The 144,179-nt window shown below is 40.5% G+C and overlaps 3 protein-coding genes, 1 long non-coding RNA gene and 1 other non-coding gene across 8 annotated transcripts; 3 read left to right on the top strand and 2 right to left on the bottom strand.

The window, feature by feature from the left end:
* The first annotated feature begins 14,258 nt into the window (after positions 1-14,258).
* Positions 14,259-22,366, top strand: LOC104589468 (Di-glucose binding protein with Kinesin motor domain-containing protein). Its single transcript, XM_010247813.3, has 18 exons — positions 14,259-14,473; positions 14,575-14,655; positions 14,803-14,883; positions 15,005-15,783; positions 15,860-16,028; positions 16,136-16,203; positions 16,291-16,510; positions 16,588-16,664; positions 16,752-16,851; positions 16,938-17,045; positions 17,120-17,296; positions 17,704-17,989; positions 18,913-19,074; positions 19,665-19,880; positions 20,005-20,042; positions 20,452-20,615; positions 20,727-20,852; positions 21,272-22,366. Exons 1-18 carry the CDS (start codon positions 14,407-14,409, stop codon positions 22,103-22,105), a joined length of 3,753 nt encoding a protein of 1,250 aa, XP_010246115.1. The 5' UTR covers positions 14,259-14,406; the 3' UTR covers positions 22,106-22,366.
* Positions 22,367-22,921: 555 nt separating this feature from the next.
* On the top strand, positions 22,922-25,708 carry LOC104589467 (pentatricopeptide repeat-containing protein At4g19191, mitochondrial-like). The gene has a single exon (XM_010247812.3). The coding sequence runs from the start codon at positions 23,171-23,173 to the stop codon at positions 25,382-25,384; it is 2,214 nt and encodes a 737-aa protein (XP_010246114.2). The 5' UTR covers positions 22,922-23,170; the 3' UTR covers positions 25,385-25,708.
* Positions 25,709-38,465: 12,757 nt separating this feature from the next.
* LOC104589466 (Transducin/WD40 repeat-like superfamily protein) lies at positions 38,466-48,608 on the bottom strand. Its single transcript, XM_010247811.3, has 3 exons — positions 47,865-48,608; positions 38,959-39,256; positions 38,466-38,858 (listed from the first exon to the last, which is right to left on the bottom strand). Exons 1-3 carry the CDS (start codon positions 48,501-48,503, stop codon positions 38,794-38,796), a joined length of 1,002 nt encoding a protein of 333 aa, XP_010246113.1. The 5' UTR covers positions 48,504-48,608; the 3' UTR covers positions 38,466-38,793.
* LOC148801404 (U6 spliceosomal RNA) lies at positions 44,161-44,266 on the bottom strand. Its single transcript, XR_016084827.1, has one exon. It is a non-coding gene; the product is annotated as a U6 spliceosomal RNA (small nuclear RNA).
* Positions 48,609-63,942: 15,334 nt separating the features above from the next.
* LOC104589465 (uncharacterized) lies at positions 63,943-138,925 on the top strand. 4 transcript variants are annotated; one of them, XR_016084193.1, is made up of 4 exons: positions 63,943-64,379; positions 64,488-64,566; positions 64,657-64,716; positions 133,191-138,508. It is a non-coding gene; the product is annotated as an uncharacterized LOC104589465 (long non-coding RNA). The 4 variants fall into 4 exon arrangements; XR_016084192.1 differs by lacking the exon at positions 133,191-138,508 and adding an exon at positions 88,299-94,608; XR_016084191.1 differs by lacking the exon at positions 133,191-138,508 and adding an exon at positions 138,524-138,925 and having other exon boundaries at positions 63,944-64,379.
* The last annotated feature ends 5,254 nt before the right edge of the window (positions 138,926-144,179 follow it).

Raw genomic sequence — 144,179 nt, 5'->3', positions numbered from 1 at the left:
CATGTTTGTTTCATGTTGTTTGGTATAATTCTGTATAAGACCCTAAAACTGGATACTTATTGAGACTCGTGTTAGTTTTAAATTTTCACAGCCATTGGATAAGTCTGGGGAGATTTATCCTGCCAAGGCTTATATTGGTGTGCCACCAAGTGTTGGGATGGCCTGTCTCGGCCATCAGGGTAAGACCCAAGGCACATGCAATATGGGATTACTCGAATCCATGAACCGGACCAGATTCCAGTATTGCCCTAGACCATGGAGACAGATGGGCAAAACTGGAAAGTTACACCTGACCCCTAGACTCGATTATAATACTTCACTAGGTGTCGGATTGGGCTGTCTTTGATATGCCAATCAGTGATATCCTTAGTGGGGGTCAAAACCTGGGCATGTTGGGGCAGTCTGAGAATTCATCTGAGTGGGTGATCATAGTGACAGGATCTGCCCCTTTGTCGGACAAAGGTAATGATCGGGAATGCACTCTCTCTGATGGAAACCAAACTGCCGACAGTTGATTTCAATCGTTGGAATTTTGTTTTGCAAAATTTATATATGATACATATATGTATATATATGGTTTTGAAATGTTTGCAAATGGTTTTAATTCCCGGGATCCATGTGAGTGGAGAGTGCAGCACTGTTCCTTGTAGCCGAGGGAGAGGTCCTCTCTTGCCGGGCAGTGCTTGATCATTATGGGCTGAGAGGTTAAGTGTAAGGCCATTTAGGATAGTACCTGATGGGCTAATCTTGCACCTGCTCACAGTCCCTGGGTTTTTATAAGATGGTTTGGCCCAGGGACCACTTAATGTAAGTGTTGGGCCCATAGGGTCCATATGATGGGCTCAAGGGGTTCACTGGGCTTCTCAGTGAATTCGGCTAGGCCTTGTAATAAAGGCTGGGCCGAACCCATATGGCTGGTGTGTAGATCAATGCTTGGGTCCCACGCCATACCAAGAAGCCCAAGTAGGCAGCAGATTGGAAACTAGTTAAGCACTGAACACTTAATGGGCCAAAAGCCCATTTTGAACTAGGCTGATATGATCATCCATTTATGGGGCAGATCTGAGATTAAAGTTAGCAAAATGATTGGGCATTTAACCATATCCACTCTGGGAGACCAAATTCAAATCAGATTTGAATCTGGTAACCTCCTAATAAGATCAGGAGTAAGCTAACTTAATTTGCAGATAGGATTAAGATCATCCCCTATCCAAATACTGATTTGGATTGGGATAACTCCTCCTTAGGAGGTTTCTTAATCAAGAAGAAAAGAGGAGAAACCCTAGGAGAACAAGATTAGAATTCGAACATAGGGTTTGTATGCAAGGAATCATCCTGCGAATTGAGATTGGATCTCATACACACTCCAGAGAGAAGAGAAGCAATTTAAGCCATCTTCATCTTAGGAGTTCTCCTCCAGTCGCCGCCATTTTTCTGACAAGATTCGATCTTTGAAGGAAAGAAATCAAGAAATCAGTTCTTGATATCAGTTCTGCAGAAAGAACTAAAAAGATTTGGTGCTTAGAGTTTCCAGAGGATTCTTGCGAAGGATTTAGTGTGTAGGATGCACTCTACTGGTTCCGTTCCACATACAGTTGTGTCATCTTCAGCAGGAGCGGATCTTGGTGTCCTCTTTGGGCATGAACACCAACTTTGGGAGATACTGCTTCTCTGGATTAGGTATAATTCCTCCCTTGTCTTTGGTTTAGATCTGGTTTGATTATGGTTCAAGTAGGATCATTGAATATTGTATTCTAAATTTAGGGAATTCGATTCCTAGTTGGAAGAAGGTAGGGAAATTTTTGAAATTCGCCCACCCATTCCGCGACCTTTATGGCGTCCATACGATGGATCCTACCATTCTTTCACTAACGATTAAACATGGGCCAAGTTCTTATAGCCTATGTATGAAACACATACAACACATCAAGTACACCCAGATGCACATAATTGATCTAATCAATTAAATAAACAATAAAAACCTAATTAACTAAAGTTAGCACATTATCAGCCCTTTAAGGCCCATGTATTATCCAATAATATCATCTAGGTATATGGGCTAAACTTGAAAAAGCACTTTGGCCCATATAGATGTTATGCTGAAAATGGGCTAATCTTGCTTTAACTTAGCAAAACTGGGTTTTATAGCGGTGGGCCAAATTGCATCTTGTGATGGGCCGTCAAACCCTTAGCCCATAACCGAATTTGGGTCACCTGAAATGTGACCCATGGGGCTAATAACAGACCTCATCGAACCATAGGTTTGGTCTAACCAATTTGGACCAAACTAGGTTAAATCGGCCTAGGGTTTGGTATCCAATACATGGTGTAATTGTCAAGAACATGATCTAAAATTAATTACAACCGAATTTGACAATCAAAACAGCAAGAAAAATAATCATGGGTCTGTAGTGTGATGATCTTGGACAATTTGCAAACCTGCAAGAAAAATATTAATCGCAAATAGCAGTTTCATTTTTTGCAAATCACAGATTGCAGATCTTATATCTGTAAAATTTCTTCTTCTCCTTCACGCGTTCCAGCACTTCTTCCAATGTAAAAAATAGAAAACCCTAATTTTTTATTAATTACATCACATCAAATCCTATACATTTTGTCTAGAAAATAAAAAAAAAAGTTATTTACAGATCAAAATAATAGAATAAAGAATGTAGGGTGCGCAAATCTTGGCGCCATAAAAGATTTCAATTTCCATCAAACATACAACCCAAATATTCAAGAAACAATAACATAACCATTCCATAATTGTAACAGAATAATCAAGAATTAATTTTCAGACCATATTCCCAAAATTGAGATCCGAATTCTCAGAAAACTTCCAAATTGCGCAAATCGGGTAGAACAGTTTCTACCCATTTACGCAGGTTCAAATCTGGTCTAAATTTGGTTCAAGTCTTGAACCTGGCTCTGATACCATTGAAAGGAAGGGAGATCCATCATATGGATGGCCGAACCATGTAGCATGGTTGGGCGAAATTTCAAAAATTTCTTTCTCCCTTCCGGGAATCGTATTCCCTGTTTTCAAAAAATGGCATTTTTCAAGGTTCGTTCTTGAAACAAAGCAGACCATATCTGTAACTAATAATAAGGGAGGGATATACCTGATACGAAATCCACAAACGTAGCTCCTAGCGTAGGTGTTCACGCCCAAAGAGGTCACCAAATCCTGCCTCCACTGAAGATGGCGCATCTTGAGGTGAAGCAGGATCAGTAAAGCAGTCCTTCAGCAAGAACTGCAATCTTTCAGCATGGATCACGCAAGAAAGGTGAGCACAACTTCAGATCTGATTTTTCTAGAAAAAATCAGAATCAAGATCAAATCTTGATCAGTCCAAGACTCTGGAGATCGAACAGGGTAGGGTAGCAAGAACAGAGGAAAGAACTGGATTTAGCAAAAGTGTTTAATAGAAGGAACTCACTCTCTATTTATAACCTTTCAAGATCAGCTTCCTAATCCTATTAGGAAAGAGTTCTTTAATCCAAATCTTTATTTGGATCTAAACTCTTAAGTGGATAAGACTTATCTTATCCTCTTGCTGATTCATATCCAAATCTAAACCCAGATTCCCCAAATTTAATTAATCAAATTAACCCAATTCGATATGGGCTTTAGGCTCATTAAGTTATAAGGCTCACTTCTCTTTTAATTGCTTGCTGACTTGGCTCTCTTTGTATGGCGTGGGACCCTAACATTGATCTCCACAAAAGTCATATGGGTTCAGCCTAGCCTCTAGTACAAGGCCTGACAAAATTCACTATTGAACACAGTGAACCCCTGAGCCCATCAGTATGGGCTCTTAGCATGCCCAACATTTACACTAAATGGTCCTTGGGTCCAGCCACCTTATGAAAGCCCAAGGACTATGGTCTTAAGTGAGATTATCCCATCAGGTATATAGTCCCTAAATGGTTCTACACTTAACCTCTCAACCCATAATGATCAAACACTGCCCGACAAGAGAGGACCACTCCCTCGGATGCAAGGTATAGTGTCACACTCTTTGCTTATGATGGATCTTGTGAATTAAAACCTTTGCAAACCTTTTCATAAAAACATAATATATATATATATATATTTTAAAACAAATCTCAAACAAGTTTGAAATCCACTACCGGAAGTTTAGGTTTCCATCAGAAAGAGTGTTGTCCCTGATCATTCACTTTTTCCGACAAAGGGGTTGATTCTGTCACTATGATCACCCACTTAGGTGAATTCTTAAATTGTGCCAACATACCCAGGTTTTGACCCTCGCTAAGGATCTCACTAATTGACATATCAAAGACAACCCAATCCAACACCTAGTGCAGTACCATAATCTCTAGAGGTTAGGTGTAACTTTCCAGTTTTGCCCATTTGTCTCCAAGGTCCAGGGCACAATTGGAAACTTGTCCGATTCAGAGTTTCAAGCAAACCCACACTACATGTGCTTTGGGTCTCACCCTAGCAGCTGAGACAAGCTACCCCGACCGACTTGGTAGCACATTAGCGTCAGCCTTGGCAGGATAAACCTCCCCAGGTCTATCCAACGGCTGCAAACGTTCTAAACTAACACAAGTCTCATAAGTATCCAATTTAAGGGTATCACATAGAAACATACTAGATATAACATGAATAAATTATGTACTATTATTCATTTATAATAAATGTCAAAAGTACATCAACCTGTTTGGAGCTAAGAGCATACACTGTCTAACACGACCTGGATTGCAAACCCAATGCTCGTGAAGAAGGCCAACAGCAAGTGTCGTATGTGCGTCAACTACACCAACCTCAATAGAGCCTGGCCATAGGATAGCTTCCCGCTCCCTACGATAAATTGCCTAGGAGAGGCGACCTCAGGGTTTGAGTTGTTGGGCTTCATGGATGCCTATTCCGGCTACAACCAAATCCGGATGGATCCAACTGACCAGGAGAAAACAACTTTTATAACTGAAACAGGTTTATATTGTTATAAAGTGATGCCCTTTGGCTTAAAAAATATTGGGCAACCTACCAGCGTCTTATAAATAAGATATTCTTTAAGTTAATTGGCAATAAAATTAAAGTTTATGTTGATGATATGGTAGTTAAACCACAATTTTTGAACTCCATTATTTCTAACATGCACAGTGTTTTTAGCATTTTAAGAATATATAACATGAAACTCAACCCAAACAAATGTGTTTTCAGTGCCATGTCAGGCATGTTCCTCAATTACATAGTGAACCGATGAGGCATCGAAGCCAACCCAGATAAAATCCAGGCCATCCTAGATATGTGACCCCCTAGGTTAATTAAAGAGGTACAAAGGCTAATAAGTCAAATAGTCACCCTTAACTGGTTTATGTCTAAGTTGTTTGGGTGGTGTCTTCCGTTCTTTATATCCATAAAAAAGAATTAGGACTTCAAGTGGACCAAAGAGTGTCAACTCACATTTGATGAGTTGAAAAGGTATTTAAGTTCCCCACCTCTACTAACCAGGCCAGAACCTGGAGATGAGCTAACTCTTTACCTCTCCGTGAGTGACGAGGTAGTCAGCTCGGTGCTAATTCGAAAGGTGGATAGAATGCAGTGACTTGTCTACTATGTAAGCAAGGTCATGTGTGTTGTCAAGACCAGGTACCCTAACATTGAGAAGTTGGCCTTCTCGCTGGTGTTAGCAGCCTGTAAATTGAACCCATACTTCCAAGCGCACACTATCGCCATGCTCATCGATAGACCTTTGAGTCAAATTTTGCAAAAGCCTGAGGTGTTATGGAAACTAGCAAAGTGGGTGATTGAGCTCAGCAAATACAACATTCAGTTTGAGTTATGTTCTACAATAAAGGCCCAGGTCCTGGCTGACTTCGTCATTGAGTGCATGTAAAGCACATCGACCCCTGAGGATGAGCCCATCAACACCTCAGACACTTCAGCCAGCGCGACACTTGTCCCGACCTAGGACAAAGAACCCTGAATCCTTCATGTGGATGGCATATCTAATCAGAGAAGAAGTGGAGCTGGACTGATCCTCTACAAACCTAGCAAGGTCAAATTGGAGTACATCCTTCGATTCATGTTCCGGGCATCAAACAACAAAGCTGAGTACGAGGCACTTATAGCCGGGTTGTCACTGGCAAAGGAGGTTGACATGAAGCATCTCGTCGTTTGCAGCGACTTACAACTGCTAATTAACCAAGTGAACGGGCAATACAAGATTTGAGAGCCTACCATGTTGGCTTACTTAGCCAAGGTCAGAGAGCTCCTCCCGTATTTCCACTCTTGGCACATCCAACAAATCCCGAGGTCTAAAAACACCAAGGCTAACGCACTTTTGAAGCTAGCCGGTGCGATAGACATCACAAAGAGAATGGTCTACGTTGAAGACCTACCACGACCAAGTATAGAAAAGGTGGCAGAAGAGGTTTCTACCATCATGACCGTAGAACTGAGCTGGATAGATCCGCTCATCGACTATCTGTGCCACGAAACCCTACCAATGGAATGCAATGCAGCACCAAGGGTAGAGCAGTAGTTAGATCACTATGTGATTATTGGCGAACAACTGTACTATAGGTCATTCATGCTCCCCTACATGCGCTGCATGTGTCCAATGGAAGCTAATCAAGTGTTACGCGAAATCCATGAAGGTCTCTATGGAGGACACTTGGAGGGCAAGGCGCTGGCCTACAAAGCCCTACAACAAGGCTATTACTGGCCTACCATGAAGATGGATGCAATAGAGCTCTTTCAAAAGTGCGACAAGTGTCAGCGGCATGCTAATATACCACATCAGCCCATAGTTGACCTAAGGTACCTTACCAGCTTGTGGCCATTCACATAGTGGGGGATAGACATCCTCGATCCCTTCCCACCTGCGATCGGGCATAGGAGATTCTTGGTGGTCGTTGTAGACTACTTTACCAAGTGGGTGGAAGTCAAGCCACTGGTATCAATAATAGCTTGGAACATGCAAAATTTCTTCTAGAGGAACATCGTTTTCCGATTCGGTCTCCCTAGGGTGCTAATGTCAGATAACAGGAAGTAGTTCAAGGATATTAGGTTCCAAAATTGGTGTGTTGAGATGGGGATCTAGCAAAATTTCACCATAGTGGCCCACCCCCAGGCGAACGGTTGGGCCGAAGTGCCGAACAAGGCAATACTCCACGAACTCAAAGCTCAGCTCTCCCGAGCTAAGGGTTTGTGGGTGGACGATCTGCCCAGTGTTCGATGGGCCTATCGAACAACAATCAACAGCAACAGTTGAGACCCCCTTCAACTTAATGTATGGAATAGAGGTTGTCATCCTGACTGAGATTGAAGTGTCAACCTTACGATTCGAGGTGTATGACGAAGAGGATAACGAGGACGAGCTGCAAACTAACCTTGAATTAGTGGAGGAAGTTCGTGGCTTGACCTACATACGGACTGTAACATATTAGAAATGAGCAATTCGGTACTATAACGCTCAAGTTAAGAGATGCCAATTCCAAATTGGCAACCTAGTACTCATGAAAGTTATGGTACCTAAGCTCAACTTGAGTAAGTTGGGTTTGAATTAGGAAGGCCCCTACAAGGTTTCAAGGGTGATTAGCGAAGGAACAAATGAGCTCAAAACCTTGGAGGGGAGGTAGGAACTCCGTGCGGGGAACGTTGACAACCTAAGGAGGTACTATCTGTGAGGACTCAAAGTTTCAAGTTACGTCCGCAAAAGCCACAAATTACACTAAGTACAAAAACATAGACCACCCACTACAGTGACCTGGTCGAGCCCACTTGTATTGTAGGCACTTCGGCTAAAATATTAAGGGGAAGCCAAACCGCTCTAAGCTCTAAGGCACCCTAGGCCCACCTTAGAAGACGTCGACAATTTGACAACGTTTTGACTTAGCTGAAATTTTGGTAAACTTATCCTCTTTGGCACCTCTGCGTTAGTGCACCTCGTGAGTTCAACTCTCGTTTCATACTTAGCCTATTTTCTAAAACAGAAAATAAAAGGCACAAAGGAGGGTACGGTATATGCAAAAAACTGACTACTTGATTAACATAAAGAAAAGTACATGGCTACTAAAAAAAAGGGTTTTTCTAAGATAGCTGAGCTTGGAGGCTTGGCATACAATATGTACATGGGGGTCCAAGAAAAGAGGCAAGAAAATCAGACATTTTGGGGCTCCTCAATGCCCATAGCATCCACACCATCAGCATTGGTACTACCTGCACCACCCATGCCACCTTCGACACCTACGACCTCGTCTTCCTCCTTGGAGTCAGGTTCCAAGTCGACCTGACCCATCATCTCATTGGTGCACGCCGAGGTCTTCAACTTCTCTAGGTCAAAATTTGGGTACACTGAGGCCACGAGCATCCAAGATAGCTTGAATCCCTGACGAAAGGTGTCAGACCCAAACTCCTCTTTTTCCTTTAGGAAGTTAGGGGAGGTCTTAAACTCCTCAACTGCGCGGATCTCGACAGTGTGGGCGTCGTTGAGAAACTTCTAGTGTTGCTCTATGATTTCAGTTTCCTTTTCCTACAACTCTTGGCTCTTAAGCTCCAGCTCCTCAATCAGTTTCTCAATCCTCCTTGTTAGGTCTCCGCTATGGCTTCGTTCCTGTACTAGCTCGGCCTTCAGATCGTTAACGAGTCAGCAAGCTTGTTCCAGGTGAGACCTACACTCTATAGCCTCCTCTGAAGCTTGGACCCTTTCCAAACTTCCCTCAGCCTACCCTAACAGGGAGTGTGTTGGGGTATTTGCCTACAAAAAAAAAAGGAAAGAGAAATGAGTAGATATGTGAGGAACAAAAATCACGATGAGTACAATGGGGAAGGTTAGGAACATACCACCATAAGGAAATGCAAGAGCTTACCACTAAGCTCATTGGGGCATGATTCGCGGAGCTCCGTGACCTCTTTTGGAAAAACAACCTCCTTGCTCTTCACTAGAGAAGTCCAGAAGTCCATGATGGTGTGCTTCTCCTCGACAACAGCCTCAACGTCCAAAGCAGCGGTCACCTCGGCCCCAAGTGATGGAAGCGGCTCCTTGGAAGTCTAGGTGGCCTCGGATTCTAGCAAGGTCCCCCTGGCAGGCTCGGAAGCAATGACCTTAGGAGCCTCTTGGGAAGTCACATTCCTCTTCTTCCTCTTCATGGCCTAGAACAGCCCGAAAGTGGGAACACCTGACATGTTTCCTGCATGACAAGTCAAAAAATGAGTCAAATCAGAAAAGGGAAAGGAAAATACCAAAGTCTAGAACGATGACCTACACGAAGGACTTAGCCTGACCTACATCAGTTTCTCCTTGACCAAGAACTCACTTAGCTTTGACCTCCTCTCCACAAAACCAGCACCCTTATCTGCATCTGCTCACCCAGTGTATCCTCCCCAGTATCCCTAGTCCCCTCTTTCCAGGTCATTGGGAACAACCATCCGCCACTTCAGTCAAAGAAGAAATACTTCCTCTTCCAATCTGCTACTTTGGAGGGGAAGCCATTATGCAGCTTACACCCAAAGCGGTAGGATAGGTAGTAGCTATACATCTTGGAGGAATTTCTCTTCAATAGGCATATGTCGGTGAATGTCTTGACATCTAAAGGGAAGTTAACATGGTGACAGAACAAGATGGTACCGACCAGGGTCCTAATAGAATTGGGGTGAAACTAACCTAAACCGATGTTGTAGTAGTTTAGCACCTCGGGAATAAGTGGGTGAAGAGGAAACCGAAGACCCACCCCTAGGGCCTCCTCAAAGATCACATCCTCATCATGTTCCCAAGGGTACTGCACAAGGGGGAGGGAATAACCAAACTGGTTTGGGATCCTATATTGAGCCATGAGCACGTAAACATCATCGACAGTTAGCTTGGTAGGAACAAACTTGGACTTACTCTTAGGTGGTTGATAGAAGGATGAGATGGTCGAGATCGGTTGGATCTAGTGGTCCTCGAAGATGCGATGGTTCATATTCTAAGGAAAAATTATTTTAGTGCATTTTTTACGTCCATGGGACTTAACAATTGCATGGCGTCCGCCCATTCCTGGAACACGACCTCCTGGATGAGCTAGACCAGTTGAGCCAATCGGATCCTGAGTTGTTGGCCTGACCACAGTCGAAGCTAGAACTCGAGCCAAATCACCTCGGGTTAATACTACTCCCTTACCGAGTTGATCACGTCGGACTCAGGAGTGGGGGGCAATTGATGAGGGGTGATTTGGTCCTCTAATGATATCACGACACGTGCCACTACATAACTATCTATTGGCATCTCAACACCACATAAGCAGAACTCGAACACCTAGCATCTGTTTCAACTTCCTCGGCCCCACCTCGGTAGGATGACCTACAAATAGCTCGGGAGATGTTAGGTTGACGTGAAGAGGCGACCTGCCTCTGCCAACCTAGTCCGGATCCAATTAGCGACCTACCCGATGTGGCGGGTGACTTCCTTCTTGAGTAGGTTGTTGTCTCTAATTCTCCCGGGATCATGATGACACGTTAATGGAGCTAATCTTGGTCCTACCCGCTTCGGATGAGACTAGATAAGCATTATCAGCTTACATGGAATCTGTCTCCAGGTGTGGAGCCACCTCCAAATCAGACGGGTTGGAGATCTCGGATGCGTTTCATGGAGCTCACGGCAATTATTCTATATAAAGGTGTCCTCTTCCTTAAAAAAGGTACGTGCGATTTAGCTCTCTAAGCACTCTATCTCTTCTTGCAACTCGACCAAGCGATCTCATCAGCCCGACGCCTAAGCTATCTACCAGCAGGGAGCACCAGATCACGCACCATCAAAACTAAAACTAAATAAAAAAAAAATAATTTGTAAACAAATCATAGTATTATAATTAACACGAGCAAACCTTAGTTCCATGCCCAAACAAATACAATTACGCTTAGGATGTGTTGTGCTAAGCCAAGCAATCTTAAAAACTATTAATACACTATCAAAATTTGTCCTAAGATCTTTTATTTTTTGGATAATTAGGCTACACAATGGGGGTAGCCCATTCCCTTAGCTCCTTTGGCTTCACTTTAATAAATTTTATCAAAGAATAATTAAAAACCCAAAAATAATGTATAAACGGGTTATACTCGCTTTAGTTCAGTTTAATTACGAATGCCACATTACTCTTAGGGATGCAACTTGGAGGGTTCGGTTAGGTTAAGGATCAAGCAAAGCCAAACCCGAAGTACTAAACCTCGAGCTTAGGCTTGGATTAATATAATTATGACTGCAACCTAATTTTATATATTTACTAATATTTAAGTAATATTTACAAAATGAATGTAATATTTAATCATTTATAAAGTAAATTAAATAAAATAGAACACTAACCGATAATATGGAAAAATAATTATTTTATGAAGTACTTAGCAATAATTTATTGTTTTTATTAAAAGTTATTAATATAATTAGCCAAATTACTAAATTACTAGATTATTTTTATAGCAAATTACTAATATTAAAAATAATTAATTTAAACAGTATTGCATTCCTTCCTTATAATAGTTATTGGTTTCTGTTGTTTCTTTTTTTTCTTTTTTTTTTCTTTAACAAATCTCATACATTGCATAGGTCCCTGCTAAAAAAAGTAATCATTACCAATTTTGATTGGATCAATAAAGTTGTACACTATTAGAGAGAGAGAGAAATAAAGAGAATGAGAGTGAGAATAGTAATACAACATAATAAAGTAAAATATTAATAAATTAAATAATCTAAATAGGTTGAGGTTAAACAATAAAACATAAAACAATAAAAAATTATTAATTTAAAAATCCAATAAACTTTCACTTAAAAATAATAACCATTAACAAAACTTAGTAAAAGTTAAATTACATTTATCTTTGGAACAAAACTTCCACTTAAAAATCAAACTTAATAAACACTAATAAAAATAAGAAGTTTAACTACAAAAAAATTAATTGATAGTTTTAATAATATTATGATTTAAACATGGTTTTGATATACTGCACATAGAACCCATGTTCTAATGTTGTATTTTGTTTTGTTTATTATTTTTATTTTATTAGATAATTTTGTGTATTAATGCATTTTAAATTAATTAATAATTTTTACGAGTTGAGACATTTACTATGCATAATGCACATACTCCAAAAATAAAAATATTATTTTAAACAATTATTAATTTAAAAATAAGAAAATTAAATACAAAAAATATTAATTGATAGTTTTAATAATAATATGATTTAAACATGGGTTCGATATGTTGCACATAGAACCCGTGGTCTAATGTTGCATTTTGTTTTATTTATTCTTTTTATTTTTTTTGATAACTTTGTATTAATGCATTTTTAATTAATTAGCAATATTGCTAAAATTAATAATCTTTATGAGTTGAGAATTGAGACCTTTATTGTGCATAGTGCACATGCTACATAAGGGACTTATATAAAATAGGGGACCCATTAAAATGATACAAAAATAAAAAATAATGAAAATTCAAATCGTAAAACTTGTTTTATCACTCGAGCAAAAAAGACAAGCTAAACTAGTTTGTGTTGACCCATTTTGAAAATGGTTCTGGTTCATCTAGAAACTCGTAATCTGATGCACAATACAAATATTTTAACACATAATAATAATAATAATAATAATAATAATAATAATAATAATAATAATAATAATAATAATAATCAAATTTGAATCCTAATAACTATAATTAATAAAAAATTACTAAAACTAATAAAAATTAGTAGTTCATAAATTAAAAAAATAAAATATAATTTTATTTTATTTAAAGATATTAACATTAACAGGATAGTTAAAATTAATAATAAAAAGTAAAAAATATGAAAAAGAATAAAACAAACCATTTGGTTCCATATAAAAATTATAAAAATTAATTAAAACAATAAAACTAATAATGACCCAATTAGAAATGTCATAAGACTCGTTCTACCTAGAGATGATCATTTCTCAGCTTCAACAACTATTTTCTTCTAAGCTAGGTCTAGCTCAAGTCTAAACCAAGCCCACAGATAATGCAGGTAGTAGAGATATAAAATTAATAAAAAATTACTAAAGTTAATAAAAAACATTAAATTTTAGCAAGTTTTATCTAGAAGCTATTAAAAATTAAGAAATTAATAAAAAATAGTATTGATAGGATAATTAAAATTAATAATAAAAACTAATCCAAAATCTTAAACCCGAGTTTGAGCTTAGATTAATTTAATTATGACTATAGCTTAATTTTATATATTTATTAATATTTAAGTATTTTTAAATATTTAAATGAAATTTACAAAAAAAATGTAACATTTAATCATTAATAAAGTAAAATAACTAAAACATAACATGAACAAAAAATATAAAAAAAATAATTATTTTATTAAGTAATTAGCAATAATTTGTTACTTTTGTTAAAAACATTAATATAATTAATCCAAATTACTAAGTTACAAAATTAATAAAATCATTTTTTAACAAATTATTAAAATAAAGGTTTAATTATTTTAATGCATTCCTTCTTTATAAGTTTTTAGTTATTTCACTTTCCCTTGATAAATCCCCACTAATATATTAATATTATTGTTAATAGTTTTTCATTGAAGAGACGAGAGAGCTAGGATGACTTCGAAGGCACCACACAAACCCTAGTAGAACAACTTGTAACAAAGATGCAGCTGCTACAATAAATAAACTTTCATTTTGGGCCCCCACCCCACCGGCTCTAATTTGTTCACAATATTGAGCCTTATTTTAGTCTAAGTTGCCACGTCTATATTTCAGGAAGCCACCATATCTCATATCCCACATTAGAAAACACCCATCCATGGCTGTTGACCTTTCCTATAGATCTTATATCCCACATCCCTAGATCTTATGATGGTTAAGTTATCTTTTGTGGGACCCATTGAAAATGTTGGTACTGGATTAGGCCTATTGCTTCACACGTGGCAAGTTGTGGAACTAGACCCTAGACCCTAGTTTTTGCTTTCATTTATGAAATACATGAAAATTTAAAAATCCACTCCAAACAAAAGGGGGTTTGATTTTAAAATTCGAAACATGGACAGAGAGATAGATAGGGTGGTCACAAGATCAGGGTGAAGGTTTCATTCCCACTTCCCTCCATGGCAGGACAATTTTGAGAGTGAAGCCCAGAGGTGCTGGAACCAAGCCAGACTCTTTTTTAAGCTTTTTTAAAATTTAATCAAATGGGCCGGGTTGGGAACTTGGGACAATTCAAATTTCAAAACCCAACGTTCCAGTCCACCAACATAACGGCTGAATGAATTGTTTCCGAACGAAATTAACGGCATTTCAAAGGAAACTTTCTCCTCAGTTCTCATCTCTCTCTCTCTCTCTCTCTCCCCCCCCGCTAAAAGATTCAAAAGCTTTCCTTTTCCCTTTTTTTTTTGTTCAGTCAAATAATCGCCTTTAGTGATTGCTCTCTTTATCAATGGAAGATCTATGGAAGGACCCTGTTCTACTCACAGATGTTTCTTGGCAAAAGCAGAGTTCTGACTGTAAGATATCTTCGGTTTCTTCTTCAGTCTCATTTCGTATGGCTAAAATTATCTATTTGCCTTGTGGGTTCTTTGTTTGTCTGACTTGCTTTACTGGGCAGCCGCTTCACGGCTAGAACGGAGGAGCTTTGAAGCTACAGAAATGGCAGATCATGATGGCTTCTGTCTTAACATGATCGACGGTAATGTCTTGGGTTTCTATTCTTTTCCATGATCTTTTCTTTCTAATGATCTGGTTCTAAAACACTTCTTATTACAAGAATTCTTGGAACCAACGAATTTTTTGCTTAAGTTTTATCTTTGATATGGTCTTGAACTTCTCTGAGCAGATGTTTATTGGGAAAAACAAAACTCAGAAACACTTGAGACTGGAATTTCCAGCGACAGGCATCCTTTTGAAGCTATTGACGGTAAAGGAAGAATAAAAACAAGTGATCTTTCCGGTCTTTCCTGCGAGAAACGATCAGAGCTTAATATTTCTATCTGGGTTTTCTTTCTGAAGATTTGTTTATTTGGATCTTTGTTTTCCAGGTCGCTCACTGTTGGGATTTTCACTGACATCTCCGGATTTGGTTATCTGTGCTGGCTCGCCAGATATACCCAGCAACGTTGGATTCAATGAGACACCAAAACACCTAAAAACCGCAGGCCGGGGGAATACTAGAGCCTTCATTGAACTTTCTCTTGAGGAAGGTATTCACGGGTCTGAAACTAAGGGGGTTCAAGGGAACCAAGCTACAACGTCAGCTTTGTTTCCAGAGGTGCAAACCTCAGTAGGAGACGTGTTTGATGACACACCAGAACACCTAAAGAATGCAAACCGGAGGAATATGAGAACCTCCATGGAGCTCTCTCTAGGAGATGGCATTAATGGGTCAGAAACTGAGGGGGTTCAAGAGAACCAAGCTACAATGTCAGATTTATTTCCAGAGGTGCAAACCTCAGAAGGAGACGTGCTTGCTGAAGCTTCCCTCGAGCTTCCAGTGTCATCCACAGCCCAAGACAACAGTTCCATTCCGGTGCTAAGCATAAATGCAGGAGGAATAGACCAGACTGTTACTTCTGCTGGGGTTGACTTCCTAGAGGACAGTTTTTTCACAGGCGGAGATGTTATTAGAACAGAAAGGAAAATCGCAGAAGACGATGAATTTCTTTCACTGTACCAAACTGCTCGATTTGGGAACTTCTCGTACAACTTTCAAATGCTGGATGTTGGGAATTATCTTGTCGACCTGCATTTTGCAGAGATCATATTCACAGATGGCCCACCAGGGATGAGAATATTCGATGTCTTTATACAGGAAGAGAAGGTGAGAATGTTCTTCAATGTATAGTCACATGGTCTAGAAAGTAGTTACTGATCACGTTTGTCCCATTCTCTTGCAGGTTCTCTCTTTTATAGACATTTATGCTCAGGTGGGTGCATGTAAGCCTCTGGTTGTATCTGATCTTAAAGCTTTTGTTAGTGGCAAAGAGGGTTTATCTATTAGATTTGAAGGAGTAATAGGAAGTGCAACTGTGTGCGGCATTTCAATAAGGAAAGATCCTTTGGCAGGTAAGTTGGAATTTAGTAAGCTTCAGATATCTGAGGTTTCAGAAAATGACAAGAAATGCAAATCTTCTCAATTTCTAACAATACCTAAATTGCAACTGCTGTAATAGGCTTCAGAAATGCAGAGTTTCTCAAAGATAAAGAAGTTTTTCCAACGGAAGAGTGTAAACTACTGGAGGTAATTCTCAATTCTAAGATTGTTCAAGTAGCATACCAAAGTGTTAATTTTCATTTCTTTGCTTTCCTCCCTTTCTATACCCTACAGGGTGAATGTAACAGTTGTAACTGTGAAGCTCAAGGAGAGATGTGGAAGCTGAGAAGGGATTATGAGTTGAAAAATAAGGAGCTAATGGATACAAAACAAGCTTTGAAGGAGTCCAAATGGGAATATGAACTCAAGAGCAAAGAATGCCAAGAAGCTTGGTTGTCTCTTCAGGAGCTCCAAAATGAGCTTATGCGCAAGTCCATGCATGTTGGATCTTTAGGTAGGAAAATTCCTATGGGATGGCACAGCTCTAAGTTTCTTTGACACAATATCTTGATGATCTTCCTTCCTCTACAGCTTTTGCTATTGAAGGGCAAGTGAAAGAGAAGAGCCGGTGGTTCTCAGCCCTCAGAGAGTTGACCAAGAAATTTAAGGTACCAGAAGTTCTATTCATACAACTAGAATGTTTGTTTTCTGAGTCAAATGGGGCTTTAGACTGACTGAGGAAATTCAACTAACAGATCCTGAAAATAGAGCATATCAAGCTATCAGAGGAAGCATTGGAATATAAAAAGTGCCTAGCAGATATGACCCAAATGACCAGCACTGTTCAATTTGCAAGTAAATTGAATCCCATCTAATCTAAGATTGCAAATTTTCAAATCATTCCTTGGCTTCTTTTTTACTCCTTCCTGCATTGTGCATAGTGAGTCAACACATGGATTTGGAAAGGGAACACCGGGATTTGAAGTGTAAATTCATTGAAGGGACCAAGGAACGGAAGGAGCTTTACAACAAGGTCCTAGAAGTAAAAGGTTAGTGAAGTGTTTTTAGTGTCATAGACTAGCTTTAAATTGCCCAGGAACTCAAAGCTTTCCTTTTATTGCAGGGAATATAAGAGTCTTCTGCAGATGCAGGCCTCTGAGCACAGAAGAAATTGCTACAGGAGCATCAATGACAATTGATTTTGAATCAGCTAAAGATGGTGAACTTACAGTCAAGGTGAATGGTGTAGCCAAGAAGGTCTTCAAGTTTGACTCTGTCTTCAGCCCACAAGCAGGACAAGGTAATTGATAAAAGAAGCTATCTCATAGTAGAAAGACATGTCTTTGTTATCCACTGTAGAGGTGGTAATGAACTAGTGATACTATTATCATTAGCTTTACTAGACATGCAAATGAGAGCTAATGTCTTACATAATAATACATTATGAAGCACAACCCCACTCTACCAAGCCCTTTTTCCTTCACAGTCACTATAATCAAATTATAATCTTTGCCACAAGTTTCCTTCACTCTACCATGCCCTTTTTGCTCTGGTTGATTATTGGTGCATGCACTCAGATATGCAGCATCTTAAAAGGTTTTTATTGTTTATTGTTATAATTCCATATGATCTATTCAGTGCCCCCTTCCCCAATTCTGTTGACTCATCCAAGTAAGCTAAATATCCTTTTTTTGCCTACATGAGTAGCTGATGTATTTGAAGAAACAGCCCCCTTGGCAACATCAGTCTTGGATGGATACAATGTCTGCATATTTGCTTATGGTCAGACAGGAACTGGGAAAACATTTACAATGGAGGGAACAGAAGAAGCACGTGGAGTCAACTACAGGACCCTTGAAGAGTTGTTTCGCATTATAAAGGATCGGCAGGCACTATTCCAATATGAAGTTTCTGTAAGTGTCTTAGAGGTCTATAATGAGCAAATACGAGATTTGCTTGTGCCTGGACCTCAGCCAGGAATAGCAGCAAAGAGGTAAAAACAAGGAGGAAATATCTAAACTTTTGCTTTTAGAGTTACTGTTTAAGGTATTTTCATCAGATAGATGTTTTCAGTAGGAAAATGATCTAAAACCTCCCTCAACTTTTAGATACCTCCATTCCTCGATGGAACCTGCCATCAGAACATTTTCTAAATCAGATGCATTTTCTGTTATTTCTGTCTGGTTCATAACTGAAGTAGGAAACTTGATCCAGAAATAATTCTAAACGAGAAGAATGACCTTAACCCATATAACATCATCTCATCTAGTTTTAATGTGACAAAATATTGACCAACCACCCTCTCTCTCTCTCTCTCTCTCCCAAAATAGAACTAATATTCTAGATCATTTATCTTTAAGGGTCATGGAACTCACACTGTTTGATTTATTTGAAGGAAACACAATATCTGTCCATAGGTATGCCAAAATCTAAACATCAAACCAATAGTGTATCTGGTTTCAATGATCTAAACATTGATCAGATCCATCATTTGGTGCTGTTTTTGTCATTTGCTGCAAAACAGCCATTACTGAGGGGTCATTACTAGGTATAGTGGCAAAATCTTGAAATGGCAAAGGCATGAGAACACAGGTTTGAGTCTGATAGAATTCGTGCACTTTTTTATACGAGGATAAACAATGGATTGGTAGAATGGTAATTTTGCATTTTCTGTTTATGTTTTGATAGAATTCGTGCACTTCTTTATTTTTTTTATCAGCAAAAAGATTTTATTAATTAATTAATAAAATTCTATTACTTATCAAAAAAAGGAGTCCTTGGAAGTATTTAAAAAAGTCAGGGGAATATTTAGAGAATGTAAAAGTCAAGGGAGGTTTAAGATAATTTCCCTTTTCAATTATTGTAAATATTGTCAACAAAAGCATGAATTGCAGTATCCATTTATTGGCACTGTAGGCTTGAAATAAGGCAAGTTGCAGAAGGCATCCATCATGTTCCAGGACTTGTTGAAGCCAATGTAAACAACATGAACGAAGTTTGGGAAGTTCTAAAGACAGGCAGCAATGCTCGGGCTGTTGGCTCAACTAATTCAAATGAGCACAGCAGCCGATCACACTGGTATATTCTCTTCTATGGGCCAGATCAGTTTTCACTCACCCAATATTCTTTAGCAGTGAAAGCTCAATTTCATACATCATGGAAAGAGGAAATTCTTATAGAATATAGACATGTTATTTCTATTAGCTTATACCTTAAGGAGGGTAATTGCTTGATGCAATACAGTTAGTCATTTTTTCTTATTGATTAGGTAATTTGTTTATATATTGGGCAAGGGTGATTGATCAAAGATTCTCCATAACATCTGCATGTGCCACTAATAGTGACTAATATCTGTAGGAGTTTTCTCACCAATTGGATCAACATTGTTTGGAGATTATCAATAATAATGTTTTCCTCTTGAGATTAAGGGTTTGGGAGTTTGCATTTCAATTTTCTGGGTGGTTATTGTTTTTGTTTTAAAATTTATTATTCAATGATTTCTGTTCAGACAAAATGAAAGTAGGGGTTTTTCTTACACTTGATTTCTTCTTTTTTTTTGTTTGATTTTAAAAAAGGGATTTTACCAACTTATCCTTATGTTAACTCTGTGAAGTGGACTATAAATTTTAGGCATATTATACTAAAGTCTAAAGTTTGGTTCTCTACAGCATTCATTGTGTGATGGTGAAGGGGGAGAACCTGATGAATGGAGAATGCACAAGAAGCAAATTGTGGCTTGTTGATCTAGCTGGAAGTGAAAGAATAGCTAAGGCGGATGTTCAAGGAGACCGCCTAAAGGAGACTCAAAACATCAATAGATCTCTTTCCGCACTTGGAGATGTGATATCTGCACTTGCAACCAAAAGCCCACATATACCTTTCAGGTTCTGAAAATAAATGAAGTTTGATTCATCTAATCATTCCTCTGATTGTTCTTTGTGCATTTTAAGTCAGATAGTTCTTTATATGGGACATTTTTAGTTGACTTGTTTTCTAAACATTTTGCAGGAACTCCAAGCTAACCCACTTGCTTCAAGACTCTCTAGGTATTATTTTTTATTCTATTTTGAGGACTAATAAGAACATGGTGGCTGGATGATAATACCATTTTCCATCTATATACCAAGGGGGGATAGGAAGAACCACTGCCCATCCTGGATCAACCATATGGTGTCTGCATCTAAAAAACCTCCCATGCAACCCCTTACCACGAAAGAAAGGGCTTCAAAGGTGTGCAGGTCAAGGAAAAATAAATTGTTTTTTTTTTATAGTCAGATAGGGCATAAGGGGCAGGTAAATGAAAAGTGTGAGAAAGGTGAAAAAACTTATTTATCGGAGTGGTTATTGTGCATCAAAGGTGGGAAGACATTTTCCCATCTCCTTTGCTGTCACTTGATTACTATTGTTATTTCTCCCCCTCCTCAATTCCATCTAAATCTGGCATTAATTCTACAGGAGGAGATTCAAAGACACTAATGTTTGTACAGATAAGTCCTAATGAGAATGACCTCAGTGAGACTCTCTGCTCACTTAACTTTGCAAGTAGAGTAAGAGGAGTAGAATTGGGTCCAGCCAAGAAGCAATTAGACAGCAGTGAGCTTTCAAAATACAAACAAATGGTATGAAATTGAACCATTAAAGTATTGCAATGTACATAGGACTAAGTCTAACTGTTAACTCCATTTTATCTGTTTTTTTACTATTTTTAACAGTTCTGCTATGTTTATTAGGTCGAAAAGGCAAAACAAGAAATGAAGAGCAAAGAAGGGTACATAAAGAAGATGGAGGAGACCATTCATAGTCTGGACTTGAAGATGAAAACAAGAGATCTAAACAACAAGAGTCTGCAAGAAAAGGTATGACCAGAATTTCTTTGTAGAGCCTTGGCAATATGAGATGAGGCTCACATGTTGTAAAAATGTAGATTTTCTAAAAGAGCTCTTAAATCTAGTAGAGAATTTATATTTCATTATTGAACCTTTTATTATTTAATTTTTTTATTTATAATGGAGTTAAGTCCCACCTAGTTTCACAGTTATCTCTTCTACAATTTAATTTGATAATTTTCCTCCCATTGGGGAGGCTGCCAATTAAACGTATTCCTTGAAATCACTTTTTTTGCACAAGAATTTAATGACTGTTCAGTAACTACTCTGAAAGATTCCTACAGTCAAGATTGACAAATAGGATGGCATGTCTTTGCAGTGAAACACAATTTCTCCACCTGCAGGGACAATACCAATAAAGCATTCTCACAAGCTGCTCCTTTGTGCAGGTGAAAGAATTGGAATCCCAACTTTTAGTGGAAAGAAGATTGGCGAGACAACATGTGGATACTAAAATAGCAGAGCAGCAACAACAACAGCAAGGAGACCACCACCTTGGCTTGGTGAAGCCCCTACTGGCAACCCGACCATTCAACCAGAAGAATGTGAATGAGCTTCCATCTTTTGCATTTGGAAAAGATGGAACAAATCTCATAAAACCACTAATAGAGAACAACAATATTAAACCCCAAACATCTCCTTTAACTGATACATTTCTCAAGTACAACAGTATGTCAGACAAAGAAAACAAACCTGAGATATCTGAGCAACTGCTATTACCGCGAAGGACTGGGAGAGCCTCCTTGTGCCCAACTGCACAAAAGATTCCAGTGGTCTCTACTCCAAGACGCAATTCACTAATTCCATTACCCACTGGACAAAACTTGGCCTCATTGCCACCATCATTACTACCAGTTCCACCACCCCAAGTTGAAACCATCAAGGAAACGGAAGCATGTGAAGGTGACTGCTTGGAACAGACACCACATAGTCCCAAACCACAGAAGAAAGGTAGTGGCACTAAGAAGCTAAGCAGCATATTGAGACGAAGTGTTCAGAAGAAGATTTACATAAAATCCCCTCTGCAGCAGCATATCAGAAGGGCTGGAGTAAATGGAGGAATGGAGAAATTGCGAGTATCAATTGGAGGTAGGGGAAGGATGGCACATAGAGTGTTGCTTAGCAATGTTCCCAGGGGTCCTAAGGAAGTGCAGCAGAAGCAGAACCAGAAAGAAAAGGAGAGAGGGTGGAATCTAGGGACAACTGGAAGAACTGTTCTATAATTTTTCTTCCTTGTACACTTGGGTGGAGTAAACTTATTTTTACACAGTGCCTTGAAGGCTTGACCTATAAATTCTTGTAATTAAGCAGTTCTTAGATTTATTTTGTATAGATTTCTATTTTGCATTATAGAAATATAAGGCTTGGAGTTTACATCAAACTGGGTAATTGATAATAGCTGAATGCTTTATATTTCCCTACCTAGAATGTTAACTAGCTTCCAATACCAAAGAAAAGAGGCTGAAGAATGTTTTTCCTATCAATATTAATTCCTTTTCAGTTCCCAATATCTGGGATAATTTTCGGTTCCAAAAGTCCGACACTGTAATCTCTTAATGTTGATTAAAGAATTGGCTGATGTTTAAAGTGTTTCACCAGCCTAGGCATAGAAGCACACCTCTATGAGCATTCTCTTTTAATTTTTCTTCCTTATGAAACAAGAAAAACTTCTAAACCATGCTTTTCTTTTTTTTTTTCCTTTTTTCTTTTTCTTTTCTGGAGATCCTAAACAGGTATCTTTGCATTTTAAGGTATGAAATTTTGTAGAAAGTGCATACCTGCTAGTGTGAGAATGCCTGAAATTGATTTATGATTTATGGAGTCTACAGTAGTTTCCAGGAGACACTTGATAACAAAAGTAAAAGAAAACCCCATAATTCTCTGGATGATATTTGAGCTTTGTGACCGTAGAAGGCAGAGAAACGTTAGACATGAAAATGTTAGAATCAGTTGAATAATGGCTGCCCATACATGATTTTATTCTGAAAATGTTGGGGAATCAGACCAGATCTCCTACCAAGAGAGCTCTAACTTTGGCATAATTTTATTCTGTTTCTCCCTTTCAGCCTCTAGAACATATTGAATTCTGAAAGCGACTTGAAGCAAATTTTATATTTTATTAACATGCAATGCTACCAGGCAGCCCAGCCATGGCAACCGTGCTACAGACACCACGAAACTCGTTAGAATTTCTCTTTTAAGGTTTAACGTGCTCCAGCGTGTCTGTAGCGCGTTGCAAGACAAGCTCCTCAAATATTACATAAAAACACATACCACCATCCAGTTCAATGAAAACGATTGAAGGTGCTTGGCATCTGAGTAAATGTGCTGTGGGTGGTAACATGCTACTACGCTCTCCACAGTCAAGAAATCTCTTCAGTCACTTCCCATCCAAGTTCAGTCATCTTGGGGCTTCCCGAGCCCAACTCAGTTCCTTGTCTTCTCTTTTAGATAACTGCAACAAAACGGAGTTCCTTCAACAAATTCATGCCAGGTTTATCCATTACGGCCTACACCAAAACTCGACACTCTCGGCCAAACTCATCGACAGCTATGCTAATCTCGGACGCCTAGACTTGTCCGAACTAGTCTTTAGCTTTGTAAACGACCCAAATGCACTTCTCTATAATACAATTCTCAGAAATCTTTCCAGCTTCGGGAAATGCGAGAAAACCCTTCTGCTCTACCAAGAAATGGTTATGAAATCCATGTACCCAGATGAGTTCACTTACCCATTTGTTCTTAAGACTTGTTCATGTGTCTTTGATGTTGAAAATGGAAAGAAAATCCACTGTCATGTGGTTAAACTGGGTTTTGATTCCGATGCTACGGTTCATGCCGCTCTGATTGATATGTACGAGAATTTTGGTGAAATTGAGGATGCAGAAGTGATTGGTAGAATGCCCATCAAGAATTTGGCTTACTGGAACTCATTCATTGCTGGGTCTTATCAAAATGGCTGTCCCCATGAGAGTTTTCGGATTTTTAAGAAAATGAGATTGCAAGGAGTGGAATTCGATTCGGCTACGCTAGTTAACCTGTTGAGATCATGTGTTGATTTGAACTCGTTGGAAACGGGTAGACAGGTTCACCTTTTGATTGCCTTGAGTAATCTAGGGGAGGATTTATCTGTGAACACTGCACTACTGACCATGTATTGTAAATTGGGCAATCTAGAAACTGCGAGATCATTATTTGACAGAATGCCTGAGAAGGATTCTGTTGTATGGAACTTGATGATCTCAGCGTATTCCCGAAATGGATATCCACAAGAAGCACTCAAGCTTTTAATTGAGATGGGAAGATCAGGTGTGAGGGCTGATCTATTCACCGCCATTGCTGTTGTTCCTTCAGTTGCTGAGTTGAAATCTCTCTGCCATGGTAAACAGATTCATGCCAACGTGATTAGAAATGGTTCAGATTACCAAATATCTGTTCATAATTCATTGATTGAGATGTATAGCAAATGTGGCAACTTGGAAGCAGCTTGCAAGATCTTTGATGCAGTGGCGAATAAGACTGTTGTTTCATGGAGTTCCATGATAAAGGGATATGTGAGCCATGATCTATCACATGATGCATTATTCCTCTTCACCAAAATGAAGATGGAAGGAGTGAGTCCTGATGCAATTACATTAATTAACATCGTGCCTGCTTGTGTGAATATAGGAGCATTAGAAACACTTAAATACTTTCATGGGTACTCTATCAAAAGAGGTCTAAACATTATAATCTCTGTTGCTACAGCATTTCTCATCAGCTATGCAAAATGTGGGTGTATAGAGATAGCACAAAAGCTCTTTGATGAAGGGGAAATTGACTGTAAGGATATAGTATCATGGAATTCTATGATCAGTGCATATTCCAAGCATGGGAATTGGTCCCAATGCTTAGAACTGTACAACCAGATGAAAGGTTTGAAGCTGAAACCAGATAGAGTAACCTTTCTTGGGCTGTTGACAGCTTGTGTTAATTCAGGCTATGTGAAAGAGGGCTGGGAATGTTTCCAGGAGATGACAAAGATATATGGTTGCCAACCAAATCAAGAACACTATGCATGTATGGTAGATCTTTTAGGGCGTGCAGGACATATAAATGAAGCTGTAGATCTTATAAGAACAATGCCAATTGAACCAGATGCACGAGTATGGGGACCATTGTTGAGTGCTTGCAAAATGCACTCTGAGACTAGGCTTGCAGAGTTTGCTGCTGAGAAGCTTATCTCCATGGAGCCTAAAAATGCTGGGAACTACATTTTACTGTCCAACATATATGCTGCAGCAGGAAAATGGGATGGTGTTGCTAGGATGAGATGCATCCTCAGAGATAAAGGTTTGAAAAAGACCCCCGGTAGTAGCTGGCTAGAGATAAATGGAAATGTGCATGAGTTTCGTGTTGCAGATAGATCTCATCCCAAGTCAGAGGAGATTTATAATATATTAAGAAATCTAGAATTGGAGATCAAAGAGGATGGATACATTAACTCAGAACAACCAGCTTAGAAGCCAGTTCTCTGTGTTTGTTCAATCCATTTTTCCCGTGGTTTTGTATATAGAGGGTTTCTGCAGGGTTTTTATTGCTCTAGCCTCTGGAACTGGAGGTTTAACCTTATTTTAAGTTGGCTGGGATCTTAATTTTACAGGATTTCAAGTTGAAGCATGAAGACTATGAGAGCACAAACGACTTCAGCTTGCATAGCTTCCATAAGAATCTCTTATTGTTGATTATTTAACAATTTCAAAACAAGCATTCACTTCTAAACAGAACGATTGTGTACTTTTTCTCCAAAAAGAAATCTCAGAAGTATCTTTCTGGTTTTCTTTTTCTTTCCGAAGGCATCAACTCTGAACTCTGGTGATAACCAGCCACTTCTTCTGACATTACTTGGCAAGAGAAGAGTTGCAAAAACAGGATCACCTGTGAGCCGAACCTATGAATTTTAGCCAAAGCTTCTGACAATTCTGAACTACTTCTCTAAGAAGATACCATCTTGGGTTATCACTTTTCTTTTTTCCCCTTCTTTTATTTCTCATTATGATTTTCTTTTCTGGTGATCTCATTTTAGCAAGCTTCTCTTGACAGATTTATTGGCAGAAACAGAGATTGGGAACACAAAGAACTGGTAAACAACGTTCTAACAGAACGTGTTGTGAATTCTCTGACCATTTTATTGCTGTCTAAAGGAGATCTCTTCTGGCAACAGAATAAAACACTGTAAAATCTGTTACAGAATAAAAACCTATTGAGGAAATGAATTCTGACCATTTTAGACACTTTTTTGACGAAGTGGTCTAGTATTCAATCACCGTCACCTCCATTATAAACTTCAGAACAAGGTACGGGTGGGCCTATGTTTGTTCATTATTCAAGCCCCATAGGATTTCGCATGAAGAGGCATGTTAGAGAATGGAAATTTAATCAAGGAGAGACTAGATCTGCTCCTCACACCAGCATTGGGAACATCTCCCCTATTTATGTGTTATTATTTACGGGAAATGTTCCCAATGCACGGTGGGATGTGCCTGTGAGGTCATTGTCAAGCACCTCACACAGATTCCAATTCTCCACTTCACCCAACAGCTTGAAATTTAATGTTGAACAGCTTATTCGACATTCCTGACTTACACTCTTCAAATGTCGTTTTTTTATACTTTATGTGACTTGCTTGAGAAGGAAAAAGCAACCTATATGCTCCCACTGGTGAGGTCTACGTATGACTCACTTCGTTGGTTGGCCTTTTAGTTGAAGGAAAAATATGGATAGGGGGTGCTCATGGTTCGTCTTACCAAATTGTGGGCTTTGTTTTTCAAATCAAACCAGTCTTTCAGTTTTTGGAAAACTGCAAATCGAAATTGAAATAAAAGCCACTCGGTAACTGGTTGACCGGTTGGGTTTTTTGTTTTTTGTCTTTTTTGAATTTATAATATATATATTATCAATAAATATATAATCATATAATATGAAATATATGTAATACACTATATTATAAATAATACATTATATATTATAAATATATATTTATATACAATATAATATATGAAAAATATAAAATACCAATCAATTCGATTAATCAAAATTTTCGGTTAGATTTTTTATTTTTTGATTTTTGATGAACACCCCTAAATATAAAGACCAGAAAAGATTATCTTTTGTTGGCTGTTTGGGATGTTGAATGATCTGAGAATGACAACTTCTGAAAAGTGATAAAAAGATACATCTATCTCAGAGAACATTCTTTTTTGTGCCCATAAGCTGAGGCTCCTACTAACCAGATTCAGTGAAGTCATCCTTTTGCCACACACATCTCACTTGCTGCGTACTGCATGTGCTTTCATCATCATCTATGGTGGTACATTAACTGTTGGGTAAGAGGAATTTAAGAGGATTTCGATCATGGTTTAAAGTGGTTATCCATCAATAAAATCATGGTTCAAAGTGGCAATAATTAGAATCAAGGTGAAAACGCACTGATGCATGTTGTACGATGTATATCGATTTTAAACCCACCAATACATCAACTATTAAAGGGATGTTTGACTCCGTTGGCCTTTATTGAAAAAATACTACCACATTAGGTTCACATTTATTGCATATTAAGCAAAAGGAAACAATTGTTTAGTTTCATCGTTTATCAAATAAATGGTAGAAAACTGAAATGAATTTTTGTGCATAAACATTTGGAGAAACGTTAAATTCCTGTTTCTCCCAATATCTCAGCGTTTCTTGAAACCAAATGCTAATGTGGCACACTTTAATAGGTATTAATTTGAGATGGAAAGTAAAAAACGTTTATAATGAAATTCAACCAAACAACAAAAACAGGAAATGTTTAAAGTGAAAAAGTATAAATTAACGTTTAAAGTAAAAAAGTACAAATAAATGTCCTAATCCTTATCCATAAACATCCACAAAAACAAACACAGACTAAGAAATAATGGCAGTTGTTGGGTTTTAATAGTTGTAGTAGGAGTCCGGATCACCTGCCCACAAGAACTCTGCCTATGCCTACCCACAATACACTACCCCCCGTGAATTGGGAACATCTCCCCCTGCATAATACTATGTAGAGGATGAGATGTTCTCCATGTGTGGCTCCGGTAAACGTGGGCAGAGTTCTCGTGGGCAGGAGATCCGGACTCGTTGTAGTGAGCATATTCAATGGTTAATACCCTTCCCAAAGATCACCTGGTTCAAATTTTGGAATTTGAAACAATTTCAATCCATGGGTATTATTGGGGCTTGCAATTTTGACCCCAGCCCATTTGACTCACTCACATCCAACCCACCTTTTTTGAAACCCATCCATATCCATTCATTCTAGTGACGGCTTATTATGGGTCAAATTACCATTAAGGTGAGGAAAAAGGGTCAGCATGGGGTTGGGTTGAGGGTTGAGATGGGTCGTATCATCGTATGAGGGTCAAGCGTCGAGGGTTGAGAGGATCGTATGAGGGTAGCTAGTTAGCCACTTTTGGTTTTGGTTTGAATGTTTCTCTTCTCATGTTCTCAGTTTTTCTCCAAAATTGAGAAGATGAGAATATACACACACACACATAAACATATATATATATATATATATATATATATATATAGAGAGAGAGAGAGAGAGAGAGAGAGAGAGAGAGAGAGAGAGATACAAAGGGGTCAAGAAATTTTCTCCTTTTTTTGATTTTTTTATTTTTTTATTCCATGTCATTTTTGAAACAACCAATGAGATGCACAGAACCTAAATAATCTCTTCTCCTGAAATTTCTCCTAAATTATCTCCCCCACTATCCCTCACTTTCTCCAGTATTATCTATAATTCCTATTTATCTTCTAAATTATCTCAAATACCTATTTATCCTCTCCCCTACTTTTTATTTATATCTATCTAAAGAAAGTTTGGATTAAAAATTTAAGAATTATTTAAATATTCTAACAAAATTATATAATAACTTTAAAACATTTATTAAAAAGACAAAAAATATTTTTTTATTTTCACAAAATATATCACGAAATTATATACTAACAATTTAAATTATGTTTTTCCAGATTATCAATTTAAATGTTTTTCAACTATTTAATAATATGTAATAGCTTTAAATAAATAAAATTCAAATAACAAAAAAAATTTAATATTTTATAGACTATTTAAATATTTATCATAACTATATTTTAAATAGTTAAAATAACAGAATTATGTAATAAATTAAAAAAAATTATTCAAAGTAGAAAAATAATAATAACATAATATTGTAATTTAATATATTACAAAATTATTAATGAAATTATGTAATAATAGTATAAATTATGATTTTATGGATAATTAAATTCAATAAATAATTAATATTTTAAAATTTAAATATTTTACATATTATTTAAGTATTTAAATAACTAAATATTTTAAATAACAAAATATTTAACATAACTATATTTTAAATAGTTAAAATAAAGAAATTATTTAATAAATTTAAAAAATTCTAAAAAGTAGAAAATAAATATAATATAATATTGAAATTGATAATAATTTAATATTTTTACATATTATTGTAAATAACTAATTTCACTTATATCAAGTAATAATTTGAGAAAATAACTTTCAAAAAATTAATATTTACTAATAATAATTTTAAACTCTTAATCTATATTTATTATATAATTATATATACTAAAATTAATATTTATTGTATTTCAGTAATTATTTATTGTTTTTTTGTGATAGATGTATTTTCAATGGTTATGTATAAATTTATTTTGTTTTGTTATTTAACTGAAAACTTTCAATAGTTATTGGAGATTAAACTACTATTATTGAATTTTTTTAAATTTAATTTGTTATACTTATTGTACTTATTGTATTTTCGTTATAACATTGATTAATTAATATTTATTAGAGATTAAACTATTATTTGATATTATACTATTTATTGACTAAGTTAATATATTTTTAGTACTTATTATATTTTTGTAATTATTGTATATTTTCATTGTCAATATATTTTCAATAATTGTGTATGTCAATATATTTTCAATAATTGTGTATTTTCGCTATAAATTTTCAATAATTATTTGAGATTAAACTATTGTTATTTATCGGAGATAAGACTATTAATTTAGCCAAAATTATGAGTGTTCATGAGTTGGTTCGGTCTGGTCATAGGCTATTTGGCCACCAAATTGACCTGGTTAGGTTGGGGAGTTGGTCAGCTGAAACCAACTAACCTTTTGTCAAAATTGACCCACTCAAGTTGTATCAGTTTGGGTCGGTTTTTACAAAAGGTTAGTCGGTTCAAAAGATTTAAACTTAAAAATTAAAATTAATTTTAAAAATTATAGTGCAATTATCAAAAAATTAGATATATGAAATAAAATGATCTTTTTATCTCAAAATTTCTGGAAATAAAATATTAATAATGGAATAATTATTTTAGAAATTAAAAAATATGAATTTGCATATGACATGTATCTTAAAAAATTTGGTATATTTGATATATTTTAAGTTAATATTATATATTATTATAAATTTTTAATTTATATTTAAATTAAATTTTATAATAACGTGTTTATTGTTTACAAAAATAAAAATATTGTTAACTAAACATTTGAGAATTAATTTTTAGTTGACTTTTGATTAATATTAAAAATTAAAAATAGTAAAATAGAAAATATAATTTACATATAATAGTTGCATATATTTTGTGCATTGAAATTCAATAGAAAATAACATAATAATAACTTTGTGCATGTATTAACTTTTAAAAAATATATATATAATATGTTCCAGGATTCTTGATTGGTACAATATCAATAAAATTTTATGATTTCTATGCATCCCACTATATTAATTGTAGTATATTTCTTCATATATGCCTTTAGAATATACATTTTCTATGTATCTATACATTAATTATGTCTATTTTGATCTTAAAAATAGTGTTATTAACATGTTTATGGAATTTATATGCATATTTTGGTGTATCCATATTTTTTCGTCCGTATCCATGCATTTCCAAAGGGTATCCATATCCCTATCCATATCCGAATGGTCCAATACGATACCCGATACCGATACTTTAATCCTTGACTAGAACACACCTTACAGTTTTACATATTTACTTAAACATATCTTATAGTTTTCATTTTATTAAAACATCTCATATATTTTACAACTTATTTACTTAATCAACCTTTCATTAAGGAGTGTTTGTTTTGCCATTAGGCCCATGATTTTTTATTCCAAAAATACCCTTAACATTTTTTTATACAGAAAACAAAATTGGCCAAATATAGCCAATAGAGTGGTTGTTCATGTCTTATTAAGGGCAAGAATGGTATTTTTATTTCTATTTTCTTTTGATTAAATTTATTTAAATGAACATTAGGGTCAACACTGTCATTTTTCACTATCATCTCATGGAAGACTGATTAAATCCGTTGCAAATTATAAGTGGTGTTTTAGTAAAATGCTAATTATAGGGTAGATTTTAGTAAATCCATGAAACTATAAGAGCATTTTAGTAAATGACCTTTCTGTTATTTATCTTTCGCTTAATAAATCCCATGCATCGCATGGGTCCCCGCTAGTTTTTTTTAACATCTGCTATCCTCAGAAATTGGTGAACAAAACCATTGGCGATTGTTAATTTTCTCCCTTCTCTCTTCTTCTTCTTCTTCGCATCATCTATTCATCTTCCTCCCCATTTCAGCAAACCAGGTGAACACGATCAAATTTCCGCCTTTGCTCTAGGAAAGGAAAACTACAATTGAATGAGGATTAGGAAATTTCAAGCTATGGACACCAAAACAGATTCACGAGGGATCTGTTTTTCCACATTCATGGTTTTCTAGAAGATTTTCGCCTTTGCTCTGGGAAAGGGAAACTGCAACTGCATGAAGAATAGTTTCACTGTGCAAAATAGATGATTTCCGCCTTTGCAAGAGAAATATATTCACCGTGCAAAATAGATGATTTCTACCATTTTTATATATTTTTATATGTTATCTTTTCCCTTACGTTTTATTTGCATTTTCAGTGTTTATATATAATTTTTTATGTTTTTTTCCAATTTCTACATATTCCTATATTTTTATATATTTTTTGTAATTTCTATTTCCTTTAGTCAAGGTTTTTAACCCACCATTGACCTGGAAGGTCGAACCGTTCAAACCGTCACCCAGTCAATTTTTCAAGTCCTGTTCTCATAAAACCCGGTATTTTCATAAAAGCCATTGACAAGTTAGTGAACCAACTGACCTGGATGGTTGAACTGTCGACCCAGCGACCCGGTAAGCAGGCGACAGGTCGACTGTTGACCCCATTTCTCTTTTTACATTATTTAGGTTTAAAAATTGCAAGATCCCCCAAAAGTCGAGCCCCCCCCCCCTTCTCTTTTTACATTTTCAATCTAGGGTTTATGCAAGATTTAGAATAGGAGAGGACAAATTTACGAAGAGGATGAATCTGATCTCCAATCGCCAACGGCACCTAGCTAAACGCCATCCTCATTCCTCACATTGGGAAATGCTATCAGTTGTTCTTCTTTGTTTGGATGACACCAGACCGCCAAGTTTGGGGTTTAGGTGACACTCGTTTGGGCGGCACAACATCACACGGCTTCACAACCTTGTTTCTCGCCGGCGGGTGGTGACTGTATCAACATCACAGGTGACTATATCAAACTATCAACATCATAGGCTTCACACTGGTTTGGGCGGCACAACATCACGGTCTTCACACTAGTTTGGGTGAGACAACATCACAGGTTTTATTCACACACACACACACACACACATATATATATATACTTTTTTAATATTTTAATTATGATGTCATCGCACTATTTTCAAAACCGGACTGGACCGGATGGTCAGACCGAAAAAACCGGGAACCGGTCACCTGACCGGTTCTGTTTTCCTCCAAAACCACTTTTTCCCTAAAAATCATTGATTTTGCTCAGCAAACCGTTGAACCGGTCGATTAATCGTTCGAAAGGTTTTGACCATTTTCCAATTTTTTAATTTTTTAATTTTTTTTGTCAGAATGGGCCGACCATTCGGGTCGAACAGTCGGACCATTTGAACCAGTAACCGGTTCGATCACCGGTTCATTTTTAAAAACCATGTCACCGGACTGAACCATTTGACCTGCCCAGTCGAACTGATGACATGCGATTTGGTGGGAAAGTTGGTTTTAAAAACATTGCTTTTTTTCTATAACTTTTTTATCTACAATTTTTATAATTTTATTGCAATATAATTTCTATATTTTTTATAATTTCTATTGTTTTCTTCAAATTTCTGTAAGTTTTTTTCATTTTCTATAAAATTATGTAAAAATTACATAAATTCGCATTTTCTCAATTTTCTAATTCTCTAAAAAGAAACTACATTTTCTGCATTTTTTACAAAAAAATATACACATACATTTTTATCAATTTCTTCAAATTCTGTATTTTTTTTTCAATTTATTAATATTTGGGTATATGGGTTAACCCGATCTGGATATGTTGTGGCTTCCAAAATAAGGAACATTGGAACGGAAGCTCAGGTCTTTTAAATCTCCAATATTTTTATCAATTCTGTATTTTTTTTCAATTTATTAATATTTGGGTATATGGGTTAGCCTGATCCGGATATGTCGTGTGGCTTCCAAAATAAGGAACATTGTAACGGAAGCTCAGGTCTTTTAAATCTCAGATATTTGGATGTGCAGGTTGACCCAATCTGTATCTGCATTTATAGGTGAGGGTGAGTAGGTCAGCATGGGTGAAGGTGGATAAGGGTCGATATGGATGGGTCAAGTGGGTCAATATGGATAGATCAAGGTCAGGGTGGGTTGTGACCCATTAACAAGGATTGATGATGGGTTATGGTGGGTTGGTATTCAACCCTGACTCAACCCAACCCACCCATTTGCCACCCTTAGGTATCACCCCCTTCAAATTGCACAGGTGCAATTTTTATCAATACTTCAAGCCATGATCTCAGTGGATTCTTTATTAAGAGGCTGGTCCTCAGTTCTGATGTGTCTAATTTTTCCCCTTAGGCTCAGTTTTGAAGGAGTACAAATAGAAATATGTAGAGTGAAAAACCTTATATTTTGTATATGTTTGTATGTATTTGTAATTTTTCCCCATAGGGGTGCAACATCAAATTAAGATAAACCCAAGTCCAATCTCCAATCCTAACCCCAAACTAATTTGTTTCATTTTCATTAAAATAAATGTTCCGCTTCACTTAAGGAGTGTTCGAACAACATTATTGGTTTTATTTTGGATAAAAGACTTAAACTTCCCTTCAAGTTTCTCCTAAATACCAATGCATTCTCTCTTTTTTTAACATAGACTAGGACTTCCCCTGTTGGATGGCGTGATAAGCACCTCCCTTTTCTTACCATCTGTGAATAACCGTTTGCATATGATGACATCATGGTCTAGTGAAAAATTTTTAAAAACCCAAAATTTCCCCTTTAGGTCAACTTTCCTTCTCTATTAAAGATATAATATAAGAGAATTTTTCATTGGCATTTTTGTAGTTGGGGTTACCTAGCAACCCTATTTGGAATTTGGATAATTTGAACTGGGGTTTTGGGAGTTTCCATGGAGAACACGATAAATTGCTTGAAGAACCAAACCTAGATTTACCTAATACTCATGTACTTAACTTTCTTTTTGATTGGGGTTTCGATGGTTTTCAGTTTTCTTACATTTATTTTTGTCTTCTTATTTAAGAGCAGATGCTGTTGTTTTGTTTTGTTTTGTTTTGTTTCTTGTTTTTTTAAGAAGTAGGTCTGAACTTTGAATGGAATATGTAGACTGAAGCGAAAAGTCTGGTTTAACCGTTTAAGTACTAAGGCCCTATTTGCTTTTTGATAAGTTATTTACACAGGTAAATGTAATAGTATGGGTAAGTTTTTATTGGGAAACACTTATCAGGGTAAGTGCATTTACCCATGTTCTTTTATTTCTCATATAAATAAGGCAATGACCATTTTAGCCATAAAAATCCATTACTAAAAGGGGCATTTTTGTTACATCAAGTGTTGGCAACTTTCCCCTTAAATAGGAAAGTTATTTACCTACCTAGGAGATGGGTATCACTTACCCGGGTAAGTGGTACCTAAGAAAACAAAATTTCCCTGGTCCCCACATAAATCTGAAAAAAGAACATGGGATTCTTGGTCAATGAAAACCAAAATCCCCTTGACCAACTTTTCCCCCTCTCAAAATCCGAAAAAAGAACACCCCCTAATAGGTAGTAGAGTGGGTTGTTTTATTTCTTTTTTGTGCTACTAGTAAATGTCTACGTGCATTGCACATGATAATTTCAAATACTACTACTGATAATAATAATAATAATAATAATAATAATTTTAGTGTTTTTATCAAAACCTATGTAACAAATACAAGTAAACCAAACAATTCAACTGATTGTAATTTGAATGGGACCAAACCAAACGAGAAAATTAATATCTTTTTATTTGTAGTTTATGTAACTGTTTGTAACTTGCAACTAAACCAAACAATTCAACTGATTAACCCATTTCGTAGGCAATTTATAAGTATATTTTAACCCAGACCATTGATTTGGTCAATAACCAAATGACCTTATTGGTTGAACTACTAATCTATCTGGTTAGGTCAATGAGGCATGAACAAAATATTAATTTTCTTGTACATTTTTTTCGTATTTTATCCATTTCCATCATTAATAACAACAAATTTTACTTTTCACACATATTTTTATTAAATATGATGAATATAATGTTAAAGGTATGCTTAAATTTTCTATATTTTTATTTTTATTATTTAATGTATAACATCACAATAAATTGACTTTCTAAATTAGGAGGCAAATGTGGTTCCAATTCATTTTTAAAACATTAGTTTTTATCAATATTTTGGCATCTTCATTCCCTCTATTATTATTATCAATGTTTTTTCCTTGCATTTCTATTGTTTTGTCAGAATAGGATTTGTTTAAATGATTGAATTAGTGACCTTTCTACATCTAGTTTATTTATTTATTTATTTATTTTTGGACTTTGATATTAAGTTTCAAGTTTTTTATGCAAAAATTTCATATTTGCACAATTTCTACTCAAAACCATTTCAACACAATTGTCAATGCTAAACACATCAAGCATGTCTTTCCTTCACATAGTTTTATAGTTTATAATTTCCTTTCAAAATTTTAGAAGTAAAAATCATAAACTATCAAAAGAAAGAAGGGAAATTCAAGTGTAGACTTAAATGTATGGTGGAACTCTCTCATAGGTTAGAATCTACTTTCATCTCAAGAAAGATGTTAGTGGGTTGGGTGGTGAACCTGCATAGGCCCAAGCCCACATTTGTAAAGTAAAGCACATCTCAACATCAAAACGATTAGTTAAAATGCTACAGGTTCATAAAAGCAAATAAGCAATGAAATGGATCATTGTAATGTATCCTAAAGTTGATCATGAGAACTATTAACTAAAAATGCTACAAAACCTACAAGCATGTCAATTCCCAATTAATTTGGCACGACTGTTTTTATCTTTTTGGCCCTTTGGGGAGATGGAAGGCCAATCAAACCGTAATTAAAATATTATCATTAGACACTAGTGGACATTGATCAATACTTTAGCACTGCCCATTTAATAAAAAAATATTAATTCAACACAAGAGCCAATTGAGAACACATGGGCCTGATGACAATTCAAGAGAAATACGCAAGGACCAAACTCAAAAAGGAGTGAAGAATTAAATATACTTTGGGAATTTTTTATTACCATTAAATAGGTGTTGAGCAATTATAACCAGTAATTTCAGTATCAATATGCTGTGGAATAGTTATTTTATCCTTATTTAGACCACTGAAAATGTTAAATAAAAGGATAATTTTTGTCTAATCAAAATTCTAGAAATTCTATGAGAACATCATACATTTTATAGTAGTATAGATTAGCCTACTACTAATAGGTAGTAGAGTGGGTGAAGGGCAAAAAATCTGGTTTTCCCAAAGTGGTAGTAACTGCAAATAGTTGATGAATTTGATCCAATATCAGTGGCTCTCTTTGAAAATTTGAAGGGTGATGAAGGGTAAAGTGGTCTTTTTATTAATTATGTCAAACATAACTACATATTATTCTAGCAGGGGACGTTAAGTACTCTAAAACATTTGAGGGGAAGTGTATGAATTTATCAGCAACTTTAAGGAAGGTTTAAGTCTTTTAAAACAAAAACAACTGTTACATCAGCCAAATCATGTTGTCGAACACCCTTTTAGAGTTTACATCAGCCTATTAGCAATGAGCCATTTGCCAGATTTAGCATTGGTTATATCTATCAACTACAACACTTAAGAGGAGCTCCCATGTCAACCACTTCCATTGCCCTCATCAAACGATCTGTAGCAAATCTGTCCTTTTATGGAAATTCTAATTGACAGCCCAGGCTGTTGAATTTCAAAGATTCCCATTGAGCTTGAAACCACGAAAAGAACCACATTAAATTTATTAGAAGCGTCTCCAAAACATATCTTTGCAATTTAGATGGAAGTGGTTTCCATATACTAACAATCCCTTTTTCTTTTGATAAATCATGGATTCCATGGTACATGACTTTTTGCTAGAAGTTGATCAAGGGAAAGTGGTTTTCATTGACCAACAATCCCATGTTCATTTTTTAGATTTTGAGAGAGAAAAGTTGGTCAATGGGATTTTGGTTCTCATTGACCAAGATACCTTTTTTTTTTAGATTTATGTAGATTTCATGGAAATTTTATTTTCCCTAATGTAATGCTCATGTCCCAAGTGGGTAAGGAACTTTTCCACCTGGAAAAAAAGTTGCCAATACTTGGATGGGCCAAAATTGCCCCTTTTAGTGGATTTTCATGGCTAGAACAGTTTGTCATTTCACTCGGGAAATAAAAGAACATGGATAAATACACTTTACTTAAATGGGACAAAAGTGCCCCTTTTAATAATGAAATTTTATGGCTAAAATGGTCAGTGCCTTATTTACATATGAGAAATAAAAACATGGATAAATGCATTTACCCAGGTAAATGTTTCCGAAGAAAAACTTAGCCTAAATAACTGCATTTACTCAGATAAGTAACTTATCGAAAAAAGAACAGGGCCTTACAGGTAAGTGATTCATAGGAAACACTTACCAAGGTAAGTGCATATACCCAAATTAACTTCCCAAAAAGCAAATACGGCCTTAAGGGAAAGTTGCCAACACATGATGAGACAAATTGCCCCTTCAAATAATGGCATTTTATGGGTAAAAACACTAATTGTTTAACTTACCAGAAGAAAAGAATACGGGTAAGTAGTGCTTCCCAAGTAAAAGGCTCACCCTAAAAAAACCAACAAGGCCAAAATGACCGATGTAGCGAGTTTAGTCAAATAAAGTGAGCATTCGGTAATAACAAGATTTTATGATATTTGGCTCTTGGCTCCCAACTCTAATGTCAAGAGCCAAACTTCCATGTTCCATCCAATATCAGGAGAACAAAAACTGCTTCAGAGATTTTATGTTATAACACTAGCTACTTACAATAGCAGCTACATAAGCTCATTCTATCTCTATGCCTACAAGAAAAAACATGTGATACTTAAAATCATTCATATGCCAAAATTGAATTGGGGAACAAAACTGTCTACAATATTGACGATATCCCTCTTTGAATGTTTGATATATCACAACTGAATTGATGGATCAACTAAAACCTTTTAACATAAGATAGAACAATTAAAACCACTATTTAAGTGATGAAATTCTAGCTCGTTTCTCCTAACAAACATTTCTCAACAATGCCATGAAAAACATCGGCATTGAATGGATATGTGAGCGAGAGCATTTTAACATTAATGGAGAGATTCAGCTACATCTTCAAATGTTGTTTTTGGACAATTTCCTGACTTGGTATTTCGCAAAAACTACAAGTCCTTATTCATCTTCATCTTCATTTGTAGCACTTTTCCAATCTGTGGTTTTCTTAGAGCTGAGGAAATGAAACAAAAAATAGTTACAAATACAGTAGGGACAATAAGGTTATATATATAAAGAGGTAGAGAGAGAGAGAGAGAGGCACAACCACTCACATTTAATAGAAGTTCCAGCAAGACATGTTAGCCTTGATTTTGTGTTGGCCTCTACTAGTGGATTTGGTTTCTCCTTCTTGGCCATGCGTACATCCCATACCCGTATGACCCCATCAGATGATGCGGATGCTACTAAGAAGGGGTTATTTGAATCATCACTGCCACTACTCCTGGTGAGAACAACAATTCCTTTCACACGGGTTGAATGTGCATTCTCAATACAATATGCAACCTTTCCACTTGTTGTGTCCCATGCAGTTATATTTCGGTCCTCTCCACCCGAAAATAAGAGCCCATTCTGTTACAATTTTTAAGCAGCATAAAACAAATGTACTCAAAGAATACAAGAATATAATTAAAGAAACATTGTTTTATCTTTTATGATGGAACGGGTTTATGCATCAAACTTCATTGTTCAACTACTAGACTAACCCAAGCATGTTCTTCACCCTAGAATGAAAGCAGAGTGAAAGCAATTGGACTATTATTCTAAGCATTATACAGCATTTTCATTTTTTTTATTTCTCCTAGATCAGTAATTAAATTTTCTATTAGCCATACAAAGTATATCTTGTACATAGATGGACAACTTTGCAGATTACTGATACGGTCTTCTGACCATCCAAGGAATTTCACACAAACTTATTGATCATGTGAAATGTATTTATTTAGACAACATGCACCAGAGCTGAAGTTTCACAAAACATCATATAATTCACAAAAAATCTGACCACTATTCAATTATGAAAGTGCAAACCAATAACTGTAAAGAAATAAATAAAAAACTAAAAAAGTGCTTCTGATCAATCTTATACATGGCATGCAGCATATGTGAACTAAAATGAGGTACCAAGCGAACAATTTCCAGTAATTTCAGGCTCAGTAAAGTTGTATCTAAAAATGGCTTTTCAGGCAAACTTCAAAATAATAATTACTAATTTATCAAATACATTGCAGGAAATGTAAAAAAGTTAGGACCATATCCAGCCTAACCGCCCCCCACCCACCCACCCAAAGACCCCAGATAGCTGGGACCAACACTGGGTAATGCTGTAATGGCATCAGATTTCTTTTTTTTTTTTATAAGCAACTGAATAGTGAGTTTATGTGGTTGGTCGGCCACTCAAGATCCATTTGATATAAGATTCATAATTTGGAAGGATGTAACCAATTAGAGAGAGAGTATTGTAAATTGAAGTGGTTAGTATTGCTCCCCTTAATCCCATTTCATTGAGGCATGCATTAGTGGTAATCAGAGAGAGAGAGAGAGAGTTGGTGGGCCACCCCAGAACCAAATTGATTAAATACCCATGAAATGGAAGAACCCATTTGATTAATCAGAGAGAGAGAGAATTGGTGGGCTACCCCAGAACCAAATTGATTAAATACCCATGAAATGGAAGAACCGATTTGATTAAGACCCACGTTATCCTCTGAGAATCATTCCCATTTCTACCTACATAAACCTTTTATATATGATCACCACAGAGTATTTGGATACACAATCAGGTTTCCTTAAGCTTTTGGCCATAAAAAGCTCCAAATTCAGAGGCAAGTAAAATATAAATCAAGTGAAGGCATGACAAATATGAAACCAATCCAGACGGAGACCCCACTAAATGCTGATCAAATAACTGAAGTAGCCTCAAAGCCCAAAGGGCACCTTGAAAGGATTAACATCGCCTTGTTATTGTCAAAGGGAACAATCACCAGCTCTCCTATGTATTTTAACACTCCTCTGATGTCTTCTACCATCCTGCTCCACTCCTTTATCTTCTGATTCGCTGACATCACCAATCTCCCTTGTCATGCCTCTTTTGGGCCACGAAACCAGGCTTTCGGTTGCATTATTCTGAGTGAGTATTGTATGTCTTCTCCACCGGTTGCTTGCGCTTTTGAAATCCCATTCAAACCTTTGTCCTTTGTCTCATCTGCTAGTACTCTTTTCAGTCTCCTATGTACTATCATCAGACACCAGTTTGATCCTTGAGCATTCATGTGTCACATCTGCTAACAACATTCTCCCAGACGCATCCCTACTTTTTGGGAAACAACTAAGCTGTTGTAACCCTTCTCCATAATACTCATATACCCCGATGAATCAACCATTCCTATTTACTCTTCTCTCCGCAAAATATGTCCTTCCTTCTTCAACATAGCAAAAATTCCAACCTTTTCTTGGTTCTGTTTCTTTTGCTCCCTCCAACACTTTTTGGAAACAAGTAAGCTGTTGTAACCCTTCTCCATAATACTCATATACCCCGATGAATCAACCATTCCTATTTACTCTTCTCTCCGCAAAATATGTCCTTCCTTCTTCAACATAGCAAAATTTCCAACCTTTTCTTGGTTCTGTTTCTTTTGCTCCCTCCAACACTTTTTGGAAACAAGTAAGCTGTTGTAACACTTCTCCATAATAATCATATACTCCGATGAACCAATCGTTCCTATTTACTCTTCTCTCTACAAAGTATCTCCTTCCTTCTTCAACATAGCAAAGTTTCCAATCATTTCTTGGTTCTGTTTCTTTTGCTCCCTCCAAAACTTTTTTGGAACCAAGAAACTGCTCTTCCTGCAAGTATCAACTCAACTATCTTCAATGCTACTACTCTTCTCATCCACACTTCTTCCAGTACGAAGGTTTTGGCCTCAATCTTCAGAACATTCCTCCAGCTTCTTGCATGTGCAAACTCCCCCATCTCCCCCTTCCCAAATGCCTCTACCCCGATATGGACCAAACTTCTAGCATCTTCTTGCCTCTTACTTAGGGCTGGCAATCGTGACCCCAACCCATTTGATCCACCCAACCCACCCACCTTGGAACCCACTGATACCCACCCATTCTATTGGCGGGTCAATATGGGTCGAGCAACTGATTAGGGTCAGTGGAAAAGGATCAAGGTGGGTTGGGTCGAGGGTACCCATTAGGGTCAAGATGGGTTGGGTACTTGGGTCAATGGTTTCGCCAAGTCTAAAAAACGCATTTGAGGTGACTCGAACTCAGGGCTACCAAGCACGTCCACATCTTGCTCCAATTCCAAGCCACCAAGCCATATTTCATTTTGTGATTAAAAGTGAAATAAAATAGATTTTATTAACTTTTTGTGTTCACAAACAATTTAACCAAAAAGCACATATTTATATTTAACAAATCTAACTAAAAATTAAAAAATAATAATAATAAATAGTATTTTATAAACTAATAGAATAAATAATCTATCAAATCTACATTTATATAAAAAATGATTTTTAATATCAAAAAATTTATACAAATAGACTATTAATAATAGAATAATTATTTTAATACTTAAAATTTATAAATTCACACATGATATAAATCTTAAAATTTTTATATATTTTTATAAATTATTAACTAATATTTTAATTTACATTAATAAGTAATAGCAAAATATTTATTATATACAAAAATAAAAATATTATAAATAAAAATGTTGAAGAATACAATATTAAATAGAATCTATCAAATCCATTAATCAACATTTATTTAAAAAAAAAGATTTTTATTTCATCAAATTTATATAAATAAAAATATTAATAATGAAAAGTTATTTTAGTAATTAAAAACTATAAATTTGTATATGATATGTACCTTAGAAATTTTAATAAATTTGATATACTCTAAGCTAAGATTATATTTTTATAAATTATCAATTGATATTTAATTTGAGATGATTTTTTGTTAATTTAAAAAATTAAAATAGTAAAATAAAATAATGATTGATATAATAATTAAAATATAATAAGTGTATATGTTTAGTGTCCTGCACTCTTGATTGATCCATTATAAATAAAATTATATGATATCTATGCATCCCAGGATATTAATTGTAATATATTTCTTCATATATATCATTAAAATTTACATTTTCTATGTATTAATATACTATTTCCCTAGTGTATCCATACATTTCCATATTTTTTGTCTGTATCCATGCATTTCCAAAGCATATCCATATCCATGTTATCCAATACAATGCCCGATACCAATACTTTAATCCTTGGTTTTAGTAATTCGAAAGTCTCAGTTCTGGTCGAGGGTTTCTGAGTAAAGGTCAAGGCTTCCTCCTGCCATTTTCTGCCATGTTTTTATGGTATGTTTTCATGTTTTCTCTAGTGCTTTCATGCATTTTCTACAATTTTTTGGTATCTTTTTTGCATTTTTCTAATTTTTTCTGCAAAAGTTATGCATTTTTTAAATTTTCTGCAATGTTTTTGCTATTTTCTGCATTTCTATAATTGTTTTGATATTTTTTGCATTTTTTGCAAATTTATGGTATTTTTCTACATATTCTGCTATTTTCCTGCATTTTCTGCAATTTCTGGTATTTTCTGTATTTTCAGCAATTTTCTGCATTTTCTACAATTTTCTGCATTTTCAGTAATTTTCTGGTGTTTTCCACATAATTTATGCATTTCTCTAGTGTTTCCATGCATTTTCTGCATTGTTTTTGCATTTTTCTGTATTTTTCTGAATTTTCTGCATAATTTCTGCATTTTTCTGGTGTTTTCATGCATTTCTGCAATTTTCTGGTATTTTCCGCATTTTTCTGATTTTTTATACAAATCTTTTGGAATTTCTGGTTTTTTTCACATTTTTTACAAATTTTCTGCAATTTTTCTGCCTTTTTTTTGCAGTTTTGCAAATTTTCTGGTATTTTTTTGCATTTTCTGCAAGGTTTTTTGTTTTTTCATAATTTTTGCATTTTGGGTATATGGGTCGACCCGACCCATTTCTGCCATGTGGTACCTTGGTATAGATTATTCTCTCAAAAATGTTGCTTTTGGGTATATGGGTCACCCCGATCCATTTCCACTACATGATAGTCTTATGATATGATTCTCTCGAAAAATGTTATTTCGGGTATATGGACCGATCCGACCCGTTTATAGCACATGACAGCCTCAAGAGAGGTGGTTCTCTCAAAAGTTGTTATTTTGGGTATACGGGTCAGCCCAACCTGTTTCTGTATTTATAGGTGAGAGTAGGTGGATTAGTATATGGGTGGGGGGTCAAGTGGGTCAATATGGGTGGGTCAGGGTTAGGGTGGGTTATGACCCTTTAACAAGCATTGATTATGGGTCTTGGTGGGTCAATATGGATTGGTTGATATTCAACCCTTACCCAACCCACCCATTTGCCACCCCTACTCTTACTTTTTTGTATTTTTCAGGACTTTTTGTAAAAATTTGGGTCATTTCTCGATTTGTGTGTCATCCTTGCACAGGGGCCATGCTTATCTTCTTTCGACTCATGTTAAATTCAATTTTAAATGTTATAGTGTCCATCCTTCTATTGGAAAAAGGTGTTTAAAATTGGCATATCATAAGCTACCACAAAATCTATTGTATCTCTTGATTCATTCCTCTACCTAAATCCAAATCCTCCATGCACCATATCATATCCTACACTTCTTTTCCCTACATGCTCATTTAAGTCTCCTATAAAAATTTTCTGTTCATTTAGAATTTCTTGAATTAATACTTCTAAGTGTAGGATATGAAGTTAATTAACTTGAAGAAATAGAGCAAGGCAGACTTTCAAGGGTGGATAGGGCTGAAGAGATAAGAGTTTTAACAAGTGAAGAAAATTGAGGATCAATGCTAAGAAGGAATTTGACGAAATCTGTTATCACGAAGAGATAAAGTGGAGACAGAGGTCCAGGTGTTTATGGCTAAAACATGGGGATAAAAATACCTCCGTCAATAAATTAGCAACTGGCAAAAAGAAGACAAAATTGTATCAAGAGGTTAGAGGTAGAAGGGGGTCATTGAGGAGGAAAATAGGCTACGAGGGCTATCATTAATTATTATCAAGAGGTTTATAAAGAAAGATGGAGCTGGAAGCCCAAATTAGATGGTTTGGACTTCAGACTGCTGACTGCATAGGAAGCAAGTTTGTTGGAGACGGCCTTTACCAAGGAAGAAGTGTTAGAGGGAATCAAAGAGTTGGAAGCAGATAAAGCACCAGCACCAGATGGTTACAATGGAATTTTATAAAATTAGTTGGAGCTTCATAAGGGGCGATTTGATGAAGGTACTTGAAGAATTTCACAATAATGGAGCCTTGGAAAGAAGCCTAAACTCCACTTTCATAACTTTAATACCGAAAAAGAAGGGAGCAGTTGGTCTAAGAGACTATAGACCAACCAGTTTGGTAGGAAGTGTGTACAAGTTACTTGCAAAAGTGTTGGCAAGTAGGTTGAGTAGAATCATGGGGATGCTAATCTTTGAAGTTCAGAGTGCATTTGTGGAAGGGAGGCAGATTATAGATGGGATTTTAGTAGCAAATGAGCTTATAATTCAAGATTGAGAAGTGGGGAACAGGGGGTGTTACTAAAAGTTGATATGGAAAAAGCCTGGGATCATGTAAACTGGGGTTTTTTGGACTATATGCTGGAGAGATTTAACTTTGGTAGTAGGTGGAGGAATTGAATGAAAGTGTGAAACAACAAGTTTATTGATTATGTTAAATGGGAAATCAATAGGTAGATTCTACAGTTCAAGAGGTTTGAGGCAGGGGGATCCCCTTTCTCTATTTCAATTTCTTTGTGTTGTGAAAGCCTTGAATGATTCACAGGGCTGTAGAAGGAAGTTTTTTGGATGGCTTCAGGGTGGGTGAGGAGAGAGGGGTGACTCTGCTATAATATGCAGAAGATACTTTGTTCTTTGTTTTTTTTTTTTTTTTGAAGGCTACTTTGTTCTTTGTTGATGCCTCATAAGCGCAAATGGAATCATTTGTATGATTCTCACATGGTTTGAGGTGGTATCTGGGCTTAAGATTAATCTTCATAAGAGTGAACTCTTTGGCAATAGGAGAGGGAGTGAGTGCTACACAGCAGGCGGATAGTGTGGGCTGCAAAGTAGGTATGTTGCCCACAAGATACCTGGGTATGCCTTTAGGGGAGAAATGAAATGCAAAGAAAATTTGGAAGCCGATTGTGGAAAGGGGGAAGAGAAGGTTGGCATCTTGGAAAGGGAGAAGCTAGTTTTGATTAAGAGTGTTCTTTCCTCCCTACCCACTTACTATCATTGTTCCTCAATCCAGCTAGCACTACTACCAAGGCAATTGAAAAGAAAATGTGAGACTTTCTGTGGAAAGGGTGGAAGAATGAGTTTAAATTGCATATGGTAAAGAGGAGCAAAGTATGTAGTCCAAAAAAAGCAGGGGGTTTAGGGGTGAGGAAGCTTAAGAAGTTTAATGTGGCTTGTTTTGCCAAGTGGCTTTGGAGATGGAATGAGCAGTCCAATTCTTTATGGAGAAGGATTATTTTAGCTAAATATGGTGCTAGTGATTTAGGCTGGTAGCCAAGGGAGACAAGCTTACCCTATAGGTGTGCTGTTTGGAGAGCATTCAAAGAGCTCTTGTGGAGTTTAGAAAAGGTATCAAGTATACAGTGGGAGATGGCACCAGGATTAAATTCTGGTCTGATACTTAGTGTGGAGATCATCCACTTAAAGAGAGCTTCCCTACCCTCCTTGAGATTGCATAGAACAAAGAATGTCTGGTTGCTGAGACCTTTTCTTGGGTAGGAGGTTCAGTAGTTTGGTGCTCTATGTTTAGAAGGAATCTAAATAACTGGGAGGTTGAGATGTGGATGGAGATGATGCAGAAAATCTCTACCATTACACCTGATAGTATGAGCAGGGATAACTGGATAAGAGATTCTGGATATGGTGGAGATGATGGACTTCCCAGCAGATAAAGTGTGGAATACTGCAGCTCGTCCAGAAGTTGCTTTTTTATTATGGGTGGCAACATGGTTCAAAGTATCGATACACAGGTGTATCGGTACTATAACCAATATGCCTTTATTTTTTTAGTTTTTCCCTTTTAAAGGAGGTTGTGCAAAGACCTGTAAACAGGTGTATCAGGGCCCAAAGATACGATACGATACGCCCCGTATCGGGCGTATTGTGTAGATACTTTGAACCTTGGGTGGCAGTGCTGGGTAAGTGTTTGAAGCAGATGTCTTGGCTAGGCAAGGTCTGAATGTGCTGCCTAGAAGATGTGTAATGTGTGGGGGAGCTTCTGAGGATACAGATCATTGATGATTCACTGCAGAGTTGAAAGAAACCCTTTGGGCAAGGTTTTTGGGGCTGTTTGAAGTTTCTGTTTTCCGGAAAATTTATTGGTGGCACTAAGGAGGTGGCAGCTGAAAGGTCTTTCTAAAAAAGGCAAAAGGAAGAGAAAATGAAGAGGTAACAGGTGTTTTAATTAAAGACTGCCATAGATTTCAATGACAGGTAAGGTCCTTGTTGCTACACAGTTTAGAAGCAATTTTCTACGTATAGATAACAAGACTAGAATGCATATAAGATTTATGTACAAATCAATGTACAAGCAGATGCGCTGAGACCTATTTACAATATATGCTAACTTTCTGGAAGCCCTTATTAAGTCATCTTTAATTTCCCAATAATCCTAACAAGTGAATCAAATGCACTGCACCTCATATCTCCATCACTATTTATTTCAAAAAAAGTGAATGTTATATTTCCTCCGGTGAATATGGCCATATGGATGTGCACCCATTACTTCTGTAAGTTATCTAAGAATGAACTTCAGTTCAATCAAACATATCCCTTGAATGGCTTGGATGGCATTACAAGATAAACTATCTTACAGTTTAAAAGAAAACCCGAATTGCAGCCAAGTAAATGCAAACAATAAACGATTTCAAAAAAGTACAATTACTTTTTTTTTCTTTCTTTTTTTTTTGTGATGAATGAAGTACAATTTTTTTTTCTGCAAACCAGAACACCCCCCCCCCCCCTTGACTTCTAATAATACATACTGAACTTGATTATGGCCTTACCTCTTTTTACAACATGCTTGCAAACGAACTTGTTTTAGGAAAGAACTAGAAAGTAGGAAAAAAACTAACCGTGGCTGGGGCAACACAAAGGACCCTCTTTTGATTCTGCATCTCAAGGACCAGCTTCGCGTCGATCGACTCATGCATCGATACCTTCTCCTCAGACACCATAAAGAACTTCCCCCCTTCGCAATCGAACTTCACAATCGACGCCTCCTCATCCAATCTACAATGAAAGCTCCGCTTCCCTCTCACAAGATTCAACATCGCAAAGCTCGAATCTCTACCCACCGTCAACGCCAACTTCCCCGACAAATGTATGGTTAGATCATTAACACCTCTCTTATGAGCAGTCACGGTCTTGAGGTGAATAAAGGGGTCAGCGTCGTAGATGCAGACGGTGCCATCTTCGGAGCCACTAAGGAGATTGCGAGGGAAGGAGAGGGAAGGAGGGGTATAGAAGGAGAGGGCAGTGACGGCGCCTTTGTGGTCCAAGAGGGATCCAACTTCGGAAGACGTCGAGAGGTCGTAGATTTTGATTGTATCATCGGCTCCGCCAGAGACGGCAACAGGGCCGGAGACGGCAACGCACTTGATGGTAGTGAGGTGAGATGGGTAGGAGAAGAGGGGCTTTAGGGTTGGAGAGTCTAGGGTTTTGAGTTGGTATCCCCATATAAATTTTTCGTATGAACCTGCAACCAGCGTCATGGCGTCTCCCGTCCGCCGCTGTGCGAGTCACTGCAACTGGAGAGAGAAACCGAAAGGGCAAACCGCAAAGATTTTGGATTCCCCATATAAAACCTCCTTTAGGGTTCCACTTTCACAAAAACCTCCCTTTTGTTATTGGACGGAAAACGTTGGTATAATGCATTGAATACCCGTTTTACTCTTATTTCTATCTATTAGGCACGGGCATCGCAATTAAGAAAATTTTCTATATATTAATTAAGATAGAAATTAGAAATTAACAAAAGTAATAATTTAATTAAAAATAAACATAAATATTTATAGTAAATATGCATGCACATTGTACATGGAAATTTTAAATTATATTAACAATTATTATTATTATTATTATTATTATTATTATTATTATATTTTGTATTCTATTTCTGTTATAAATAAAAATAATTTTACTTTAACAATTAATTTTATTTAATATGATGAATATATAATATTACAAATGTTCCCAAATGTTTTCAACAAAATTCTGTACTTTTTCATTTTTTATGTTCTATTTTTTTAAATACTTATTATTCAATTGTGACATCATGAGTTTCTTTGAAAGGTTGGATCATTGACCCACCATCTAGATAAGAAAATAGTTTTGCTTTCGTATCAGTTTTTAAATTATATAGTTCATCTATATTTTATAAATATTTTTCACTTATTACACCTAATTTTTGTTTAACATAATATATATATATATATATAATTTTGATTATTTGTAGTTTTTATTTTTTTAAGATTTATTGTTTAACTATTGTATCATCGATTAATCCATTTGACCCAAACTACTAACCCACCACCCAAAAAGGAAAATAGTTTGATTTTTAGGTTGACATTAAATTTTGTGTTAAATTTCCATCATTGATAAAATTATTTCTTATGTATAATTCTTATTCTTATTCAATATAATAAATTTATAATATCAGAGATGTACCTAATATTTTATTTTTTTATAAATATATGACATTAGATATGTGCCTAAATTTTCTCTTTTTTTTTAATTTTTGTGATTCTTTGTATTCTTTATTTTAAAAATTTTATTATTTCACTATGGAATCATTTTATTTCTAAGTTGATTTTAAATTTGGTATTCCATTTTCATCATTAATAAAACTACTTCTTATATTTCATACTTATTTTTGTTTAGTATAATGAACATACAATATTAGAGACATGCCCAACTCTTTTTTTGTATTATATATTTTATTTATTTTAATTTTTTATTATTTAATTATGGTATTATTTATTAATCCATTTGACCTTAAATGGTTTAATTGCTTACCCACCATCAGGAAGGAAGAAAATGGTATTGTTTTCAAATTATTTTTTTGAAATATTTTTTTATACTATTAAAATTAATGTTGAAGATTTAATTAGTAAATTTTAATGATGAGAAAAATATATATATTAAATATAGAAATTAATGAGATAGAATAGGAAAATGGTTTTATTCAAATTTTGCATTCCATTTCCATAATTAATTAAAACATTTCTTTATTTATCATACTTATTATTGTTTAATATGTCAAATATATGATGTTAAAAATGTTCCCAATTTTTTTCATTTTTTTATTTTTTATCTAATGATTTAATTGTAGCAACATGGATTGGCCCATTTGACCAAAAATAGTTTAATTTCTTACCACCACCTATATGAAAACACTATTTTTTCAAGTAGATTTTAAAAGTATTAGTTTTTATGTTATTGGAATTATTAATTTATTATATATGGATTTAATTAATAGAATTTAATGATGATAAGAAACAAAAATGCCTTAAATATATGATTTAATGAAGGTAAATGCAGGTTAATACCTTAAATGTTGGATTTTAATGAGAGGGAATTGAATGAATTGAATATCTTAAAATTACCTATTTTCAACTCATTTAATATCAATAACCAATTATCCTATTTGCCCTCATTTTTATCATTAAATTTAAATATAGAGGGGAAAATTTTGTCCTTACAAAATTCTAGAAATATTCTTGAGGCTATTCATGTTTTTTAAAATAGTATAGATAAGTAAGCATGCATTGTACATGGTAATTCTAGATGATGATAATGATAGTAATAATGTCTTCAAAAATATATATTTTTATTTCCAAATATATATATATATATATATTATTTTGTTTTGTTTTATTTTATTTTTATATGTTTTTTGTTTTTTATTATTAATTGGATGCATATTTCAAAATCCAAATTTGATTATATAAATACCTCATCTAAATATGTGATAATTGGATCAAGTTGTGAAATTTCAAATATCATTGATATGGCTACCTACTTGATTAGATTATTCTTTTTATAATATTTTGTCTTTTTTGTGTTTTTTCTTCTATTCATTTATAAAAAATATAAGATTTAAATAGAGGGAATTGAATGAGGTATTAGTTCAATTTACAATTTAAACCTCACAATTAAATAAATACTAAATTAAAAAATGAGTATTTTGTTCAAAAGAAAGTTCCACAATCTTATTTATATTTTTAATAGTAGTGTAAATATATAATTATAGATGTGTTCACTTTTTTTTGTATTTTTGTGTGTAAAAATAATTTTGATGCGTCACACTTACTTTTTGTTTAATATGATAAATATATGATATTATACATGTGCCTGAATGCTTTTTTTACAAAAATTATGTATTTTTTTGTTTATGTATTTTTATTTTTTATTAATTTTTATTATTTATTTATTACCTTAAAGGTTAACATATTCTTTTAACCAAAAGATGAACTATTTATTATTAATATTTATACTTCATTTTGTTCATTATAAATTATGTATTTCATTTTCATTATCAATAAAAATAATTCTTATTTATTACACTTAATGTGACTAATAAAAATATCATAAATGTAGGTAATTTTTTTACATTTTTTGTAATTTTTTATATTTATTTTTATTTTAAAATTTTTATTATCTAACTATGTCTTTATTGGTTGATCAGTTCATTCAAATATTGAATTGCTTAGCCACCACTTGGATAAAGAATGATTTTGTTTTTGAGTTAGTTTTAAAATATATGGGATTATATTGTTAAAAATATTGACATAGATCTAATTAGTAGTATTTATTAGTGAAAATAACTTAAAAACATAGGATTTAATAAGAGAAAATGAGATTTAATACCTTAAGTATAATACTTAGTGAGAGGGAACTAAATGAGGTGGAAAGCAATAATTGAAGTTATATTTTCAAATTTCAACCCTTACAATTAGATATAGATTTAATACACAAATATGGCCATTTTAGTAGCCATTAAAGCTATAATAAAATGGTTTTATACCCTTTTTCTAACAAAGAAATAGAGGTAATTTTACTCATAAAAAAAAAGTTTCACATTGCATCCACACTTTTATATATAGTATAGATAGATCTTTTTTCTTTATTCATTTATTAGAAAAATGTAATATCTAAATAGAGGGAATTGAATGAGGTGAAATGTAGTAGTTCAATTTACAATTTACACATGACAATTAAATAGGGACTAAATTAAAAAATTAGTATTTTAGTCAATGTTTTAAAAATCGGACCAGACTAGAAGGTTGAACCGTTTATTGCCTAGGAACTGATGAGGTCATTGATTTTGTTTTGGCCCTAAATCGCTATTAAAAAAAAAAAGAAAGAAAGAAAAGAAACCATTGAAATGGTCAAGAACTACTAATCTAGACAGTCTTATCATTAAAATGTTCGACCTAGTTAACAGTTCTCGGGTTGCTTCTAATTCTATATTTTTTATTTATTTTAAAAAATAAAAAATAAAAAAATGATAAAAGAAACTTTCATATCTCAAAACCTTGTTCGATTATTCCCAAATGGCCAAAACTAGTTAGGGTTTTTAGTTATTCCATTTTGATTTTGAGTTTTATCATTTCTAATATAGGTGCATGTGGCAAGGCCTAGGATGGCACCACGTGGCATTGGTCGGATGTAATCCTGGCCACCCATTGCCAACCACCTCCAACCACTCCCAAGGCAGTGTTAAGTTTAAATAGGGATGCCCCCTCTCCAAGTAAACCATCTTACTTACCCTACTCATTAGCTCTCGAGTGACCTCGTCTGAGCTTTCACCTCAAGCTTCGTCCAAGCCCTCCTACACACTTGACTAACTTGATCGTTAAAGTCTCTGCCCCTGGGATAACACCCAGGGCCTCTGACGTCTAATCTCTTGCTCTTAGGATTAGACACATCGGCCTCGGCTAAGGAAGCAGATTTACCTTGTTGCCCTTGGCCCATTCTTGGCTGCAACAATTGACGCCATTTGTGGGAAACATTGCTAAGACTTTCCCTAAGTAAACACTTAACTCAACACAACTAAGCTTCCAACAATGGCTGATAAACAGGACAATAATTCAAATGCTTAGAACCTAGTCACCATGGACTAATTCAAAATGGCCCTTGATAGACTAGACAATATCACCCAGAGACTAGACGAGGTGGGGTGCCCGGCAGGAGGCCGCCCACAAGGTATCCGTCCCATTGGGAGTCGGGGGCAGTACAGCGAACGCTCTACTCATGCTTCACTGGTCCAATGCCCCACCGGCCATCGCAAAGATGACCCCTCAACGTCCAACAACAATAGCCAACATCCCAACAAGCCGTCGAAGACATCTTGTCTCCCCAGCCAATGGGGAGATGATCCAGCTAGGTCCCCTAACAACTGCTAGGACCATGAATATTACCATCATGCAGAGAGCCATTGGGATGAAGGCGAGCACTCTAGTCACTACAGTCCTCCTCTGAGGGCTGGAGGACAATGCCACGCATCTCCCTTGCTAGTATCAGACCTCCACAATCTCCTCAATAATCGTCGATCCCAAAGAAACCAGGACGTATCAGCATCCGGGAACCAGGCCAACCCATTTCGCATTAGAGAAAACCAAGATGAGGCCAAGGCTCCCATTGACCGATAGATCGGAGACCTACAGCCACAGATCGGAGCCATACAAGACGAGCTACGACAAGTGAAGGAAGGCCGAGGTGATGCCTCCACCAGTTAGAACCCTTCATCCACTAGGATGGATGCCTTTCCCGACTCCATCACCTCAGATCCACTCCCACCTCACTTCAAGGCTACCACACTCGAGACATATGATGGGACCATTGACCTAGACAACCACCTAGAGAGCTTCTGGGCGCTCATGCTTCTCTATGGGTACTCTGACACCCTGACGTGTCGAGATTTCCAAGCGATATTCAAGGGAGTAGCGCGCAGATGGTTCTTCACGCTCCCCCTCGGTCCATCAATTTGTGGGAGTAGTTCGTTGACCTCTTCCTCTCCCACTTTGTCAGTAGTTGGTGGTGCTAGAAGGCCATCGTCTCCCTAATTTCAATCAAGTAGAAGGGGGGAGGAAACCTCCGGTCCTACATTGACCACTTCAAAAAGGAAGAACTCGAGGTCAGAGACCTTGACCCCTTGGTTTCCATGCACGTCGCCATCAACGGCCTTTAGCTCGAACCCCTTAAGTGCTCCATCGCTAAGACATCATCAAAGAACTAGGTGGAATTTTTGTAGAAGGCACAAAAGTACATCGCCGCCGAGGAGGCCTCAGTCGGTGAGAGCCTTAAAGAAAGCGAGGCCGACCCCAATCGAGGGGCCTCAAAGAAGAAAAGAAAGGATAGAGATGGTTGCGGCCACAACCACCACCACAACAAAAAAAACGCTGACAAGAAGCCGTCGACCCCATCCTTCAACAAGTACATGCCACTCAACTCCACCTGAACGCACATCCTTATGCAAGTAGGGAAGGAGGACTACATAAAGTGGCCGACCAAGATGAAGAGGAACCCCAAGAGGGGGAACTCGAAGAAATACTGCAAGTACCACCGCGGCACCGCCCATGACATCGATGACTACTATGAGCTCAAAAATGAGATTGAGTCCCTCATCCACCGTGTTCACTTGAAGGAGTATGTAGGGGGCAACGCCGGTGCCTTGTCCTCATAGCAGCAGTGGCATCATACCTTGGCTGGGGTTATCGACATCATCATAGGGGGCACGACCTTGGGTGGAGCCTCGGCTCGGAAGGCCTATGCCAAGCAACTTATCATCCAGATCTTGATGCCCAAGAAGCCGAAGACAAACGACGCCATCATCTTTTCAGACGATGACTTGAAGGGGTCTCAGTGCCCCATGATGATGCATTGGTGGTGTCGATGACCATCGTCGATTACATGGTGAAGAGGATACTTGTGGACAATGGATCATCAACAGACATCCTCTTCTACGAAACCTTCAAGAAGATGAAGCTGACACCAAATCGGCTACAACTGATCGATGTGCCACTAGTAGGCTTCTCCGGAGCCGCCATCAAGCCCAAAGGAAGAATCACCCTACCAATCACACTAGGGACAAAGCCTCGGTAGGTGACCAAGATGATTGAGCTCTTGTACTAGTCTTGTACAAGAATCATTAAAGACCATTGGGATAGACAACTACGTTGGGGCATTCATACAACTGCTTATTAGTTAAATCTTACTTTTCAATATGACCAAAAATCATTTTGTAACAAACCTAGGATGATGAATGCCATTCTTGATATTGTTGACAACAAAGAGATAACGAAGCAAACCTCAAAAGGTAATGATTGAGATGAGATTATATCGAGAATGTTTGGAGAGTTTTGTTATAAATGTTGCTCTTAATATGTCCAAGTGTTAAGTGTATGCATCTGAGTAAGTCATTTTACAATTTATACTATGTATTTACTTGAATTTATGATTTGTTTATTTGATACATGAACTTGATAAAGTTTCTTATAAGGCTGCAACTTGGGTTGGGTTAGCCTGAACCAAACCCGAAAAGGTCGGGTTGGGTTGGGTCAGGTTGATGCTCGGGTTAGGATTAGAGTTGAAATTTATGAACCCAACTTTACTTCAGGTTGGGTTAGGCTTGACCCTTTGGGCAACCCGACCTAACCCGAACCCAACTCTATAGTACAGATCATATATAAATATATGTTATATATATTATCATACATTGATTTGTTTAGATGCATGATAGTTGTATAGCCACTACCACATATTATATAATATATTTTATGTTTTCTAAATATTTTATTCTTTATCTCCTCTCTGTTGTTTGCCACCCATAAAAGATCTATTATAAGTCATCATAATAAACTATAGTCATTTCAAACACTTTTTTTTTCTAAATTTTGTACTTAAAGAACCAATAAAAAAATCAACAAACAAATCTATACTACTATAAAAAGTACGAATAGCCTCTAAAATTTTTGGATTTTTTGTTTGACCGAAATACCTTCTTTTCTAAAATATGACCCCTCTATTTGTGGGGGTAGAAAATGTAACTTGAATGCTATTATTCAATGCATTCAATTCCATCTCATTAAATCACACATTTAAGGTATTAACTCTCATTCACCCTTATTAAATCATATACTTAAAACATTTTATTTATTCTTATCACTAAATTCCACTAATTAAATCCATACATAATCTATACTACTTTAAAAAGTACAAATAGCCTCAATAATTTTTCTGGAATATTTTGAGGACAAAATTTATCCCTCCATATTTAAATTTATTCATAAAAAAGAGGGCAAATAGGGTAATTGGTTATTGACATTAAATGACTTGAAAAGAGGTAATTTTAAGATATTCAATGCATTCAACTTCCTCTCATTAAATCCAAAATTTAAGGTATTAACTTCCATTCACCTTCATTGAATCCTATGTTTAGGGCATTTTTGTTTCTTCTCATCATTAAATTCTATTAATTAAATCCAAATCCATATATAATAAATTGATAATTTCAATAACACAAAAACTTATACTTTTAAAATATACATTAAAAAAGTGTTTTCGTCTAGGTGGTTATAAGAAATTAAATCATTTTTTTTTCAAATGGGACAATCCATGTTGTCACAATTAAATAATAAAATTAAAAAATAGATAAAATGCAAAAAAAAAATGGAAACATTTTTAACATCATATATTATGCATATTAAACAAGAATAAGTATGATAAATAAGAAATGATTTTACTAATGATGGAAATGGAATGTAAAATTTAAAACTAATTGGAAATAAAACTATTTTCCTATTTCCACTCATTAAATATCATATCTAAGGTATATTCTCTCATTAGATCCTATATTTAAGATATATTTTTCTCATCATTAAATTCTACTAATTAAATTCATAACATTAATTTTAATAGTATAAAAATAAATATTTTAAAAAATAAATATTTTAAAAAATAAATTTGAAAACAAAACCATTTTCTTCCTTCTTGGTGGTGGGTAAGCAATTCTACCATATGAGGTCAAATGGGTTAATAAATAATGTCATAATTAAATATATAATACAAATAAAAATAAAAAGAATTGGGCATATCTTTAATATTGTATATTCATTATACTAAACAAAAAAAATGTATGAAATGTAAGAAGTATTCTTATTAATGTTGAAAATGGAAAGCCAAATTTAAAATCAACCTAGAAATGAAGTGATGCCAGAGTCAAATAATAAAACTTTTAAAAATAAAAAATACAAAGAATCACAAAAATAAAAAAATAAAGAAACATTTGGGCACATATCTAATGTTATATATTTATAAAAAATAAAATATTGGGTATATATCTAATATTATACATTCATTATATTTAACAAAAACAAGTATTATACATAAGAAATAATTTTATCAATGATGGAAATGTAATACAAAATTTAATGTCAACATAGAAATCAAACTAATTTTCTTTTTGGGTGGTGGGTTAGTGGATTGAGTCAAATGGATTAATCGATAATATGATAGCTAAATAGTAAATCTTTAAAAAATAAAAAATACAAGTAATCAAAAGAATATATAAAAAATTATATATTAATTATGTCAAACAAAAATTAAGTATGATAAGTAGAAATTATTTATATATTGTAGACGAAATATATAACTTAAAACTAATCCGAAAGCAAAGCTATTTTCTTCTTTAGATGGTGGGTCATTGGTCCAACTTTTCAAATAAACTCATGATGTCATAATTGAATAATAAATATTTAAAAAAACATAGAACACAAAAAATGAAAAAGTGCAGAATTTTGTTGAAAACATTTGGAAACATTTCTAATGTTCTATATTCATTATATTAAATAAACATAATTGTTAAAATAAAAATTATTTTTATTATGATATAAATGGAATACAAAAAGTTAATAATAATAATAATAACAATAATAATAATAATAATAAGTGTTATTATAATTTACGTTTAGTTTTAATTATATTGTTACTTTTATTAATTTTTAATTTCTATCTTAACTATGATGTATCTAAAATTCAAGTAATTAATATGATAAAAAAAATTCTCAGGTGCAATGCATGTGCTTAATTACTAGTACTAATAAAACATATGATTAATATATATAATAAAAGTTGAGTTAAGATCTAAGATTTAAGAAGTTCTACAAGATTTTAAGGGATGGGGAGAAGGTTGGGTTGGGCCCAACCTGAGCCCAACTTTGGGTTGGGTTGGGTTGGGTTGGGTTAGGGTTGAAGGAATTTAGTTTGGGTAGGTCAAGTTGAAGGTCGGGTTGGGGGTTTAGAACTTAGGATTAGGCTAGGGTTGGCCTCAACTCGACCTAATCCAGCCCGACTTGAGCCCTAGTTTCTTATGTATGTAGATTGTTTTTTTGCTTGACGATGAATGGTGGAGAATGTTTAGGCATAGGGGTGCAAGTTGGGCGGATTGGGCCGGGCTTATGGTCAACCTAGGCCCAACCCTAAAATTTGGGCTTAAGGGCCAAGCTCGAGGATAAGCTTAATCTTCTCAACCCGAGCCCAATCCATATTGTAATTTGATGCACTCGGGTTGGGCTTGGGCCCGGGCCAAGCTCAAGTTGCTCAATGAACTTGCTCTAAAATTAAACATGTATGTATGCATTTATGCAAATTTGTATTAGGGGTGATCATGAAAAACCAAACCAACTGGTATATATATTTATATTATATATTATATTTTTCATATATATATATATATTAGTTATATATTATAAATGAATATATATGCATTATATATTATAAATATATATTTATAATATATAATATATTATCTATATTATAATATGTTATGTTTAATATATTATTAATTATACATAATATCATGCAAATAAAAAAACCAATAAACTGAACCAACGATTAACTAAACCAGTAAATTAATTAACCAATCGGCTTTGGTTTGGTTATAATTAATGGTTTTCTAAAAACCAATACTACTGGTTTAGTTTAGAAAAAAAAGCCCACAATTCGGTTGAACACCCCTAATATGTATACATGTATGTATGTATATATGTAAATATGAATACAAAAATATATCTATACTACTTATGAAAGAGCAAATAACCCTCTTTTTCTAGAATTTTCACTAGAGAGGTTATACCCCCTCCTGTCTAAGCACATAAAGGGTACTTATGTTATACCCCTTTTAAAACAAAATCTTCCCTCTCTCTCCCACAATCTCTTCCCCTGTCTCACAAACCCTTAATAAAACTGTAATACAAACTGAAAAGGCAAAAACTACCGTTCATACAAAGTCTTCCCTTCATACAAAGGGAAACGGCTTGAACTTGGCCAAGAAGGAAGATCAAGTGAGTCTAGATGCTTCCATCAACGAGCTCATTGATCTTGGCTTGTAAAGGTATTCTAATAACTTAAAAAAAAGGGAACAATGTCTCTGACAAGAACAACAATTTCCATTACCATTTTTAGGATATGTTTTTATTATTGTTACCCCTATTTTATGCACAAACAAATTATATTGGTTCCACTTATTTCTGATTTTACCAAATTGGCGAAACTTGATATGGGTTAGGTTCATGAAACTTATGAATCGGGTTCTCATATGGGATGTTGAGGCTCAACCTAATCGTCATCTATATACTACATGAGACTGACTTTTATTTTTCTATCACCATTAGTCTATCTTTTCACTTCAAGTTTTACAATTTGTTTGAAGGCTTATATTTGCCTATCAGTATTAGTTTATCTTTTATTCTAGAAGATGGGGCTGGTGTTATTGATGTATTATTCATTCTACTCTTCTGAATTTTTGTATGTAGTATTATTTTGCAGATATTGACAGGGCACCAAGACAATGCAGAATTTGCACTTGCCATGTGCCCAATAGAGCCTTTTGTTTTGTCCGGTGATATGGAAATTTTGCCCATTAATAGTTTTTGTCAATGTGGATTTGTAACGTATTGGTGGACTTGTGTTTATGTAACTTATAAGTTTAATAAATTTTTGGCAATTTGTTAAAAGACTCCAACTTTTCTTTGCATGGTATACAGATAAATGATTATTATTATTATTTTCTTTGTTATCATCATTATTATCATTGTTCTGGATTTTTTTTTTTCATTTTTTCTATTATAATATGTGACTACTGCATGATTCCTGTAATGAAATTGCTTTTTTTCCTTTCTACTATTATTGTCCGAATGTTAATTGTTACTTTTTATTAATAGCTTACTAAGGGGTCTTTCGATAATGGCTGAAGTGAAATGAATGCCCTATTGGTTTGTCTTATGTGTGGATAAAATAATTAAACAATGAAGTCTTCAAGCATATTATAGTCAACCTAACTTCAGCTTTAACCATTAACAAGCTCACAACCCCCTTAATAACTTATTCGCAACAAGCCATTCATTTCAGCTACTTCAGCTTTTATCAAATGGTCCTTAATTTCGTTTGGTGTAGAACTTTTGTTCCTATTTTTTGTGCTTATTTGCCTTTTCCTGTACACTGCACTTGGGATAAGAGGAGGCACTGGGGCACTTTTTCATTTTACTTGAATGACTTGTTTCTGGATGACATCTTTGGGTTTCAATTGCTTCCTTCTCCTCTCTACTAAATTACTGAAATTGATCTTTCCCTTTTTTTCCTGTATTAGCATTGCATCAGTTTTTTTCTTCAATAATCAATAAACTTCATGCCAAGATTGTTATTGCTACTATTATTATTATGACAGGAAAATATAGGTCAGTTGTTCTCTGGAGTATTCATGATCCTATCACTACTTCAGCAGCAAACACAAAATCCCCAGGTTTTGGGAGCTCAAGCATTCTTCACACTGCCTTTAAGGTTGCTGCTACTGATAAAGCTGCAGAGAGCCCTGTTGGACCACATGGTATCTATCATGGGCATGGTGTTGAAGATGTGCAGTCTGTCCATCAAGGTAGCTAGCACGTTCCTTGTCAAATGCAGTGTGTATGGGTGGAAATGTTTTTTTCCCTCGATTCCTCACGTTGCTTGACTTTCAAGTTCTTTATTAAATGCACAATGGTTATGCTTCAAATTATTATTCAATCTTGTATTGCCAATGCCACTTATGGAGCTCTTTTTTATCAATAACAGATATTGAAAGTTATGTTGATAGTTGAGGGAAAAGAATACAAAGAGAACTCTCATACTGGAATAACTGAGACACTAGAACAAAGTCACTATCTTGCCCTAGGAAAAAAATAAAATAATAAGCTAAAACCTATCCTGACATGGCAGGCCTCCAACCCAACCTGCCCATCTAGGGAACACATTGATCTTTCTGCTCATCTGAATGATTTTTATACTACAGGCCAAAATCTAGCTTCCCTTATAATGTAATAAAGAGTTCAAGGATCCTTTACATCCTACATCCATCTGGTGATAAATTGAAAATCTCTTTATACTTCAAGGCAAGGACAACCTAGGTTATGCCTCAATCTCATTTGTCCAAACAGAGAAATGATTGGACATGAATAGGTATTTGCACATTTCAAGAGGAACCTTCAGTTCTGTTTTTTTTTTTTTTGGCTTATCAAGTTAGTTTTCTGGACATAAGTATATGTACTGTACCTCCACATACTCTTGGCAACAAAAACCATACCTATCTACAAAGTTGGAATATGCATTTTTCATCTACATATCTTAGGGCTAAATAATGGATCTTTAGATAGCGCTGGAATCTCTTCCATTGTCCAATTCTTACTTTAATTCAGCAAAGAGTGTCATTGCCTTCTTTGTTTTATATGACTTGGAGTGATATGATGCCCACATTTTTCTTATTTGATGTACAAAAATGACCACACTTAACTAGGTATTATTGCTTAGATATCAATGGTATAGGAGCCAATTGAAGGGATTAATTGCTTCCATTTACAATGGTCCCTATGAGATATAAGGCATGTATTAGTTAACTAGAAAAATTTTGGAGTTAGATAGTTTCAAACCCCATCTCAACTTAAAAAGGAAAAATTGATGTTTCATGTTTATAATCTACTATATAATTATTGGATTAACGTTCAAAATTTTGAAGAAATTAAAAAAAAAAAGTAGGAATAAGGACTGAACTTACATAGTTCAAGATACGGTTTTTCTTTGGGCTTTCTAACAATCCTATGAAACTTCCCAATGCTTTGAGCTTAACAAAAACCCCATCTATTATGTTGGAAAGTGGTTTAAATACCTTCCTTTCGTCAGTATTCAAAATAAAAAATGTTGATGTGATGCATTAATTTTACTTCACTTCATCTTTTCTACCTTACTTTGTCCAAGAAGAGTATGGAGGGTAAAGTTGAAACTTTAAATTATGTATGATTAGACCTGTTCATGGGCCGGGCCGGGCTTTTACTCTTCATTAATGGAAATATGTTAGGCCCGAGCCCGAGCTTGGCCCGACCAACGGGCCTACAACTTGGGCCCGAGCCCGGCCTTGATAAAAAGCCCGAAGCCCGACCTAATAAAAAAATTAGAATTTTTTCCTATTCAATAATCAATATAAGTCAGAATTTATTTACATTAAAAAAAGAATATAAATTTTGAATTCAATAATCAATATAAATCAGAATTTATTTACATTAAAAAAGAATATAAATTCAATATAAATTTTGAATTCAATAATCAATATAAATAAGAATTTATTTACATTAAAAAAAGAATATAAAGAAGGGAAAGAGGATGTGGAGAAGAAGGGTTCAGCTAGAAAAAGAAGGGAAAGAGGCAAAGAGGTGAAAAAAAGAGGGGTATTCGACTAGGGTTTTTAGGTTTAATTGTAGGTCGGGTCGGGCTATTTTGGTAAATCCTGAGCCCGGCTCGAATTTATTGTGGGCTGGGCTTTTTGGGCCGAAGTTAAGCCTGCGGGCCCATATACCTGTTCAAGCTCGTCCGGGGGTCGGGCCGGGCCAGGCCGGCCTGTCAGGCCACCCGACCCATGAACAGGTCTATGTATGATATGGGTATTTTGGTAGCTTCAATGTCTTTATTATCAGAAAGTCATGGGAAATGAGGCATTTGTATTTTCTTTTTTCAAAATTGTAGGGGAGGCCTTTGTTAGGATCAAAACACAAAGGTGGTTGATAGAATTGTTATAAGAGAACTTTTACTAAAAGATATTTTTTTTTCAAAAAAAGTAACATTAAAATACATAAAAATACATAAAAATAACACAAATTTATCTAGAGAATAGGAAATTAGACCTCTCACTAAATCACAACTTAGATTGTAATTGGATAAAATAGACATAACCCTAAAGAATAATATTTGAATTGAACTTAGATGAGCACCATCGAAAAAGACTTTCTTCACCATACGTTTTCATAGCTTGTGAGACTTGGCATTTATAGTGTCTGGTGAGGGCCCCATTAATTAGCCAACTCTACGCCAGCTCCTCCAGCGCTTATAAGACGTGCAAAAGAAAATAACATTGGCTAGGGGTGTGCATTATTCGGTTAAAACCGAAATACTGAACCTAAAATTTCGGTTTCGATTTATTTGATTTTTGGGTAATTCAATTCGGTTAATTCGATTTTTATGAATTTCGATTTTCGGGTTCAGTTTTCAGAATTAGAAATTCGATTAACCGAAAAAATTGAATTAACTGAAATTCATTATATAATATGTAATATATAATATACAATATATAACATTTAATATATAATATATTATATATTTATATATTAATATATTATATATAATGTATTATAATGAAATTCAATTTCATAATATATAATATTATATATATTAATTAAATTTGATTTTTAATCAAATTAACCAAAAACTGAACAGAAAATTTCGATTTTATTATAATTCGATTTCGGTTCGATTTTCATTTTTTTTTCGATTTTTAAAATTTCAGTTTATCGATTGGGTTTTTAACCGAATACAGAGAGAATTGTATAACAGAGCTAATACAACCACCCCAATTAATCCTGTATAGGCGATGTTAAATCTACGGATTGAACTAGCTAGAGAGAACCCTGGTTATAAATAAGTTGCATAATGATTTGATCCTAGCCTACAATCTAGTTACAGGCACCGTGCTAGAATAGGCGGGGGTACAGGATATAGCTTCCTTACTTGCCGTTGCCGAGCTTGCAGCTTCTTTCGCCCCTATATTAGATTTACAGTCGGTCAGATTTCTAGTTCTCAAAAATCTCATTATATTGCCCAAACTTGCCCGTTGCGTTTCAAAAATATTATTAATTGCCAAAACTTGTCCGTTGCTTTTCAAAAATCTTATTAATTGCCAAAACTTACCGTTGCTCTACTGGAACTTCTATTTATCACGGACCTCGTTGGTCGCCCAGAGCTTCTTACTGTGGATCTAGGATGCTCATCTGTTTCGCAGGGAAGAGCCTTCCCCACCACCTGATGCTGGTGAAATCTGAAAGTCACCATTTCTCCGAGAGAAGAGGAAACGATTCTGATCGGGCATTAAGGGAAGGAACCTTTGGTTATCTCCTGGAAACGATTCTGATCGGGCGAGAGTGCAGCAGAGTGGGGCGACACTTCTTCTACAAAAAAACTGAAGAGCTTTGGGACGAAGAAGTGGAACCCCGTCGCGCTTAAGCCAGGGGGTATATTATAAAGCCTTACTCTATCTTTTCTTTTTCCTATTAAATCCTAGTTTCTGCTTTCTATTCCGCCCTCTTTTGGTGTTATTGTTTCGTTTTCTTGGGTACTAGGGATTTCAATCTGGTGTTTGAATGTGGCTGATATCGTTGCGGAATTGTGCAATTGGTTAGGAAACACATCATGATCTCTGTGAGTAAAGTATCTTATCCTTTGGTGCTCTTCGTCCATCTTTTTTTCTTGATTTGCTTTGTGATTATTGTTTTGGTTTTGTTTGATCAGGCATCCAGCGTCAGGCGAAACAGGCAAGCGCAATGACCGAGGAGTGTATCGTGGCTTGAGGTATGTATGAATGTGTCGATGCCTATTTCTTTGATTTCTATGACCATAGATCATTAGGAGAAAACCGCAAAAACAAAAAGAACAACACATGCACACAGGGCGACATTCAATGAGTTTGATGATTAACTGGGCTAAAAATCTTTTCAAAATTTTAATCCATAATGTTAAAGAAAATTTCTGGATGGTGGTCAAAAGTTCTGTTTGAACTCTCTGAGTTTTGATAGTCCAGGCTCTGAAAAAATAATTCATGAATAAAATGGTGAACATTGGATCATGCTGGCTTTTGCCGTAAGCCCTCTTATGTAGGAGCCATCAATTTATGGGTCCTGATATTTTATTATCTGCTATATGGTAAATAATCAAGGTTTCAGCCAACAACTTTGGTCCCCCTGTCTCCTTATACGAGCCAATCTCTTCATTCTAGTCTTCTTTAATGGAAAACAAAGATGGTGTGTCTAAAGGAGATAAGCTTCTTTTAGGCTCCTGTTATTGCAATGCGCCTCTCCACCTGCCAATTATCTTCCTGATTAGGGTTCCATGCATTATTGCCTCCTTGGATTTATTGGCTTTTGTAGAAATTGGTACCATGAGATTCTTATAGTTGGTATATAATTCATTTAGGAAAGGTTTCCCCTAAGTCAATCCTTTACCCCTTTTGGTGTTTGATCATAATCTACATTGTAGCAAGCTAAGTGGGTTAAGCTAGATCTATTGTGCTTTTGTTGGTGGGGCTGTCTTCCTAGGGAATTAGGCATTGGTCTTAGGATTGTTAACTTTTCAATTGCTTGACCATCATCAACCTGGCTCTTTTAGAAGAAATGGATGAAAAAGAAAACAAAATTGATGCAACTTACGAGTCATGGCTTAGAATATTATGGTTGATTTTATCTTTCCACAGTTCCATACATGCTAAGGAGAGGGATGATATTCAGACCTCGCACTAATATCAGAAATATATAATAGAAATATAGGAGAAAGAGAGATAGTTGATTCCTAACTCCTAAGTTTTATTCAAAACTAATTCTCAAACTTTTTTTGGTGTCTCGGCTGCTTACCATGAAGACTCTAACAAAAACAAAGACAATCCCTTTTATGTGGTGGTAAAAGAAGCTTGCCTTGGAGTTTTAAAGAACATGAGGATCAAAGGATGATTTTTTTTTTCTAATACTAAACAAACCACAGTCAATGGAATTCCTAAAATTGTTTTTTGAAGATAAATAAAAAATAAAACAAGGTATAAAAAATACCTGAAGAAACAGAAAAAACCAACCCAAAGTTGACGCAAATTAAACCCTAGCCTTCCTGAGATAAAAGAGGTAAAAACACCCACCCAAGTGTGTTTATAATTATAAAATAGATAAACTAAAATATTCATTTTGTGTGTTTAATATATTCAACACGAGCATTGCGAAATGCTGTGAACCCTCAAAGACTTCAAAACCTGAACCAATAAGCAAGTGTTGTCTAATCAACACATTTTTTTCTTCTACCTTTTCTTTCTTCTTTTTCTATAACAGAAATAGGGTTTCAGCCCCTATATTTTTTTGAATTTTCTTTTCTTTCTTCTTTTTCTTCTTATGAATATGTTGGAATATGTTGATTTTTATACTTTTAACATGAAGTTTATACTTTTCTTATGAAAATTATGGATAACTATTAAGGAAATATGGTTATGGAACCTAAGGAACTACCCCTAGGATATATGTTTTTTTACATAAAAAAATTCATCACCTAGGTGATGCCTAGGCACCCACGTAGACGACTAGGCGACAAAGCACCATGTCGCCATATGGCTATGGACACAAAAGACCGTAGCTATTGTTATGGAACCTAGGGAACTACCCCTAGGATATATGTTTTTTTACATAAAAAAATCCATCACCTAGGTGATGCCTGCATCCACGTAGACGACTAGGCGACAAAACACCATGTCGCCATGAAAACTATGGCTATGGACACAAAAGACCGTAGCTAAAGCATACATTATTGCTATGGACATTTTATATCTGTGGCTAAAACTGCTTGTATTGATTAACTTCTACCTGTGGTCACCGTGTCTATGGCTAAATACTATATATATAGCAATGGAGTTTATCCATCCATAGGTATGGATAAAACAAAACATTATTCCCCAAATGTATGATAATTTAGCAACCATCAACAATTGTAGCAATAAGCAATGATTAAACTCTGGGTTTTGGTAAAATAATATAGCAACGGTCAATGACCATAGCAATAGGGCTGACATAGCAATTCCTTTATTTTGGTATTTCATTGGTTCCTCTTCCACTCTGTCCTAGCTAACCTATTGCTTGGGACATTGAGAAACCAGGTCATTGGATGCTAGTATGGATTTATTTATTAATTGAGTGATTGAATCAGCAAATAAAGCTCTTGCTGGGGAAGGGGCTGGTAGACAATATGTACATTGTGGATCACCAATCACATTCCAATTAGGTCTGTTTATTGCATATGTAGTGTGGCTAAAACTCATGTTGCATTTGGACAAATATGTGATGAATCTCATTCTTTCTGTAGCGTACTCATTCTTGATCATTTATTGCAATGATCAGTACCAATTAAGCAAATCCATCTTTAATTTGCCTTTTTACTCCTTAGAAAACAATGGTTGAAGGTTCTTGATGGTTTTTTGTAACTATGAGAAACCTTTAGTGCTGATGTTTTTTTCGATGGATTAGGAGTTAGTCTGCTCTTGATGGTTTCAAAATTCTCAAATATATAGATCTTTAGGGTCTGTTTGGTTCGAGGGAATAGGACCCTGGATTCGGAATCGGAATGGGTCATTTCGGTTCCGGATGTTTGGTCGACCTGAATTAAAATGAGTAGCGGAATGCCATTCCCATTCCCGACCCCCTCCTCCGGAATGCAATTCCTGTTCCGCTATTTAGTTTCTTTTTTTTTTTTCTTTTTGGACAAAAATCCCCTCCAATCCAACCTACGATTGAGTTGTTGTGAAAAGGAAGAATCCCTTCAACCTCCATACTATTCGTTATCCTTCCTCCAAATCAGCTACCACTCTTCTTGCTGTCTATGTCGTCTGCTCGAGCTTTTGCTTCTGCTTCTGATCTGCTCCCTCTGCAACTGCAACTCATCTGTTCGAGCTTTTCTTGCTGTCTTTGTGTCATCTCCCTTCCCATTCCAAACAGATGCAATGCAGCACAGGTATTAAAAGAAACGTATATCAGAGAGAGAGAAGCTGTGTACGACGAGTGTGCTCTATGTGTTAATGTGTGTATGAAGAAAAGCTCGCTCTTCCAACAAGGCTATACTACTCTATGCTCTCTCTCACTCTCTCTCTAAACCCTTTGGATTCTTGTGGGTTTTTCGTTCGTACGCGATAGCGTCTCTCTCTTCATTGCTTCAATACCCACTTGCACTCCCCTTTTCTTCTTTTTTAGTGAGATTGCCCCACCCAAATCCCTGTCAGGTCTTATAAATGCATCTCGAGCTTCCCTACAAAGTGGGCCTTTGTTCTACTTGTTTCACCCACTTTTAAAAGATGAAAAAACAGAGATAATATACAAAGTGGGTCTCTATTCTACTCGTTTCACCCACTTTTAAAAGATTAGAAAAAAATAGAGATAATAGAAATTGATGCAATTTCTGCAATTTTTTTCTATAAAATTTCTACAAAATTTCTGCAAAATTTGAGTATTTTCCTACAAAATTCTACATTTTTTAGTATTTACATTTATTAGGGGCAAAATTGGAAATCATGGTTGATTCCGATTCTAGCCTCTTCATCATGAACCAAGCAACATCAATTGGAATCCGATTCCGATTCCTGAAACCAAAAGGTAGGGGGAATAAACCATTATGATTCTGATTTTGACCATGAACCAAACGGGCCCTTATATTGGCAATTTGTTTTGGGTGAAGAGGTACCGTAAAAACTAGAGGTGTAAATCAGGCCGTGCCGCCCGTGGCTCGGCACGACCTGGCACAGGGCACGCGGGCTGTACTTGGCCTGACACGATGCTCTGGGTCGTGCTGGGCTTGGGGTTCGATTTTTTTTTATTTATAACTATGAGAAACCTTTGGTGCTGATGTTTTTTTTTTATGGATTAGGAGTTGGACGACTCTTGATGGTTTCAAAGTTCTCAAATATATAGATTTTATTTCTAATTTGCAATTTGTTTCGAGTGAAGAGGATGTATACTGTAAAGACTAGAGGTGTAAACTGGGCCGATGTTTTTTTTTGATGGATTAGGAGTTGGACGACTCTTGATGGTTTCAAAGTTCTCAAATATATAATTTGCAATTTGTTTCGAGTGAAGAGGATGTATACTGTAAAGACTAGAGGTGTAAACTGGGCCATGCTGCCTGCGGCCCGACATGACCTGGCACGACGGCACGCTGCTTGGCCTAACATGATGCTCTGGGTCGTGTTGGGCTTGGGGATCGAAGTCCATGGGCTGGTACGGCCCGTGGCACGGGGCACGCAGGCTGTACCTGGCCTGACACAATGCTCTGGGCCGTGCTGGGCTTGGGGTTCAATTTATTTTTTATTTATAACTATGAGAAACCTTTGGTGCTGATGTTTTTTTTTTGATGGATTTAGGAGTTGGTCGGCTCTCGATGATTTCAAAGCTCTCAAATATATAGATTTTATTTCTAACTGGCAATTTGTTTCGAGTGAAGAGGGTGTATACTATAAAGACTAGAGGTGTAAACAGGGTTGTGCCGCCTGCGGCCCGGCATGACTTGGCACGACGGCACGCGGGCTATGCCTGGCCTAACACGATGCTTCGGGTTGTGTTGGGCTTGGGGATCGAAGTCCATGGGCTGGCACGGCCAGTGGCACGACCTGCGGGGCCGTGGGCTCATAGCAGGCTGCGCTCAACCTGCTCGAGAACTAGTCATTGGGGACTCCCAACGACTAGTTTCAGCCTTTTGGGGTTTTTTTTTATAGAAATACCCCTTAGCAACTATAAAATAGGGGGGCATTTATGTATTTTGGTTATGGGGGGAGAACGACACAAATGCCCCCCAACAGCTATATAACAACTAGTTTAGGGGGCATTTTGGGTAAAGTGATAAATAAATTTACAATGATCGGAATACCCCTCTAAACAATTAAAAGATGGCTAGTTTTTAGGGTATTTTGGACAATTGAATTATTTTCAATTCTTATAAATAGCTTTATCCTCCACAATTCATCACACCAATTCAACAATTCTCTTAATCTCTCTTCTCTAGTTCTCATATTCTCTTAAGTTTCAATGTCCCAATCTCTCATAAATTCTTTGAACTCTGATTGATTGATTCTCCAATTCTCAACTTTATTGAAGTTTCAATCTCAAGTTAGCAATTTGGGAGGCTTGGACTCTTGGATTCCGAACCGGTAATCCAGGTAAGTCCAAGTAAATTAATTTTTATTTTTTTTAGAATTAAAAAACTGGCTAGCTCCTCCTAAAACTAATTCCCCAACATGTTCAATGTTGACGATCCTCAGTTGCATCGTGATAGTGTTAGAACCGATATGGATGCTATTGATATTGATGGAACTTCCACCCCTAGTGGGGAAAGAAAAAAGAGGGCCTCTAAGTTGATTAACCTGGTTTGGAAAATATTTAAAGTAGGGTAAAGTAGAGGAGGTTGAGGGGAAGGGAAAAAAGAGTTGCTTGCCAAAAATGTTGGAAAGACTAGCTATTGTAGCAAGGGTGGCACTCGCCATTTGGGTAGACATTTGCTCACCCATGAGAAAGAAAAAAAAGAAGAAGAAGGGAGAGAAACAACACAAACACAAATTGGGTAGGGTTATATGTTCTCAAAAAAAATTAGGCAATGATTAGCAAAATACATTGCACATGCTGAACATCCATTTTTGTTAGGTGAAAATACTAAACTTGAACAATTATTAAACCATGAGTTTTGGCAAAATAATAAAGCAACGGTTAATGACTGATGAAGGGAGATTTGACCCGACCTCGCAAGCACTCCACGTGGCAAAATCAAACAGCTCGGGACAAACAGCGCACCCAAGGCACGGGTGTCAAAGGAACCAGTAGTCCGAGCTCCCTACTAGAAGACCCGAGCTCCTTACGAAGAACTCGAGCCTCACTAGGCAGTGATCCGAACTGGCCCACCTCGTGGCAGTTCGGGGCACTCCCCTATCCTTACTCAAGACCACCTCGCCCCACCACTCTTGCACTTCGCCTCCCAAACGCTAGGCTGACCGAATGTACCACACCTGACACCGAGGGTGTCCGTATCCAAGGGCGGTGCACCTGACTGACTTGGGATCTGACGCTTGACAGCCGCACTTCAAACGGCCTCCTGCCACCATCGTCACCAGTCGCAGAGATGGCTCCGACAAAGGGAGCAGTGGCGGTTCTGCCCTGCCAGAAGGGATGACATCCGAACTGGCAGGAACTTAGAAATAATCATGCTCGATCTGACAGAGCTTGGAAGTGAGTGCGCGAGGTGGGGGGGGCTCCCGACCCCCCCAAGAACAAGGTATGCAAACTTTGCGCTATCTGGTTTCATCTTGCCTTTGAAGGATTCTAACTTGAGCTTCGGAGCCTCCACACCGGGTCTCCCCCGGAGCGTTCTCACCCCTTTGGTTTCAGGTTCCCCGTAGCTCCGTTTAGAGGCCAGGTCATTGACAACTAGGACCAACCGGATTGTGCACCATCAATTGGCGCCGTCTGTGGGAAATCGCTTCTAAAAGCCTCCCTCTAAAACTCTCATAACCTCTTCTTCTTCCAGAAACCCCGACACTCATGGCTTCCTCCAGCAACGCCGGACGTGGCACAGAGACAAACACCACCGGGGAACGACTCCAAGCCCCCGTAGTATGCATCGGACAGTTCACCATCCCCCTTCCTGTGGATGGGATCCCCAGCTTGGATGCGCCTCAATTAGTGGCGCCTGTGAACCCTCCTACCATGAACATCCCTCCTTCATTCCCTATCGAAACAACTTTTGCTGAACCAACTGCTGTCCCCCTGGCGACCCGCCCAAACCAGTTGGACGACCTGATGCAATGCATGCGGGCGATGCAGGCCCAAATGCAGCAATTCTAGCAACATCAACTCCAACAGCACCAAGTACTACACTACCTCTCCCAACATCATTATCAACAGCAGTTCCCCCAACTACCCTTGAACCAGTCACTGCTTCCACCTAGGCACCCAGCTCCAAAGCAGGTTAAGGCCTCCCGTCAGGGTGGACGCCCTCACCGGGGAGAAACCTCCCAGCTCCAGAACCCCCCTAACAATCAAGCCTCATCTCCAGGCCGAAGGGAAAGGAAAATCACCCCCGCCTCGCAGCTCGCAGGCGGAACAGGAACCTCGCCCGCGAGGTCAGCACCTCGGCGCTCCAGGCACGAGTTCCCGCTCACGAAGAACCGGTTCAGTGCCCTAGTAGCAGACTACCGGCATTCCGGGCCCGTCGAGCTCGGCAACACAGAGGCTAGCAGCGTCACAACACCAGGCCCACTCAACAAAGGCGCCAGTGAAGTCGCCGAACTGCCACCCGCGTCCTGCCCGAGCTCAGAGGAAAGGAAGAGACGAGCTCGGACGAGGTAAGAGCTGCCCCGATTCTCTCAGAGACTTTAAGCTCCCACCTTTGGACAAGTATGATGGGTCATTTGACCCCAACGACCACATCGATGCTTTTCAGTCCCAAATGCACCTCGCTAGGGCCAGTGAATCATGCATGTGCGTAGCCTTCACCACCACCTTCAAGGGGGTGGCCCGCACCTGGTACAGAAACCTAGCCCCGGGGTCAATAAGAAGCTGGACCCAGTTCGTGCAGGTCTTCACAACACACTTCGTCACCAGCAAGCGGTGCCCCAGAACGGAGGAAAGCATCTTCGGGGAAGTCCAGAGAGAAGGAGAATCCATCCGGGGCTATATCAAGCGGTTCAATGAAGCATGCTTACAGATACCGCGATTAGACCCCGCAGTACAACTCGCTGCGGCCAAGAGAGGAGAGTAACGCACAAAGAATTCAAATGGCACATGGTAGCCAGCCAGCCCGTGACCGTGGCCGAATTCCTCAAACTCGCGAACAAGTTCATGAGAACAGAGGAAGAAATCAACCAAAGGACCGAAGCCGGGGTCGAGAAAAGGAAGGGAGAAGGTGAGCCCACCAACCCAAGTGACAGGAGAAACCCAGCCCGAGAGGCAAAGCCGAGCCAATCGTCCCGAGCTCCCTCAGCAGTTCGGACGGACTACATGAAAGAATGGTAGGATCCATCTAATGGACGCCATAAAGGTTGCGGAATGGGTGGGGCGAATTTCAAAAATTTCCTACCTTCTCCCAACTGGGAATCATATTCCCTGAATTTAGAATACAATATTCAAGGATCTACTTGAACCCTAATCAAACCAGATCTGTACCAAAAGATAAATGGGAGGATTATACCTGATCCGGAGAAGCAGTATCTCCCAAAGTTGGTGTTCACGCCCAAAGAATGCTCCAAGATCTGTCCCTGCTGAAGATGACACAGCTGTGGATGGAACAGAACCAGCAGGGTGCGTCCTACACACTGGATCCTTCACAAGAATCCCCTGGATGTACTAAACACTGAATTCTTTCAGTCTTTCTGCAAAGATCAAATCTTGCAACAATGCAGATGGCGGCGGCAGGAGGAGATTTCCAGAAACGAAAAAGCTGAATTGTTTTCTTTTCTGGAGAGAATGAGATCTAATCTCAATTCGCAGGAACCCTTCTTGCTTACCAGAACCTCTTGGATCGAAATCTGATTTCCTTTTCTTGGTTCATTCGAAAATCTCCTCTCTTTTCTTCTTGATTAAGAAATCTCCTAATTAGGAGTTATCCCAATCCAAATCAGTATTTGGATAGGGGATAATCTTAATCCCTTTCCCAGATAGAGTTAGCTTACTCCTGATCTTATCAGGAGGTTACCAGATTCAAATCTGATTTGAATTTGGTCTCTAAGAGTGGATAAGGCTAAGAGCCCAATCCTTTTTGCTAACTTCAATCTCAAATTCGCCCCATTGATGGGTGATCATATCAGCCCACTTCGAAATGGGCTTTTGGCCCATTAAGTATTCAGTGTTTAATTAGTTTCCAATCTGCTGCCCAGTTGGGCTTCTTTGTATGGCGTGGGACCCAAGCATTGATCTACACACCAGCCACATGGGTTCGGCCCAGCCTTTAATACAAGGCCCAGCCGAATTCACTGAAAATCTCAATGAACCCCTTGAGTCCATCGTATGAACCCTATGGGCCCAACACTTACATTAAGTGGTCCCTGGGCCAAGCCATCTTATAAAAACCCAGGGACTGTGGGCAGGTGCAAGATTAGCCCATCAGGTATTATCCTAAATGGTCTTACACTTAACCTCTCAGCCCTTAATGATCAAGCACTGCCCGACAAGAGAGGACCTCTCCCTCGGCTGCAAGGAACAGTGCCGCACTCTCCTCTCACATGGATCCCGGGAATTAAAACCATTTGCAAACATTTTGAAACCGTACATATATATGTAAATATATTAATTTTGCAAAAACAAAATTCCAACGATTGAAATCAACTGCCGGCAGTTTGGTTTCCATCAGAGAGAGTGCATTCCCGATCATTACCCTTTGTCCGACAAAGTGGCTGATTCTGTCACTATGACCACCCACTCAGATGAATTCTCAAACTGCCCCAACATACCCAGGTTTTGATCCCCACTAAGGATCTCACTGATTGGCATATCAAAGGCAGCCTGATCCAGCACCTAGTGAAGTGTCATAATCGAGTCTAGGGGTCAGGTGTAACTTTCCAGTTTTGCCCATCTATCTCCAAGGTCCAGGGCAAGACTGGAAATCTGGTCCGGTTCAAGGATTCAAGTAATCCCATGCTGTATGTGCCTCGGGTCTTACCCTGATGGCTGAGACAGGCCATCCCAACACTTGGTGGCACACCAGTATCAGCCTTGGCAGGATAAATCTCCCCAGACTTATCCAACGGCTGTGAACATTTAAAACTAACATGAGTCTCTACAAATGTCCAGTTTTAGGGTTTTACACAGAATTAAACCAAACAACATGAATCAAACATGCACTTTATTTATTTCCACTAAATAACAAAAGTACATCAAAATGATTGAAGCTAAGGGCATACAAAACTGTCTAACACTACACGCCGTTAAACACGAGACGGACTGAGATCTTGATGACGATCAAGGACGTCCCATACGTGAAGTGGCCACCTCGCCTGAAGGGGAATCCAAACGAGAGGAATAAAAATCTATATTGTAGTTTTCACAAAGATCACGGTCATAGTACCGAACAGTGTAATAATCTCCGAGACGAGATAGAGGGACTCATCCGTCGCGGATACTTGAGAAATTTTGTACAGTATGATAATAATAATAAGGCAGGTCGACAAGGGGAGCACAGAAAGGATATCCCTGAATCCAGCAGCTAACCAGCCGAAGCGCTACTATGACAGCTTTCGGAAGAAAGGCCAGTCCGAGGAACCATCCATGTGATAGTGGGAGGTTCGGTGGTGGTAGGATGTACTTCGGCAGCCTGAGAAGAACAGAACCCTCTAAAGAGGCCAAAGACGGAAGAACTGATCTTCTTCACGGAAGACGATGCGTGAGGTATCCACTACCCTCACGATGACGCGCTCGTCATAAAACTAAGGATCAGCGACTTCGAAGTCAAGCGCGTGCTTGTGGATTCAGGAAGCTCGGCAGACATCCTCTTCAAGTCAGCATTTGAGCAGCTAACAGAGACGCGAGCCGAAGTCCTCAAATACCCCTCTAGTAGGCTTTAGCGGAGAGGAAGTCAGGCCCCTCAGGAAGATAACAGTACCTGTGGAAGTCGGCACATGGCCTTGTGCGGTCAGACTCAACCACGATTTCCTGGTAGTCGCGACCCCCTCCCCATACAATGCCATAATAGGACGGCCATTTACGTATATTCTGCGGGCAGTGGTCTCCAATCTGGCAATGAAGTTCCCTACCGACTTTGGTGTGGGGGTAGCACGGGGCGACCAGCTTGAGTCCCGCAAGTGTTATGTTGCCGCCCTGAAGGGAAAGACCAAGGCAGCCGATGACCTCGAACTGGAGCGGCCTACGGAGCAGGGCGAGGAGCGAGCTTCGCCCACAGAGGAGACTGTCGCAATACCAACCTCGGCTACGGATCCGGCTCGAACAATACAGATCGGTGCTTCCGTCGAGGAACCTTTACAAACTGAATTGGTGAGTTTCTTACTCCAAAATTTAGATATTTTTGCATGGTCCGCAGCCGACATGCCCGGTATTGACCCTGGCCTTATGACTCACAAACTTAATACTGACCCTGTAGTCAGACCTGTTAGACAGAAGAAACGCAACTTAGCCCCAGAGCGCTGGAGGGAGGTCGACGAGGAGGTCGAAAAGCTCCTCGCAGCAGACTTCATAAGAGAAGTTCATTACCCGAGCTGGGTGGCCAACCCATTGCTGGTGAAAAAGGCAAACGACAAGTGGCGCATGTGCGTCGACTACACCGACCTGAACCGAGCTTGCCCAAAAGATTGCTTCCCCCTCCCTAGGATCGACCGCCTAGTGGACGCGACCTCGGGACATGAGCTACTAAGCTTCTTGGACGCCTACTCGGGTTATAACCAAATCAAGATGGACCAGTCCGATGAGGAAAAAACTATCATAACCGAGTTCGGCCTATACTGTTACAAGGTCATGCCCTTCGGACTGAAGAACGTTGGGGCGACCTTCCAAAGACTTGTAAATAAACTATTTCGGCCCTTAATTGGCACGAAAGTAGAGTGTTATGTAGACAACATGGTCGTCAAGACGCAATTCTCACGGGAGTTAATACAAGACTTAGATTCTGTTTTCCAAATTATCTGTCGATTTAGCATGAAACTAAACCCCAACAAATGTGTCTTCGGTGTCACCTCGGGTAAGTTCCTAGGGTACATTGTCAACCGACGCGGTATTGAGGCCAACCCGGACAAAGTAAAGGCTATCCTAGACATGAGACCACCTCGAAAAGTAAAAGAAGTTCAGAGGCTAAACGGCCGCATAGCCGCCTTGAGCCGCTTCATGTCCAAATCAGCAGACCGCTGTCTACCTTTCTTTAGGGCAATCAAAGGCAAAGGGTTCGAATGGACCCAAGACTGCCAGCTGGCGTTCGACCAGCTAAAAAGTTACCTCGCTACTGTACCAACCCTGGCCAGGCCCGAGGAGGGCGAAGTCTTAGAATTGTACCTCTCAGTAAGCGATGAGGTGGTCAGTTCGGTACTTATAAAAGAAGCAGGTCGGGTCCAGCGACCCGTCTATTATGTTAGTAAAATCTTGCAAGGGGCAGAGGCAAGGTACCCGCAGATAGAAAAGCTAGCGTATGCACTAGTAATTGCAGCTCGAAAACTCCGCCCGTATTTCCAGGCCCACACCATCGTGGTCTTGACCGACCAACCCCTAAGGCAAGTCTTACTTAAGCCCGAGGTTTCCGGTCGGCTAACGAAGTGGGCCATCGAGCTCAGTGAGTACGACCTCCAGTACAAGCCACGAACTGCTATTAAGGCCCAAGCCTTAGCGGACGGATTTTATCGCCGAGTGCACTTTCAGCCTCGAAGCCCCTGGGCTGGCCGAGCCCGGGATCCCCAATTCGGGCAAGCTCGGAGCTCCCAAGCCAATAGAGTTTGAACCCCGTGAAGTAGCAGCCAGTGTGGCATCTCTCCTGGTTAGGCCAAACGCAAACTGGGACGAAGGGCCCTGGATCCTTCACGTAGATGGCTCCTCGAACCAGCAGGGCAGCGGGGCTGGAATAGTCCTGCGCGGCCCAGGTGGCGCGAAACTGGAATACACACTACGCTTTGAGTTCGCGGCACCCAACAACGAGGCAGAGTATAAGGCATTGATAGCCGGGCTGAACCTAACGCAAAAGGTAAGAGCAAAGCACATAGTCATCTGCAGTGATTCTCAGCTCGTGGTCAACCAGGTTACGAGGGAATACGAAGCATGCGAGCTCGCTATGATCGCATACTTGGCAAAAGTTAAGAAGGCTCTGCTCAACTTCCACACTTCATCAGACAAATCCCGAGGTCGGAGAACACTGAGGCCGACGCCCTGTCACGGTTAGCCAGCACGAGTTACAACACCATGAGAACCGTGTACATAGAAGACTTACCTCGGCCTAGCATTCTCGGTGGGGCAGAGGAGGTCGCTCCCGTCCTCAAAGCGGAACCGAGCTGGATCGACCCACTGTGAGCTTCTTGCTAGATGGATCCCTTCCCGCAGATCGCAATACAGCCAAGAGGGTGCAGCGCTAGGCAGCCAAATACGCCATAATAGACGAATGATTGTACCGGCGATCTTACACGCTCCCCTACCTGCGTTGCTTGCGACCTGCCGAAGCCAAACTTGTACTACGTGACACCCATGAAGGTCTGTGCGGCGGACACCTGGGGGCAGAGCCCTCGCCCAAAAGGCACTCGACAAGGATACTATTGGCCAACGATGAAGGCAGAGGCGATCGAGCTCGTCAGGAAATGCGACAAGTGTCAGAAGCATGCCAACATACACCATCAGCCTGTTGCTGACCTCAAGTACATTACCAGTTCATGGCCCTTTGCACAATGGGGCATCGACCTCCTGGGGCCTTTTCCACCAGCAACAGGAGGAAGAAAGTTCCTAGTGGTGGCAGTAGATTACTTCACAAAATGGATAGAGGCTGAACCTCTAACAACGATCACAGCCCGAAACATACAAAACTTCTTTTGGAGGAACATAATATGTCGCTTCGGGCTACCTCGGGTACTGATCTCCGACAACGGCAAGCAGTTCGTGGATATTAAGTTCCAAGAATGGTGCCAAGACATGGGAATTCGTCAGAACTTCACATCGGTTGCACACCCGCAAGCAAATGGTCAAACAGAAGTAATGAACAGAGCCATCCTCCGCGGATTGAAAGCACGACTGGACCGAGCTAAAGGGTTGTGAGCGGACGAGCTACCAAGCGTTCTATGGGTTCACCGAACTACGAAAAAAACCGCCCCGGGAGAGACCCCCTTCAACCTCACCTATGGCACCGTGTAATCCCAGCAGAAATCGAAATACCTACGTTACGACTAGAAGCGTATGACGATCAGGCAAATGGAGATGAATTACGCACCAACCTCGACCTACTGGATACCTCGCACACATCCGGACAGCGGCCTACCAGAAAAAAGTAGCTTAGTACTACAACGCCAGAGTAAAGAAGCGGAGCTTCCGCGTTGGCGACCTGGTTCTCCGTAAAATCATGATACCCGAGCCCGGCGTGGGCAAACTTGGACCAAATTGGGAAGGGCCCTACAAAGTGAAGGGAGCGCTCGGGGGGGCATACGAGCTCGAAACCTTAGGAGGGAAAGCGAGTACCCCAAACATGGAACATCGTCAACTTAAGGCGGTACTACCTATAGACCACCAAGGTAAGTACCCCGAACATACCGAGCTAACAAGGCAAAAACGAGCTAGTAGGGAAGACCGGATGAATGGTCAATTCGGCAAAAACGCTTAGTTCGGAGATAGAACAACCAACACTTGAAACCAAAAGAAAAGCCATTTCATTTCAAATGATGGAGTGTACATTCAAAAAAAAAAGAGCCATTTTTACAGGCCCCGGGGCTACTTCTTCATCATCAAAAGGCACTTCAGCGATACCTGAAGGCCCCGCCTCGCCCTCAGAATCTGGTTCACCATCCGCAGCATTGGCCATCTCTTGAGTGATGCGCGAAGTGGATATAGCACTGATATCGAGCTCGGGGTACGTATTCCGGATCATCCACTGGCTTAGTTTAAAACCCCTCCTGTACGAATCTACCATCAGATCATTGAAGCCCGGCGAAGCAATGTACTTGTCGACAGCTTTCTTCTTGGCATCTTCGGTGCCTTGAGAAAAGATCTGCGTCCTCTCCTTGATGTCCTCCTGAAGGTACTCGACCTGATGTTGCAGATCCAGCCTCAAATCCGCCATGTGCTTCACCACCACTCCCATGGCCTCGGCATCTCTCTAAGACCTCGCCTACCTGATCCGCGCAAAACGGGCAGCCTCCTTGACAGCACGAGTAGCCTCCTCGGCAGCACGAGCAGCCACTTCAGCAGCTCGCGAAGTCGTCTCAGCAGCGCGAAGAGCCTCTTCGGTAGCTCGCGCCTGCCTCGAGCTCCTCTCCACCTGGGCCGCCAAGGCGTGAATAGAAGAGTTCACCTACCAAAAAGAACCGAGTGATTAAATGATTAAAAGAACCAATAGAACGAAAGCTAAAGCTCTAAAAAAGGGAAATCACTTACCACCATGGCATGGGTAACGGTGCGACAGTCCACTTGGTGCAAAGGGAGATCGGTCCACGCCGCGACCTCTTTGGGGAAAATGGCCTCCTTACTCTTTTGAAGAGCATGAGTAGGCGACAGCACACTCCTGAAATCCCCCGGGGCCCCCGAACTTGACGGACCAGCTCGCGTATGGGCAAACCCAGAGTAAGCAGGAGCACCGGAGTAGGTGGGAGCCCCTGTGTAAGTAGTCTCAGCATAAGGGGCCCCCACCGGCTCCTGCATAGGGGGAACCATCTCGGGCTCCCTAGGCAGATCTTTCGTCGGATAATCCGGCACCTCGGGCTCCGCATCCTGGGGCAGCTCGGCACGAGTTCGCTTAGCAACCCGCTTCCTCCTCTTCATGCCTTGGAACAAGTGCCCACCACGGGTCCCTCGAGAGTCCATCATACCTGCGAAAAAGAAGTTCGGCATCAGTAAAAAGCAAAAGAGAGCAAGACAGAATCGCTAGGGGAAGAACCTACCCGAACTCAGGCCGGCCACAATAAGCTTGGCCTCCGTCAGATACTGTTGACACTTCAGCCCAAGCCGCGCCCATTGCCGGAGGCCCTTCACCGTCTCTTTATCAAGCGTGACACCGGAGTCGGGAGCGGCCATCCCCCACCCGGTCTGAAACGGCCACCCCAGCACACTTCGCACCTCGAAATAGTCCCGCTTCCACGCCGGAACCTTGTTGGGGAGTTTGTGTAAAAGCTTAAAGCCCGAACGAGGAGACAGGTAGTATGCCCGCCTACGCCCGGGGAGGGGACCCGCTTGCTTCTTAAGCATCAAGATGGAAGAAAAAACCTCCAAGTCTAAAGGAAAGCTCTCCGCAAAATAGGGAGATTGTCCCCACCAAGTTCCGAATGGAGTTCGGGTGGAGCTGGCCGACCGTCACGCCGAAGTGGTTCAGAACTTCGACAAGGAGGGGATGGAAAGGCAATCGCAGCCCTACGGCGAGCTGCTCCCAGAATATCACGATCTCATCAGGACCGTGTTCCCAAGGAAAGCTACCCGAAGGTATGAAGTAGGCATCCCTGGGCAAGTTATAGTAGTTTATGAGGGATTGGAGTCCCTCAGGCGTCATGGTCGAAGGACCAAACTTGTCTAACGTCCGACCCCGACAAGAGGTGGATGCCAAACTACCCGAGGCGCCTCGGCCTATGGGTCCAACCTCTTCCTCAAGCTCTACCTCGGGCTCGCTAGAACTATCGGGGGACACGACTCGGTTCGTAGAACCTGCATCAGACCCGCTTGAAGGACTGTCTGAGCTATCCGAGCTAGACATCGGGGAGTAAAAAACGGATTCCAGGAAAGGTACTCACCCGGAAAGAGGTTGGAGTAGACCACAGGAGCTCGAACGAGTGAGAGGAACCTGGGACGCGAACTGAAAAAACCCGGGCGCGAACTGAAAATCCTGGATGCGAGATGAAACCTGGACAGCGACTGGGGTCCCCCCCCCCCCCCCGCTATTTATATCCATAGTGACCGAAAAGCGACGGCTCAGATCAAAGCCAATCTGATGGCCCACAGTCACACTGACTGCACGTCCTTCGAAACCAAGACGTGACTGACACACGTCTTCCTGAAAAGGACGGCGCCGGCGCACGTCTTTTTGAAACTGATGGGATGTCAACGCAAGTCTCCTCACAATAAAGGCGGCAGCAGCACGACTCTCGAAATTGAGAAAACGCCTGTTGTCATGTCTCCCAAGCGGCGCGCTTTTTTGAAAATTCGAAATAAAACGCGCGTCGTCACGTCTATCAGCGTTCAGACAGGAACCCTGACAACACACCTCGCGCCATCACTCAAACAAAATTCAAAGTACGGGGCGAATCCACCTGCCACCTTGCAAACTCCCCGCGCCAAGGCAGGACCCTTAGCGCAGGGAGTGGGGGCTATTGATGAAGGGAGATTTGGCCTGACCTCGCAAGCACTCCACGTGGCAAAATCAAACAGCTCAGGACAAACAGCGCACCCAAGGCACGAGTGTCAAAGGAACCAGCAGTCCGAGCTCCCTACTAGAAGACCCGAGCTCCTTACGAAGAGCTCGAGCCTCACCAGGCAGTGATCCGAACTGGCCCACCTCGTGGCAGTTCGGGGCACTCCCCTATCCGAACTCAAGACCACCTCGCCCCGCCATTCCTGCACTTCGCCTCCCAAATGCTAGGCTGACCGAATGTACCACACCTGACACCGAGGGTATCCGTATCCAAGGGCGGCGCACTTGACTGACTTGGGATCTGACGCTTGACAGTCGTCACCAGTCGCAGAGACGGCTCCGACAAAGGGAGCAGTGAGTGCGCGAGGTGGTTATAAAAGGCTCCCGACCCCCCCAAGAACAAGGTATGCAAATTTTGCGCTATCTGGTTTCATCTTGCCTTTGAAGGATTCTAACTTGAGCTTCGGAGCCTCCACACCGGGTCTCCCCCGGAGCGTTCTCACCCCTTTGGTTTCAGGTTCCCCGTAGCTCCGTTCAGAGGCCAGGTCATTGACAACTAGGACCAGCCGGATTGCGCACCATCAATGACCATAGCAATAAGGCTGACATGGCAATTCCTTTATTTTGGTATTTCATTGGTTCCTCTTCCACTCTATCCTATCTAACCTATTGGCTTGGGACATTGAGAAACTAGGTCATTGGATGCTAGTATGGATTTATTTATTAATTGAGTGAATAGATCAGAAAATAAAGCTCTTGCTACATTGTGGATCAATCACACCCCAATTAGATCTGTTTATTGCATATGTAGTGGGGCTAATACCCATGTTGCATTTGGAGAAATATGTGATGAATCTCATTCTTTCTATAGCGTACTCATTCTTGATCATTTATTTCAATGATCAGTTACCAATTTAGCAAATCCATCTTTAATTGCCTTTTTACTCCTTAGAAAACGATGGATATAATCCTATGGTTGAAGGTTCTTTATGCAATCTGCTATGTAATATAAAAAAGGAAAGGAGATTTTTTTGTAACTATGAGAAACCTTTAGTGTTGATGTCTTTATTTTTTATGGATTGGGAGTTTGTTGGCTCTTGATGGTTTCAAAATTCTCATTTGTAATTGACAATTTGTTTCAGGTGAAGAGGGTGTATACTGTAAAGACTAGAGGTGTAAATCGGGTTGTGCTACCCGCGGCTCGGCATGACGGCATGCAGGCCATGCCTAGCCTGACATGATGCTCCAGACTGTGCTGGGCCTGGGGTTCAAAGTACACATGTTGGCATGGCCCATGGGGCCACGGGCCCGTAGCGGGTCGCGTTCGACCCACTCAAGAACTAGTCATTGGGGACCCCCGACGACTAGTTTTAGCTTTTTGGGGGGTTTTTTATAGAAATACCCCCTAACAACTATAAACAACTATATAGGGGGGTATTTATATATATTGGTTATAGGGAGGGAAATGACACAATTGCCCCCCAACAACTATATATAACAACTAATTTAGGGGAGCATTTTGGGTAAAGTGATAAATAACTTTACAATGACCAAAATACCCCTCCAAACAACTAAAATACAACTAGTTTTTAGGGTATTTTGGGCAATTGAATTATTTCCAATTCCTATAAGTAGCTCTCCTTCACCATTCTCATCACACCAATTCAACAATTCTCTTAAGGGGGTATTTACTTATATTGGTTATAGGGAGGGAAATGACACAATTGCCCCCCAACAACTATATAACAACTAATTTAGGGGAGCATTTTGGGTAAAGTGATAAATAACTTTACAATAACCAAAATACCCCTCCAAACAACTAAAATACAACTAGTTTTTAGGGTATTTTGGGCAATTGAATTATTTTTAATTCCTATAAATAGCTCTATCCTTCACTATTCTCATCACACCAATTCAACAATTCTCTTAATCTCTTTTCTAGTTCTTATACTCTCTCAATTTTCAATCTCTCAATCTCTGATATATTCTCTAAACTCTAATTGATTGATTCTCTAATTCTTAACTTTATCGAAGTTTCAACAAGAAGAAGGCTTGCTCAACCAGCTAAAGTATCTCAAGTTAGCAGTTTTGGTGGCTTGGACTCTTGGAGTTGAAAGAATTCAACTGTTGAAATCAAGTTGGGATTCTGAACCGGCAATCTGGGTAAGTCCAATAAATTAATTTTTATTTTTTAGAATTTAAACAATGGCCGACTCCTCTCGAAACCAATTCCCCAACATGTTCAATGTTGGCGATATTCAGTCGCATCATGATAGTGTTAGCACCGATATGGATGCTATTGATATTGATGGAACCACCCTTATTAAAGTAGAGGAGTTTGAGGAGAAGGGAAAAAGAACTGTTTGCCAAAAATGTAGGAAAGACTTTAGCTATTGTAACAAGGGTGGCACTGGTGATTTGGGTAGATCACCCAGAAAGAAGAAGAAGAAGAAGGGAGAGAAACAACACAAACACAAATTGGGCGAGGGTTTTGGTACATTTAAATATTTTTAATAAAAAATGAGCAAAATACATTATACATGTTGAACAACCATTTTTGTTAGTTGAAGATACAAAAATGGTTACGTAATTTTGTAAATCCACAATTTAAAAAAGTTTATAGGAATACTATTAGATCAGATGCTTTAAAAATGTTTTATTCATATAAACACAATTTAATTTATATGTTAGTACTTTCGAAATTAAAAATGTTTTATTACGGTAATTTCAGTTAACAAAAGTGTTGTTCAGCATGTATAATGTATTTTGCTAATTTTTTCCTCATTTTTTCTTGGGAATATTTAAATGTACCGCCAGACCCCCCGCCCAATTTGTGTTTGTATTGTCTTCATAGCTTAGCTCATGGGTAAGCTAATGGCCAGTGCCACCCTTGCTACAATAGCTAAAGTCTTTCTTACATTTTTGGCAAAGAACTCTTTTTCCTTCCCCTTTACCTCATCTACTTTAAATATTTTCCAAACTGGGCTAATCAACTTAGAGGCCCTCTATTTTGGTGGAAATTTCATCAATATCAATAGCATCTAGATCGGTGCTAACACTACCATGATGTGACTGAATATTGTTGATATTGAACAATTGGGGAATTGGTTTCGAGAGGAGCCGACCATTTTTTAAATTCTAAAAAAATTAAATTAATTTAATTGGACTTACCCAGATTGTCGGTTTGGAATCTTAACTTGATTTCAATGGTTGAAGCTTTTCAACTCCAAGAGTCTAAGCCTCCCAAATTGCTTACTTGAGATACTTGAGCTGGTTGAGCAAGCCTTCTTCTTGTTGAAACTTCAATAAAGTTGAGAATTGGAGAATCAGTCAACCAGAGTCAGAGAATGTATGAAAGATTGAGAATTTGAGAGATTGAAACTTGAGAGAGAGTATGAGAACTAGAGAAAAAAATAAGATAATTGTTGAATTGGTGTGATGAGAACTAGGAATTGAAAATAATTCAATTGCCCAAAATAAAACTAGTTGTTTTTTAGTTGTTTGAAGGGTTTTTTTTGTCATTATAAAGTTATTTATCACTTTACCCAAAATGCCCCCTTAGTTGTTATATAGCTGTTGGGGGACATTTGTGTTATTTTTTCTCCCCCACCCCTTACGGCTAGTACTCGGGCGGGCCGAGCATAGTCCGCTAGTGGGCTTATTGGCCGTGCTGGCCTGTGGACTTCGCGAACCTCAGCGACTCGGACCATCGTGTCGGGCACGACATGTGTGCTGTCGTGCCATGCCGGGTTGATCCAAATTCGAGTCAGGCTGTGCCGGGCTACAGATGGCATGACTTGATTTACCTCTAGAGTCAGCTCCGTTGATGAGGCGACATGATCCTGGAGGATGCACAATTGATAGGAGGTCGGCCACCACGTCATGTAGGTCACTAACTGGGCCTCAGTCAGGGCGGTTGTGAGAGGTACCCTTGAGATTGTCAACCTGACCTTGTCGGGGAATTTGAAGTCGTTGCCTATGTGGCGCTGAGGTGTCATGCATCAGTTCTGGAATGCCGTGTATTGTGATTAGAGGGCCAAATCAATTACCCCCACTCCCGGGTTGAGGTCGGTTCGACGGCGGGAGTAGCTTGCTTATGTCTTTGGCTCGAAGTGATTGGCTCGACGGCGGGCTAAGCGTGCATGACAAATTCAAATTTCAAATCGAGTGTGCAAATTTAAAATTTGAACTTACCCTTGGAAACGGCACGTCCCTATGGACCATTGGATTGGACGCATCTCAGCCGTTGGTTGCTCGAGTCCCTTGATAGGGGGCCCCAAAAGGTCCCATTTGCATTGTTCTTGACCCTTTTGTAGAGAAGTAGAGAGAGTTCGAAGGGAGCAAAGATTTGTGGCGAGGTCGATTTTAACTTGGCAAGGTCAGTTCGGCTTGGCGATGTTGGTCGCTTTCCTTAGTCAATTGTGTTGGTGAGTAGTCCTTCCCCTCCTAAGTTATGTCTTCAAGTGAGTCAGAGAGACGGGGGGGGAGTCCGATACCTTGACCTCCCAACGTGAACTGAAGACGAGGTCTTGATTTTCCAGATTCTGAATACCTTTTATTGCATCCAACCTAGTGAGGACCAGTATCCTTGGAGTCATGGTCGAGCCGAGGTTGAGGAGGCTCTAATTGTCGGCCTTATCTTTCCCCTTCACCCTTTCATCTACGAGGTACTTAGGCACTACTACATCTATTTTGTCACCACCTCAGCTTCCCTTTGGACGTAGATATTTTCTTAGGATTTTGATAGATAAAGAGGTACCCAAGCTGTTTACTATTTGAGTTATCGACCTGGCTATAAACTCTTGGGTGGCTTCCCGACCAAGGCACCGGAAGATGAGATACTTCTTGTCTCAAGAGAACGGCTGGCCTACTACCTAGAAAGTTTCTAGAACTGGTACGCCGAGAAGGGTATCCAACAAAACTTCACTGTGGTGGATCATCCTCTTGCAAGGTCTTAAGGCTCGGTTATCCAGAGGCTTTTGGATGGACAATGGGCGTATCAGGATGATATGGGACGGATCGATGCACATAAGGTCTCTACTTCCGTCTAGCTAACTTCCCCTTCGGTCGATCCTTGTTCCATCGTTGACGAATGAGCTGTCACCGACCCTTCTCTTTTTCTTGGAAGGCCTTTTAGTAACAAATAGAACGAAGTACTCGAAGACATATCTACAACAAAAATGCAATGAATTAAGTCAAGGCAATGAAGTGAAGTAACCAAGGGGCAATTAGGCCAACCTACTATGAGCATCGGTTGAGACCAATTCGGATGAGCATCGGCTCGGCTAGGAACTCGTTGCACAGTGCCTCGTCAAACTTGTTCTCAGGAACCCTTTTCAACTTAGCTTTCCAAGCGGTGTCCATATTCTCCTGAGACATGAAAAAGTATCTCGTCTTCTAGTGCTCCACCTTGGTTGGGAAGCCACTAGGGGTGAGCATAATTCGGCTGAAGCCAAAAAACTGAACCTAAATTTTAGTTTTGGTTTAATCGGTTTTATGGTCAGGTTTGGTTTTGTTATTTGGTTATTTTATACTTCAGGTTTGGTTTTGTTATTTGGTTATTTTATACTTCAGGGTTTGGTTTCGTTTATCATTGTTGATAAATCGGTTAACCAAAAAAAACCGACTTAATTTTATAACTATATTTTTAATATTATATATTATAAGTTATAATTTTATATTAATATATTGTGCGTATTGGATCATTACTTCATTTTCATTAGATGGGACTTGGGAGTACAAAACAATTGTGGTTCGTATTTCATATTGTATTTGCTATATGAAATACAACATCTTGCATCTATTGGTAGGCATCTTCCTCAATCGGTCTCTCTAGTCTTTAATCTCTATAGATTGTATTGGCTATTGGAAATTTGGAATACGAATAGGCTGGCCTATTGTTGCTGGGTGAGGCTGCCACCTGAGTCTACTCTGCCTCTGTGTGAGACCTGAGAGGCCGAGTCTCTGAGACCCTGAGACGTGAGTGCGCCTTGCATCTTCCTCCAGTCCTCCTTGTCCTGGCTCCTTTTATTCTATAAAACCATCTTGCATCTTCCTCTTTCTATTCTGATTTTTGAGTAAGACTAAGTTTCAGTTTAAGAGAGATAAAGAGTTAGAGAACCAAGACTTAATACTTTTAGTCCAAAAAACTCGAAGACTTCAAGAGTCAAGACTTATCATTCGTTCAGGGCCTTCAAGTTCAAGCGTTCACCTCCAGTTACAACCATAAATATATTGACTTATTGAGTAACCGGTACACATGTTAAGTTTGTTGGTGATGTAACCGTTTCTGGTCATGTACCAATTTTTGTGATGTATCAATTTTTTATGGCTGAGTACCTCGTCCTTTGATCTGTTCCCAGGTGACCTGTGACTCAGAGGATGATGGAGCACCCTGGTGGCGAACTGCTTGGTGATGAGCTACTTGGTGGCGAACTGCTTGGTGGCGAACTGCCTGGTGGCGAGCTCCCTAGTGGCGAACTCCCTGATGGCGAACTCCCTGGTGGAGAACTGCCTGATGGCAAGCTCCCTAGTGGCGAACTCTTTGGTGGCGAACTCCCTGGTGGACTTCTTGGTGGCGAGCTCCCTGGTGGCGAACTCCCTGGTGGAGAACTGCCTGGTGGCGAGCTCCCTGGTGGAGAGCTACTTGGTGGCGAACTCCCTGGTGGAGAATTGCCTGGTGGACTCGTCATTTGACCTACTCCTAGGCAGCTTGCAACTCAGAGGATGGTGCAGTGCAACCCGATTGCCCTCTGCATGAGGTGATCTCCTCTCCTTTGTAGGCGGCGGGAGCTGAGGAACTTGCGAGAACTGAATCAGAGGACCCTGGGGTGTTTACCCAGCGGGGACTCTCCGATGCCTAAGTTAGCATTCTGATTACAGAGAGCTTACAGAGAAATGAGAGAGCTAGAGAGCAATCCTTTTTTATCCTCCCTCCGGCTTTGGGGGTCGGAGTCCTTATATAGTGGTGTCCTCGCGGGTTAGGTGGGTGAAAAGCCTTCAAATGGTAAGACTCGTCACATCCCGTCAAAACTAGGGTTCCTCGAGGTTGTTAGGCTGGCGCTTGTGTTAGGAGGCCAGGTCAGCGCCTGGGCCAGGTTGTCAGGTCGGCGCCTATGTCAGTCGGTGGGTCGGTGTCTGGGCCAGGTTGTCAGGTCGGCGCTTGTGTCAGTCGGCAGGTCGGTGTTTGGGCCAGGTTGTCAGGCAGGAGATCTTCCTACGATATGCCAAACTACTCTTCTGTACCGAGCTACCGTACAAGTGGCGAGCTGCCCGGGGGAGCTATGCCGAGCTGCTTGTGGCGAGCTTTGCCGAGTTGCCTGGCTCCTTGGTGGCGAGCTCCTTGGGGAGCTGCCTAGCTCCTTGGCGAGCTCTTTGGTGAGCTACCGAGCTCATGGGGTATGCATGCCGTTATGGTTCATCGATGGGCGTCTTATGGGTTGCCATGTCGGCCAGGTCGGATCATGTGTCGGGCTGATCCAGGTTGGCTAGGTTGCGCAGGCCGCCCTAGGCAACGCCAGGCAGTGCGTAGGCCGCGTGCACGCAGCGCGCAGGCCGCGCCAGGCCGGTGCCCCGATGGGACACCTTGGTAAGTTATTGCCTGGGTGTCGCCTAGTTGTCACGAGGTGCCATGTGTCACAATTTCACTGGAGGGCCAAATCTACCCTCATCATTTGCCCCCCACTCCCGAGCTGAGAGTAACTCAGCGAAGGGAGTAGATTCCTTCTTTTGGCTCGTAAGTCGATGAGCTAGTAAGTGCTGATCCAATTCCTTAGGCTTTGAGAGTTGCCTGTATGTGGCGAGCTGCCTGTAAGGTGATGAGGTCTCCGCCAGTTTAGTAGTGTAGTCCTTAGGCTCTGGGGGCAACTTATAGTTCACTTTTGCTGATTTTGCTCATGCTGAAGAGGCGACTGGGTCTTTAGCAGTAATGTGGCCCGTAGGCTTTGGGAGCGACTCGTAGTCCACTCTTCTTAACTTTGCCCATGCCGAAGAGGCAATTGGGTCTTAAGTAGTAATGTGGCCCGTAGGCTTTGGGAGCGACTCATAGTCCACTCTTCTTGACTTTGCCCATGCCGAAGAGGCGACTGGGTCTTAAGCAGTAATGTGGCCCGTAGGCTTTGGGAGCGACTCGTAGTCCACTCTTCTTGACTTTGCCCATGCTGAAGAGGCGACTGGGTCTTAAGTAGTAATGTGGCCCGTAGGCTTTGGGAGCGACTCGTAGTCCACTCTTCTTGACTTTGCCCATGCCGAAGAGGCGACTGGGTCTTAAGTAGTAATGTGGTCCGTAGGCTTTGCCTGTGAGGTGCCGAGACGACCAGGTGCCGAGTGACCTGAGGTGCCAAGCTACCAGTTAGGTGCTGGGCTGACCAGGCATCAAGCTACTTGCAAGGTGCCGAGCTGACCAGGTGGGTGCCTTAGAGCTATGATTGTGCTGCATCAGCTTCGTAATGCCGGTCACCCACTCCTATAAGAAGCTACTAGGAGCTCGACCTTCAGGGGCAGCACGATTAACTTTAGGTCGCCACGGGAGCCTTAGAAGGCTCGACCAGTAGGTGCCGAGTGACCTAAGGTGCCAAGCTACCAATGAGGTGCCGGGCTAACCAGGCGTCGAGCTACCTGCAAGGTGCCGAGCTAACCAGGTGGGTGCCTTAGAGCTATGATTGCGCTGCATCAGCTTCGTAATGCCGGTCACCCACTCCTACAAGAAGCTACTAGGAGCTCGACCTTCGGGGGCAGCACGATTAACTTTAGGTCGCCATGGGAGCCTTAGAAGGCTCGACCAGTAAGAGCGCCCATGTAGTCTGTTGGCCGCCAACTCCCGCAGAAGCCACAAAGAGCTCATCTTTGTAGGGGGGACCCTGCGGAGAGGACTGATGAGGCTTTATCCGAATTGAAAGTAAAGTTACTTAGTCTGTTAGCTCCCTGCATAGTCTTTGAGTTCATAAAAAATGTAAACTATAAAGCGAGAGGACTTAACTTTCTGGGAGAAGAGGACTTAGCTTTTGTAAGATGAGAACTTAGCTTTTGTAGGATGAGAAAGCTTTTTGTAGCGTGTTCCCACAGACGATGCCAATTGATGTAACCGTTTCTAGTCACGTACCAATTTTTGTGATGTATCAATTTTTTTTGGCTAAGTACCTCGTCCTTTGACCTGCTCCCAGGTGACCTGTGACTCAGAGGATGATGGAGATCCCTGGTGGCGAACTGCTTGGTGGCGCTGCCTAGTGGCGAGCTCTCTGGTGGCGAACTTCCTGATGGCGAACTCCCTAGTGGAGAACTGCCTGGTGGCGAGCTCCCTGGTGGCGAGCTGCTTGGTGGCGAACTCCCTGGTGGAGAACGATGGCGAGCTCCCTGGTGGAGAGCTACTTGGTGGCGAACTCCCTAGTGGAGAACTGCCTGGTGGACTCGTCATTTGACCTATTCCTAGGCGGCCTGCAACTCAGAGGATGGTGGAGCTCCCTGGTGCAGCGCAACCCGACTGCCCTCTGCATGAGGTGATCTGCGAGAACTGAAGGACCCGGGGGTGTTTACCCGGCGGGGACTCTCCGATGCCTAAGTTAGCATTTTGATTATAGAGAGCTTAGAGAGAAATGAGAGAGCTAGAGAGTAGGGATTACCATTCTTTTTTATCCTCCCTCCGGTTTTGGGGGTCGGAGTCCTAGTGGTGTCCTCGCAGGTTAGGTGGGTGAAAAGCCTTCAAACGGTAAGACTCATCACATCCCGTCAGAACCGGGATACGGTGGTGAACTCCTCGAGGTTGTCAGGCTGGCGCTTGTGTCAGGCGGCCAGGTCGGCGCCTGGGCCAGGGTTTCAGGTCGGCGCCTGTGTCAGTCAGCGGGTCGGTGTCTGGGCTAGGTTGTCAGGTCGGCGCCTATGTCAGTCGGCGGATCGGTGTCTGGGCCAGGTTGTCAGGCAGGAGATCTTCTTGCGATACGCCAAACTACTCTTCTGTACCGAGCAACCCTACAAGTGGCGAGCTGCCCGGGGGAGCTATGCCGAGCTGCCTGGCTCCTTGGTGGCGAGCTCTTTGGTGAGCTACCGATCTCGCGGAGTATGCAAGCCATTATGGTTCATCGGTGGGCGTCTTATGGGTTGCCAGGTCGGCCAAGTCGGATCATGTGCCGGGCTGATCCAGGTCAGCGCCTATGTCAGTCGGCGGGTCGGTGTCTGGGCCAGGTTGTCAGGCAGGAGATCTTCTTGCGATACGCCAAACTACTCTTCTGTACCGAGCAACCCTACAAGTGGCGAGCTGCCCGGGGGAGCTATGCCGAGCTGCCTGGCTCCTTGGTGGTGAGCTCTTTGGCGAGCTCTTTGGTGAGCTACCGATCTCGCGGAGTATGCAAGCCATTATGGTTCATCGGTGGGCGTCTTATGGGTTGCCAGGTCGGCCAGGTCGGATCATGTGCCGGGCTGATCCAGGTCGGCCAGGTCGCGCAGGCCGCGCCAGGCAGTGTGCAGGCCGCGTGTAGGCAGCGCGCAGGCCGCACCAGGCCGGTGCCCCGGCGGGACACCAACTTGGTAAGTTGTTGCCTGGGTGTCACCTAGTTGTCACGAGGTGCCATGTGTCGCAATTTCACTAGAGGGCCAAATCTGCCCTCATCAGTTGGTATGGCGGTATGGTTGTATGGGTAGGAAATGGAGATTCTTTTAGTCTGCAATCCTTTTGGTAGTTCTGTGAGTTGTTTGGTTGGAAAGAAATTCAAGTATGTTTTAACTGAAATATCCAAAATATCAAGTATTGGTGAAATGAGTCGCAGGTAGTTAGGTTAAATAATTTCGGTTTTAACCGAATATCCAAAATAACAAAAAAAAAAAAAATCGATTCGGTTTGATCGGTTTTCATATATTTTAGTTTCAGTTTGGTTTACCATCTTGTTAAATTGGTTTTTTCGGTTCGAAATAAAACCGAAAAAACTGAATTCTCATCCCTAGAAGCACCTAGTAGCTTACAGCTAGGTTGGTAACTTAAATAGTAATAGTAGGGCTCATTGGGCACCACCCTCTTTATCAGACAAAGTCCTGAGAAAATATCTATGTCCAAGGGGAGTGGTGACAAAGCGAGATGGTCTGTATGATTGTCCTAATAGAGTTCGAGTGGAGCTGACCTAAAGAGAATCTGTAGTGCCCAAGTACCTCACAAATGAAAGGGTGATAGGGAACTTAATTAGTAACAATAGGGCTTATTGGGCACCTCATCAATGACACAGACCTCAGCCCGACCATGACTCCAAGGTTGGTCCTCGTCAGGTTGGATGCAACCAAAGGTAGGCCCGAGCTGAGACCTCATCTTTGGTTCACGTTGGGAGGTTGAGGCCCTTGTTTGGGACCCCCATCACTCGTGAGCTATACCCACCTCAGCTCGGGCGGATTGGTAGGACTCTCTCTCCGTCTGACTTGAGGACATAACTTAGGATGGGGGGAAGGATTCATGGGCACAACTGAGGAAAGCGATTGACCACACCTTGTCGAATTGACCTTGCCAAGCTGAAATCGACTTGAGCATCCAACGACTAAGATGTGTCCAATTTGACGGTCCATAGGACGCACGACTTCAATTTTTGAAGGCAAGTTCAAATTTTAAATTTTTTCGCTCCATTTGAAATTTGAATCTTCCGCGTGTGCCCAACCCACCTATTGGATCAACTTGGGCGAACAGTTTAATATGGGCCTCTATGGGTCAAAGGCCTAAGTTTACATAAATATGACTCATGGTCCAAACATCCATGTGTATCTAGTCCAATTTGGCCCATGTCCTATTGTAATAGGGTGGTCCCATTGGCAAAACCACCAACTCCTAATAATAGTGCATGTATGGGAGGGAGTTAATCCTAGGCTATAAATAGCCTTGCCTAGGAGGAAGGCTAGGCTACAATCACATTGCAAGAAGTTCTCACACACCAACACTTGAGGATTTCAAGAAACCACAAGCTCTTACAAACTCCAACTACTTCAAGCTCTCCAAAGAAGATTAAGTCACTACAAAAGGGCTCTTGTTAAAGAAGCATCATTCACAGTCGATCAAGCGCGAAGCCTGGAGTGAAGAAATCTACATCAACTCTTCAGAAGCACCAAATTCCAGGAAATCTACTTCAACACATTCAAGAAGTATGAGAAACACGCCAACGGTCCTCGTCTTCATCGAATTCGACCATTTTGCCTACGTCATCGAGTAGACCTAGGAGGAAGGCTAGGCTACAATCACATTGCAAGAAGTTCTCACACACCAACACTTGAGGATTTCAAGAAACCACAAGCTCTTACAAACTCCAACTACTTCAAGCTCTCCAAAGAAGATTAAGTCACTACAAAAGGGCTCTTGTTAAAGAAGCATCATTCACAGTCGATCAAGCGTGAAGCCTGGAGTGAAGAAATCTACATCAACTCTTCAGAAGCACCAAATTCCAGGAAATCTACTTCAACACATTCAAGAAGTATGAGAAACACGCCAACGGTCCTCGTCTTCATCGAATTCGACCATTTTGCCTACGTCATCGAGTAGAAATCAAAGAGAGTTCAAATCCCTTGTATTTTTTTATTACAAATTTATTTTTGTAATTTGTCTCCATGATGTGGCTCTTTGTGACACTAGCAAGTGCACTAGCCGTTCAAGTAGTAAAGAGGTGAATAGAGTATCGTTCTCACGAGGATTTAGGAAATAACTACTAATACTAAATTGGCCAATTCTCATCTGATTAACAAAACATCATAACTTTTTTCAAAAATTAGAATCCTAAGATAAAATCTAACTAAAAAGCATTGGCTCAAATACCTTCTATTCAAGTTAAAAGAGTAAGCAAGCAAATCCAATTTCATGATTCAACAAACAAACTACTTAACTCATTCGAATAGGCCATGGTTTAGCCTTGGCTTGGTGAAACCCCAAGGTCGTGAACAACCTTTTTCAAGAGCATGTTCATCCTATGCATGAATGATGATCCTTATATCTCTATCAAGGATCTAATCATTCATGCATGCATTAATTCAAACACACATCAAGGGCATCAATTCAAATCTGAATTGTGATTACCAACTGAATTGTGCAAGTTATTTCTAACCTTGCATGCAATTCAGTTCTTGAATAGTAGATCTGAATTCTTAGAGTCTCTCTCAAGCACTCTAGAAATTCCAAGCATTAGATCAAATCGGCCAACCTGAAAATTGAAGATCTGAGTTCTTTCTCAACCAATCTGATCTAGAATTCACACTCTATTCAAGAAACAACAAGAAGAGATATAATCTACTCGAATGATAAGGAAATTTGATTACTCAATCTGAAATTTTACAGCATTGATTACAACAAGAAAGAATGAAAGAGAGGAAGAGAAAGTTACATAGATAGAAGCTAAATTCGAACTCAAGAAAATAAAGACTAAGTAAAAATAGAACAAATGATCTCTCAATCAAATTTTCCCCCAATTCGAACTCACCTTCTCTTCTTCCTTGCTTGAATCTCTTCAACCCTTCTTCTTCCTTGCGCCTAGCTCCTTCTCTCTTCTTCTCTTCAAGGAATTCAAACCCCAAAGGAATGGAGAGCCTTGAACTTGGGCAAATGAACACTCTCCCCCCTTCTAGAGGCCTCCTTATATAGGCTTTCAAGGAAGCTCTTGCCTCTTCTTGAAGCCTCTAGAATTGGGTGTATTACACCCCTCTTGAACCTTCTAGAGTGCTCCCTCCTCTTCAAGAAACTTTTAGGAGTTGCCGCCCCTAGCTCCCTTTGGGCTGTTATTTGGGCTGGAATTTAGCTTGCTTTTGAGTACATGTTGGCTGCATTCTAGGCTGTTCTTTGGGCTGAAAATGAGCCTCCCTTTTTCTGAGCCGAAAATTCCTACTTGCTAGGTTTCTTTCCTTGGGTTTTCCCAAAGAGTTAGCTTGCACTACTTGGGCCGAATGCTCTTATGGTTGGAACCCCTGAAATCTTTCTTGCAATCAAGCTAAAATAGGGCAAAATTTAATTAAACCGGCATAAAACTCCATGCAAAGACCTCATAAATTATAGGTAAATTGTGTGTTCATCACTCCATATTTTGTGTTAATCAAATACACAAAATTTGTGTCGACAAGTTTCTGGCATGCTCGGTGGGACGCACTCTTCCTCTCATCTTTCAAGTCAACAACTACAACAATCATCTAATGGCTACCAAGAAGGCTACAACTTCCTTTAACAAGTCCTCGGGCTTTTTCGGTTCTTCGTACAAATGTATTGTCACATGTGCCATGATGATATCCAACAAAATGCAACTAACGACTCCAGTGAAGTTTCCAACACGGAAAATTACCAAGGTGACTACTTTGCTTCTTTAACCCTTTGCACTTTGTTTTGAAGGGAAAGAAGCACTTTCTTCGAGATGACCAATCTAGCATTGAGTCGAGGACTTAATGCCGAGAAAGAACTCCATCATACAACTCCTACTTTGCTTCCAGTGGCATTGTATCGGTGATGATAACAGAAGTCATGACGACGAAAGAGTGACTCTAGAAGATGGCCAAAGCCATTGACAACCTCAAAAGCTCCAATGCCGAGAAAGACTTCTAGATTGCTTTCTTGATTAACAAATTGGAGATATAAAACCGCCAAGAAGAGTCCAATTAAGGACCTTCTCACCCTCCAGGATTCACTCCTTCAACGACTTCCAACCTCCAAGAGCAGCAAAAGCAAGAACAAGAGGAGCATAATCATGTCACTGTGCAGAACATGATGTAAGACACTACCCAAGTCTCTATTGCTTCTCTAATGGTGCAACAACTCCAATATATGATTTTTGACACCATAAGGGCTCAATATGGAGGACTCCCACAAACCTCTCTAGTGTATGCCAAACCATACACATGTTACATTGATGAAGTGCGCATGCCTATCGGCTACCAACCGCCTAAGTTTCAATAATTCTATGGGAAGGGCAATCCGAAATAGCACATAACCCACTTCTTTGAGACTTGCAACAATGCAGGAACCTACGGTGACCAAATGGTGAAGCAATTTGTTCACTCCCTTAAGTCTACAACGTTTGATTGGTACACCGACCTCCTCACTTGCTTATACTATACACGTTAAACGGTTGGACTTCTAGAACTGTCCACTATAAGGCAAAGAAAGGATGAGTTCGTCATCAACTATATCAAGCGATGCAGAAACCTTGCCTTTCAGTGCAAGGAACAAATTAGTTAATCATCTGCAGATAGACACACGCGTCCAAGGGATGCACTAGGCTACTCTACAACCTCAAATGGAACATGCCTCCACCTTTGAAGAATTAGCTACTCGAGCTCATGACTTGGAGATCTAGATTGCTAAGCGTGGGAATCCCTAACTAAATGATCCTTTTGAGAAGAAGGTAAGAAGTCAAGAACGACCCTAAGACCTCCTCCTCCAAAGGAAAGTTAGTCATGAATACTACCATTGCACCAGTTAAGATCTCTGACAAGAAGAAGAAGACGAAGATTAAAGTTAAATCTTTTGCAAAACAAGGCCAAGAGAAGTCTATGCGTACTCTAAAGGAACTAGAAGAGATGTATTCATTTCCTGACTCTGACATTCTAGAAATGCTCAACCAACTACTCCAAGCAAAGTTGATTGAAAAGTGTTGCCAGTACCATCGGATGATAAGTCATCCAACTGAAAAGTGTTGTCTTAAAGAACAAAATACTTCGTCTTGAAGAACAAGGAAAGGTTGAGTTAGATCTTGGTGACAATTTTGCTGCTAATAACATCACCATGGTGACTTTTGGGTCTCTTGACCCAATGGTATTGTAACCCTTCACGTGTTCATCCTTTGTTCAAGCTATAGTAAGCATCCCAACTTCAAGGAACTTTGCACATGTAAAAGGGAAGTCAACACCACAACACAACTCGGTGGCTTCTCCTCAAATTTTGGAGACTGGGGGCAAGGTAGTTGGACCCTCAACGATGCCTTTTCCTGTAATGTTCCTCCCAGAGGGGGCAATTCCTATCCAATTCATTGTTGATTAAGAGGTGGCCACGGTTTTTGCCTATCTCTTGACATTTTGGAAATCCCAACACCCCAACTCTATATGAGCTAATGACTGATGACTTAGACTACTAGTAAGATTGTCTGTTTCAATAGATGAGATAAAAGATGGGTGGTTCACCTTCACTAGCAAGAAGCCGAAGGAGAAGGTACGATACCAACCTAAAGGAATCATTTCAATTGGGGACAAGACTATCTCCATCTACTTTAGTGACTCTAAAACATCTCCTCAAGATGAGGTCGGATGGGCCGTCATCTCCTGGTGTAAGAGCAAGTCTCCTCATCCCGTCGTCCCGCGTCAACCTGACCAAAGCAGACTAATAGGCAACAAATACACAACGCCTCCAAGAAAAAGAAAGTTCTCTGGGCATGAACTCGCAAAGGGTTATTGGAGTTAGATGAGGCTGTTGAAGCATTTCCTCCTCACTAGCTGGTGGTACCTAAGGTGACATCAGTCACATCACCATGGTAGCATACATGGTGATAGGTGACGGAGATGAGACATCACCATCAATAGAAGAAGCTTCATCCAACGAGGACGAGGACATGACAAGGCTTCTTCAAGAGTACCCCATGTATGATGAAGAAGTAATAGAGCAGTTGAAGGAAGTGCCATCCCACTTAAGCTTCACCCAAGCACTTCAACTACCATAGAAGGTTCGCCTTGCGATGCCGAGGACCCTTATTCTCTCCAACAAGTACTAAAAGAAAAGTGCCAAAAAAGGACAACTACGTTCATAGACGAGGATCTACAACTTGGGTTACGTCCACACAACAAACCCTTGTATGTTGCAGGTTCGCCTTGCGATGCCAAGGACCCTTATTCTCTCCAATAAGTACCAAAAGAAAAGTACCAAAAAAGGACAACTACGTTCACAGATGAGGATCTACAACTTGGGTCACGTCCACACAACAAACCCTTGTATGTTGCTGGATACGTTCGTGAACATGCTGAGGACCCTTATTCTCTCCAATAAGTACTAAAAGAAAAGTACCAAAAAAGGATGACTACGTTCACAGATGAGGATCTATAACTTGGGTCACGTCCACACAACAAACCCTTGTATGTCGCTGGATACGTTCGTGAACATGTTATGCATCCTCATTGATTACGGATCTTCTGTCAACATCATGCTAGTCTCCACAATGAAACAACTTGGGATTGACAAGGAGGAGTTGTTAAAGTGTAAGTTGACAAAAAAGGACAACATGTAGTTGGCATAGTGCACTTTGAAATGGAAATAGGGGATTGACATCTTCAACCATTCTACATGTTATCGATGCCAAGACATCCTACCAATTGCTTTTGGGACGTCCTTGGTTGCAGGAGATAGGGTGGTTTCTTCAACATGGCATCAATGCTTCAAATATTATCATAATGAAACACAGAGGAAAGTGGTTGCCGAGCTAGAGCCTTTTAATAAAGTTGAAGTACATTTTGCAAATACAAAGTTCTACGTTGACAAGGTCATATTAGAAGCTCTTCTGGTTTCTATACCGAGGTCTTCCACAATGAAGGTTTGGAAGGAAAAGTAAGGCAATGCACAAAGAAGAAAATTCATCTTTAAGCAGTGACAAGAGGTCTTTAAAAAACTAGCATGCATCTATTACTTTGCCAACACACCAAAATCAAGGAGAAGGGAAGGGCAACTGCCTTTTGAGGTAATGGCTACATAAAGCACCATACCTATATCAAGGAGTGACATTCAAGTTCTTGAGAAGGATCTTGTGCTTCCAATCTTCATGACATCTAAGTTGTTGGTCTCTAAACCACTGATAAAGGGATTTGTAGAGCTTCATCAACTAGTAAAGTAGGGCAACAACAAGAAGGATGGTTTGACTTTGTTGACAGGTGTATTATATGTACTGTACGCAGGTTTAGTGCCTACAAGGGTATTTTTGTAATTTTGTAGTCCTCTTGTGTTGTACGGCCAGTATAGTATAAATACAAATGCTTCACTCGCATGAAGCAATTCTTTTGAGGCCTTAAGTCTGCAGCCTCTTCTCTCTTCTTCTTCTTCTTCTTCTTCCTTCCTTTCTTCTTCTTCTTCTGCTCAATATGGTATCAGAGTAGGACCGACTAGGCCTGGAAAACAACCAACTGAGTTCTCTCTTCACTGCTGCGTAGAAGCTATAGTCCTGATGCTCGAAGACAAGGAAGAGGAAGCATTCTCTAATGCTGCGATTTGTCTTCACTGCCGAGTAGGGTTCTGCTACAAGAAAGCTGACTGTTCAACTTCCTAGCGTAGAACAAGGTTCTGCTTCATGTTTTCTGGGGTTGCTCGACTAAGAAGATTGTAGAAAACCATCCCAGATGTTCGAAGAAGGGTTCTGGCCTGCAGAGAAGATTAGGTCCATGAGTGTACTGCCTATTCGCAGTTCAGGTGACCTGGGTATTGAACTGAAGTTTCTCTGTTTATGGTTCTCTTCTTGCACTTTCGATGGACTGTTAATGTCCAAAAAATTTGAGTAGGGACTGTTCGGCTATTTTGTTTTCCCTCCTCCGACTGTGTGTTGCTCTATTCAACTCTCTAAGGGAACCCTAAACCCTAAGTGACTGTTCGGCTGCCCTGGAAAGTGGATATCAGCTGATTAGCTGTGTTGAACCACCACTTGTATTGCTGTATTGCTGTTCCTACTGATTAGGTGTGGATATCAGCATTTGTATTGTTGTTCCTACCGTGAAGCTGCATGAAAGTTGTAAAATTGTAGGTCATTTAGACTTGGTTACACTGCAAGTGCAGTGTTCGTATATTGTTCTGTGGACTCCTACAAAGTGTAGGTCATACAAACTAGTACTGCAACTGCAGTGTTTGTGTTTGGTTCTCTGTGAAACCGAAAATCAGCAAGTGCCTAGTTGTGGACTGTAGCATCTCTGTAAGGCAGTGTACCTTTGTTTTGAGTTCTTCTAAACCTAGAATCATGAATAAGGAAAGATTGTGGTGCACTAATTGTTAGAAGCCCCGGCACACCAAGGATACTTGTTGGGATCTCCATGGGAAACCAAAGTGGGCTTAGGATTTACCTAAGAAGCAAGGCTCAAATGTAATTAGAAGACCCAAGCAACAAGGTACCAAGAAACACCACATGATCAATATGGTTATTCGGGAGAATCAGCCCTCCACTTCTACTATGACTCAAACACCACAGGGCCAACATAGCTACTCTGGATCTGACCCAAGGGAGGATATTGTAAACTCCTTCCATGACCATTTAGAGCTTTATGGTAGAGCAATTTGCGAGGTGGATGCTCCTTCCACCACCTCTTTTGCATCCACATCAGGTAATCTTGCCACAGCTTTCCATGCTGCTTCTCACGACCTTGACTCTCCATGGATCATCGATTCTGGAGCGTCAAAACACATGACTGGTATGTCTTACTTTCAAACTTATCACCCTCTTTCCGGAAGAGATAAAGTGAGACTAGTTGATGGATCATACACTTCTATAGCTAGTCAAGGAACTTTTTCTCTTCCCCTTGGCCTTACTCTTTCTGATGTTCTTCATGTTCCAAAATTCCCTATGAATTTGTTCTCAGTCAGTAGTGTTACAAATTCCTTAAACTGTTCTGTGACTTTTTTCCCTACCTATTGTGTGATTCAGGATCTGGCCTCGGGGAGGACGATTGGTAGGGGTCGTATGGTTGATGGACTCTACATGCTGGAGAATAGGGTTGGCCTTCATGTTATAGAGTCTATGAGTCAGTTCAAAAAGAGTAAAATGTATTTGTAGCACTGTCGTCTGGGTCATTTGTCTTTTGAGACCTTGAAATTTGTTTTCCCAGAACTGTGTAAGTCAATGTCTGTTTCTAATCTTTTTTGTTAAACGTGTCAGTTAAGCAAGCATCGTAGAACTCAATTTCCTTAAAGAAATAGTAAATCTAAGTTTCCTTTTCACATTGTGCATTCTGATGTGTGGGGCCCTATTACTTTACCTTTTGAGGGTGGCTACAAGTACTTCATTACCTTCATTGACGATTATTCCAGATACACTTGGGTATATCCAATGCGAACCCGTGAGGAAGTACCAAAAATTATCCAAGATTTTCAGCGGATGGTCTTCACCCAATTTTAGACCGAGATTCAAATATTTCAGTCAGACAATGCAAAAGAGTTTTTTCATAGTGACCTCACCGACATCTACTTGAAGTGGCACGAAGTTTACTACTCCACATGAATGTTCCCAAACGATTTTGGATTGAGGCTGTCAATTGTTCTACATACCTCATTAACCGAATGCCCTCTCGTTGGTTAGAGTACAAAGCCCCACATCGGCTTCTCTTTCCTAGGGCCCCTCTTCTTTCTATCCCTCCTCGTGTTTTTGGTTGTCAGTGCTTTGTCCAAAACCTATCTCCCACCCGGGGGAAATTGGACTATCGTGCTATCCCGTGCATATTTCTTGGCTACTCATTCTCTCAGAAAGGGTATCGTTGCTTTGATCCTGTTTCTCGGAGATTCTGTTTCCATGGATGTTACCTTCTTTGAAGATGAGCTCTTCTTTCCTGTTTCTCCTCAAGGGGAGTGTAGGCATGAGGAGAAACTGGTTCAACTTCCTCCTCTTCCTAATTCTTCTCCTTCTCCCCCTTCTCTTCCTGACTCCACCTTTCCGTGTTTTTTCTCGTCGTCATAAAGGCCAACCAAGTTCAAGAGCTGTGGGGAATCCAGAAGCTGTACCTCAAGTGCCATCAAACTCCTTGGGGGAAGATCATAATCTCTCAGGTAACTTGACTCCCAACGATGGTTTTGACCTCCTTGTTGCTAATGATCTTGACCTTCCTATTGCCCACAGGAAAGGTGTTAGGTTGTGCACTACTAATCACCCTATTTCCAACTTTGTTTCCTATGAAAACATTTCACCTTCATTTCGTGCCTTCCTTACCTCCATTGACAGTATTCCTATTCCAAAGAATGTGGTAGAAGCTCTCTCAGTACCAGAATGGACAAATGCCATGAAGGAAGAAATCGATGCTCTTCATAAGAAAGGCACGTGGGATCTTGTTGATCTCCCTAAGGGGAAGGATCCAGTTGGATGTAAATGGGTGTTCACTGTTAAGTGTGGGATCTTGGAAGGATCCATATGCTCGTTTAGTGGCAAAGGGTTTTACTCAAGTATATGGAGTTGATTATGCAGAAACTTTTGCCCCTGTTGCTAAAATGAACTCTATTAGAGTACTTTTCTCTCTTGTTGCCAATCTGAATTGGGATCTACATCAGCTCGACATCAAGAATGCCTTCTTGAATGGTGACCATGAAGAGGAAGTTTATATGGTTCAACCCCCGGGTTTTTTGGCTCAAGGAAGTGATCAAAAAGTGTGCAAGTTAAAGAAGTCTTTATATGGACTGAAGCAATCACCGAGAACTTGGTTTAGCAGATTTCATACTGCAGTTCAATAGAGAGGATACAAGCAATTCAGTCAGATCACACACTGTTTGTAAAAAGGGTAGAAGGTAAAATGGCTGCCCTAATAGTATATGTGGATGACATAATTGTTACTGGTGACTGGAAGTTTATATGGTTCAACCCCCGGGTTTTTTGGCTCAAGGAAGTGAACAAAAAGTGTGCATGTTAAAGAAGTCTTTATATGGGCTGAAGCAATCATCGAGAACTTGGTTTAGCAGATTTCATACTGCAGTTCAACAGAGAGGATACAAGCAATGTCAGTCAGATCACACATTGTTTGTAAAAAGGGTAGAAGGTAAAATGGTTGCCCTAATAGTATATGTGGATGACATAATTGTTACTGGTGATTGGAAGGATGAGATTCAAAGTTTGAAGGGCTTCCTTGCTACTCAGCTCGAAGTGAAAGATCTAGGACCCGCTAAATACTTCCTTGGAATTGAGGTTGCCCGATCAAAAAAGGGTATCTTCATCTCCCAAAGGAAATATGTCCTAGACTTGCTTAAGGACACTGGAAAGATTAAACCAGCTGACTCTCCCATTGACCCCAACCATAAGTTAAGTGACAGTCAAGGTGAACCTCTTAAGGATGTGAAGCAATTTCAGAGGCTTGTAGGGAGATTGTTGTACCTCTCTATGACTCGTCCAGACATACCATATGCTATTGGTGTCCTTAGCCAGTTCATGCATGTAGCTAGGTCCACTCATCTTGAACCAGCGGAAAGAATACTGTGGTATCTTAAGAAGTTCCCGGGTGCTGGCTTATTATTCCAGAAACATGGACATTTGAGAGTTGAAATTTACACAGATGCGGACTGGGCTGGATCTCAAAGTGACAGAATGTCTACTAGTGGTTACTGCACCTTTGTAGGAGGGAACCTTGTTACTTGGAGGAGTAAGAAGCAAACCGTGGTAGCTAGATCTAGTGCTGAATCTGAGTACCGTGCAATGGCACACGGAGTAGCTGAAGGTATGTGGATAAAGAATCTATTGGGAGAGTTGGGTTTTTCAATAGATAAGCCCATGACTCTACTCTGTGACAACAAGGCAGCTATAAGTATCACTGCCAACCCGGTACTACATGATAGAACAAAGCACATTGAAGTTGACAAGCACTTTATCAGAGAGAAAATCATCACAGGCGGAGTATGCACTCCATACATCAGCTCTGAAAATCAACTAGCAGACATCTTTACAAAGGGGCTAAACCATTCCAGACACCAAGGTCTCTGTGACAAGGTGGGCATGATTGATATCTATGCTCCAACTTGAGGGGGAGTGTTGATAGGTGTATTATATGTACTGTACGCAGGTTTAGTGCCTGTAGGGGTATTTTTGTAATTTTGTAGTCCTCTTGTGTTGTACGGCACATCACTCGCATGAAGCAGTTCTTTTGAGGCCTTAAGTCTGCAACCTCTTCTCTCTTCTTCTTCTTCTTCTTCTTCTGCTCATCTGACCTCAACGTTGAAAAGCTCCTCAAGAAGGTAAGGTATAGAGAATGTGAAAATTGTTGGCTAGGGGGTCTTGATCCCCAATCCTTGCAACTGACGAAGATGCAAGGAACTTTACAAAGTGGAGACTCCCACATCCCTCAGCAAAATGTTGGCTTAGGATACCATCAGAATCCACCAACTCGAATTTCACGGAGAAAGGCATCGTCTAACCATATCACCATAGAAGTGGTTGACAAGAAGAAAAAAAGAAGCATAGACAATGAAGTTTTCGACCGACTAGGAGAACCAAGAGAAAGGCAATCCGTGTTCGATAGGCTTGGAAGACAAGATGTTGCTCGAGCATCATCTACTCAAGCATAAAGGATTTTAATATTCTCCTGCGTTGGGCCTAAGGGTGCCAATATGAAGAGAAAATGCCAGTAGAAAAGCCAAAGCCTACAATGCACCATTGTTACAAAGGAAAAGTTAGAGCCTTAGAATGTTGTTCCTTCTGGGATGAATTCAACTTTCTACCATAACAAGGCATGAAAGAGCAAATTGAAGGGATCACTGAGGATGAAGACATTGTCTTAGTTAATCACATCACCGTTGAGGAGGGGGATAAAGATTCGTCATGAACTTCATCCTGCTCCACTTACCTTTAAAGAGGGAGGCCAAGCAACAATTGATGACTTAAAGGAATTGAACCTTGGCATTGATGAGGAACCTAGACCAGTCTACGTTAGTGCACTAGTCTAGAAGAGGAGGCCAAGTACTTCAAATTACTTTAAGAGCATAAGGACATCTTTGCTTGGACATACAAGGAAGAGGAGGCCAAGTACCTCGTTAGGTACGAGGTATGACTAGTCAAGCAAGCACAACGTCGATTCCGGCTTGAATTAATTTTGCAAATTGAAGCAGAAGTCAACAAGCTAATTAAAGCTGGTTTCATTCGAGAAGTGAAGTGTCCAACTTGGATTGCAAACATTGTCCCTGTGAGGAAGAAGAATGGTCAAATCCAGGTTTGTGTTGACTTTTGAGACCCAAGTCAAGCATGCCCAAAGGACGACTTTCCCTTGCTTATAATTGAGCTCATGGTAGATGCGGCTATAGAACACAAGGCATTGTCCTTTATGAACGGCTCATCTTGATACAATCAAATCCGCATGACACCTAATGATGAACTCACAGCCTTTCGAACACTAAAGGGGATCTACTGTTATAAAGTGATGCCTTTTGGGCTTTAAAATGTTAGTGTTATGTAGTAATGCATGATGGAGCAGATCTTTGATGACAATCTTCACAAGAAGGTTGAGTGCTACGTTGATGACTTGGTTGTCATGTCTAAGAAAAGAGAAGACCACCTCAATGACTTATGTAACATCTTCAATAGATTAAAAAGATATCAACTAAAGATGGACCCTCTCAAGTGTGCATTTGGAGTCACCTTGGGCAAGTTCCTCAGGTTCGTTGTTCGCCATCGAGAGATTGAAATTGATCAATCAAAGATTGAAACCATTGAAAACATGTCAAAACAATAGAACTTACAAAGAGTTGAAGAGTCTTTAAGGACAATTGGCTTATGTTCGGCAGTTCATCTCCAACCTTGCAGGATGTTGTCAACCATTTAAAAATCTAATGAAAGACGTTCCATTTGTGTGGGGTGAAGCTTGCAAAAATGCCTTAGAGGGCATAAAGAAATACCTCTTCAAACCCCTGGTACTTGTCGCATCAATTCCCTAGAAGCCTCTCATCCTGTACATCACAACACAAGAGTAGTCATTAGGAGCTTTGTTGGCACAAGTCAATGAAGAAGGGAAAGAGAATGCACTCTACTACTTCAGTTGGACATTAATAAGAGCGAAGTTGAACTATTCACCCATAGAGAAGACTTGTTTTGCTCTCATCTTTTCTATGAAGAAGCTACGAAACTATATTAGCACATACTATCCACCTCATCTCAAGGGTAGGCCCCTTCAAGTACATTTTGACGTGACCTGTACTATTAAGGAGACTAGCTAAGTGGGCTCCCCTCTTATCAGAATTTGACATCATATATGTCCCATAGAAAGCTATAAAAGGATAGGCATTAGCAAACTTCTTTGCAGATCACCCTGCTCCAGTAGATTGGGAACTCTCTAAAGACCTTCCTGATGAAGAGGTTTTCTACATATACATCTTACCAGCATTGGTGATGTTCTTCGTTGGAGCAACAAGCAAAGATGGTGTAGGTGTTAGTGTTGTATTTGTCTTAACTAAGCCTTGCTCCAACAACATGGCATAGTACCAAGCATTAATCATCGGCTTAGAAATGACCTTTGATCTAGAAATTCACCACATCACAGTCTATGGGGATTCAAATGGTAATCAACCAATTATAGACAAAGTATGAAGTGTGCAAGGATGACCTAATTACCTACCACCATTATGCAATACAATTGTTGAAGGAATTCAAGCATGCTATCATTGAGCATATACCTAGAAGTGGAAAGCAAGTGGATGCCCTTGCCAGTCTAGCGGTAGTCTTAGCACTCACGGGTGATGAAGCAACAACAATACCCATTTGTGCAAAATGGGTTCTACCCCCTAAGTTACCTCAAGAAGAGGTAAAACAAAAAAAAACACAGTTTCTATAGTTACTATTGAAATTGAGGACTAGAGACAACCTTTCATTTACTTACGACATGGAAAGTTGCTTGAAGATCCCAAGCGTATAACTGAGGTACGATGTTGAGCACCACGTTTCCCATACTATAATGACAACCTCTACAAACGCTCCTTTAATGGTGTCTACGTGAGATGTATCCACGGAGATGAAATTCAAGGCACACTCGACTAAGCACATTCTGGATTTTGTGGTGCTCACCAGTTAGGCTCCATGATCGACTTAAGTAAATGGGTTTCTATTGGCCAACAATAGTGCAAGACTCAATAAAATATGCCAAAAGATTTCAGGCATGTCAATTTCATGGGGATTATTCACCAACCACTAGAACCTCTACATCCTACAGTTGCATCGTGCCATTTGATGCATGGGGACTTGACGTGGTTGGTCCTTTATCTAAGTCTTATTGCCAACACCTCTTCATTTTAGCACCAACAGATTACTTTAACAAAAGGGTTGAAGTTGTTCCTCTTTGAGATGTAAAGAAAGATGTTGTCAACTTTCTCTGGACCGTGTTCATAGAGGACTTACCTAGCATTCTCGGGGGGGGGGGGGGGGGCAGGAGAGGTCGCTCCTGTAGCATAAGTAGAGCCGAGCTGGATCGACCCGCTTGTGAGTTACCTGCTTCACGGGACCCTCCTTCCAGAACGCAATGCGGCCCGAAGGGTAGAGCACTAGTCGGCTAAGTACGTCATCATAGACGGACAGTTGTACAGGAGATCTTTCACACTCTCCTACTTGCGCTGCTTGTAACCCTCAGAGGCCGAGCTAGTTCTCCGCGATACCCATGAAGGCTTGTGTGGTAGACATTTGGGGGGTAGAGCTCTCGCCCAAAAGGCATTACGACAAGGTTATTATTGGCCCATGATGAAGGCAGACACACTCGAGCTCGTCAAGAAGTGCGACAAATGTCAGATGCACGCCAACATCCACCACCGACCTGCTACCGGCCTCAAATACCTCACCAGCCCTTGGCCCTTCGCACAGTGGGGAATTGACATACTTGGTCCATTCCCGCCTGCGACAGGACAGAGGAAATTTCTGGTCGTAGCAGTGGACTATTTTACAAAGTGGTGGAAGCGGAACCCCTAATGACGATCACGACCCACAACATACAAAACTTCTTTTGGAGGAATATAGTATGTTGCTTTGGGCTACCTCGGGTAATCATCTCCGACAATGGAAAGCAATTCGAGGACATCAAGTTTCGGAATTGGTGTGCCGAGATGGGAATATAGCAAAACTTCACCTCGGTGGCACACCCCCAGGCAAACAGGCAAGCTGAAGTCACCAACAGAGCCATACTCTGTTGATTGAAAGCTCGCTTAGCTTGAGCAAAAGGAATGTGGGTGGACGAACTGCCTAGTGTGCTATGGGCCTACCGAACCACTATCAAGACTGCCACGGGTGAGATTCTTTCAATCTCACTTACGACACGGAAGCGGTGATCCCAACAAAAATCGAGGTGCCTACGCTACGCTTGGAGGCCTACGACGAGGAGACAAACAATGACGAGATCCGTTCTAACCTAGACCTGGTGGAAGAAATATGAGACCTGACATACATCCGGATTGCAGCCTACCAACAAAGAGTAGCTCGGTACTATAATGCCCGGGTCAAAAAGCGACACTTCCGTGTCGACAACCTGGTTCTTCGAAAGGTTATGGTACCCGAGCCCGATGTTGGTAAGCTCAGACAGAACTGGGGAGGTCCATACCGAGTAAGACGGGTATTCGGAGAAGGTACGTATGAGCTTGAGACCTTGGAAGGGAACCAAGTACCTCGAGCATCCGTCAGCAACCTGAGAAGATACTACGTGTGATTGCCGGACTGGAGAGAGGACTGCGAGTCGCCTCCAGAAGCCCAAGGGCTATAATGCCGAGCTGATATATGACATCGACATTACAGACAAGTCCCAGTCGCCTCTTCGGCATGGGTCCTAGTCGCCTCTTCGGCATAGGTAGACAAGTCCTAGTCGCCTCTTCAGCATAGGCAAATTAGCCCTCATGCCTAAGGCATAGACAGTTCAGGTATAAACCCTACGATGTCTCCACCTTGGAATATAATAACAGGTTGGGCCCACTAGCTCTAAGGGACAACCGACATCTAAGCGAATAGCCCATGCGCAGACAGGTCGAGTATATACCCTACAATGTCCGCTCACCTCGAAGTACATTATGCGAAGTTACCCCTACTCCTAGTCTAGCACGTTAGCTCGGCAGTTTGGGGTAACATACACTTGGTAAACTTTTATCAGTTACCCCTACTTGTAGTACAGCTCGGTAGCTCAACAGTTCGGGGTAACCTACACTTCTCTACTCCTACTTGGTTGAGTTCGTCAGTTTGAGAATTATTTACACTTAGAACATTTTTGGGCAAAGATAAGTCAAAATGTGTATTTCATTGATATAAAACTCGAGTACAAGAGAAAAAGAAGAAATTCACTATAGACGGCGCCAATTGATGTTGCGCGATCTAGCTGCTCCCTGTTGGAGGATGATCTAGCTTCCAGTCGAACGACGAGCTATGTAAACCTGCAAAATATGATCAGAGAACCCAGGGTGGCTTCCAGTCGAACGATGAGCTATGTAAACCTTCAAAATATGATCAGAGAACCCGGGGTGGCTAGCCTGGTGAGGTTGCTCCGATGCTTAAACTGAGATAGCTTTGAATGTAGATATAGAGAGCTAGAGAGCAGAGAAATCACACGTACCTCATGCAATCGGGGTCGGGGTCTGTTAACTTATCGTGATCTCAAGGGATTTGGGAGTCGTTGGAGAGACCTCTAGAGTTGGTTAAGCGGGAGTCGGTTACATGTTGATTTGGGTTGTTGGTTCCGAGATGGTACATCGGCCTTTTAGTTCCGAACTGGCTTGAATACTGAAGTGCTTCTACGCCGAGGTGAGACCTGCATCGAGATGGCTTTGCCCCGAGGTGATCCATAAGCCGCGGCCTTTGTACTGGGGTGATGGAATACGCGAGCTCCACTGTTTTGAACTGAACTTGTCAAGCTGAGTTGTCATCTCTTGGTCAAGTCGTGTCCACGTGTCCCCTTTTTACTAGGTTAGGCCAAATCACCCTTCATCAATTGCCCCCCAGTTCATGACGAGTCCAGGTGGATTTGGCCTGAGGTCCAGGCGGCTTGTCGGGTGGATCACTGGTCGGACCTGTTCGGCCACCCGGCTCAACCAGGAATAACCCAGGTCGTGTCCATTCTACGCGCGGACGTCATGCGATCTATAAACTTCGCGGACGTCAAAACACGCCCTAATCCGTTTTCAACCTTGGGGGTCACGCAGCCGATTTTCCTAGGAGCCGTTGGATCGCTTTGATCTCGACCGTTGATTCTCGGACATAGCGGCTATAAATAGGGGGTATGAGACTCATTTGCTTCGCCACAAATTCGCTAGCCTTTGATCTGAGGTCGCGTTCAAGTTCTTCAGTTCGGTGTCTTCCCGAGGTCGTCTTCCTTCAGTTCGGTCTTCTTTCGGTGGTCTCTCTTTGGTGAGTCTTCCCTAGCTCTCCTTTTTGATTCTGTGTCTTTCCCATGTCTAGCTTTAGTTTTGACAGTCTTTTAGATGGGAGCGGTGGATCTGCTGGGGCCAAGGTGGGTACCTCGGCTCAGGTCGTAGATTGCCATACCGAAGAAGCTACTATGGGTCAAGATGCGGTCCGCGATCCTCTAGAGGTGGAATCACCCAGGGAGGCGCGAGAGGCCTCAGGTGATCTGGCGTCTACCTCGCATCGAGGTCGATAGCCAGATAACTTTGGCCCGTCGACAATGATGGCGGATAGGCTCCTGCTTCATCGTTGCCTGAAGAAGTAGCAACTACAGGGGCGTGCTTCGAAGACGTTGCCTACTCAGGCGCGCGTGGCGGGGAGACCTTCCCAGACTCCTCCTCGACCAGATCGATCATGGGAGGTTGCTCGGTGGAGGGCTGCTCGGGCTCTGGAAGGCAGCCTGCGGAGACTCAATATGAGCTCTTTTGGAAGCTCGCTTCTTCTTCCCCTTCTTCATGTTACCGAAGAGCTCGGTCGCAAGGATTTTCATGCTTGTTGCAACAAAAGCAAACTATCAGAAACTAACACCAAAGTAAAACAAAGACAGCACAAGTGATGACCTACCAAGACTCGGACCGGTCTGCACAAGCTTGTCTTCGGTCATGTAGTCCACGAACTTGAGACCGAGCTCCGCTCAAGATTGGAGCGCTTTCCTTGTCTTCAAGTCCAGCTGGACACCGACGTCTTGGATGGCCACCCTCTAGTGGGTCGGGAAAGGCCACTCAGTGTTACGGACCATGAAGTAATGCATTTTCCAGGGTAAGACCTTGTTTGGGAGCTCGTGCAAGAGTTTGTAGCCCGGACGAGGGGATAGATAGTAAGTTCGCCTGTGTTCGGGCAGAACACAAGAGGAGTTCTTTATTGAGAGAATGGAAGAAAAGATATCAAGGTCAAGAGGAAAGTTATAGTCGTGGAAGAGGGAGATGGTTCCTACTACATTACAAATGGAGTTCGGGTTCAACTGATCTATGGTGATGTTAAAAAGTTTTATGACTTCGACAGTCAAGGGGTGTAGTGGAAGACAAAGACGAGCTGCGAGCTGCTCCTCGAAGATCACGATCTCGTCATGACCGTGCTCCCAAGGAAAGTTACCTAGGGGAATACTATTAACTAAGTTGCTCAAAAGCCTATACCGAGCTACTAGCTACTAGGGACCGAAAGAAGACCGACCTACACCGAAGAGAGATCGAAAGAAGACCGACCTGAAGGAAGACGACCTCGGGAAGACACCGAACTGAAGAACTTGAACACTGTTAGACAGTTTTTGTATGCCCTTAGCTTCAATCAGAATGATGTACATTATGAGTTTATTGTAAATGAATAAAGTACATATTTGATTCATGTTTCCTTGGTATTTTCTGTGTAATACCCTTAAACTGAACACTTAATGAGACTCGTGTTAGTTTAGAATGTTCACAGCCAATGGGTCGGTCTAGGGAGACCTATCCTGATAAGGCTGACACTGATGTGCCACCAAGTCGATTGGGGTGGCCTGTCTCAGCCGCCAGGGTGAGACCCAAGGCACATGCAGTGTAGGATTAATTGAATCTTTTAACTGGAGTAGATTTCCAGTATTGCCCTAGACCTTGGAGATTAATGGGCAAAACTGGAAAGTTACACCCGACCCCTAGACTCGATTATGATATTGCACTAGGTGTCGGATTGGGCTGTCTTTGATGTACCAATCAGTGAGATCCTTAGCGAGGGTCAAAACCTGGGTATGTTGGGGCAGTCTGAGAATTCATCTGAGTGGGTGATCATAGTGATAGGATCAGCCCCTTTGTCGGACAAAGGTAATGATCGGGGGTGCACTCTCACTGATGGAAACCAAGACTGCCGGCAACCGATTTCAATCGTTGAGATTTGTTTTGCAAAATATTTTTTATATGAGATATCAAAGTATATATATATTACGGTTTCCAAAATGTTTGCAAGAAGGTTTTAATTCCCGGGATCCATATAAGCAGAGTGCAACACTGTTCCTTGCAGCCAAGGGAGAGGTCCTCTCTTGTCGAGCAGTGTTTGATCATTATGTGCTGAGAGGTTAAGTGTAAGACCATTGGGGATAATACCTGATGGGATAATCTTGCATCTGCCCACAGTCCCTGTGTGTTACAAGGTGGCTTGGCCTAGGGACCACTTAGGGTAAGTGTTGGGCCCATAGAGCCCATGTAATGGGTTTTAGGGGGTGCACTGTCCATAACAGTGTATTCGGCCAGGCCTTGTAACAAAGGCTGGGCTGAACCCATGTGGCTGATGTGTAGATCAATGCTTGGGTCCCACGCCATACAAGGAAGCCGAACTGGGCAGCAGTTAGGAAGGCTAAGTGAGCACATAACCTTAATGGGCCTAAAGCCCATTTCAAACTAGGCTAAGGTCTTAATCCTATCCACTCAGAGAGTCTAGATCTGAATCACATTCAGATCTGGAAACCTCCTAATGAGATTAGGAGAAGGCTGATCTAATCTACAAATAAGATAAGGATTTATCCTTATCACTTAAAGGGATGTTTGTTCCAAATATGATTTGGATCAGCAACTCCTAATGGGATTAGGAGCTTATCCTTTAAGGTTACAAAAGAAGGGGCGGCAGCCTTTAGATTATCACAAGATCATCAGATTACTGCAAGTCTTTAGAGCTGAAATCACAGAAGAGAGAATTCAGCATACCTACGAAAATTCTCTCTTGCTGCCTCCTTCCTGCAGCCGCCTCACCTGCTAGTTTGACCTCCTTTTCAGTGGGAGAAATCAAGATTCGATCTTGATATCAGTTCCTTGTGAAGGGACTGATAGGAAGCTGTGCTTGCGTGCCATCCTGCTATTTCTTGCGAAGGACTAGGTTCTTCGAGAAGAATACTGCTGATTCTGCTCCATCCTACACTGTGCCATTTTCAGTAGGAGCAGTCTTCGGATCCTTCCTTGGGCGTGAACACCTTTGTTGGGAGATATTATTTATCCGTATCAGGCCCCCAATTTATGGCAAAGCAAATGAGTCTCAGGCCCCCAATTTATAGCCGTTGTGTCCGAGAATCAACGGTCAAGATAAAAGTGATCCAATGACTCCTAGGAAAACTGGCTGCGCGACCCCCGAGATTGAAATCGGTTTAGTTTTGACATCCGCGCGTAGACTAGACGCGGCCTGGGTTATTCCTGGTTGAGCCGGGTGGCCGAACAGGTCCAACTAGCGATTCGCCCGACAAGCCGCCTGGACCTCGGGCCAAATCCACCTGGACTCGTCATGAACTCCCTGCACCGGGTCGGGACCCCTGGCTCAGGTTGTGGGGGGCAATTGATGAAGGGTGATTTGGCCTGACCTAGTAAAAAGGGGACACGTGGACACGACCTGACCAAGAGATGACAACTCAGCCTGACAAGTTCAGTTCGAAACTGTGGAGCTCGTGTATTTCATCACCTCGACACAAAGGCCGCGACTTAAGGATCACCTCGGGGCAAAGCCACCTCGATGCAGGTCTCACCTCGACATAGAGGCACTTTGGTATTCAAAGCTATTTCGGATCTAAAAGGCCGAAGTACCAGCTCAGAACCAACAACCCAAATCAACACGTAACCGACTCCCGTGTAACCAACTCTAAAGGTCTCTCCAACGACTCCCGAATCCCTTGAGATCACGACAAGTTAACAGACCTCGACCTTTCCGGGGATCACGATAAGCACTTATCCTCACTCCGCCGGAATCTGAAGAGGAACAAGATAAGCCTTACTTGTATGTTGTTCATTCGAAAGCGGAGCGAACTCCATCTCCACATCCTGGATATCCCGGAACTCTTTCGTGTACCCCACGAATACTCAACTATATAAAGGCTCCAACCCCGATGGCATGAGGTTAAAGAATGGTAGGATCCATTGTATGGATGCCATAAAGGTTGCAAAATGGGTGGGCGAATTTCAAAAATTTTCCTACTTTCTTCCAACTGGGAATCATATTACCTAAATTTAGAATACAATATTCAAGGATCCTACTTGAACCATAATCAAACCAGATCTGAACCAAAAGATAAGGGAGGAATTATACCTGATCCAGAGAAGCAGTATCTCTCAAAGTTGGTGTTCACGCCCAAGGAGGACACCAAGATCCGCTCTTGCTGAAGATGACACAGCAATGTGTGGAACGAAACCAGTAGAGTGTGTCGTACACACTGAATCCTTCACAAAATTCCTCTGGAAACTCTAAGCACCAAATCTTTTCAGTTCTTTATGCAAAACTGATATCAAGAACTGATTTCTTGATTTCTTTTCTTCAAAGATCGAACCTTTTCAGAGAATGGCGGCGGCTAGAGGAGAATTCCTGAGATGAAGATGGCGAAGAATGCTTCTCTTCTCTCTGGAATGTGTATGAGATCCTATCTCAATTCGCAGGACGATTTCTTGCTCAAAACCCTAGGTTTGAATTCTGTTGATTTTCTCTTTTAGGGTTTCTCTTCTTTTCTTCTTGATTAAGAAATCTCCTAATTAGGAGTTATCCCAATCCAAATCAGCATCTGGATAGGGGATGATCTTAATCCTATCTGCAGATTAGGTTAGATAACTCTTGATCTTATCAGGAGATTACCATATTCAAATCTGATTTGAATTTGGTCTCCCAGAATGGATTAAGGTTGAAGGCCCAATCCTTTTGCTCACCTTAATCTCAGATCCGCCCCTTAAGTGGGTGATCATATCAGCCCAGTTCGAAATGGGCTTTTGGCCCATTAAATAATCAGTGCTTAATTAGTTTCCAATTTGCTGCTCAGTTGGGCTTCTTTGTATGGCGTGGGACCTAAGCATTGATCTACACACCAGCCACATGGGTTCGGCCCAGCCTTTATTACAAGGCCTAGCCAAATTCACTGAGAAGCCCAATGAACCCCTGAGCCCATCATATGGACCCTATATGGGCCCAACACTTACATTAAGTGGTCATTGGGCCAAGCCATCTTGTAAAAACCTAGGGACTGTGGGCAGGTGCAAGATTAGCCCATCAGGTATTATCCTAAATGGTCAGGTATTATCCTAAATGGCCTTACACTTAACCTCTCAGCCCTTAATGATCAAGCACTGCCCGATAAGAGAGGACCTCTCCCTCGGCTGCAAGGAACAGTGCTGCCGATTGCAAACATTTTGAAAACATACTTAAATATATATCATATATATAACTTTTGCAAAACAAAATTTCAACGACTGAAATCAACTGCCGGCAGTTTGGTTTCCATCAGAGAGAGTGCATTCCCGATCATTACCTTTGTCCGACAAAGGGGCTGATCCTATCACTATGATCACCCACTCAGATGAATTCTCAGACTGCCCCAACATGCCCAGGTTTTGACCCCCGCTAAGGATCTCACTGATTGGCATATCAAAGGCAACCCGATCCGACACCTAGTGAAGTACCATAATCGAGTCTAGGGGTTAGGTGTAACTTTCCAGTTTTGCCCATCTATCTCTATTGTCTAGGGCAATACTGGAAATCTGGTCTGGTTCAAGGGTTCGAGTAATCCCATACTGCACGTGCCTTGGATCTTACCCTGGTGCCTGAGACAGGCCATCCCAACACTTGGCGGCACACCAGTATCAGCCTTGGCAGAATAAATCTCCCTAGACTTATCCAATGGCTATGAACATTTAAAACTAACACGAGTCTCATTAAGTGACTTGTTTTAGGGTCTTGCACAGAATCATACCATACAACATGAATCAAACATGCACTTTATTTATTTACACTAAATGTCAAAAACACATCAAATAAGATTAAAGCTAAGGGCATAAAAAACTGTCTAACATGAGGTACGCGTGATTTCTTTGCTCTCTTGCTCTCTAGCTCTCTACATTCAAAGCTATCTTAACTCGCTACAGCTTACTAACTTAAGCATCACAGTGACCTCGCCGGGCTAGCCACCCCGGGTTCTTTGATCTTATTTTGCAGGTTTACATAGCTCGCCGTTCGACTGGAAGCCGGATCATCCTCCAGCAGGGAGCAGTCAGATCGCGCAACATCAGTTTCCCTTCAAATTTGGGTCTTTAGGCTTTGCTTACCTTCCTTCTTGAGGCAAATTCTTCTTTGGTGGAGGAGGTATAGAAGATGATGACAAAGCTTCTTAAACAAATAAACTAGAAGAGGACATTACTTACATAATAAGCAAAAGAAAAGTGTCGGTGCCATAAAAAAATAAAAATACCTTGATCTCAAAGAGAAGAGCTTCGTGCATTAAGTCTTCTAGGGAAGCATGCATAATCCATATATCCAAGAGACCTCGGACCCAAAGGTCTATGAAGCTCTACACTTTTGAAGGTCTGCAAGAGCTTGTATGATGAAGCTCTACATGAAGGGATGAGAGATCCATCCTATGGATGCCCAAAGATTGCGGAATAAGGAGCGAATTTCAAAAATTTTTCTCTCCCTTCAACTGGGAATCGTATTCCCTATTTAGAAAATCATATTTTCAAGGATCAATCTTGAACCATAAACTGAACCAGATCTGAACCAAACTGAGTGGGAAGGATTATACCTGATATGGAGAAGTAATATCTCCCAACGACGGTGTTCACGCCCAAGGAAGGATCCAAAGACTGCTCCCATTGAAGATGGCGCAGTGCAGGTGGAGCAGAATCAGCAGTGTTCTTCTCCAAGAACTCTGTCCTTCGCAAGAATCAGCAAGATGGTACGTGAGCATAGCTTCCTTTCAATCCTTTCTCAAAGGATTGATATCAAGATCCAATCTTGACTTCTCCCACAAGTGGAGATCGAACTGTCAAACAGGGCGGCAAGAACAGGGAGGCGGCAAGAGAGTGTTTGCAGGGAGCAGAATTCTCTCTTCTTGATTTCAGCACTGAAGAAAACCTGATGATCTGTGTGTGTATCTCCTTTAGGCTGCCGCCCCCTTCTTCTTTTATAATCTTAAAAGGATCAGCTCCTAATCAAATTAGGAGTTGCTAATCCAAATCATATTTGGGTTAGAAGTCCCTTTAAGTGATAAGGGATAATCCTTATCTTATCTGGAGATCAGATCAGCCATCTCCTAATCTGATTAGGAGGTTTCCAGATCTAAATCTTATTTAGATCTTGGACTCTCTAAGTGGATAGGGTCTAAGCCCAATCCTATCAGCTGATCCACTTCAGATTTCGCCCATTTATTAACTAAATAAACAGCCCAGTTCGAAATGGGCTTTAGGCCCATTAAGCTTATGTGCTCACTTAACCCTCTTAACTGCTGCCCAGTTGGGCTTCCTTGTATGGCGTGGGACCCAAGCATTGATCTACACATCAGCCACATGGGTTCGGCCCAGCCTTTGTTACAAGGCCTGGCCGAATACACTGTTAAAGACAGTGCACCCCTTGAAACCCATCAAATGGGCTCTACGGGCCCAACACTTATGCTAAGAGGTCCCTGGGCCAAGCCACCTTGTAACACCCAGGGACTGTGGGCAGATGCAAGATTAGCCCATCAGGTATTATCCTCAATGGTCTTACACTTAACCTCTCAGCCCATAATGATCATACACTGCCCGACAAGAGAGGACCTCTCCCTCGGCTGCAAGGAGCAGTGTTGCACTCTCCACTCATATGGATCCCGGGAATTAAAACCTTTTGCAAACATTTTAGAAACCATATATATACTTTTATATATAAAATATATTTTGCAAAACAAATCTCAACGGTTGAAATCGGCTGCAGGCAGTCTTGGTTTCCATCAGTGAGAGTGCATCCCCGATCATTACCTTTGTCCGACAAAGGGGCTGATCCTGTCACTATGATCACCCACTCAGATGAATTCTCGGACTGTCCCAACATACCCAGGTTTTGACCCCCGCTAAGGATCCCACTGATTGGTACATCAAAGATAGCCCAATCCGACACCTAGTGCAGTATCATAATCGAGTCTATGGGTCGGGTGTAACTTTCCAGTTTTGCCCATCAATCTCCAAGGTCCAGGGCAATACTGGAAATCTGGTCCAGTTCAAAGATTCAATTAATCCTACACTGTATGCGCCTAGGGTCTCACCTTGGCAGCTGAGACAGGCCACCCCAACCGACTTGGTGGCACCACAGTGTCAGCCTTGTCAGGATAGGTCTCCCCAGACCGACCCACCGGCTGTGAACATTCTAAACTAACACGAGTCTCATTAAGTGTCCAGTTTAAGGGTATTACACAGAAACATACCAAGGGAACATGAATCAAATATGTATCTTTATTCATTTACAATAAACTCATAAAGTACATCATTCTGATTGAAGCTAAGGGCATACAAAACTGTCTAACAGCTCCCACTTGGACTTAGGTCCAATCAGGTACTAGCCGGAGTCCCATGCTTTCCACGTGTTTCTCAAACACTTTCTGTGATAGTGGCTTTGTCAATGGGTCTGCTACATTTTCCGCTGACGCTACCTTCTGAATCAGGACGTCCCCTCTACCAACAATCTCTCGCAGTACGTGGTACTTCCTCTCGATGTGCTTCGACTTCGAGTGGGCTCGTGGCCCCTTAGCCTGAGCAATGGCTCCATTGTTGTCACACAATAATGGGATGGGTGATGTGCTGGTCGGAACAACTCCCAACTCGTGAACGAACTTCTTCATCCACACAGCTTCTTTGGCAGCCTCACTTGCGGCAATGTATTCGGCCTCGGTTGTGGTGTCTGCAGTGGACCCCTGTTTGCTGCTTTTCCAGCAAACAGCACACGATCCCATCGTGAAAACATATCCAGATGTAGACTTTCTATCATCTGGGTCTGACTAGAAATCGGCATCTGTATACCCTTGGATCTGTAGTGAGCTACCATCGAACACCAGACAAAACTCTTCTGTCCTTCCAAGGTACTTAAGTATGTTTTTCACAGCAGTCCAATGCTCTTGCCTTGGGTTGGCCTGAAATCTGCTTACTACACTCACTGCTTGAGCAATGTCAGGACGAGTGCACAGCATGGCATACATGATGCTCCCTACGGCAGAGGCATAGGGAACGTCTTTCATGCCATCAATCTCCTCAGAAGTCTTGGGAGACATCTTCTTGGAGAGAGTGACTCCGTGCCTAAAAGGAACATTTCCTTTCTTGGAGTTTTCCATGCTGTATCTTTTGACTATTTTGTCAATATAAGCAGATTGGGATAATCCTATTATCCACTTCGATCTATCTCTATAGAGTCGAAGACCCAGTATATAGGAGGCTTTTCCAAGATCTTTCATGGAGAATTGCTGCGAAAGCCATACTTTCACTGTAGTTAACATTCCTACATCATTCCCAATGAGTAGAATGTCATCTACATACAGAACCAAGAAGGTAACCTTATCCTCCCTGTACTTCCTGTAGACATAGGGTTCATCCGGATTCTGCTCGAAGTCAAACGATTTGACAGCAGAGTTAAAATGGATGTTCCAACTTCTAGAAGCTTGCTTAAGCCCATAAATGGATCTGTTAAGTTTACATACCATGTTTTCCTGACCTGCAGCAATGAAGCCTTGCGGCTGCTGCATATAGATATCTTCAATAAGATCTCCATTCAGGAATGTAGTTTTGACATCCATCTGCCAAATCTCATAATCATGGTATGCTGCTACAACTAGCAGGATCCTAATGGATTTAAGCATGGCCACAGGCGAAAAGGTTTCCTCATAATCGATGCCCTCTTTCTGAGTGTACCCTTTCGCCACCAGACGAGCCTTGAAGGTCTCAACTTTACCATCGGGGCCCTTCTTCCTCTTGTAAATCCATTTGCAACCGATTGCCTTTACCCCGGAGGGCGGATCTTCTAGAGTTCAGACTCCATTGGTCTCCATTGAGTCCATCTCTGCCCTCATGGCCTCCACCCACTTCTGGGAATCTATGTCCAACATAGCTTCCGTGTAAGTCACGGTATCCTCCTCACTAGTCAAGGTTTCCACCAGGTAACTATCCTGGTCATAACCATAACGGACTGGTGGCCTGGATGCCCAAGTGGATCTTCTAAGTTGGTCACTACCTGGAACTTGTGGGACATCTCCCACTGCTCCTGAGCTCTCCTCATCAAGAACAACTTCCTGACGATGGGTGTCCAGGATATAGTTGGTTTCCAAGAATTGCGCATTTCGACTGCAGAACACTTTCTGCTCACTTGGGTCATAGAAAAGGTAACCTACAGAGCCTTTTGGGTAGCCTACAAATAGGCAACGACTGGTCTTGGATTCCAACTTGTCTGCACTCGTTCTTTTAACGTGTGCTGGACAACCCCAAATCTTCAAGTGTTTGACACTTGGTTTCTTTCCGGTCCAAAGTTCATATGGAGTATTCGGAACCGATTTGGTTGGAACCCGATTCAGCACGTAAATCGTAGTCTCTAATGCGTAACCCCAAAAGGATGTGGGTAACTCTGAGTGTATGAGAAGCGATCGCACCATATCTAATAAGGTCCTATTCCTCATCTCTAAAACACCGTTAAGTTGTGGTGTAGCAGGAGGAGCTAATTGTGATACTATCCCATTGTCCTTTAAGTAGTCCCTGAATTCGTCAGAGAGATATTCGCCACCTCGATCGAATCGAAGGGCTTTAATTTCTCTCCCTAACTGTTTCTCGACCTCTTGTCTAAACTCTTTGAACTTTTCAAAGGATTCAGACTTGTGTCTCATTAGGTACACGTAACCATATCGTGAAAATTCATCTGTGAAGGTGATGAAATACACGTGTTGATTTCGTGTCCTAACACTCAGGGGACCACATACATCAGTATGTATTAGGTCAAGTGTGCCTGTACATCTTTCAGGCTTACCGTTAAATGGCCGTTTCGTCATCTTGCCTTGTAGGCAAGGCTCACAAGTGGGAAGATCTTCTACAGCTAGAAAATCCAAAGGACCATCCTTTACCAACCTTGTGATTCGGTCAACACCGATGTGGCCAAGTCGGTAATGCCACAGACACGTGGGATTAACTGTATCACGGGCTCTCTTCTTGGGGATTTCAGCCGGCGTAGTTTCGGTTATATTAGTTTCTAGAGAAGGATGTAGAACATAGAGACCGTTCTCCAGTTCCCCGTATGCGATGAATTTGTTGTTTCTTTTAATAGTAATCGTATTACTAAAAAAGACAGAATAACCATCTGCACACAGTTTTGAGACAGAAATCAAATTTCTTCTTAAATTTTGTACATAAAGACAATCTTTCAGTACAATTATTCATTCTCTAAAATATAATTCCACGGTTCCTATGGCCGTGGCTGCAACAGTTGCAGTAGTCCCCAAGTAGAGTGTGGCTTCTCCTTCACTCAGCCTTCTGCTTACCTTGAACCCCTGTAGTGAGTTACACGCATGAGTTGAAGCCCCAGAGTCAATACACCAGGACGCAGAAGCTACCAACAAATTGGTTTCTATAACACAAGTTTCGAAATTACCTTTCTTGGATTCCAAGTAGGCAGGACAATTCCTTTTCCAGTGGCCGGTCTTTTTGCAAAAATGACAGGCATCTGATGCCTTGTCCTTCCTCTATTTCTTGGGTTTGGCAGCCTTTTTCTGGGGCTTTCTCTTCGCCTTCCTTTTCTTGCCCGATTTGTTAGTTTCAACAAGCATGGCAATGGGCTCATCCTTTTCAATCAATTCTTCGGCCCTCTGCAACATATTGCTGAGTTCCTGCAAGCTGACGTTCAGCTTGTTCATGTTATAGTTCATGATGAATGGATTAAAGGATGAGGCAGAGAGTTGAGAATAACATCGATCTGAGTTACCAGATCCAGCCCGGATCCAAAAGCCTCTAGTTCGTTGATATAGCCCATCATCCGGAGACAATGGTCGTGAACTTGTTGGCCCTTGGTCATCTGCGCGGTCATGAACTGTTTCAAGACCTTCTGCCGAGTAGAACGATTCTACTCTTCGTACATTGTCCTAAGACTGTCCAATACGTCCTTAGCAAGTTCGATCTGATCGAACTGCCTCTGAATTGGATTGTCTAAGGAGGCAATGATATAGCAGCGGGCAAGGGAGTTTTTCTCCTCCCATTCTTGGTATTCTCTTCTTCGGGCCTCAGAAGCCCTATCCCCCGGACGATCCGGGGTAGGATTCTTGGCTACCTTGTCCAATTTCTCAGAGGTTAAGACCAACATAAGGTTCCTGTACCAGTCAGCATAGTTTGGGCCTTTCAACTTGTTGTCATCAAGTAGGGTGACGGAGACTACGGGTTGTCTCTGGAAATGTGGGAAATCACATAGGGTGCCTGAGGCCAACTGTTTCAGCTGCATAACCCCACCACCTTTCTGTGAAGGATCATATCCACTCATCATATGAGTTTTCCCTTTGGCCTCTGTCAGACAAGGTTCAGAGCCGTTTTCAGGTAAACATTTCTGTCCAGTGAGTGCTTACCCATCATATTCGTGAACGCCAAGGTACCGTGAGAGAGTTCCCATTTTCTGGTGAAGCCCCTCCCACATCGGTCTATGACGCCCCTATCATCTTATGAAACACTTAGACAAGCCCAACAGCAAATGGATAACCCATTTTCTGGTGCGTTTCCTCATTACTGAAGGACCCATCCTCGTGCTAATGATGGAAGGCCTTTAGAGAGTTCATCATATGAATCTCCCTATCACATGCACTCATATCATCTGGAGGGAACAGATAATTACGCCCTAGTTCTATCTTTTGGTCAAACCAAAGTGGCTCCCACTGACTTTCATAAAGCCAGATTTTGGTGGGCTTGAATCGGCTAGGGTTCCGTTCGAGACCTCATGATGAGGTGTGGGGCCCACCACTGAGGGAGGTCATCCAATGACCAAAAGGGACACCATGGCAATGATGTGCATTTAGCCATGGTGTGCGAAAGAGCCTCTATCGATTGAGCATGGGCCAAGTACTCATGGCCCATGTACGTAGTACATCACACATCCATACATCACATGCAGGGATAAATTGATCCAATCAATTAATTATCTGTAAGCCCATTTGAAGCCCATTTTAAATCCATAATATTAACCATTAACATTATCTAGGTATATGGGCCGAATGGTTCAACCCATATAGCTTTTAAGGGTTAGGTGGGCTTTTAGCAGTTTTAACTGTTTAAAACTGGGCCTTTACAGGTTGGGCTGAATTAACCATTTAATTAAATATCAATCCTTAGGCCCATTAGTGGGAAAATTAGGGCTGACTTTCAGCCTTGATTAAACCCTAGATTCGGTCCAAACAGTTTGAACCAATCTTGGTTCGAATGGGTCTAAGGTTTGATGTTTAATTAAATCTTTAATTCAAGAAAATAATCTGAAATTAATTACTGATAAAAGAAAAACAACAATCAGTAAATCAGGGCTGTTCGCACAATCCATCCTGCAAAACAGAGGTTAGATCACAGAATGCAGTTTCACAAACTGCAAATCGCAGATGGCGATTCTCCCATCCGCGAAATCTTCTTCTCTGCGAAATCTCCCTTTCTGCGTCGCCATCTTCGATCCATAATTAAAATAAATAGAAATCCTATTTCTATTAATAATTACAACAGATCGAATACCTATACATTGAGTCTAGAAAATAAAAAAAATTATTTACAGACCAAATGTAATAAATAAATCAAGAAACTGCAAATCTTGTAGGTTCCCTACGTAAACCAAGATTTCGATCTCCTCTTGTACGAATAGCCCATAAATCAAGAAAATCATAAAGAACAATTCTAAATAATAATCAGATTTATATAAAATTAATTTCAGATTATTCGCCCATTAATTTTGGGAACAAAATTTCCCAAAACCCATATCTACGCAAATTGGGTAGAACACCTTCTGCCCAATTGCGCAGGTTCAGATCTGAAACAAATTGGTTCAAGATTTGAACCATGGCTCTGATACCACTGAAGGGATGAGAGATCCATCCTATGGATGCCCAAAGATTGCGGAATAAGGGGCGAATTTCAAAAATTTTTCTCTCCCTTCAACTGGGAATCGTATTCCCCATTTAGAAAATCATATTTTCAAGGATCAATCTTGAACCATAAACTGAACCAGATCTGAACCAAACTGAGTGGGAAGGATTATACCTGATACGGAGAAGTAATATCTCCCAACGACGGTGTTCACGCCCAAGGAAGGATCCAAAGACTGCTCCCACTGAAGATGGCGCAGTGCAGGTGAAGCAGAATCAGCAGTGTTCTTCTCCAAGAACTCTGTCCTTCGCAAGAATCAGCAAGATGGTACGTGAGCACAGCTTCCTTTCAATCCTTTCTCAAAGGATTGATATCAAGATCCAATCTTGACTTCTCCCACAAGTGGAGATCGAACTGTCAAACAGGGCGGCAAGAACAGGGAGGCGGCAAGAGAGTGTTTGCAGGGAGCAGAATTCTCTCTTCTTGATTTCAGCACTGAAGAAAACCTGATGATCTGTGTGTGTATCTCCTTTAGGCTGCTGCCCCCTTCTTCTTTTATAATCTTAAAGGGATCAGCTCCTAATCAGATTAGGAGTTGCTAATCCAAATCATATTTGGGTTAGAAGTCCCTTTAAGTGATAAGGGATAATCCTTATCTTATCTGGAGATCAGATCAGCCATCTCCTAATCTAATTAGGAGGTTTCCAGATCTAAATCTTATTTAGATCTTGGACTCTCTAAGTGGATAGGGTCTAAGCCCAATCCTATCAGCTGATCCACTTCAGATTTCGCCCCTTTTATTAACTAAATAAACAGCCCAGTTCGAAATGGGCTTTAGGCCCATTAAGCTTATGTGCTCACTTAACCCTCTTAACTGCTGCCTAGTTGGGCTTCCTTGTATGGCATGGGACTCAAGCATTGATCTACACATCAGCCACATGGGTTCGGCCCAGCCTTTGTTACAAGGCCTGGCCGAATACACTGTTAAAGACAGTGCACCCCTTGAAACCCATCAAATGGGCTCTACGGGCCCAACACTTACCCTAAGAGGTTCCTGGGCCAAGCCACCTTGTAACACCCAGGGACTGTGGGCAGATGCAAGATTTGCCCATCAGGTATTATCCTCAATGGTCTTACACTTAACCTCTCAGCCCATAATGATCATACACTGCCCGACAAGAGAGGACCTCTCCCTCGGCTGCAAAGAACAGTGTTGCACTCTCCACTCATATGGATCCCGGGAATTAAAACCATTTGCAAACATTTTAGAAACCATATATATACTTTTATATATAAAATATATTTTGCAAAACAAATCTCAACGGTTGAAATCGGCTGCCGGCAGTCTTGGTTTCCATCAGTGAGAGTGCATCCCCGATCATTACCTTTGTCCGACAAAGGGGCTGATCCTGTCACTATGATCACCCACTCAGATGAATTCTCAGATTGTCCCAATATACCCAGGTTTTGACCCCCACTAAGGATCTCTCTGATTGGTACATCAAAGATAGCCCAATCCGACACCTAGTGCAATATCATAATCGAGTCTAGGGGTCGGGTGTAACTTTCCAGTTTTGCCCATCAATCTCCAAGGTCCAGGGCAATACTGGAAATCTGGTCCAGTTCAAAGATTCAATTAATCCTACACTGTATGTGCCTAAGGTCTCACCCTGGCAGCTGAGACAGGCCACCCCAACCGACTTGGTGGCACCACAGTGTCAGCCTTGTCAGGATAGGTCTCCCCAGACCGACCCACCGGCTGTGAACATTCTAAACTAACACGAGTCTCATTAAGTGTCCAGTTTAAGGGTATTACACAGAAACATACCAAGGGAACATGAATCAAATATGTATCTTTATTCATTTACAATAAACTCATAAAGTACATCATTCTGATTGAAGCTAAGGGCATACAAAACTGTCTAACACTACATGCATGCTATGACTCTTTGGTGAAGAAGGAAGCTCCTTGCATCATGCTCTCTAGTGAAGAAGCTCTATATAGACTAATCCCTAAATCCAAGAGACCTTGGATCTAAAGGTCTACAAACCCCAGACCATTGAAGGTCTACGAGAGCCTACTGCTAATGAAGCTCTTGCATGCTGTGTCTCTCTAGTGAATAAGGAAGATCCTTGCATCATGCTCTTTGGTAAAGATGCTCTCTGCAAGCTAATCCCTAAATGGTTTACGAAGGTCTACGAAGCCCTAGACCTAAGGACCTCAGACCATTGAAGGTCTACGAGGGCCTACTGATGATGAAGCTGAAGGGAAGGGAGATCCATCATATGGATGGCCGAACCATGCAGGGTGCTGGGTAAAATTTCAAAAATTTCTTTTCTCCCTTATGGGAATCGTATTCTCAGTTTTAGAAAAACTGCATTTTGCAAGGATTGTTCTTGAAACAAACTAGACCAGATTTGAAACCACACGTGTTCACGCCCAAAGAGGGTACCAAAACCCGCCTTCATTGAAGATGGGATGGCGCAGCTTGAGATAAAGCAGGTTCGGCAGTGCAGTCCTTTAGCAAGAACTACAATCCTTCAGTAAGGATCTAGCAAAATCATAATCAAGATCCAACCTTGATCAGTCCAAGAAACTGGAGATCGAATGGGGTAGGGCGGCAAGAACAGAGGGAGAAAACTGAGAGCAGAAAGGTGAGAAATAAAGCAGTTCGCCCCCTCTATTTATAAGCCTTTAGGATCAGCTCTCCTAGTCCTAATCCTATTAGGAGGAGTTCTTTGATCCAAATCTTTATTTAAATCTGAATTCTTAAGTGGATAAGACTTATCTTATCCTCTTGCTAATCCAAATCCAAACCTAAACCCAAATTCGCCCAAGTCACATGATTGCTTAAGCTGTCATGTGACTTCTTAATTAATCTAGTTCGTTTTGGGCTTTAGGTCCATTAAGCTTGTATGCTCACCTCCCTTTTAACTCTATTGGCTAACTTGGCTCTCTTTGTATGGTGTAGGACCCTAACATTGATCTTCACAAAAGCCATATATGGGTTCAACCTAGCCTCTGTTACAAGGCCTGGCCGAATTCACTACTGAACATAGTGAACCCCTGAGCCAATCAGTATGGGCTCTTAACAGGCCCAACATTTACACTAAATGGTCCTTGAGTCCAGCCACCTTATAAAGGCCCAAGGACTATGGTCTTAAGTGAGACTAGCCCATCAGGTATAAAACCCCTAAATGGTCGTAAACTTAACCTCTCAGCCCATAATGATCAAACACTGCCCGACAAGAGAGGGACCTCTCACTCGGCTGCAAGGTATAGTGTTGGTTTCCATTTGAGAGCGCAACCCCGGATATATATTTTCATATAAATATATATTATGCAAAACAAATCTCAAACACGGTTGACATCGACTGCCCGCAGTTTTGGTTTCCATTAGAGAGCGCAGCCCCTGATCATTCACTTTGTCCGACAAAGGGGCTGATCCTGTCATTATGATCACTCACTCGAGTGAATTCTTAGATTGCCCCAACATACCCAGGTTTTGACCCCCGCTAAGGATCTCACCGATTGGCGTATCAAAGACACCCCAATCCAACACCTAGTGCAGTACCATAATCGAGTCTAGGGGTTAGGTGTAACTTCCTAGTATTGCTCACCAGTCTCCAAGGTCCAAGGCATAACTAGAAAATGGTTCGGGTTCAATGTTTCAAGTAAACACACACTACATGTGCTTTGGGTCTCACCCTGGCAGTTGAGACAAGCTACCCCAACTGACTTTGCAACACATTAGTGTCAGCCTTGGCAAGATAAACCTCCCTAGGTCTATCCAATGAGTGAGAACATTCTAAACTAACATGAGTCTCATAAGTGTCCAGTCTAAGGGTAATTACACAGAAACATACCAAATATAACATAAATCAATTATGTACTTTTATTCATTTACAATAAATGTCAAATGTACACCAATATGATTGGAGCTAAGCATACACTGTTTAACAGAAGATTTGCATGTTGTGGCTGAGAGGTGAAGAAGGAAGCTCCATGTATCATTCTCTCTAGTGAAGAAGCTCTATGTAAGCTAATCCCTAAATCCAAGAGACCTCGGACCCGAAGGTCTACGAAGCTCTAAACCCCATGAAAGAATGGTAGGATCCATCTAATGGATGCCAACAAGGTTGCGGAATGGGTGGGCGAATTTCAAAAATTTTCCTACCTTCTCCCAACTGGGAATCGCATTCCCTAAATTTAGAATACAATATTCAAGGATCCTACTTGAACCATAATCGAACCAGATCTGAACCAAAAGGAAAAGGGGGGGATTATACCTGATCCGGAGAAACAGTATCTCCCAAAGTTGGTGTTCACGCCCAAAGAAGACACCAAGATCTGCTCCTGCTGAAAATGACACAGCTGTGGGTGGAACGGAACCAACAAGGTGCGTCCTACACACTGGATCCTTCGCAAGAATCCTCTGGAAACTCTGAACACCGAATCTTTTTCAGTCTTCCCTGCAAGACTGATGTCAAGAACTGATTTCTTGACTTCCTATTGCTGCAAAGATCAAATCTTGCAAGAGGGAATGGCGGCGGCTGGAGGAGAACTCCTAGGACGAAGATGGCTGAACTACTTCTCTTCTCTCTGGAGTTTTATGAGATCTAATCTCAATTCACAGGAAGCTTTCTTTTTTTTGCTCTAAACCTCTGGTTCGAAATCTGATATATTTCTCTATTTTGTTTCTCCTCCTTTCTTCTTGATTAAGAAACCTCCTAATTAGGAGTTTTACCAATCCAAATCAGTATTTGGATAGGGGATTATCTTAATCCTATCTGTAGATTAAGTTAGCTTACTCCTGATCTTATCAGGTGGTTACCAAATTCAAATCTGATTTGAATTTGGTCTCCCAGAGTGGATAAGGTTAAAGGCCCAATCCTTTTACTAACATTAATCTCAGATTCGCCCCATAGGTGATCATATCAGCCCAGCTCGAAATGGGCTTTTAGCCCATTAAGTGTTCAGTGTTTAACTAGTTCCAATCTGCTGCCCAGTTGGGCTTCTTTGTATGGCGTGGGACCCAAGCATTGATCTACACACCAACCACATGGGTTTGGCCCAACCTTTATTACAAGGCCCAGCCGAATTCACTGAAAAGCTCAGTGAACCCCCTGAGCCCATCACATGGACCCTATGGGCCCAACACTTACATTAAGTGGTCCCTGGGCCAAGCCATCTTATAAAAACCCAGGGACTGTGGGCAGGTGCAAGATTAGCCCATCAGGTATTATCCTAAATGGCCTTACACTTAACCTCTCAGCCCTTAATGATCAAGCACTGCCCGACAAGAGAGGACCTCTCCCTTGGCTGCAAGGAACAGTGCTGCACTCTCTACTCACATGGATCCCGGGAATTAAAACCATTTGCAAACATTTTGAAACCGTACATATACATATATATATTAATTTTGCAAAACAAAATTCCAACGATTGAAATCAACTGCCGGCAGTTTGGTTTCCATCAGAGAGAGTGCCTTTTCCGATCATTACCCTTGTCCGACAAAGGGGCTGATCCTGTCACTATGATCACTCACTCAGATGAATTCTCAGATTGCCCCAACATGCCCAGGTTTTGACCCCTGCTAAGGATCTCACTGATTGACATATCAAAGACAGCCCGATCCGACACCTAGTGAAGTGTCATAATCGAGTCTAGGGGTTAGGTGTAACTTTCCAGTTTTGCCCATCTGTCTCCAAGGTCCAGGGCAATACTGGAAATTTGGTCCAGTTCAAGGATTCAAGTAATTCCATACTGCATGTGCCTTAGGTCTTACCCTAGTGGCCGAGACAGGCCATCCCAACACTTGGTGGCACACTAGTATCAGCCTTGGAAATCTCCCCAGACTTATCCAATGGTTGTGAACATTTAAAACTAACACGAGTCTCTCTAAGTGTCCAGTTTTAGGGTCTTACACAGAATTATACTGAACAACATGAATCAAACATGCACTTTATTTATTTACACTTAATGTCAAAAGTACATCAAATCGGATTGAAGCTAAGGGCATACAAAACTGTCTAACACCCCAGACCATTGAAGGTCTATGAGGGCTTGCTATTGATGAAGCTATACAAGTTGTGACTCTCTATGAAGAAGGAAGATTCATGCATCATGCTCTCTGGTGAAGAAGCTTTGTGAAAGCTAATCCCGAAGTCCAAGAGACATCGGACCCGAAGGTCTGTGAGGACCTATTGCGGATGACGCTCCACATGTTGTCACTCTTTGGTGAAGAAATTCTATACAGACTAATCCTTAAATTTAAGATACCTCAGACTTGAAGGTCTACGAAGCTTTGGACCAAGGGACCCCGAACCCGTGAAGGTCTATGAGGACCTGCGAATTAATGGTGTTTCCATCAAATAGAGTGCTCTATGGGTACCTATGCAACAAAAATGCTAAATTAATTACAATCGCGACAAAGATCTAAGAGAAATGGTAATCACAATGATACACAAAGTATCAAGGTCCATACATTAAATCTAGACAAGGAAAATAGAGTGTCTCAGTCATCCTTTATTATTGAAAAAAAAAGAAAATTGTGGAGAGACAACTGCTATGTGAAAGAGGTGGTGTGATTAGCTCCTGCATTCTGTTGTCCATTCGAAGAACTAGAACCGACTGAGTCCTTAAGCTGTCCAAACTTCTCCAATTCGGTTCTAACTGTTGCTATTGCAATGGTCTTCCAATTAGCTTAGGTAAGGGGTCCCGAAGAGGTTGCTACATTTGCATTTCCCTTCTTGTTCTTGACTTGAGCTGGTATGGGTGGTGTGGGTAGAGCTTCCAACAAGTGTGTCTAGTATGCTTAGTCTTCTTGCAATAATCACACACCAAGTCCTTCTTGTCCTCCCTCTTAGTCTCACTGCTCTCCTTGTTTCCATTTGGCTTGAGTCTGGTTGTACTAATCAATTCCAGGTTGTCTCAACATGACATTCCTCTTGCTCTCTCCCCCTATTTCCATTTGGCTTGAGAAAGTGTCACACACTCTCTAGAAAGGATATGTTGCCTAGCAATGTCGAATTTAGGGTTTAACCCGGCCAAGAACTCAAAAACCCTATTCTTCTCTACCAACTTCTGATAGTTTGCTGCATCATTCACACTTCCCCAAACCATAGTTTCTAAGTGATCTATCTCTGGCCAAAGGGTTTTCAGCATGGAGAAATTCATGGCAAGAGGTTGTTTATCTCCCTGTTTTATACTAATAACCTGATTCCTTAACTAATAATAGGCTATGCTACATTTTGCTTTTGGGAATAGGTTTTAGTCACTCCATCCCTAGTCTAGCCCATAGAAATTTTTTGCCAATGTGGGGAAACATAGAATTACATCATCACCATGTAATTCTCTTGTATCCATTAGAAGGAATCTGTATCAAGTTTATTTTCCTCCCCAGTTATGTGCCCTAGTTTTCTACGAGCACCAATGGCCATCTTGGCTGATTGTGCCAATTCTAAATAATTTGTAGTATTCAATTTAATTGTGGTAATAATTCCAGACCCAAACATATAACTTGTACCTCTAACACCTGCAACTGCAAATTAGCCTTTTATGTCACCCATTTCATGCCCAACTTAGTTGTAAGCACTCACCACAACCCCTTAAATTGCAAATTTACCACTAGAAAACTCCACTTAACCAATCAAACATTGCCGGAAGATTCCAGAAGACCTAAAACCTTGCCTATTATATAATTTACCTCGATTGAGTCAAGATTCTATTTCAGCTCATCTCATTGGCGAAGATCAATGATCCTTGAAACCCCCTTATTCAAGCTTCTTTAAACCAACCGGACCCTACTAACCAGTTTGAGACCCTCAACAACCTCACCCTACCAAATCTCTCCTAAAAATACCCTTTGTAGCCTTTAAACTGGACAAGATTCTATTTTTCATGTTGTCATTGGCCTACACAACTCTACTATGGTCTAGCATTAACACAATAACCTCTCTAGAGGTAATCTTGGCCATCGAAATGTGCCAACCCTTACATGAGAAATTTTCCTTAAGGTGGCTTTGACTAGAATGACATTTACCCTTACTTGTAGGATTTGGAAAGATTATTGCCCCTCTTAGGTGCAGAGCTATTGAATAACCCCCCTACTGGAGTAGAAATCTGTTCAAACAGAAATGTCACAAAGAAAAAAAAAAAAGAAATAAAAAGAAAGGAGAAAAGAAAGTTATAAACCCATTTGCTCTTATGCTCTTATGGATTTGTAAGTTATGCTTGAGCGTAAATTTTGAGAATTGCAATAATGATGTGATGAGATGCTTTGAAAATCAATATTAAGTTTGAATGTTGAATAACAAATGATGATTGTTGGTCTTGATGATGGTCATACTCTTGTATTTTCAATAATTTTGAATGGTGATGAATGTGATGGTGGAGGTTTGTTCCATGAAGGTTGGGAGACCATTTTGGAGTTTGGGGATGGATGGAATGAACGAGTGGATGCGTATATTGGAGTGTTTTTTTTCTTTGTAGGTGCCAACCTTTAAAACACAACCCATAACCCTTCTAACTGCTGCAATGGAAATCATAGCATTGAACCAACCTTGAAACCATCAAGCATGAACCTTCTTGCAGCTGCAAATTATAGCAGTTAATCAGCCTTGAACCCGCTCTAATGAGCCCTTCTCACTGTTGTAACTTACAGCCAAAACCAGTCCCCCTTTAACCCCCTCTTAACTGCGGTAACTTACAGCAGAAGCCAACCCAAAACCCACTGTTGTAAGCTCTCCTAGATTCTGTAATTTACAGCAGAAAACCCAGTTTCCAAACCACCTCCCTTAATCCTCTTTTACTGCTGTAATTTACAGCAGCAATCCAGCCATAAACCCACTACTAAAAGCCCTCCCAATTGCTGCAACTTACATAATAGTAAACATAACCCTTAAGGTAAAACTGCAACCATGAATCAAATACCTCCACTGGACCAAGCCCCTTTGCAATTAGCTTTGGCAGCCCCAATAGGCCAATATCCAAATCAGACCCATCTAGCTTCAGCCTAAACCTTAGAAACCGTGCTAGCTCAATCATCGCAATCCTGTCTTAGAAGCCAACGTGACTCCACCTTAGATGCACTCTCAAAAACCCACTTGATTTGAATCCTAGATGCCACTCAAAATTTGACCTCAAGGTAATGTACCATCACATAGCTTTGCTAGCACAAAACCCACCTCAAAGTAACCATCACATCTAAACTAACTGTCAAATTGGATTTGTTAGAACTAATCTGATAGGACCCTGGACCAGCACAACAGTCCGCAGCCAACAACTAAAGCCCAGACCCAGCAATCTCCAAATCTGATCACCGAAGGCAGCAGCTCAGGAAGAGTATCCCGTGTAATTCAGCCCATCAAGTTCCAATGTGCATGAAGGTGGCTTGACAGGAACATATTTTGATTCAATATAAATAGCTTGAGAAAACCCTATGACTGCATGAAAATATCGGAGTTACTTTTTCTCTCCTCTTCTTCTTCTCCTCTCTACTGTTCCATTTCATGAGGAAGAGCTCCCTCGAAGAAGCTCAATAGTAGTATTGTCCTTATCATAATCCAATTTATCCAAGACTAACCAAACCTGACCTAACTTATCAAGACATAGCTAAATCAAACCTGACATAGCTGAACCAATATAAATAGCTTGAGAAAACCCTATGAGTGCATGAAAATATCGGAGTTACTTTTTCTCTCTTCTTCTTCTTCTTCTTCTTCTCCTCTCTACTGTTCTATTTCATGAGGAAGAGCTCCCTCGAAGAAGCTCAATAGTAGTATTGTCCTTATCATAATCCAATTTATCCAAGACTAACCAAACCTGACCTAGCTTATCAAGACATAGCTAAATCAAACCTGACATAGCTGAACCAAAATAGAACCAATCCGAGACTAGTCACACCCGACCCTTCCTATCTAAACTTAACAAGAACCAAGTTAGGACCAAAACTTGCCTGAACCTAGTCGCACCCAGCAAAGATCTTACCTAACCTATGCAAAATTAAAAGCTTGACTAAACCTAGTCCTACTCAACCAAACCTAAACCAATCCATTGAATCACAAATGAACCTAGACTCACCCAGCCAGCCCTAGAACCAACTGAACTAACTCTATCTAACCAAACCTAGATAAGACCATTCTAACCTATCCTAGGCTGACCCTAGCCTAAACCATACCGAGGTAGAACTAATCCACCTTATCCTAGGCTAGCCCAAGACTAACCATCACAATTTAATTCATTTACATATAGCTGAATCTCTAACCCTTCAAAACACAGTGAAACCCACTAAGCATGGCTAAACTAAACCTACCCCATCAATGCATAGCTGAACCACACCTACCCTAGAAGTCAACAAAAAACTTGAGCTCAAGGTAGTGTACCATCGCATAGCCTTACTAGCCTAGAACCCAACCAAGCTAACAGGTTTCCACCGAAGCCTCTACAACTAAGAGATTTTACAACAGTCCATCCTGTCCAAACTTTGTACAAACCAAAACATAGCCAAAACAACTAATTTTCAACCTAGAAGAAAATAATCATCTCAATTCATTTAATAGAAACCCCGGCATTCCACACAAACTACTCTCACTTGGACAAGAGAAAAAAACAGGAAAAAAATAGAAAAATAAGGAATTTGAACATATGTGGCCAACCCATTTGTCTACACCTGAAACGCATCAACTAAAACCAGTTCACCTCCTAGCTTGCGTAGAAGCAACAACCAAACACCAAAAAAACCATCTAAATTAACTAATCTCATCCAATCAAATACGTCCACCTCTGTTAAAACGAGACACTCAGTTCACTTACATTCACCCCATCACTTTCAATAAAACAATAAAGAAAAAGAAACTCAACTCACCCAGATCTTATTTAAATCAGATCTCAATCCCAATTCGGCCCAACCTAGTCAAAACAACACAATTGAACCTAACCTAGAAGCTAGTTAGAGCTTTAACTTAGAATGTTAACCTAACCTATCTAAACTTAACAAGAACCAAGTTAGGACCAAAAGTTGCCTGAAACTAACCAAAACCTTACCTAACCTATCCAAAGTTAAGAAATTGATAAGCCTAGTTCTACTAAAGCAAACCTAACTACAACCACGCCTAACCCAACCTATTGAAGCATAAACGAACCTACACCCACCCAACCAGCCCTAGAACCAAACTCACCCAATACAGCTGAACTAACTCTTCCTAGCCAAACCTAGATAAGACCATTCTAACCTATCTTAGGCTCACCCAATCCTAACAAAAAAACATAACAAGCTAAACTCAAAAGGCTCACCCAACCATACCAAGATCAAACTAATCCACCTTATCCTAGGCTAACCCAAGGCTAATCCATCCCAATTTAATTCATTGACACAACTAAATCTAACCCGCTAATTCAGCCTAGCCTAGTTAAAATAACCCAATTGAACGTAACCTAGCCTACCCAAGGATGCTAGAGACCACTACAACTAAGCCAAAACCAACACAATCTTTTTCAACCTAACATTTCCTCCTTCTTGGGTAGCAAATAGGGAGCCCATAGTGGATCCATATGTTAGACAGTGTATGCCCTTAGTACTAATCAAAATGATGTACATTAACATTTATTGTAAATGAATAAAGTATATATTTGATTCATTATGGTGTGTTTCTGTGTAAATACCCTTAAATTGGACATATATGAGACTCGTGTTAGTTTAGAATCTTTGCAGTCGTTGGATAGATATGGGGAGATTTATCCTACCAAGGCTGACACTGATGTGTCGCCAAGTTGGTTGGGGTGGCTTGTCTCAGCTGCTAGGGTGAGACCTAAGGTACATGTAGTGTGGGTTTTCTTGAAATCCAGAACCAGACCAAAATTCCAGTATTGCACTGGACCTTGGAGATAGATGGGCAAAACTGGAATGTTACACCTGACCCCTAGACTCGATTATGATACTACATTAGGTATCAGATTGGACTGTCTTTGATATGCCAATCAGTGAGATGCTTAGAGGGGGTCAAAACCTGGGTATGTTGGGACAATCCAAGAATTCATCTAAGTGGGTGATCATAGTGACAGGATCAGCCCCTTTGTCGGACAAAGTGAATGATCAGATATGCACTCTCTCTGATGGAAACCTAAACTGCCGGCATTCGATTTCAAAATGTTTGCAAAATGTTTTAATTCCCGTGATCCATGTGAGTAGAGAGTGCAACACTGTACCTTGCAGCCGAGGGAGAGGTCCTCTCTTGTCCAAGCAGTGTTTGATCATTATGGGCTAAGAGGTTAAAGTGTAAGATCATTGAGGGTAATATCTGATGGGCTAATCTTGCATCTGCCCATAGTTCTTGGGTTTTTATAAGGTGGCTTAACCTATGGACCATTTAGTGTAACTGTTGGGCCCATTAAGAGCCCATGGTGATGAACTCAGGGTTCATTGTTTTCTACAGTGAATTCGGCCAGGCCTTGTAACAGAGGCTGGGTTGAACCCATATGGATGATGTGTAGGTCAATGTTTGGATCCCACGCCGTACAAGGATATCCAACTGAGCAACAGTTTGGAGGGTAAGTGAATAGATAGATTTAATGGGTCTGAAGCCCAATTCGAACTGGTTTAATGAGATTAATTAAAAGATGGCGATTTTGGGATTTAGATCAGCAGATAGGATGAGGGATTATCCCTATCCACTCAAAGAGTCCAGATCCAAATAAAGATTTGGATCAAGAAACTTTTAATTAGATTAGGAGGGCTGATCCTTATCTCTTTAAAGAGAGTCCAGATCCAAATACAAGATTTGGATTAGGAAACTCCTAATGGGATTAGGAGATGTTCTCTTTAAAGACTATAAATAGAGGAGTAGAGAGAACCTCCAAGATACAATTCTCAGTTCAGAGATTACAAAGAGAGAAGAACCTGCATCCGCTCTTGTCGCCATACCAATTCGATCTCCACCTGTGGGAGCGATCAAGAAGTGTTCTTGATATTACCTTTTGGCAGAAAAGGTAATCAAAAGTTGTCCTCACTAGCCCTCCATCAGATTCTTGTTGAAGAATCAGGTTCTTGCTGAAGAGCCATCCTACTGATTCTGCTTCATCTTGCACCGTGTCATCTTCGGTGGAAGCAGCCTTTGGATCTTTCTTTGGGCGTGAACACTTTCATTGGAGGTTATTACTACATCGTATCAGGTATATCCCTTCACTCCCTTTTGGTTTCAGATCTGGTCTGGTTTAGATTCAGAATTGATCGTTGAAAATGCAGTTTTCTAAAATAGGGAATGTGATTCCCACATATGAGAGAGAAATTTTTGAAATTTCGCCCAACCTACCTGCAGGGTTTGGCCATCCATATGATGGACCTCTCATCCTTTCAGTGGTATCAGAGCCAATTTCAAATCTTGAACTAAAAGTAACCAGATCTGGAACTACGCAAATGGGCAGAAGGCGTTCTACCCGATTTGCGTAGATTAGCATTTTCTGGGAAATTTGTTCCCTGATTTTGTGCGATTGATATGAAATTAAATATTTATAAATCTGAATTATATTTAGAATTGTTCTGCATATTTTTCTTGATTTTGGGTTGTTCATACGGTGGATATTGAAATCTTGAATGGCGCAATAAATCTGCGTTTTTGTTGTTCTTTTACATTCTTGAACTGTAAATAGATTTTTTTTTTTATAGACAGAATGTATAGGAATTCAATTTTGATGTAATATTAATAGAAATTAGGTTTTCTATTTTATTTCATTCGAAATTGAAGCAGAAAGTGCAAGGAGGAGAATTTCGCAGATGTTCGGCCATCTACGATTTGCAGTTTTGGAAACTGCATGCTACGATCTAACTTTCGTTTTGTAGAGTAGCAGTCCTACAAACAACCCTCTTACTGATTCTTGAATGTCTTATTTCAGTAATTTAATTTCAGATTATGTTCTTGAATTAAAAATCAAACCCTACACCCATTCGAACCAAATTGTACCAAATTGGTTGGACCGAATCTGTGGTTCGATGGGGGCTGTTCACAGCCCTAATTTTTCACTAATGGGTCCAGGAGTTGATGGTTAATTGCAGGATGCAATTCAGCCCACATCTGTAAAACCTAGTTTTAATATGTTAAAACTGCTTTAGCCCATTTCAACATAAAAGCTCTATGGGTCGAAATGCTCTTTGCAATTCAGTCCATATACCTAGATAATGTTAATTAGTAATATTATGGATTTTTATGGGCTTTTAATCATGGGTTTTACAGTTATTGATTGGATCAATTATGTTTTTCCTACATGTGAGGTATGGATGTGTGATGTGCAACGTTCATGGACCATAAGCACTTGGCCCATGCTGATACGATAGTGGCTCTTGCACACATCATGGCTGAATGCACATCATTGCCATGGTGCCCTTAAGATCATTAGATGATCTCCCTTCATGGTGGGCCCCACACCAACTTCCTCCCTTAGAGGAACCGTGCGGATCCTTAGCCGTTTAGGGCCTATCTAAATCTGGCTTTATGAAAGCCAGTGGGAGCCACTTTGGTTTGACCTAAGTTAAACTAGGGCGTAATATTTCGTTCCCTCCACTGAATTATGAGTGCATGTGATAGGGAGATTCATATGATGAACTCTCTAAAGGCCTTTCATCATTAACATGAAGATGAGCCTTCAGTAATGAGGAAACGCACTATAAAATTGGGCTATCCATTTGTTGTTGGATTTGTTGGATTGTTTCATAAGATAGGGGCGTCATAGACCGATGTGGGAGGGGCCTATCCTAAAATGGAAAACTCTCTCATGGTACCTTGGCGTTCACAAATTTGATGGGTGAGCACTCACTGGACAGAAATGTTTTACCTAAAATGGCAATGAACCTTGTCTGACAGATGCCAAAGGGAAATCTCATAAGATGAGTGGATATGATCATTCATAGAAAGGTGGTGGGGTTATGTAGTTGAAACAGTTGGCTCCATGCACCCTATGTGATTTCCCACATTTCCAGAGACATAATTCGCAGTCTTCGTCACTGAGATAGGAGTGAAATCTCAAAGATGAATAAATGGAAATTGAACATAGATTAAAAGCCATATCTATGTAGATAACATGAATTAAATAAGGTTGTGGACTAATATTTGTTTTGCCCTTTATCAGAAATGGCAAACGACAATTCACTAAATTGTTGGACGACAACAAACTTAAGGGCCCAAATTACATTGACGTCCGAGAAATTGGACAAGGTAGCTAAAAACCCTGCTCTAGAACGTCTGGGTGATAGGGCTTTTGAGGCTCGTAGGAGGGACTATTAAGAATGGGATGAAAAAAATTCCCTTGCCCGCTGCTACATCATAGCCTCCTTAGATAATCCGATACAACGACAGTTCGATCAGATCGAATTGTCCAATGATATCTTGGATAATTTGAGGATGATGTTGAAGGGATGGGATATCCATCACATGGACATCCAAGTCTTGCGGAAAGGACTGAGCGAATTTCAAAAAAATTTCTCCCATCATTGCAGGGAATCGAATTCTCTATTTTAGAAAACATATTTTCAAAGATCAATCTTGAACCAAGAACCAAATCAGATCTGAACCAAAAGGAGTAGGAGGGAGGATATACCTGATACGGAGAAACAGTATCTCCCAATGGAGGTGTTCACGCCCAAGGAAGGATCCAAAATCTCCTCCCACTGAAGATGGCGCAGTGAAGGATGGAGCAGAATCAACAATGTTCTTCCAAAAGAACTTGACCCTTCGCAAGAATCAAGTGGATGGCTTGGGTATAGCTCCAACCAATCTTTTCCCAAAAGATTGGAATCAAGATCAGATCTTGATTTCTCCTAAGAACTGGAGATTGAACTGAAGGTGATGGCGGCGGCAGGAAGGAGGCGGCAAGAGAGAATTTGCAGGGTGCAGAAATCTCTCTTCTTGTGATTTTCAGCTCTGAAGAGAATTGAACATCAATCACTAACTGTCTTCGCCCCTTTCTCCTTTCATAATCTCAAAGGGATCAGCTCCTAATCTCATTAGAAGTTGCTAATCCAAATCATATTTGGGTTAGAAGTCCCTTTAAGTGATAAGGGATAACCCTTATCTTATCTGCAGATCAGATCAACCATCTCCTAATCTAATTAGGAGGCTTCCAAATCTAAATCTCATTTAGATCTTGGACTCTCTAAGTGGATAGGGTCTAGGCCCAATCCTATCAGCTGATCCATCTCAGAATTCGCCCCCTTTTTAATTGACTGATCAAATCAGCCCAGTTCGAAATGGGCTTAAGGCCCATTTAAGGTTATGTACTCAGCCTTCCAAACTGCTGCCCAGTTGGGCTTCCTTGTATTGCGTGGGACCCAAACATTGATCTACACATTAGCCACATGGGTTCAGCCCAGCCTTTGTTACAAGGCCTAGCCGAATACACTGTTATGGACAGTGCACCCCTTGAATCTCATCTTATGGGATCTATGGGCCCAACACTTACCCTAAGTGGTCTCTGGGCTAAGCCACCTTGCAACACCCAAGGACTGTGGGCAGATGCAAGATTAGCCCATCAGGTATTATCCTCGATGGTCTTACACTTAACCTCTCAGCCCATAATGATCATACACTGCCCGACAAGAGAGGACCTCTCCCTCGGCTACAAGGAACAGTGTTGCACTCTCAGCTTACATGGATCCCGGGAATTAAAACCTTTTGCAAACCATTTCGAAACCATAACATATATATATCTTTATATAAATATATTTTGCAAAACAAAATCTCAATAATTGAAATCGGCTGCCGACAGTCTTGGTTTCCATCAGAGAGAGTGCATCCCCGATCATTACCTTTGTTCGACAATGGGGCTGATCCTGTCACTATGATCACCCACTCAGATGAATTCTCGGACTGTCCCAACATACCCAGGTTTTGACCCCCGCTAAGGATCTCACTGAATGGTACATCAAATATAGCCCAATCCGACATCTAGTGTAGTATCATAATCGAGTCTAGGGGTTAGGTGTAACTTTCCAGTTTTGCCCATCTATCTCCAAGGTCTAGGGCAATACTGGAAATCTGGTCCGGTTCAAAGGTTCTTTTAATCCTACACTGTATGTGCCTAGGGTCTAACCCTGGTAGCTGAGACAGGCCACCCCAACCGACTTGGTGGCACCATAGTGTCAACCTTGTCAGGATAGGTCTCCCCAGACCGATCCACTGGCTGTGAACGTTCTAAACTAACACGAGTCTCATAACGTGTCCAATTTAAGGGTATTACACAAAAACATACCAAGGGAACATGAATCAAATATGCAGTTTTATTCATTTACTATAAACTAATAAAGTACATCATTCTTGATTGAAGCTAAGGGCATACAAAACTGTCTAATAGCTCTCACTTGCACTTAGGTCCAATCAGGTACTAGCCGGAGTCCTATGCTTTCCACGTGTTTCTCAAACACTTTCTGTGATAGTCGCTTCGTCAATGGGTCTGCTACATTTTCTGCTGACGCTACCTACTGAATCAGGATGTCCCCTCTACCAACAATCTCCCGCAGTACGTGGTACTTCTCTCGATGTGCTTCGACTTTGAGTGGGCTCGTGGCTCCTTAGCCTGAGCAATGGCTCCATTGTTGTCACACAACAATGGGATGGGTGATGTGCTTGATGGAACTACTCCCAATTCGTGAAATAACTTCTTCATCCACACGACTTCCTTGGCAGCTTCACTTGCAGCAATGTATTCGACTTCGGTTATGGAGTCTGCTGTGGACCCCTGTTTGCTGCTTTTCCAGCAAACAGCACACGATCCTATCGTGAAAACATATCCAGATGTAGACTTTCTATCATCCAGATCCGACTGGAAATCTACATCTGTATACCCTTGGATCTGTAGTGAACTACCATCGAATACCAGACAAAACTCTTTGGTCCTTCGAAGGTACTTAAGTATGCATTGCACAACAGTCCAATGCTCCTGCCTTGGGTTGGCCTGGAATCTGCTTACTGCATTCACTGCTTGGGCGATGTCAGGACGAGTGCACAGCATGGCATACATGATGCTCCCTACGGCTGAGGCATAGGGAATGTCTTTCATGCTCTCGATCTCCTCAGAGGTCTTTGGAGACATCTTTTTGGAGAGATTGACTCCATGCCTGAAAGGAACATTTCCTTTCTTGGAGTTTTCCATGCTATATCTCTTTACTATTTTGTCAATATAAGCAGATTGGGATAATCCTATTATCCGCTTCGATCTATCTCTATAGAGTCGAAGACCCAGTATATTCTCCAAGGTCTTTCATGGAGAATTGCTGTGATAGCCATACTTTTATCGTAGTTAACATTCCTACATCATTCCCAATAAGTAGAATGTCATCTACATACAGAACCAGAAACGTAACCTTGTCACCACTGGTATTTCTGTAAACACAGGGTTCATCCAGGTTTTGCTCAAAATCAAACTTTTTGACCGTAGAGTCAAATCGGATGTTCCAACTTCTAGAAGCTTGCTTCAATCCATATATGGATCTATTCAACTTATAGACCATGTGTTCCTGACCCGCAGCTACAAAACCTTGCGGTTGCTGCATATAGATATCTTCAGTAAGATCTCCATTCAGGAACGCAGTTTTGACATCCATCTGCCAAATCTCATAGTCATAGTAAGCTGCTACAGCTAGCAGGATCCTAATGGATTTAAGCATGGCCACGGGTGAAAATGTTTCCTCATAATCGATGCCTTCTTTCTGAGTGTATCCTTTTTCCACCAGGCGAGCTTTGTAGGTCTTAATCCTGCCATCGGGGCCCTTCTTGCTCTTGTAGATCCATTTGCAACCAATTGCTTTTACCCCAGAGGGCGGATACACTAGAGTCCAGACTTCATTGGTCTCCATTGAGTCCATCTCAGCTCTCATGGCATCTACCCATTTAAGGGAGTCTATGTCCAACATAGCTTCCGTATAAGTTACGGGATCCTCTTCACTAGTCAAAGTTTCGACCAGGTAACTATCTTGATTGTAACCAAAACGGACCGGTGGCCTGGACACCCAGGTAGATCTTCTAGGTTGGTCACTACCTGGAACTTATGGGACACCTCCCACTGCATCTGAGCTCTCCTCATCAAGAACAATTTCCTGACGCAGATTGTCCAGGATGTAGTCATTTTCCAAGAATTGTGCATTCCGACTACAGAACACCTTCTGCTCACTTGGATCATAGAATAGGTAGCCCACTGAGCCCTTTGGGTTGCCTACGAATAGGCAATGGCTGGTCTTGGATTCCAATTTGTCCAGATTCGTTCTTTTAACGTGAGCCGGACAACCCCAAATCTTCAAGTGTCGTACACTTGGTTTTTTTTCGGTCCAAAGCTCATAAGGAGTCTTAGGAACTGATTTGGTTGGAACTCGGTTCAGCACGTATATCGCAGTCTCTAATGCGTATCCCCAAAAGGATG

This window comes from Nelumbo nucifera, chromosome 3, assembly GCF_055504915.1.
Source record: "Nelumbo nucifera cultivar China Antique chromosome 3, China Antique-T2T, whole genome shotgun sequence".
NCBI classification, from domain to species: domain Eukaryota; kingdom Viridiplantae; phylum Streptophyta; class Magnoliopsida; order Proteales; family Nelumbonaceae; genus Nelumbo; species Nelumbo nucifera.
This window is presented reverse-complemented; position numbering and strand designations above follow the sequence as displayed.

Coding starts and splice junctions, on each gene's coding strand:
- LOC104589468 (XM_010247813.3), top strand. CDS start 14,407: ATGGAAGATCTATGGAAGGACCCTGTTCTACTCACAGATGTTTCTTGG. Junction 16,511..16,587: donor CATGCATGTTGGATCTTTAG/GTAGGAAAATTC, acceptor CTTCCTCTACAG/CTTTTGCTATTGAAGGGCAA. Junction 17,297..17,703: donor CAGCCCACAAGCAGGACAAG/GTAATTGATAAA, acceptor CTACATGAGTAG/CTGATGTATTTGAAGAAACA.
- LOC104589467 (XM_010247812.3), top strand. CDS start 23,171: ATGAAAACGATTGAAGGTGCTTGGCATCTGAGTAAATGTGCTGTGGGT.
- LOC104589466 (XM_010247811.3), bottom strand. CDS start 48,503: ATGACGCTGGTTGCAGGTTCATACGAAAAATTTATATGGGGATACCAA. Junction 39,257..47,864: donor TTTGTGTTGCCCCAGCCACG/GTTAGTTTTTTT, acceptor AAATTGTAACAG/AATGGGCTCTTATTTTCGGG. Junction 38,859..38,958: donor TGCTGGAACTTCTATTAAAT/GTGAGTGGTTGT, acceptor TCATTTCCTCAG/CTCTAAGAAAACCACAGATT.